The following is a 121896-nucleotide window of genomic DNA, read 5'->3' on the forward strand; positions in this document are numbered from 1 at the left end:
GATGCTCCGTGATTTGTGTTGAGCATCGTCTCTTTTCACCAGAATTGGTGAAAGGTCAGGTGTCGTCAAACGGATGATTTTTGGTATATTATTAATGGAAAAACCCACAACCAATATGGTCCCATGTGTTTTTTCACCACAAAACATGATTTTGACGTATACAGCTTTTTGTAACTCCCGCCATGAAAATCCTCTCAGGGATTTGTTTTCGAGAACAAGCAGCAAGTGATGTAAAGGACAGTGGCGCCCCCTCGTGGACTCGTTTGTTTATTTTTACCTCCGGGAAGGTAGCTCGTTGTTCCTTCGTGTTCGCCAAAATGCCGGCTCGTTGCATTGCTGGAAATTGCTTGAACACGGGAGGATGGAATTACCCTTCATAAGTTTAAAAGAGACCCGGTTCGTTTTGAAAAATGGATTGCACGGGTGGAAAGGACGAGAGCTTTGTGGGTTCCAAATAACAGGTAGGTGTGTATATAGATACTAAAAAAAATTAATCGTTTGGGGTGGACCACGTCATCGGTCTCTCTCATAATGTAGCAAAAAATCCGCGTATGAAATGTGTCGATCTGCGCGTCGCCCAGCCAACAATGTCTCACTCGGCCTGCAACATAGCTCGGCTCCACCTCCTCCTTATATACCACGGCGCCGAAACTCAGCCACATTGGCTGAGGCGCCGCGTTCGGCGGTCACAGCTTCTGAGTAGGCTGTATGTCGGGCTTTGCGACTGGGGCGGCTCTGAAGAACCCAGCCGAGAATGCGTTACTCAGTCGCGTGCCCACATAAAGCTCCCGGCTCGACTGCGAGCACCTCCCTAAAGCGCCACCGCTCGGCTCTGTCATAAGCCACACCGGCCGGCTGCGATGAGCCGCGATGGCTCATCTCCGCCGTGGGAGTTGATCGGACAGGATGCGGTTTGGCTGTGATCGGATATCATCTGAATATGGCTCGAAACAATAGTGTAATATTGCCCCGGTAACTTCACTCGGTTGTGTGGTGTTGTAGTTTTCGGAAAGAGCTTCCGTGTCAGAAGGGGCGTTGGAAAAATGCGAATATCTCTGTTGTCCGGCTTCCATAGTAGCAGGCACTGCGCGTTTTCAATGGCGGAAGTGACGATGACGTCAAGGACAGAGGACGCGACTAATATGGCGACCACTTGGATGTCGAGGGACACTCAATTGCGCAACTTTGTGCATGGATGACTCACTCTCCGCTCACTTTTTTTTTTCGTATAGACATTGAAATGAATACTGTTATATGTATTTTTCATTTCAATATCTATTTTAGAATGTTTATAGGAATCTCAGTCCCACTTTAAGTCCCTCCTATTCAGGACATTGAGGATTGATGCCAATATCCAAAGTTGAAAAACACATCCCACAAGTTTCCATAATGGTGCATCTCAATAAATGATAATGATGTCAAAAGTTTCATTTCAATTAAAAAAAGTGAAACTCATAGAGATGCACCATTTTTTTGATACATGTATAATTTTGATGATTATGTCTTACAGCAAATGACAACTCCAAATGCCCCACTTCTAGAAATAAAAATGTAACAACCTATTAAGAAACATAAAATAGATATATTTTTAATCCCATCCAGTTTAACCACTTTTTTTATTATTCACACCATTTTCTTGAACAAATAGCCATAGAATTCTCAACACTGTTGACCTCTTGGGCTTCTCGACCACTTGATGGCGCCATAGAGCAAAGAAAGAGCCATGAAGCTTTAAACCATGTGGAAATTAATTGGCTTTTTTCTTCTTTATCTTAAATCTTAATTTAAATATCTATTATATCTAATATATGTAAATATATAAATCTTAAATCTTTATTTACCCATCATCACGAGTCAGATATGTTATCCATTGCACTATTCGCCTCACGATGGCTTCAAGCCCAACCCAAGCCCATCTCGATGATTGTCAGTTCCATGCAAATTTCAACTATCAGGACTAAAAAAATTAGCTTCACGGATTCTTCCCTGCCACAACCCGGATTCGAACCGGGGTTGCTGCGGCCACAACAACAAGGATGAAACCCTACAGGATGTTGAGCCAGCACCTGTGAAACTGAAAGATTTTATCTGCATTATCATAATCAAGTGAATCATCAACATTTTACTGCATTCATAAAAATATTCATCAATGTTTGATCCTGAATACAAGTCCAACCGCTTTTATGCTCAAATCTTGGCTAGTGATGAAACGCAACATTCATGTCACTCCCCACATTATCATATTGTTTTATTTCATAAATAAACAATGTAACTAATTTATTAACAATTGGACTCATCTGTATATTCTTCAATTAAATATTAACACTGCAATTTTCACGACCCATCGGAACGGAGGTAGGACCCAAATGCAGGGGGACACGGGAGACGCAGAGGTAATTTGGGATAAACGTGGGTGACAGAGGAGATGACGCGACCCTCCAAGGCTGTAAAGCTTTTTGGGATGAGAGTGGGTGGAGGGACAAAGTGGCTCGTTGGTCCAGAGTTATCATTCTCGCTTTGGATGTGAGAGGTCCTGGGTTCAGCTCCCGGGCCATCCCTGCTATGCAGTCTGTAGTGGCTCAGTGTGCTCTAAAATCTTACCTTGCTGTCTTTCTCAAGGTAGCCTGTGTAGTAAGTAAAGGGCCCATTTTTGTTTAGGGTGTCATCCAAATGATCACTGAGTTATGTGGTTATGTGCTTCATTGTTGGTGATGACTTATGAAGTCGTCTACTCTTTTGTGTTAGTTGTTGTTCTTGGGGAACACTTCTTAAAGAGAGCAGGACTGAAAGAGGTCCTGAGGTTCATCTGCTCTTTTGTGTTGGTTATTGTGGAGAGACCTGTGGGCAGCTGTGACATGCTGAAGTATGAATAATTTTATTGTGTTGTTTTTCCATATTTAAAAGATGTTTCGCAATAGCTTCGTATATGTTTCGCAATAGCTCTGTATAACCAGCGAAATCATATAAGGATGTTTCAACATAACATATGAGGTCGTGCAACGCCATCTGTTGGTAACAAAGAATAGTGTGGCGTCAGGCGGGATGAATTGGCCGCTCACTCCTCCTTCCGCACACGCTTAGAGTATAAAAGGAGAACTTTGGATACTCTCGGTAGAGTCTGCTGCGAGTTGCGTACGGACGCCCAGCCGGTATTGAAGCTGCTCTACCTGGAGTGTTGGCTCTCCCTCCTATTGGCGCACGGTAAGAGCTGGATATTCTTCTAAGAGCTGGTTGGATATTACTTAGCTTCATACCACGTGATTTGTGCTTGTGCTACCATTTCTGTGTGGGACCAATAAAGTGCCAATTGTTGGTAGCCAGAAGTGTGTCTTGTCTTCATTTCTGAGTGCCTATCTCCGACTTCTTCTTCTTCTTTCTTTCGGCTTGTCCCTTTCGGGGTCGCCACAGCGTGTCATCTCAGATGAACGCACATATGTTTGGCACAATTTTTACGCCGGATGCCCTTCCTGACGCAACCCTTCTCAGGGAGTGGAGGCCCCAGTGGGATACGAACCCACAACCCCTGGTTTATCAAACCAGTGCTCTAACCACTGAGCTACAGGGCCTCTAGAGTGCCTAGCTCCGACGATCCTATTAAAATTTGATACCGAACTCCTGAGCGAGGTATCAGAAATGTTTTAAAACACATGCATTTATGATGATGTGCTTCACTACCTTGAAGGGGGTACCTCAACATTTCAAATGTTGCACACCTCTTCTTTTGCCACTATGGCTTCCTGTCATGATCCTGCCGCTTCAGCACGAGCTGTGCGGGTGTGCTGATTGGGAGGCACACACCTGTGCCTCATGCGGCCTGATCATCCCCCGTATATATAGGACCCGGTGACGACTGGTCCTCCGCCAGTTCGTTGAGCTTTATGTCCCGTTCCAGCACTCTCGTATCCCTGATTGAACCTGTGTGTACCGACCTTCGTCCGTTCTCCGACCAACCCTGTAAGCCTGACTCCTTGACACTTCTGCCTGCTTTGATTGTTTCCCCGTGTACCGACTACTGCCTCCCCACTCATGTGTTCTCGTCGCCCGACGTCACAACTACCGCTGCTGCACCGGACTGCCTGCTCGATCCCCGACCTCTGCGTACAATAAACGTGTCTCTTCTTGAACTACCTTGCGTCTTCCGAGTTCCTGCATTTGGGTCCTACCTCTCGTTCCGATGGGACGTGACACTTCCTGCCACGGCTGCAGGATCGTCTGGATACTTTCCACAATGGCTGAGACATTCATCCACTTCGAACTGAAAGTAACATATCTCCTAACCAGCTCTGGGTTTTTGGTCGGAACCATCACTCAATTCCTGAACCTCCCAGGTCCTTGACAGAGATACATTTTAATTGTACAATTGCATTTGTTCTATTCACCTCATTTATATAATAGTAACCTACAATATTATGAGTTCTCTCCCACCCTTCCTTGTTTTTTACAGGGTGTACAGATTCCAGATATCGAATGGGAAGACAGCGGGCTTCCTCTGCAGGATGTGTTAAGTGTCACTGTGCCGAACTCTAATTTGCAACTGACTGATGAAAAAATGTCTCTGTAGTTGCCATGACCCGCATTCGAAGCAGAATTTCTGCACCCACGATGCAGAGTACTAACCACGATACGATCACGGCTCGCGAACTCCGGCAAGGTTGTTTCTCTATATCTGTCAACATGGTAACGCTTGAAAGTCTCAATAGGCATTAAACCAGGGGTGCCCAGACTTTTTTACCCAAAGATTTACTTGCGATCGAGGGAGATGGGGGGTGACTTTTTTTTTTTTTTTTTTTTTTTTGATGAATGATCATTGAGTTATGTGCTTCATTGTTGTTGATGAGTTATGAAGTCATTTGCTCTTTTGTGTTATTTGTTGTTCTTGGGGAACACTTCTTAAAGAGAGCAGGACTGAAAGAGGTCCTGGGGTTCAAATTCACAACAAGCTCTCTTTGGAAATGTCAACAGCCAGAAATCCTTTGCCGTCGTCACACAGTAGCCAATATGACAAGTGATCATCTTTTTTATTTCTGTGGGCCTTGTTCTTGCTGTATGCTTTTCAATTACAGTTTTCAAGGCCCAGAAAAAACCTTTTGCCCAAATTTCCATTAGCTGATCAGGGTTTCGTCAACTTCACCTTTTTGTTTACCACAAAAGTCAAGGCTTCTTTACAGTCTTGTTCAATCAATCATTTCATTTAGACACAAAATTATTGGGAAACAAGGCATGCATAACTTTGTGTAGTTCGGGACCAATGCTAATTTATAAAATTTGCCCACAGGAGGCTTTCTAAATAGAGCTCGTGCAGGTGACGTCACAGTTTGCACAGTGCCATATTGCCAGTCAGTCATTGAATCGGAGCAGATTTTTCAAATTGCTCGAGACCTGTTGTGCTGTTGGTTGTCACAATGGACGACACAGTTCTTCAAAAATATCATTCTATGAAATACCATCTGAAAAGACCAGAAAAGATCGATGGGTTGCCGGTTAAACAAAGCTGCTCGTGAGTTGCTGAACCGGAGCAAATTTTTCTCAATGCCCAAGAGCTATTTTGCTGTTGGTTGTCACAATAGACAAGACAGTTCTTCAAAGAGATCATTCTATGGAATACCAGCTGAAAAGACGAGAAAAGTTCAATGGCAATTAAACAGGATGGATGGTGCCCAACGAAATACACACGCCTGTGTCATGATCATTTCATTTCAGGGAGGAATTATTCTTCTCACTCTCCAATTATCAAGAAGTATTAATCATGCCAAGTTGACTCATTTGAGAACAATGCGTATTTAATAAAAATAAACCGTCTATCACAGAGAGGTTTACGGACATTAACGTGTGGCAACAATACGCTTCCGTGTACGGAGGAGATGACTCCCTGTCCTAATTTTTTTCCCTAATCATAGTTAATGAATACGAGTACATAATACATTTGACAGTCTACAACCCCGTATTCCAATCAATCATTTGCTTATTTGATGTTGACATTACCTAAACATTGGACAAAATGCCTACACTGTTCAAAGTATGGGTCTTAGTGCTTTATACTTTTAACTAAATACTAAGTGTCTATATAGGCCTTTTAAAGTATAAACATTTGCCTATGGGAGGCAAAGATAAAATATATGAACAAGAGGATACAATAATAGCAGGTCCACAAAATACAAGAATGTATATTTTTGTTAGTCAATAACATATCAGCAGTATCCCACGTTGAGGATTCACAGCACTCGGTCCAAATTCAGCAAGATCTAAATCGAGTGCCGGGGCCTTCCCCAGCTAACATTGGACAAAAGGCACAAGAGACTGTGAACTGGTTGCCAGAGAGTTGCAGGGAACATTGCAAAACCACCAATGAGTAGGAATAGAACCCATACTGCCTACATGAAACATAGGTATGTGTACCACTACACCATCAGTGACCAGACGTGAACAGGCTGTCTTATGGCATCAGCTTTGTGTGATTGTGATTCATAACGCGTTTTCATGTATTCGAAGAGCTTCTCTTTCTGGGAACTAAGCCTACAAGTCTCTTCGTTAGTATAGGAGACAATATCTATGCCTGTCCTGCGGAAGACTGGGGTTCGAGTCCCGGACGTGGAGTTAAATCAGGTTGACTTTTGCTTTTCATGGTGTTCTTCTTTGCGGAAAGCAAGCAGAGCAGCTTTATTTCCAAACACAGACCTCACGCGTCTTAGGCGAATATCACAACTACTGTACTACACAACTGAAACTGTTGCTTGCGTGATGACCAGCAAACCATCTCGTGAGCTCATATTGCCCATGTGTTCAGGTGCAGTTACAAGTGGGCAGCTGTCCAAATAGCGAAACATTGAAACATTCTAGGGCAGCACGATGGTGCAACTCGTTAGACTGTTGGCGTCACAGTTCTTGGGACCGAGGTTCAAAGTCGGAGCAGCCGTTATATTCGCTTAATACGTGTGAGGTTCCTGCTTGGAAACAAGATTGCTCGGCTTGATTTCCGCAAAGAAGAGCCCCATGAAAAGCAAAAGATTGCATTATTTAACTCACCGTCTGGGAACGAAACCCCAGTCTTCCGCGTGGCGGAGATACTGTCCACTATACTAAAAACAAACAGAAATTGGACGCTAAATTGCTCCTCGGTGTGATTGTGAGTGTGGTTCTTTGTCTCTATGTGCCCTGCGATTGGCTGGCAACCAGTTCAGAGTGTACCCTGCCTCCTGCCCGATAACAGCTGGGATAAATTCCAGCACTCCCGTGGCCCTCGTGAGGACAAGTGGCAAAGAAAAGGGATGGATGGATGTTCATATTTTCCTCCAAAAACGTAGACAGTATATACAGTATATTGTGTCCCAAAAAATGTATTCACACTTTAGACAATTGTAAACTTGATGTTTAATATAATTCAAATCATTTTTAACATGTAAAAGAATTTACAAATATCATTATTCAAAGTGTGTATAAAATTTTTTTTTAAGACACCCTGTATTTTTAAAACTGATACTCCAGTTAATGTTTTCTTTCCAAAAGTGCACAGGTGAGGTGAATGAAGGTGATTGATGAAATGACAACCATCACTAATTAGGACACAGGTGTTGTCAGATCTCCTCAGTCTGGTTAAAGTCCGGATGGGTCTTGTGTGACGTGTGCTGTTTTCAGTTCTTCATTCTCATAATGACGACTAACCTGTTTGCAGTTGTGCTGTGGTGCGCCGCAGCGCTTTCCGGTCTGCTTGCGGCGCCATCTTGGCCGGCAGTCACCTGTGACGAGGAAAACGTGACGTCGGCTGCGACTTTTGGTGTCCGACACATCGATGGAAAGCACGAGCATGGATTCCGGTTCAAGCTTCAGGAGGTCCAGAGCAGCAAATATCAACACGTTGGCACTTTTCAAGTTTTCATGCTAATTAATAGTTGTCACCCTCCTTTTTAAAAGAATAGAAACTCGTGATGCTGATGAGGACGCCTCCTGCAGGCTTTGAATTTCTTCAGCAATTTTGTTCAGAAATGTTTCCTGATTCATGTGTATATGCTATCACCTGGTGGCCAAATGGATAATGTCCTTCATGTGTGATGCATTGAATTATGACATCTGCCAAGCAAAGCATTTAATGCAAAGTGTAAAACTATAAACACCAAGAAATGATAAAAAAAATTCCAGAACACTGAGTTTTACAGCCTCCTCCCACACACACACACACACATTCTAAGTAAATATTGCAAGGAGATTTTTTTTAATAGATTTCACCGGTTCATATAGTGGCTGTCTCCCAAGCGGAAGGTCTTGAATTTGTTCCTCAAATCTTATGTAACCCCTCCCCAAGGAAATTTCACTTTCTAAATTTACAGTGATTGTGGAACTTGGAAGCCTGCACTGAAGATGCATGCTTGTGTAACATGGGAGAGAATGGAGAAATTTTATGGAATTATTATTTTTTTTTCAAATGTTTCTCCATGGTTTTTGGTACAATCACCTTGGCCTAAGAAAATATAATTTCTCATGGTATTTAAAAAGCGAATTTGAGTCTGTGACTGAATCACGTGGGGCTTCAGATGTAATTTCTGGCCCCTCCCCCAAATGAACCAAGTATTGATGTGCTTTTTGCATAAATACCTCCTCCATTAATTGACAAGTCTTGAAGGGCTGGCACAGCTCAACATCGCTAGTAGCCAAATCATGATCGTTTCATTCAACGTGGTGTGGATTTCCCTCCCACCCTCACTGCATTGTGGCATACCCAGTTTAGGAATTTCTATCAAATGTAACCAACTGGGATGGCGTGTAGGATCATTTGGGCCAACCAGAAAGTCCACCAAGGGTTGACTCATGAGGTGGAGATGTTTGTGGCACGCCACCAAATTATTTCGGCTCATGCCTATTCTTCCATGCAGGTATCAGGAGGTTGCCACATAGATGTGAATGTGAAGCTCGTGCAAACCAAATGTCACTTCACCAACCCCAAACCTGATGACCAATGCGAGCTGTGGCGACGGGATGAATGGGTACATTTAAGTTCTGTTCTGAAAGATTACTGCTGCTCATGTCGGTGACATGCGAAGTGTCCTCTTGTTGTTTAGGGTGCAGTTGCCACCTGCAGCATTGAATTCTGGGTGATGTGGGGTGTGGCCAAAGTCACCAGACATGAATGCACAACCAGACCAGGTCAGTTTCTTTGCCTTTTTCGAGGGGGGATTAATCAGTGTGATGTTCCTGGTTTTAAATGAATTGATTAAATTTTCAACGTGGGAGGTAGGTTTGGGATAAATTTAACATTAAAAAAAAAAAAAAACTAGTTTAGCTTCTGATGTTGCAGCTTTCACTTCGGAGCGATACTGGGGGCACATTTAGAGCAAAATATTTTGAAGTTCCTTTTGTTACAAATATACTTTTAACTTTCTGGTATCATGCCACCTGTGTGCAGAACTTACCAATGAGGAGTTGGAGATGGTTTGTCCGTTTTGCCCCAAGTTGTTGCCTCTCGATGACCCGACAGCAGTGAAGGCTGTGCACGACTCTGTGGTCAAGTTCAACCGGGAGAGTCAACACCAGAACTACTTCACCCTGATGGAAGTGGCTCATGTGACAATGGGGGTAATACTCATTTATTTCTCCCCCAATTTTTGCTTACTCAGTCACATAATTAACTCTTCCCATCTCAGTCTGTTCCATCCATCGGCACGGTTACCTTGCTGAAGTTTGCCCTGGTTGAGACCACGTGTCCCAGAGGCGCCAGGAATACTTTTGTGCCCTGCACCCCTCGCTGTCCGGACAGAGCTGTGAGTTGACTTTCATGCTAATGGCTAGTCCTAGATGAACCCCTCTAAACATAAAATGGCTCTGGATCCACGTGATTCTTAATGTGAATTTTCTATTTTCAAGAATCACGCCTTTTGTCAAACCACTTACTACAACTTGCACAGACAAGTGGGAAAACTTGAGTGTGAATTCTATCCCCCAAAAGTAAGTCTACCTTTGTGCTACTTTTTACTTGTACACAGAGCACCTCATTGATCAACTTTTCTCCACAGAATCCAGGCCCCTACCCGACTGATGTGCCAGAACCTGTATGCAGGCCGTTGTTCCACCAAAGTCCAGAAGCTTGTGTGTGCAAAGCACAGCTGAACAACCCAGATCATGCGATCCACCACATTTGTCCGTTCCCGCTTCAGTGATATTTATTGAACTATTTTAATTAAAACAAGAGTACCTTGCTTACAGTAGTGCAGAAGGTGACGGTAGGGCACCATTAAGATGGACTATCAACTGCCAACTTTATCCTATTCAGGGTTGTCAACTCTTTCACGACAGAACCCCTTCCAGTTGGACTGTGGAGGTTTGATGCTTTTCTGAGGAGTTGGTTTTGATGTAGAGATTATACAGCAAATGTGGACAGATTATTTATTTTTTTATCCCAAGCGACTGGCAGCAGTGGGGGGGGGGGGCATGCACAGATCACTGTAAATGGTAACTGGGAAGTGTTGTGTTCTGAGAGCTAGCAAAGCTAGTTGATGCTCCGTGTTATTACTATACCGACCATTGAGGAAACTAAATAAAAATAACAATGTTCAAATGTTTGAGCCAGAACACACAAGCGCAATTTGACGTGTTGGGAGGGATGTGGTGCTGACGATGAACAACAGTCCCATGAAATGAACTGTGGAGATTTGATGCTTTTTGAGGAATTGCTTTAGATGTAGAGAATATATAGCAGGTGGCCAAACTTTTTTTTTTTCCACAGAGTTGTACTTTTCAAACAGTAAAGCTTCTCACAATCCACCGGCGGTGGGGTGGACGGTGGTCTGTTGCATGTGCAGATCACTGTAAATAGTAACCGGGAAGTGTTACAAGTATATATCCATCCATTTTCTTGGCTGTATGATGGTCGAAGGTCTGCTAGAGCCTATCCCAGCTGTTAACGGGCAGGAGGCAGGTTACACACACGAAGACACGGGGAGAGCATGCAAACTCCACAAATGGAGGTCCGGGATTGAACAGCTGCGCCACCCTCATAACATATGCTGTTGCTTTACCGTACCAGCACAAGTGGCTATAACTTAGCGGCTAATAACCAGTAATGATTAAATGTTTGCAAATTTCCCCGCAGATGAAAGAGCCTCAACTGTGACAGCCACAGCTTTTTCTTGTGAGGTTGACCCCACAGGATGTTAAAGGACAAATTTGGGTGCGTTTTCTCAGTTTTGATGCAGAACAAGTCGGCATTTTGGCTTAGCTAGAATGAATGGTCTGTAACGCTCAGCACCAGTGATGTCAAGGATGTTTCTTCTGCGTTTGGCTCTGAAAGCTGGCACATATCCAGACTTTGCTTGGATTTCAAATATTTATTTCCAATTTTCAATTTATGTTCAAAATATATGTAATACTACTTCACATTGGAGGGTTTATTGTACGTATGAATTTTGGGGAGAGTCTTCCTTTAATAAATATGAAAATAAATTCTTTTTCTCTCAACATAATGTTCACAAAAATATTACCTACTCTGGTTTTACAACAACTCCAGACTCACTGTAATCCTTCTCCAGCGGGCACACAGGCTTCAGAGAATGTTGGTGTTATGGAAAGAAAGCTGACCGGGGCACCCCAAGGGTGTGTCCTCTCCTCTCTCTCTACAGGAACGACTGGCAAACTCCTGAAGTTCGCAGATGACATCATAGTCATCGGCCTCATCGAAGACTGTGACGGATCTGCGTATCGACAGGCGGTGGCAAGACTGGACTTGGTACGATCAACACAACCTGGCGTTGAATACCAAAGACTGCAGAAATAATTCTGGAGTTCAGGAGCCATCCTTCACCACAGCTGCCCCTGACGCTTTCCAACTGTCTCATGTCAACCGTCGAGACCTTCAAGTTCTTGGGAATTACAGTCTCAGAGGACCTGAAGTGGGAGATGAACATCAACTCCAAAAAGCCCCGCAAAGGATGTACTTCTTGCAGCTTCTAAGGAAGCACTGCCTGTCACAAAAACTGCTGAGACGGTTCTCCACCGTGGTTATTCAATCAGTACTGTGTACCTCCATCACAGTCTGGTATGGGGCTGCCACAAAAACGGACAAACTCACTAACGTGGCAGTAATTCGTCATATTTTTATACACTGTAGCTGTCAGGTGGAATCCTGACCTTCAATATTAAAAATAAATGCAGCTTGGTTGAGTTTATAAACACCACTTTGTTCAAGTTGGTCACGTATCTTACATTACTAGAATATGAAAAATAGCAAGTACGCCAAAAATGATGTTCTCTCAAATTTATTGTGCTTCAAAAAACAAAACAAATTTATGGATTAGGATGGAAAAGGATGTCATCCAAATAATGACAAACAGCACTTCCTGGCATGGCTCGCCCAAGAAATGTGAGAAAATGTCAGTCATCACCAAAACACATGAATACATTTTTACGAAAGGCATCTTAATAATTCAGTGCATCGCACCCCCCCCCCACCCTAAAGGAAAAAAGCCAGATCAGTTTACAGTATGTGCTGTTTACAACAAGGCGAGACCCCCGGCGCGACGTCGACCAAAAAGAGCACGAGTGGCTTTATCCTGTTCGGTTTTTCTTGTTTTTTCACATTTCAGGGAGGGTTCTGGTCCCCATTGACCGCAAAAACAAGGGATTACTGTACTGAGAAAATCTGTGACGGATCGATGTCATGAGGGGAGACATGAGGACAGTGAGTGTTGGAGAGGAGGATGTACGAGATAGGCAGAGATGAAAAAAGATGACACGCGGTGGTGACCCCGAACAGGAGAAGTCAAAAGAAAAAAGAAAACTTACGTACACGGATCCCTTGCTACTTTTAGAGTGGATTACGCCCGGCCCACAACTGTCTTTTTTCTCATTAATAACAAACTAAAAAACATGCATTTCATTACAGTGGACCTTTAAGCTTCCCTTCAGAGAGAATTTTTGACCACAAATTAAACAGGAAAAAGGTTCCTCGCCAGTGTGTGTTTTTGTGTGTTTTTGTAAGGTTCCCTGCTGAGAGAATCTTTGACTACAAACTGAACAGGAAAAAGGTTTCTCACCAGTGTGCGTTCTTGTGTGTGTTTTTAAGGTTCCCTTCCGAGGGAATCTTTTTCCACAAACTGAGCAGGAAAAAGGTTTCTCACCAGTGTGTGTGCTTGTGTGTCTTTTTAAACTTCCATTCTCAGTGAATCTTTTATCACAAACTGGACATGAAAAAGGTTTCACACCAGTGTGTGTTCTTGTGTGTCTTGTTAAGTGTTCCTTCCGATTGAATCTTTGACCACAAACTGAGCAGAAAAAAGGCTTCTCTCCCGTGTGTATTTTCATGTGTCCTGTTAAATTGCCCTTGGAAATAAAAGTTTTCCCACACTGAGAACATTTCCAGCATCTGTTGGAAGTGTGACGTGTCATATCACCTTCTGACTGTTCATCATCACAGTCTGTTTTTGATCTTCTACAGTGGTCTCCACCACTTGAGCTGTTGCCGTTTGGAGGCTCCGGCCCTCGTCTCTCCTCACATTGACCATCTTCGTTCTTCAAATGAACACCAGTGAATGGAAGCTGGATGATTTCCTCCTCCTCGTCCTCTTTCATGTGTAAGATTTCTTCCTTCTTGTCTTTGACGTGTTTCACGTCTTCAACCTTTTCTTCCTCTTTGATGTGACTGGACACTGACTGCTGCCAGCCTGGATGAAGAGATTCACTGACATCTGCAAGACAGACAAACACAAAGTGGTTAAATCTCATTTGTTCACAATATTTAACTCCAACTGCACAATGTAGTAGAGGAAATGGGGTGTTATTACTCAGTAACTCACAGTGGGTTGTTTTCACTGACGTCACATTTTTTGCTGAACCACTGCGCACCGCCATTTTACCTCTCTACCTAACACATACCCCGTGTGGAAGTCTACGGAATACTCTTGGTTACTGTTTGTATTTCTCTGGCGTCTCGGAACTCAAGTACACAAGAGAGGACTTGCTAACCATCAGAGAGCCTTCTTCTGACTTAACTTCTGACTTTTTTTTGACAACTTTCGCCAAGTTGCTGAAGCTTTTCCCAGAGTTACTAGTCGGCGCACTCTTCAAAGTCTCGCGATCCAGTACACAAAGTCCGGTTGCGTAAAGGCTCCGTCACACCATGACGTTCTGGTCAACGTTCTCTGAACATTTCAATCGTTCTATTTTTCAGCATTCTCAAACGCGGATGACACATCTGGCGTGTGATTAACGTGTGTCTAACGCATGACTAACGTGTGTCTAACGCACGTGAAGCGTGTAACAGCGACCAAATAAGACACCCCTAAAAACCATTAGCGTATGCTAACGTGTAACAAGCGATGTGTCAACGTTAGACGAGCGTGTTGAGCTTGTGACTAAAGGGTGAATAACGACAGAATAGCGTTTTGCTAGCGTGTAATTTTTACAGTGGAACGGGAACGAAAACGTTGGAAATTTCATAATCCCCTTAGTTGTTCTCGTGAATTTGAACAGTCAGCGTCATGCCGCCTAGACGAAAAAAAAAGGTGGGGTGCGGACTTCAGCAACTAGCGCTGCAAGTAAGAATGCAAAGCCTCTTTCGCTAGCAATGTCTTTGGAGGAAAAAGAACACCAGGAGGAAGAGCACGTCCGAGAATTAATGCACCATGTGACACCCCCTGGAGACCCTAAACACCATGAAAACCCCAGTGATGACGGTCCGACGGTAACAAACGATTAGTAACAACCAAGTAACGCTGGAGTAACGACTGACTAACGATAGCCAAACGTGTGCAACGCTTGGCGAACGTTAGTAAAACGTTCCACAAACGTTCTGCAGCGTTTAAAATTAAGCGTTGATGAACGCTGGTCTCGGTGAGAACTTTTGTGCATGTTCAAAACTTTTTTCCCAGATCGGTGTTCTCCGCCGATTCCCGGTGATCATTGAGGTTCACTAGCGTTCAAACAACGCTGTTCTGGCGCTATCCCGGTGACCATGGGCGACGACTGAGGTTTCATCAAACGCTATAGAACGCTGACCAGAATGTCATGGTGTGACGGGGCCTTTAGCGGGGACATCGTCTAACGCTTCCGACGAAAGACTTCGGACGTTCTGCAGCTCTGTGCTTCACGGAGACTTGGCTTTGTGGACGATTGCCCGACGATGCTATCCCGCTGCCGGGTCTCAACCTCCATCGTGCCGATGTGTCGCCAAGCTAAGCTAACAAGCTTAATCGATACACTTTTTAGAAAGCCAACATTACAGTTAAGATCATTTTTTGTTATTCACATGAAAGATTTGAGAATTTTGTGAAATACTGGATTTGTATTATACATTGTCACAAAATTTTAAACAAATAAACATTTGGCTTTGCTTGTGGTGAACTCATACACAGGTTTTATTGTTTAAAAAAAAAAATTGAATAAATGGAGTTTGCCTCGATATTAAAAAAATAATATTCCACTCCCTTTAGCTTTCCGTGTTAGCATACAGGTAAGTGTTCCTCCTTCGTGATTTCTTTCACAGAGTAAAAGATTAAGGGCACAATACTGTGCCTTTGTTACGCAGTCCTGAGTCACATGAGGCCAGGTAGCCTAATAGTCGGCCTGGGCTTGATGTGCTGTCGGTCGCGTCTTCAATAAATTCGGTTAGAAACATAATGTCGTCCACCTTGCCGATGTATAAATAACGGGAGCTCAGGGATCGATTTCTGAATAAATCTTTTACCACAAACTGAAAAGGAAAAAGGCTTCTCACCAGAGTGTGTTTTTGTGTGCCTTGTCAAATTTGAGTGAATGAAACACAAACTGAGCATGCAAAAGGCATTTCTTCTGTGTGTCTTTTCATGTATTATTTGAAATTCCTCATAGGAGCAAAAGTTGTCCAACACTGAGAACATTTCCAGCATTTATCGGCAGTATGACACGTCATATCACCTTTAGAGTGTTCACCATCATCTCCGTCTGTTTGTGATCCTTCACAATGGTCTCCATCACTTGAGCTGTTCCTGCTTGGAAGCTCCGCCCCTCGTCTCTTCTCACTTTGACCATCTTCACTCTTCAACTGGACACCGGTGGCTGGAACCTGGATGCTTTCCTCCCGCTCTTCCTCTTTCACATGGAGGATTTCTACCTCCTTTTCTTTAACGCATAGAACCCCTTCACCCTCCCCTTCCTCTTTGATGTGACCGGACACTGACTGCTGCCGCTCTGCGTGAAGATATTCACTGATATCTGCAAGACAAAAGACAAAGAGGTTAAATCTAATTTGCTCACAATATTTAACTGCAACTGCACAATGTAGTCGAGGAAATGAGTGTCAGTTGTTAGTCAGTAACTTACAATTGACCCCTCCGTAGAAATTGCGTCATCCGTGTCGCTGACCAATCAGAGGCCAGAGATCTGCATAAACCACGCCCCCTTTTTTGGACCCGCAGTTCCCTCAGACAACGTTGCATGATGAAATATAGCTTTTGTTAGCGTTTTATCGCGTATTTGGGTTCTTTAACAATAGATATGGTTAAGAGGTGTAGTCACGGACTCTGTAATAGTGACGACAGGTATCCTGAAAGGCTAGTTGGTGGAGTTCGATTCGTACCCTCTCCAAAACCGAAGACCCAGTATGAAAAATGTCTTCAATGGATCAAACTTTGTGGAAGACCGCATGATCAAATGAATCCATCAACCGGAACAGATATGCTTGCACAAAGGTAAGACCTATATTTTCAATACATGTCTCATATAAATGAATTAGCAGTTCTTCGCTTGCATAACATAGCTGCGTGTGAATTACTGACACACTTGATCTGTGTTGAGCGATATTTTGTGATGATCTGACTCCACAAACGTGTCTCTGTTCTCGGCTACCGAGCTAAGCTAAACCGGACTGGCAGTCCTAAAAGCCTTCGATGTGCACCGGGACACCAAGACTGAAGGAAGGATGTTTGAGGACACTAAAGTAGTGATTGTCGTACTCGGTCGGGACTTACGTAGGTTCGGCACTAATTCAAGAATAATTATTGAGGGGAGCGCGTGACGTTACACAAAGATAACGAGAGAAACAACTCGTAAATCAAGCCTCGCCTTCTTTTCCTTCATACGGCGGTTCACAAACGGCTATACAGATACACATACAGATTCTGCACACAAGTGTGATAGGTAACACGAAAATAGGAAACTGTCAATGACGAATTCGTCTTTGGGTTATCATATATTATATTATGTGGCTTCTCGGTCTCCTCTGACTCCGGAAAGATCTCGCGCCAATATCGATGGTTTCTCCGTCGATATGCATGTAAATACCATTGAAATACCCCTCGCTGAAATACTTGAAGCCCTGCTGTCTGCTTTTCAACGATATTTCACTATTCGCTAAGAATGCGGGTGAGAAATCAGCTGGTAAATCGGACAATTTCGCTCTAGTCTTTTCTTCCTGCGCCGCCATTTTTGCTAATTGTTTGTCTGCGGTTAGCACACGTGGGGTGACGTAACTTCAGGAGGCGTGGTTAAGTGCCCTGTACGGAGGGGTCAATTGTGGCAGATAACCACTGAATGAATGACTTTTGCTGTGATGGAGGACAAACGTTCAGTATGGAGGAAAGTCCAAGTTGGGTTGCTTTTAGCCACTTCTTCTTTCCCTTCGCCCTGTCCCGTTAGGGGTCGCCGCAGCGTGTCATCTTCGATCAGAGGTCGGGAACCTGTGGCTCGCGAGCCATACTTGGCTCTTTTGGTGGTCACATATGGCTCGCGGGGCCCTCATAACGACATACTGTACATCTGATTTCTGTGCAGAGAATGTTTGTCCTAGTGGGCTTGCCGTAGCTTGTCGTGGGAGTCAACGCAAATGACGCAAAGACAGTTTGTCCTAGTGGGGTTGCCGTAGTTTCTTGCGCGGTAGTCAACATCCACAGGCTCAGAGGGGTCTAACGTCGATTGTGTCAGAACTAATTATGGAAACGCTTTTAACAAAGGTCGCTCAGAGAAACAAATATGACTACCGAAGTTTTCAACAAGAATGGAAAGCATTCGTACTCAACGTTGCCAGTAAACATTTTGCCAACTTCGCATTAAGGCAAGATAATCAAATGAATAAAAGGCACGCCTTTGTCGGAAAGAACTGTTCACCACCGTACCAGCATGACGGCAAATCAAATTGAATTCCGTTCACGATGAACGGATGGAAGTCTCAATGCCTGCGTGAAGCTTAATCTGACGATGTGTGAACTCCAAAGCCATCAGCAAAACCTTGCAACACTAACTGACTAATGGTAAGAAGTAAGCAACAGCGTAACAATGTTATTTAAAATAATTCAGACTTATTGTACTCTAAAAGTGTTGCTCTTACATAAATGTGCAAATACACTTGTACTTAGTTTTTAAAATACTGTACGGCTCTTTTGAAATCACATTTTGGAAACATTTGGCCTTTACGGCTCTCTCAGTCGACCCCTGTCTTAGATGAAAACTCATTTATTTGGCACACTTTTTACGCCAGATGCCCTTCCTAACAACAACCCCTCTTGGGGAGTAGAGGCCCCAGTAAGATATGACCTCATGACCCCTGGTTTACCAAACCAATGCTCTAAACATTGAGTAACCCTATGGGGCCTCACTGAGAGGACTGAAAGCCGAAAGGAATACATCGAGATGCGACGTAGGGCAAAGGTAGAGGTGGCAAAGGCTAAGCAAGAGGCATATGACGACATGTTCACCAAGATGGACACGAAAGAATGAGAAAAGGATCTCTACAAGTTGGCCAGACAGAGAGATAGAGATAGGGAGGATGTGCAGCAGGTAAGGGTGATTAAGGACAGCGATGGAAATCGTACCAGTAGTGTGCTAAATAGATGAAAAGAATACTTGAAGAAAATGAGAGAGAAGGAAGAGTAAACGAGGCAAGTGTGAAGGACCAGGAAGTGGCAATGATTAGTAAGGGGGAAGTTAGGAAAGCACTAAAGAAGATGAAAAATGGAAAGGCAGTTGGTCTTGATGACATTCCTGTGGAGGTATGGAAGCAATTTGGAGAGGTGGCTCTGGTGATTTTGACCAACTTATTACTTATGGAGGAAAAGTGTGCAAGTTCCCATTTTTAAGAACAACGGCGATGATCAGAGCTGTGGGAACTATAGTGGAATAAAGTTGATGAGCCACACAATGACGTTATGGGAAAGAGTAGTGGAGGCTAGACTCAGGACAGAAGTAAGTATCTGCGAGCAACAGTATGGTTTCATGCCCAGAAAGAGTACCACAGATGTATTATTTGCCTTGAGGATGCTAGTGGAAAAGTACAGAAGGAGCTACATTGTGTCTTTGTGGAGCTAGAGAAAGCTGATGACTGAGAACCAAGGGAGAAATTGTGGTACTGCATGCGGAAGTCTGGTGTGGTGGAGAAATATGTAGAATGTATGAGGGCAGCAGAACAATGGTGAGGTGGTTGTAGGTGTGACAGAATAATTGGGGGTGACATCCCTATAAACATTCTAAAGTAGATATTGTAATGAAAAATACATATAACAGTATTCACTTCAATGTCCATACAAAAAAAAAAAAAGTGAGCGGAGAGCGCGTCATCCATGCACAAAGTTGCGCAATTGAGTGTCCCTCGACATCCAAGTGGTCGCCATGTTAGTCGCGTCATCTGTCCTTGACGTCATCGTCACTTCCGCCGTTGAAAACGCGCAGTGCCTGCTACTATGGAAGCCGGACAACAGAGATATTCGCATTTTTCCCAAGGCCCCTTCTGACACGGAAGCTCTTTCCGAAAACTACAACACCACACAACCGAGTGAAGTTACCGGGGCAATATTACACTATTGTTTCGAGCCATATTCAGATGATGTGCCATCACGGCCAAACCGCATCCCGTCCGATCCACTTCCGCGGCGGAGATGAGCCATCGCGGCTCATCCCAGGCGGCCGGTGTGGCTTATGACGGAGCCGAGTGGTGCTGCTTTGTGTTCACAGTCGAGGCGGTGCGCTTCATGCTCGCACGCGACTGAGTAACGCATTCTCGGCTGGGTTCTTCAGAGCCGCCCTCATCGCAAAGCCCGACGCGAAGCCTTCGCGGAAGATGTGACCGCCGAAGGCGGCGCCTCAGCCTGTGCGGCTGAGTTTTGGCCCGCTGTGCATCGACACATTTCATACGTAGATCTTTTGTTACGTTATGAGAGACCGATTACGTGGTCCACCCCAAACTATTATATTTTTTTAGTAGCTGTATACACACCTACCTGTTATTTGGAACCCACGAAGCTCTCGTCCTCTGCACCCGTGCAATCCATTTTTCACAACGAACCGGGTCTCTTTGAAACTTATAATGGGTAATTGACCCCTCCGTGGATATTGCGCAATCCGCGTCACTGACCAATCAGAGGCCAGAGATCTGCATAGACCAAAGCCCGTTTTTGCTCCCGCCAATTTCTCTGACAACATTGAATGGTCCAGTATAGGTTTAGTTAGCGTTTTATCGCATATTTGGGTTATTTAACAGAAAACATGGTTAAGAGGTGTAGTCACGGACTTTGTAATAGTGACGACAGGTATCCTGAAAGGCTAGTTGGTGGAGTTCCATTCGTACCCTTTCCAAAACCGAAGACCCAGTCCGAAAAATGCCTTCGATGGATCAAACTTTGTGGAAGACCGCATCATCAACTAAATCCATCTAATATCAACCGGAACACATATGTTTGCACGAAGGTATGCCCTATATTTGATTTTCAATCCATGTCTCGTATAAATGAATTTGAAGTTCTTCGCTAGCATAACACTGCTGCGTGTGAACTATTGACACACTTATTGTTTGTTGAGCGATATTTAGGGATGATCGGACTGCACAAACGTATTGATTTCTTGCTGGCTCGCAGCCAGAAGCTTAACCAGACTGTGTTTGCACGAAGATATGCCCTAAATTTGATTTTTAATCCACGTCTCGTATAAATGAATGAGACGTTCTTCGCTCGCATAACATTGCTACGTGTGAATGATTGAATGAAATCAGAAGCATGGCGTCTGTCTCAGTTCAGAGTGGATTGTATTGTATTTGCCATTTTTACTGTTTGTCTTACGTCAGCGCACGTGGCGTGACGTCACTTCAGGAGGCGTGGTTAAGTGCCCTGTACGGAGGGCTCAATTCCATTCTCCCAAGTGTTCAAGCAATTTCCAGCAATGCAACGAGCCGGCATTTTGGCTCACACGAAGGAACAACGAGCTACCTTCGCGGAGGTAAAACTAATGGAAACAAACGAGTCAATTTGAGGGTGGTCCTGCCATGAACGTCACTTCCTGCTTCTTCGACAACAAATCCCTGAGAAAATTTTCATGGCGGGAGTTAAAAAAAGCTGGATACGTCAAAATCATGTCTTGTGGTGAAAAGAATTAATCATCATTAATAATATACCAAAAATCATCCATTTTATGACACTTGAGCTTTAAGGTGGCGGTGGGACTGCATCAGGGATCGGCTCTGAGGCCTTTCCTGTTTTCTATGGTCTGCGGATCCTCAGTCGCTTTCCGCTCTGGTTTCGGGGGCCACCTGATGACCACGCCTTGATGGCGACCGATCCCCGGCCGTCTTATGTCCAAGCCTCAGCGGCGACCGATCGTTGGCAGCCTCCCGCTCCTGTTTCAGCGGCAACCGATCGTCGGCCACCTCCCGCTCCTGTTTTGGTGGCGATTGACCCACGGCCGCCTCAAAACAACAGCTGCTTGATAACCACACCTTGGCGGAGACCTATCCACGGCTACCTCATGTCAACGTCTCAGCGACGACTGACCCACGGCAGCTTTTCGCCCAAACCGCCGGCTCAAGACCACATCTTGGGAGGCCTTTCTCTGAAGCTGTCACCTGCACCCATCTGGTTCCTGTTGTGCCTTTGGGTTCCTCCTCAAGGCCGACCGACCAAGTCGCCCCGTGGTGACTCTGGTGCTTGGCATCCTGGCCGACCTCCTGACCTGCTCATTCAGGAAATCTGTCCCCTGACAAATTAGCTTGGAGCATCGAGAGGACTCACACAGGGTTCAATTCGAGGTAGCACCGCCCCTGACTTGCAGCACAGGACCTGATTTTTATGCACTTTTCTAGAACCGGAACCCTGAACATTTTGATTATGTCAGATTTGAGGGAAAGACATTTTGACACCACGTCACAACTGCTGTCCAGCAAAATTCAGACACCTGCGCCAGCCGACTTGGCTTGCCGGCAAAGGCTGCCGCATCGGGCTCGCGGACGGCGGCGGCGATAAACAACGCTGCCGGCAATGGTGCACCCAGCAACATGTGACGGCAACACCGTAAAGCTAAGTGGCCAGGGTGGCTCGTCACGGCGCGGAAGTGGACCGGACAGGGAGGCGGTTTGGCTGTGATATGCATATCATCTAAATATGGCTCGAAAGAATAGGGTAATACTGCCCCGGTAACTTCACACGGTTGTGAGATGTTCTCTTCTTTGAAACGAGCTTCCGTCTCCCACAGTAGGGGCCACAGCGTATTTTCAATGGCGAATGTCCGGGTGACGTCACGGACGGAAGATGCAGCCAATATGGCGACCACTTGGATGTCGTCGAATGACACTTCCGTAACTTTACGCATGGATGACGCGTTCTCCGCTCATATTTATTTTTTTGTATAGACATTGAAGTGATGAAGTAATGTTATATGTATTTTTTATTAAAATATTTATGTTAGAATGTTTATAAAATTTAAAAATGTTATATTAAATGCATCATCAAACAGGGCTTGTAAATCAACAGGAATACAGCATTACTAAAATTAAAATGCATACAAGAAGTGAACACACACCTGCTCTGCATAGCCCAGTTTCAGGCTGCAGACTGAACACAGTGTCAAGTAGTTGACGGCGTGGCTTCTTTTCCTCTTTTTGGCCCCAAGGTTCTTCCTCGTACTCTGCTGGGCTTCTTGTACACATTTTCACACACCAATCACTTTGGAGGGATGAGAAAACCAAGTGCTGGCCAAATATGTAAGTACGGAGACTATTTTAACAAAGCATTCAGAATCGTGATTTTGTTAATAACAATGCAGGAAATAATCGTTCCAGGATATTATTTCAGACAATCTCAGACAAACAACACCGATAGAATGTAGCTGTTGGTTCATTCCAATGACTTAGAATAAAAACTGGACTGCACACAGCCCCCTTTCACGTGGTCAGAGCAAAACATTGCTTTGGGTACTATTTCAAGCGAAAGTTGACATCCTTTGACACCCTTACAATTGTAAATTGTGAAACATAATAACATTGAATTTAATTGGAATATGTCAGGTTTAGTTTTTTTGTTGCGCTGTTGGCTGTTAAAACCAAGCAAGCGGTCGCAAAGAAGTAACTTTTCACCGGTAAGTGTGTTTCAGCTTAACGTTCCTAATTAATTGTTCCATTATTATCGAACCGTTTTCCATAATGTGCGGATGTTTACCATAGTTTTTGCCCTGACCAGACGTCCGAGCCTGTTGACCATGGCGGAACCAATGATGGATACAGAATGTGCAGTCCAGTTTTTTTTTTTATTCTGGCATTGGGTCATTCCATCATTCGTTCAGTATTTTACGAGGCATCCTTTCAAGTTTGGTGGCGGAAAGAAGGCTTTACCCCATGCTTGATATTGCTGAGAAAAGTGTTGATCATAAACGTGTCTCTTTGTTAGCAAGCAAGCTAAGCTAGGCCGAAAAAGCGTTAAATAGTGACCGCCGTTGCCGCTAGCACTCTGGTTTTTGTAGAAGCACTCCATTTTTGGTTCGCAAAAAAATGTGTTCTACTACGGCATCAGACCCGAAATTGTGCGTTTTGAACGGTCCGAGACCTGGCGCGATGCATTCCAGTTTGGAGGGAATGTGACGACATTAAGGGGTTTTTGATGCGAAGTGAAAGTTTGAAGATCATCTTTTCATGATTTTCAGTGTGAAACATGCATATATGGTTTGTATTTGTTGAATTATGATGTTATCACTCATAATAACTAATTATCTCTGTAATCTGGTACGATTTTGGATCATATGAGGTGAATTAATAATACCCTGCATGCAGCGCCGGCGGTGCCGAAAAAGAACATGGCTGCTCAAGGTGGTCCTGAACCAAGATGAGCAATAAAAAGGAAATGTTATAAACTGTATCGAGGCTTTTTACTGGTTCATTCAACTTGAAATTTCTGCACATGGCCATAAAAAACATGTAAATTATATTGATTTCTGCATTCATTGCGATACAGTGATCTCGCAACCTGTCACTGGACTTGATAAAATGCAACACCGTAGCGACAATTGGGGATGTTTATGTATGCTTCTTGTTCTTGCCAGAATGGTTTCAGATATGTTGAATGCTGCTGGATCGGCATGTTGAGAGTGTTTAAGGTGTAAGTACTGCTAAAGATCCACTGAAGGTGATCATGAAGGTGTCACTGTGGCAGCTAAAGTTCCCTGCTTAGTTTTTTGTTTTTCTTACATCAGGCACTTGCCCAAGTAATTGGTAGTTCAGTTTTATGCATACTTTTAATACATCGCACAGAATAATTTGGAGTTAATTGAGGTTTTTTTTTTTTTCCACAAAAGGTTATCGCTTCCAACCAATACAGGTTGTAGACACAGTGTGTAAAAGCCATTTTGAAAGGACTGAGCAGTGACAGGACTGACACAGTTGGTGACTTTCATCTCGTAGCTAACAGTCTTGAAATTAAGGACTAAAGTTGTGGACCTTCCCATGAAGTTGTAGACGTTCCCCAAGTTTAAGAAACCTTTGGTGTCAGTCTTTGTAGTCACAGGAACTTTTAAAGTTAAAGGGGAAAATCCAACGTTTTGCATGAACAGTGTATCAATAAGTCACGTAATATGTACCCTATTTTGACAATGTAATGTTAAATCCTCTCTCATTTAATAGTGTTTCGAGAAGATCTTTAACTACAATTGTGAATTTTCAGGGGCGCTACAATTTTCGCGAGTCACATGACCTATGTGGGCGTATAGGACGTGTTATGTGCCGTTCCAAACGCTCGATTACATGGGACATCATTATGCCCAGCACTGATTTCTTGGATTTATCCTCATCTGATGAAGAAATACCAGTATCGTTTGATCGGGAAGACTGAGGAATACTTGCATACAGATTTGAACCTGTGGATGTAATTTATGTTGAATATTTGGATGGTTCTTCGGACGGGAATGACACGGAGTCTGACGAGCGAGCTCCGGCAGCGGGCCGCGAGCCGAGCTTTCAGGTGGCGGGGGCCTTTAGCCGAGCTTTGGTGGTGGTGGCGGAGGCCTTTAGCCTAGCTTTGGCATCCGGGGCTAACGGCCTCCGCTTCCTGGAAGCTCACTCGCGGCCGCTGCCGGAGCTTATGGCACACCTTCGGTGGTGGCGGAGGTCTTTAGCCTAGCTTCGATATCCGAGCTAACGGCCTCCGCTGCCTGGAACTTCGGCTCGTGGCCACCGCCAGACCTTGCTCGTCAGCCTTTGCGTCATTCCCGTCCAAAGACAATCCGCGGCTGCCATCCCGGAGCTCCCGGGAGCCTTTGTTTACGCACTTATGTCGCACGTAGGCGTCCGAGTAGTCAGACTCCGAGTCCTTCCACCCGAAGAACCATACGAATATTCAACATTAATTACAGCCACAGGTTCAAATCTGTATAGAAGTATTCCTCTGTCTTCCCAATCAACAAATACTGCTATTTCTCCATCAGATGAGGATAAATACAAGAAAACAGCGCTGGGCATAATGGTGTCCCATGTAATCCAGCATTTGGAACGGCGCGGTACAGGTCACATACGCCCACGTAGATCATGTGACTCGCGAAAATGGCAGTGCCCCTGAAAATCCGTAATTGTCGATAAAAATCTTCTCAAAACACGATTAAATGAGAGAAGATTTAACATCATATTGTCAAAATATGGTACATATTGATGCACTGTTTATGCAAAGCACTGGATTTCCCCTTTCAGGAAGTCTACTTTTTGCTCAATGTTCACGGGCGAACTTCGGGAAAATTACACATATAACCCATTTCCTGTTGGATTTTGAATATTTCATATAGAGATGGAATAATTAATCATCTGATGTATTAATGTCTGACCTGAATGAAAAGTTAAAACACAAACTGACAGAATACTCATTTTATAGCATTAAAGAAGCTGGGAACAGTTTTTTTCATGTTTTTGCAACAAAGAAAAAGCAGACATGTTTCGCATGTGGTTTTCTTGTTTTTGTGTGTTTGTTTTGAGCATGCAGACCAACAATATTAATAGGTAATCAAAAAAATTTGTTATTTTGTCATTACCCACAGTCCAAGGAATGCTTTGGTCCCTAAACTACATGATTTGAACCATTTTTTAAAAAAATCCTTGGCGGTCCCAACCATTAATTTGTTCATTCAGTCACTTTGCCTCACAAGCATAAATAAATGAGCAAAGATGCGTTTTTTTTTAAATCGTATATATATATATATATATATATATATATATGTATATATATATATATATATATATATATAGTAATTAAGTAGACAAGTATATATAGGAAATGAACAGCAAACCAATCGACCACCGTTACGCCGTAATTCAGAATCCAGATTACGAAAATAATAACGACCCAGACAAAGACGACAGAATTTAGTTATTAGTGAGTGAGTGAATTTTTAAACCGTACGTGTCACTTTTGTCAAATGTTACTAGCGGAAAAACGGAAGACTTTACCTTACACTTGATCTCTGCTTCGCGTAATGTCGATCGTCTCTCTTTGTTAGCAAGCTAGGCTAAACTAGACCGAAAAGATTCAATGTGCCCGAAACGACCCCAACCGGACGGACACGAAGATTCCACGGATGATGTTTTAGTCCACTAAATTAGCGATCAGGTATATCCCCATGTCGACGATTCACAACATTCGGCTCAAATTCAGAAAAATCTACTGAAGCCCATCAAAACTTCTTCCGCCTCGCCAGAAGGAAGAAGACCGGAAATATTTAAACGACGGACCACCGACACGAACCAGGCGTCCCTTCAAAATAAAAGCAAATTTTAGCCCGACAGGGACGTTAATGCTACGGGTTTAAAATAATACGATTAAATAAGACCTATGTTATAACCCAACCAGTTCACTGCTGAGAGTAACTAAACTATTCCAGGATTTGCAAACCAGCAAGACTCTTTCGAATATTGACATGCATTAAAAATTGAAGTTTAAAAGTCAGGATTAAAAAAAAAAACGACAACGTGGCAACAATCGTAAAAAAAAGGACCTTGACACCTTGTGTTTTAAATCTGTTTGGTCAAGTGTTGTTAAACATCGAGTTTGTAGTGGGATGAGCAGTTCTGGCTCTTTTTATGCAGCTATTAATGGACCTTGCCCCTTTAAATAATTATGCCGTAAAGGATCACGGGTAATTAATCTATTTTCATTTCTCGCCATGCGGAAACGAGACGATTGTGCTACAGAATATTTTCCTGACAGAGATTACGATTGAGGTAAAATCTCCTTTCTGACAACAACTAGAAAAAATAAAGAAAAGAAAAAAAATACTGAAATATGTTTCGGGGGAAAATGAGTTTGAAAAAAAAACAACAGCTATAATCTATCAGCGTTGTTTATCTATGATTGTGAAACAATATACTGAAACAAATTGCTTTCTGCATCGTTTTTAACTTTATCTAGATTCCGAATCCTTTCTTTAGTGTTCGGTTTGCGTTTGCTTTTTCTCATCGCTCCAATCTCAAGCAGAACGCTTTGTGATCGTCGCGCGAAAATGTGTGCAAGGAGGAACCTTGTGGACAAAAAGAAGTTAAAAAAAAAAAAAAAAACTACAACGACAATTACTGGACGCTGTGTTGAATTTCCAGCAAGTTGATTCGCTTGTTGCATGCATTTTCATTTTTGAGATATTCCTGTTTATGTACGAGCCTAGATTTATGATTCATTTAGTATAACATTGTTAACATCCGATGTGAACTATGCGGGTCTGCAGCAGGGGCAGAACTACGTGGTGGCCACTGCAACACCGACAGGCAACCCCCGAATCAAAATGCTTTAATTCAGACGTGATTTTTTTTTCCGTTTATAGACGGTTTTAGACCACGTGACTACATCCGGGGCACCAGGCCATGTTGGATGGGTGGCCTTCCACTCCAATGCTTTTGCATATAGACCGGTGTTACACAAATGTTCGTACGATTGTTAAAAGTGACCAATGATGGCTAAAAAAGACTTTGGAACGTTATCGCACTCATTAGATGTTGTTTCAAGAAACCGTTAGGACAAGAATTGTGCTTTGATTGACAATATCGACCCATGTGCCTTGGAAAAACACACAAATGTGGGTGTCGGGAACCTATCCAGACATCGTAAACTTTCTCCTCTTCTCGACAAGCGCTTATACCGTGGGCCAACTAAAGAATTACAAAGGTCTGGAGGCCGACAACCGATTCATCAATGGCTGGGTTCGTCATGCGGCGGTATCCATTGCAAGCAACCTGTCTCCACACTGCTAAGATTAGTTTACTGCACAATGCACTTTAAATATGCGTGATTATAGTCAGCGTTGTGTTAAATTATGTTGATTATACCAACGAAAGAGCTGTAAATGATTATTTTCGACCCGGGACGAGTCCCAAGAGGAGCCCGCACCTTTTTCTCCACTTCCACGGCTACGTTTTTCACTCAACTCACAAAACAGCTAGCGGTGCGGTAACTCGTTTTTGCAAACTTATTATAATGAAAGAAAATGCAGATTTTGGAGACACGCATTGCATTCACACACGAGTATTGTGCTTGGCTGCGAGAGCAGCTCTGCTCATACGAGAGAGCCATAGATGTCGCCGTTTGGTTGCGAGCTGCTCCGTTTTCTCGCAGTGGTTCTTGATCACAGCTGGCGGTCGAAAGAAAGACGCTTTACAATGCCCACTTTCATTTGAGCAACCGATAACATAGCAGTGCATCCCCATTCATACACCTTTCTGAAATGATTCCTGCTTCGTAACATTCACCAAACCAAGATGACGCCCGCGTTCTAAATTGGAAGGTGAGTGACGTCAGTCGAAAACAGTCTATAGGCGGAATTTCGTCTTTGTAAATTGCATGGATTAAAAAAAAAAAAAATCAAAAAACAATTCCAGACCAATGCAACGGCGTACTTGTCGCACATTGTCAGCGCACATTAAAACCGATTCACCCCAGTGGACCACAGCCTGTCTTTTCTTTTTTTTCCAACACAGAAGCACAGGGTCTCCTGCTAGTTTATTAGTTCACCAGTTAGCCACACAGTCTGGGCAACATAGAGCAAAGAGAGGTAGACATGCTGCTTGTGTTTACTCTCGATAATAATGGTGAAAGTAAAAAATAAAGAAGTGCTGTTGCTTTAATGAATGTCGGGGGATGTGAATAATAGAAGAAAAAGTGGTTGAGATGTTCTCTTTTTTTGAGTAAAAAAGGTCTGGTCTGAAGTCAAAGTAGAAAGTACAGTACGAGTTGGTGTATAATGTTAAAATTCCACCTTGGCACAACCTGATCGAGGATGAAAGCACAGACAATACAATGCATAAAAAGCTAATTCTGTATTTTAAATATAGGAGACCTCATAACATCAACCTTAAAACTGGTTGGTAGCATTATTTAGCTTTCAACATGCATTGCTAAAGATATTTTCCAAGCAATAATTTAGATTTACACCAAGAAAAACAGACAGGATATTATTGTGAGTTTAAAAAACAAACAAACAAATGAAACCAGTTGAAAGCAACCTTTTAAATTTAAAGTTATTGTTGGCGTGGTTTGGTTTGCAATGTATTTTTTTGTTTGTTGACATTTTCATTGTAGGTTTGCGAAACCAAAATTTTTCTTAAAAATGTTTTGATGGGAATGTAAATGCTCTCATCTGAATCTTTGAATGAGTGGTGAAAAAAATGTCTATTATTTACTGATAACAAAACATGGCGTTAATAATCGACAAATTCATGCATTTCAATCATTTACAAAAACAAATTAAAATTTTTGAATGAATACGATATACACGCTTGCATGCCATGAAGCAAATCTGAATTCAATTTAGTTTCACTTCTAGTACTTAGTTGAATTTGTCACGTTTGGGGGTAAAGGTATGCACCTAAATAATAAACGATTATATTGTGTACATTCTGAAAACAGAATAGCTTTTATTTATAGATGTATTTCATTCATAATACAATTTATAAAACGTGCACGTTAAAATTGGTGATCCTCCTTTGAACGTGCTCGCAGCCCCCAGACCCCCGCGCTATTTTTCAGTCTTTTTTATCATTCAGTCAAATCACACGCCTGATCCGCCGACGTGAGTGAAAAGCCCGCAACCGGCAAAGCTCGTTAAAAAAACACATCTTTTATTTCTCTTTCAGGAAGATGATCACTCCGGGGAGACGGCCCAAGGTGCGTGTGTTATTATCCCCGCGTGTACCAATAAACATTTTCTAGCGAAGCAAAGCAAATTTATTTGTATAGCGCATTTCCTACACGAGCTGGTGCCGTGACCCGTCGACTGGTCAAGGCCCCGTAACACCATGACGTTCTGGTCAGCGTTCTATAGCGTTTGAGGAAACGTTGGTAGTCGCCCATGGTCGCCGGAAGAGCGTTGTTTGAACGCTAGTGAACGTCAATGATCGCCGGGAATCGGCGGAGAACACCGATCTGGAAAAAAAGTTTTGAACATGCACAAAAGTTCTCACCGAGACCAGCGTTCATCAACGCTTAATTTTAAACGCTGCAGAACGTTTGTGGAACGTTTTACTAACGTTCGCCAAGCGTTGCACACGTTTGGCTATCGTTAGTCAGTTGTTACTCCAGCGTTACTTGGTTGTTACTAATCGTTTGTTACCGTCGGACCGTCATCACTGGGGTTTTCATGGTGTTTAGGGTCTCCAGGGGGTGTCACATGGTGCGTTAATTCTCGGACGTGCTCTTCCTCCTGGTGTTCTTTTTCCTCCAAAGACATTGCTAGCGAAAGAGGCTTTGCATTCTTACTTGCAGCGCTAGTTGCTGAAGTCCGCACCCCACCTTTTTTCGTCTAGGCGGCATGATGCTGACTGTTCAAACTCACGAGAACAACTAAGCTGACTATGAAATTTCCAACGTTTTCTTTCCCGTTCCACTGTAAAAATTACACGCCAGCAAAACGCTATTCTGTCGTTATTCACCCGTTAGTCACACGCTCAACACGCTCGTCTAACGTTGACGAATCGCTGGTGGCACGCCAGTGATGCGTTAGCACACGCTAATGGTTTTTAGGGGTATCTTATTTGGTCGCTGTTACACGCTTCTCGTGCGTTAGACACACTTTAATCGCACGCCAGATGTGTCCTCCGCGTTTGAGAACGCTGAAAAATAGAACGATTGAAATGTTCAGAGAACGTTGACCAGAACGTCATGGTGTGACGGAGCCTTTACGTGATTAAAGTCACTTGAAAACAAAGAGACAAAACACCTAAAATGGGATTAAAACAATAAAAATGACAAACAGAATATTAAAAAGACAATTGACCCCTCCGTAGAAATTGCGTCATCCACGTCGCTGACCAATCAGAGGCCAGAGATCTGCATAAACCACACCCCTTGTTGGCGTCCGCCGTTACCTCAGACAAAGTCGTATGGCCCAGTATATCTTTTGTTAGCGTTTTATCACGTATTTGGGTTCCTTAACAATAGATATGGTTAAGAGGTGTAGTCACGGACTTTGTAATACTGACGACATACTGAATCCATCTAAAATCAACCGGAACAGAAGACCAAGTACGAAAAATGTCTTTGATGGATAAAACTTTGAAGAAGACTGCATGATCAACTGAATCCATCAACCAGAACAGATATGTTTGCACGAAGGTAAACCCTAAATTTGATTTTCAATACATGTCTCATATAAATGAATTAGCAGTTCTTCGCGTGCATAACTTAGCTACGTGTGAATGATTGACACACTTGATCTGTGTTGAGCGATATTTTGCGATGATCTGACTGCACAAACGTGTCTCTGTTCGGCGGCTCCCGAGCTGAGCTAAACCGGACTAGCGAGTCCTAAAAGCCTTCGACGTGCACCGAGACACCAAGACTGAAGGAAGAATGTTTGAGGACATTAAAGTCGTGATTGTCGTACTCGGTCGGGACTTACGTAGTTTCGGCACCAATTCAAGAATAATTTTTGAGGGGAGCGTGTGACGTTACACAAAGAAAACGAGAGAAACAACTCGTAAATCAAGCCTTGCCTTCTTCTTTTCCTTCATACGGCGGTTCACAAACGGCTATACAGATACACATACAGATTCTGCACACAAGTGTGATATGTAACACGAAAATAGGAAACTGTCAATGACGAATTCGTCTTTGGGTTATAATATATTATATTATGTGGCTTCTCGGTCTTCCTCTGACTCCGGAAAGATCTCGCGCTAACATCAATGGTTTCTCCGTCGATATGCATGGAAATACCATTGAAATACCCCTCGCTGAAATACTTGAAGCTCTGCTGTCTGCTCTTCAACGATATTTCACTATTAGCCAAGAATGCGAGTGAGAAATCAGCTGGTAAATCGGACAGTTTCGCTCTAGTCTTTTCTTCCTGCGCTGGCATTTTTACTAATTGTTTGTCTGAGGTTAGCACACGTGGGGTGACGTAACTTCAGGAGGCGTGGTAAAGTGCCCTGTACGGAGGGGTCAATTGGAATAGGGATTGGAGAATCCATCAAAGCTAGCTTACAATAGCAGGGTTCCTCTAGTCAAAACACGACCGAACGCAGCATGTCTCTCACTCTGAACAGAGTGCAACCGCTGTCATTGACTCTTCCAAGTTAAATTTGGTGTTTTGCGCTCGGAAGTCAATGCTCCACCTTATTTCAGAGGAGATGGTTCAGACAAGTACTCTGTGTATGAGTGGGAGGAGTTGATATGGTCTGTGTTATTTTTGCCGGTGCCGGACTTGCGCTGCTGCGGATAAAAGTAAGGATGAGGTCAGTTTAGCTTCGGCTTTTTGGAAATTCCTGACCAACCCCCGTGAAGACCAATTTTCTGTTATTTGCGAAGATATACGGGTTGCCCGACGCCATATCGACAGCCAGCGTTTTAGCCAGTCATATTCCACAGCCGTGAGGAATATTTGAGCTGTCCCATACGTCCTGAGCATCTTGTGCTCCGCGACCTGCAACGGGAGAAGGACCGGGAAAAATAAGCGTAATAAATGGCGTGAAATCGCATGGGGAGGAAAAAGGGAAGAAGAGAAAAAAAATAATCAATCAATCATCAATCAAGTAGCCGTCTTCTGGGCTCCCCTTGGTATTCTCCACCTCTTCCACCGTCATATTTAATAGCACGCCAGTCCGTACAGAGCTGTCAGGTAGGCGGCCTGTTATCCGAAAAAAGTCAATTTTTTTTCTTGGTGTCTCTGGGGTCGCAAGTTTCTAATTGATCTGAGAGATGGAGAGACAGGGATGGAGACAACTTGACACAGACACTTTCGCTCTCGTCTTTCCTTCCTGCGACGCCATTTTTGCTAATTGTTTGTCTGAGGTTAGCAAGCGTGGGGTGACGTAACTTAAGGAGGCGTGGTTAAGTGCCCTGTACGGAGGGGTCAATTGAAACTGCATACAGTGCAAGTAATATGATCAAAAAGTGTATATATTCTAAAAAGCATGAAAAAAATACGTTTTCAACTTGGATTTAAAAACATGCACACTTGGGGCTGACCTCATCTATTGGCAACTTATTCCATTTGTGTGCAGCATAATTAGCTAAATGCTGCTTCACCATTTTCGCTTTGGGCTCAGTGCACCACTATCTGACCCGAGTCAGTCGATCTCAGAGCTCTAGTGGGTTTGTATTCCGTAGGCATTTCTTTCATGTATTGTATGTATGTAAATCATTTGTAGGGATTTATAGACCAGTAGCTGAACTTCTGAACTTAAAATCTATTCTAAAGCTGACTAGAAGCCAGTGCAAGGACTTTAGGATTGGTGTTATATGCTCTGACCGCTTTGTTTTGGTCAGAACGCGAGCTGCACCATTCTGAATGAGATGCAGCTGTTTAATACTCTTTTTGGGGAGTCCAGTCAGAAGACCATTACAGTAGTCAAGTCGACATGTGATAAAAGCATGGATGAGCTTTTCCTGGTCTGCTTGACACATAGAAGACTTCACTCTATGTTTTTCAGATGGTAGAAGGCAGTTTTTGTGATTGATTTGATATGATTGTTGAAATTCAGTTCGGAATCAATCAGAACACCAAGGTTTCGGACTCGGTCTTTGGTTTTTAAAGATAGAGAGTCCAGGTGTTTACTAACAGCGATTGTCTTTTCTTTACTGACAAAAACAAATGTCTCAGTTTTGTTGTGATTTAGTTGAAGAAAATTTTGGCTCATCCAGGTACTTATCTGATTTAGACAGTGGCACAATTCCTCAATTGAACTGTCGTCAAGTGGAGACACTGCTAAATATAACTGTGTGTCATCTGCATAGCTATGGTAGTCAAAATTAAAGTTTTGAAGAATTTGATCCAAGGGTAGCATACACAGGATGAACAGGAGAGGTCCAAGAACTGACCATTGAGGAACTCCATAGGTCACTGCCATTCGCTTGGACCGAGCACCTCCAATGGTCACAAATTAGCTCCTTTTCTCCAGGTCGGACCGAAACCATTTATGGACTGTTCCGTTTAGTCCTACCCACATTTCCAACCTGTTTAGTAGTAAATTGTGATTTACTGTAATAAAAGCCGCGCTGAGATCCAACAAGACCAAAATTGACACCTTTCCTGAGTCAGTATTCAACCTTGTATCATTTACCACCTTGATAAGAGCAGATTCTGTACTGTGATGAGTTCGGAAACCTGATTGAAATTTGTCAAAAAGTCCATTTAAATTCAAGAAATTGTTGAGCTGATTCAAAAATAACTTTTTCAAGAATCTTGGCTATGATAAAAACATAGATGAGCTCTTCCTGGTCTGCTTGTCACATACAAGACTTCACTCTATGTTTTTCAGATGGTAGAAGGCAGTTTTTGGTATTGATTTGATATGCTTGTTGAAATTCAGTTCGGAATCGATCAGAACACCAAGGTTTTGGAATTGGTCTTTAAAGATAGAGAGTCCAGCTGTTTACTAACAGCATTTCTCTTTTCTTTATTGCGAAGAACAATTGTCTCCGTTTTGTTGTGATCTATTTTCTACACAGTTATCTGCCTTTCACGTCAACTAAATTGCACAATGCCTAGGTTAATTCAAATAGAATGTCAAATCAAACATTCCACTCAAAATTCTTTTACAATTCTAACTGATTTTTTTTTTTTTTTTTTAATCGTCACTAAAATTGACATCTAGGTTTAGGGTTACAACAACACACGTGCTTCCGTATCTGACTTGCAGAGCGCCTCCGCTGGAAGGTGACAACATTTTTAGGCGGCCACACAAACAGAAATGTCTTGCGGCATTTTGAATTCCCCTCATCCATCGGTGAGTATCGCAGCTCGGTCGGGCGCTGTTCGGCCGATCTCCCGGCTCTACGTTCACGCAGCGGCCCGTCTCCCTTCTCCGCAGAGGACTACCTCATTGAATATTCACAATGGGGCTTGCCCCGGACGGGGTCGAGGAAAATGAAGGAGAATGCAGTCCCCCAAGTCACCCGGATACAATCCTTTCTGGCGTACATGATGGATAGGTGGCGATCTGAAAATATGTGGGATTGGCGGTTCTTTGACGACACGCCTCATCTCAACCGGTTAAGGCTCCGTCACACCATGACGTTCTGGTCGACGTCCTCTGAACATTTCAATCGTTCTATTTTTCAGCGTTCACAAACGCGGATGACACATCTGGCGTGTGATTAACGTGTATCTAACGCATGACTTACGTGTGTCTAACGCACGAGAAGTGTGTAACAGCGACCAAATAAGATACCGCTAAAAACCATTGGCGTGTGCTAACGTGTCACTGGCGCGCGACGAGCGATTCGTCAACGTTAGACGAGCGTGTTGAGCGTGTGACTAACGCGTGTGTCTAACACACGAAAAGCGTCTCTAACGCACGAAAAAGCGTGTAACAGCGACCAAATAAGATACCCCTAAAAACCATTAGCGTGTGCAAACGCGTCATTGGGGCGCGACGAGTGATTTGTCAACGTAAGTGTTAGCGTGAATAACGACAGAATAGTGTTTTGCTGCCGTGTAATTTTTACAGTGGAACGGGAACGAAAACGGTGGAAATTTCATACTCACTTCAGTTGTTCTCGTGAGTTTGAACAGTCAGCATCATGCCGCCTAGACGAAAAAAAAAGGGGGGGTGCGGAGTTCAGCAACTAGCGCTGCAAGTAAGAATGCAAAGCATCGGTTTATATACCCGTATGCATGGGCGTTCGGGAAACGCTCGAATGACGCCAAAGGAAGTTCGTTTGACTTTAGTTACACGCTGTGTGCGCTAGGGGATTGTTCAGTGGTCGTTGACAGGTCGCCAGTGAGTCGTTCACTGCAAAGCAAACGATTAAGTAACAACCAAGTAGCGCAAGAGTGACGACTGACTAACGATAGCCAAACGCGTGCAACTCTCGGCGAACCTTAGTAAAACGTTCCATGAACGTTTTGAACGTTCTGCAGCGTTTAAAATTAAACGTTGATGAACGCTGGTCTCAGTGAGAACTTTTGTGCGTGTTCAAAACTTTTTTTTTTCCGGACCGGCGTTATCCGCCAATTCCCAGCGATCATTGAAGTTCACTAGCGTTCAAATAAAGCTCTTCTTGCGCTATAACGGCGACCATGAGCGACTACTAACGTTTCCTCAAACGCTATAGGATGCTGACCAGATCGTCATGGTGTGACGTGGCCATTAGTGCGAGCTCGCCACTTCCGTGCGGGTGCAACGGCCTGGATGCCGTGCCCCACTCAGATTCCAGACCTTGCTTGAGGTGAAGGACATGAAAATTTCTACCATCATGAAGTTCTTGACACAGATGCAACAACTCATCAGATACCTTGTCAAGCACAGGCCTGTCTTCATGAGGATGAAGACGGACCGACTTGTCTTTCTTCAAGACAACATAAAGAAGAAGCTGCGTGAGATCAGCCGGCCCGTGGTCAAACACAAAGTTGCAGGCCAAAGGGAAAAAGATGGCTCGGAGGGTCATGCCGGAGGTCATCCGGGCCAGCCGGAAACTGGCAACGCGAAAGATTCCGAAGCTCCTCGGTAAGACTCTGGGCGGAGGCCCTCGTACTCAAAGTGTCTGTGTCAAGTTGTCTCTGTCCCTGTCTCTCCATCTCTCAGATCAATTAGAAACTTGCGACCCCAGAGACACCAAGAAAAAAAATTGACTTTTTTCGGATAACAGGCCGCCTACCTGACAGCTCTGTACGGACTGGCGTGCTATTAAATATGACGGTGGAAGAGGTGGAGAATACCAAGGGGAGCCCAGAAGACGGCTACTTGATTGATGATTGATTGATTTATTTTTTTTCTCTTCTTCCCTTTTTTCTCCCCATGCGATTTCACGCCATTTATTACGCTTATTTTTCCCGGTCCTTCTCCCGTTGCAGGTCGCGGAGCACAAGATGCTCAGGACGTATGGGACAGCTCAAATATTCCTCACGGCTGTGGAATATGACTGGCTAAAACGCTGGCTGTCGATATGGCGTCGGGCAACCCGTATATCTTCGCAAATAACAGAAAATTGGTCTTCACGGGGGTTGGTCAGGAATTTCCAAAAAGCCGAAGCTAAACTGACCTCATCCTTACTTTTATCCGCAGCAGCGCAAGTCCGGCACCGGCAAAAATAACACAGACCATATCAACTCCTCCCACTCATACACAGAGTACTTGTCTGAACCATCTCCTCTGAAATAAGGTGGAGCATTGACTTCCGAGCGCAAAACACCAAATTTAACTTGGAAGAGTCAATGACAGCGGTTGCACTCTGTTCAGAGTGAGAGACATGCTGCGTTCGGTCGTGTTTTGACTAGAGGAACCCTGCTATTGTAAGCTAGCTTTGATGGATTCTCCAATCCCTATTCCAATTGACCCCTCCGTACAGGGCACTTTACCACGCCTCCTGAAGTTACGTCACCCCACGTGTGCTAACCTCAGACAAACAATTAGTAAAAATGCCAGCGCAGGAAGAAAAGACTAGAGCGAAACTGTCCGATTTACCAGCTGATTTCTCACTCGCATTCTTGGCTAATAGTGAAATATCGTTGAAAAGCAGACAGCAGGGCTTCAAGTATTTCAGCGAGGGGTATTTCAATGGTATTTCCATGAATATCGACGGAGAAACCATTGATATTAGCGCGAGATCTTTCCGGAGTCAGAGGAAGACCGAGAAGCCACATAATATAATATATTATAACCCAAAGACGAATTCGTCATTGACAGTTTCCTATTTTCGTGTTACCTATCACACTTGTGTGCAGAATCTGTATGTGTATCTGTATAGCCGTTTGTGAACCGCCGTATGAAGGAAAAGAAGAAGACGAGGCTTGATTTATGAGTTGTTTCTCTCGTTTTCTTTGTGTAACGTCAATAATTATTCTTGAATTAGTGCCGAACCTACGTAAGTCCCGACCGAGTACGACAATCATGACTTTAGTGTCCTCAAACATCCTTCCTTCAGTCTTGGTGTCCCGGTGCACATCGAAGGGTTTTAGGACTGCTAGTCCGGTTTAGCTTAGCTCACCGCCAACAAAAAGACACGTTTGTGCAGTCAGATCATCGCAAAGTATCGCTCAACACAGATCAAGTGTGTCAATCATTCACACGTAGCTATGTTATGCAAGCGAAGAACTGCTAATTCATTTATATGAGACATGTATTGAAAATCAAATTTCGGGTTTACCTTCGTGCAAACATATCTGTTCCGGTTGATGGATTCAGTTGATCATGTGGTCTTCTTCAAAGTTTTATCCATCAAAGACATTTTTCGTACTGTCTTCTGTTCTGGTTGATTTTAGATGGATTCAGTTGATGATGCGGTCTTCCATAAAGTTTGATCCATCAAAGACATTTTTCATACTGGGTACGAATTGAACTCCACCAACTAGCCTTTCAGGATACCTTTCGTCACTATTACAAAGTCCCTGACTACACCTCTTAACCATATCTATTGTTAAAGGACCCAAATACGCGATAAAATGCTAACAAAAGCTATACTGGGCCATGCAACGTTGTCTGAGTGAACTGCGGGTCCCAAAAGGGGCGTGGTTTATGCAAATCTCTGGTCTCTGATTGGTCAATGACACGGATGACGCAATTTCTACGGAGGGGTCAATTGACCTGATGGCCGGTTCGACGAGATCACTTCCTCTTGTGTTTGCTCTCCACATATTTTCATTGTGTGGCACTCGCCCATCGTGTTTATGAGTTTAAAGCCCAGGTGTCATCCCTATAAACATTTTAAAATAGATATTGTAATGAAAATACATATAACCTTATTCACTTCAATGTCTATATGAAAAAATAAATGTGAGCGGAGAGCATGTCATCCATGCGCAAAGTTGCGGAAGCGTCATTCGACGACATCCAAGTGGTCGCCATATTGGCTGCATCCTCCGTCCGTGATGTCACCCGGACATTCGCCAATGAAAACACGCGGTGCACCCTAACTATGGGAGATGAACACGCCCCTTTTGACATGGAAGCTCTTTTTGAAAAGGAGAACACCGCACAACCGAGTGAAGTTACTGGGGCAATATTACACTATTGTTTCGAGCCCTCGGGGAAATATTACACTGTTTCGAGCCATATTCAGATGATATGCGATCACGGCCAAACCTCATCCCTGTCCATGGTGGAGATGAGCCATCGCGGCGACGATGAGCCTTCGCAGAAGCAGTGACTGCCAAACACGGCGCCTCAGCCGGTGTGGCTGATTGAGCCGTGGTGGCAAATAAGGAGGAGGTGGAGCCAGCCATGCTGCTTTTAGGGGTATGTTCAAAGCCGCCGCAGTACTTGTACTTGAGCCGGGGCGCATTCCTGCCTACCTGTTATTTGGAACCCACGAAGCTCTTGTCCTCTGCACCCGTGCAATCCATTTTTCACAACGGACCGAGTCTCTTGCAAACTTATGAAGGCTAAATCCATTCTCCCCAGTGTTGAAGCAATGTCCAGCAATGCAATGAGCCGACATTTTGGCTAACACGAAGGAAAAACGAGCTACCTTCCCTGATGTAAACTAATTGAAACAAACGAGTCCACTAGGGGGCGCCTCTGTCCTGTACGTCACTTCCTGCTTCTTCTCGAAAACAAATCCCTCGATAGGATTTTCATGGCGGGAGTTACAAAAAGCTGTATATGTCAAAATCATGTTTTATGGTGGGGAAAAAAAAACATGTGGGACCATATTGGCTGTGGGTTTTTCATTAATAATATACCAAAAATCATTCATTTCATGACACTTGACCTATAAGGGGTAGGTCAGGAGACAGGGAGGGGTCGGTACACCGGGAGTCGAGAGCAGAGTAGGGGATGTGCAGGAATGAGGCATCAATGGCAACGATCTGGCAAAACCAGACCGTCCGCTGGGTCCTATTAGTACTGGGGTTCATTATCGCAGATGAGGCGCAGGTGTGTAGGGGACCTGCAATGCCAGGGCTGGGACGAGCAGCACCATGACAGTAATCACATTTATGACTAAAGGAGAAGTAGATTATATAGTTTAAGAAGACCTCTGTCGAAGTTTTCATAGCAATCCAAGCACGTTTCACATGTAAACCCGTAAGAGTTTCAAATTGACTTGAAGTATAAGTAATATCAGGCAGAAAAATAAATTCTATTAACCGCAGCGCATTCGGAAGGAGTTCTTTGGTCATTCAACCATTTGAAAAATTCTTCCAGGTTGAGCCACGGATGTCCAAGGGTTGTTTGGCCAAGCCGGCTATCAACCGCCTTGCTGCTTAGACTCTGTTGGAATTTTCGGGATTCTCTTCAGATCATCTCTTCAGATCTCATCTGTCTTGAGATAAGATGGCATATTTTAAGCATATTTTAATGTGATTGTGTGGTATACAGTGATAGGGGAATGGGGGGCAAAAAAACCTGGGCTTGGCCCTTGGGAAACTTCTGCCCATTTTTTCTTTTTTTTTGGTCAGGGTTTAGAAATCTTACTTTCAATTTTGGTCTGAATTTTGTTTACAGATATCGCCAGAATGCACCACAGCTGTCCATTTTTTCCAAAAATTTAAATATTGCTAATTCTTTGAGTCAATGACAGTAAAAGTGTTGATGATTGCTTGTTGGCTAATCATTCTCAAAAAGGATTTCAAGGACTTTATCATGCTCAGGAAACCGAAGAATTTTCTCAAATCAACACTTCTCAGATTAGTTTTAAATAATAATTAACTATTAGTTGCTCCTCAGTGACCCAGCTGAGAAGTTTTCACATTCGGCCTTGTCGCTTGGGCCATTTCTTGCGTTGTGTTGCCAGCATTTTAGTTTTGGAGGGTTTTGAACAGATTAAAGGCATTTCAGTTCTTTTAAATGGAAAGATGTATTTGATTTACAAACAAAAAGGAGTTAGCCTTAGTGTTTGAAGTGTATTTTATTAAGAATCCCATATACACTTTACCTTCAAAAGCCAATTCCTTTCCGGTGTTACAATCAATTATTCACTGATTTGATATTGACAAAACACTGGACAAAATACATGCACACACAAGAAAATTAATACACTTTGGAGCAATTGGTAAGGAACCAATTCCATTTTTAACGGCCCTTTGTGAACAAAAAAATTAAAAAGCACTACCGTAGCAAGTGTGGGACAAGGAATGTATCATCCTATGAAGTGGCCGTAATGAGTCATATTTCATCCATCATAGCTGTTAGATGTAATCCCCTCACCTTTAAAATGACAACATTTCAGGAAATTAAAAAATATAAAGAAATACAACTTGCTTAAGTTTCCAAAAACGGCTTTGTTCAAGTCGGTTGTGTATCGTTGCAACACATGAACAACAACAAACGCCCCAAAATTATACACAATCACAAGTTTACTGTGCATAAATAAGACACATTTACGGATCGGGATGGAGATGGATGTTATTATTATGCTAAGTTCCCATGTCGCGCGTTCCATCAGAAGTCAGTGCAGTTTGCACAGCTAGACGAAAAAATGACGCGGATGATGCGGGCATTCCCAAATACGCCTCGGTAACCTGAACGCTCGAGGGTGGGACAGCTGAACAAGTCCGGGAAGGAATGTTGACACCTTGCAAAGAGGAAGCCCCGCCGCTTGCCGAGTTTACAGCGCCGATGAATGTGTCCAAATGTGCCGTGCGAGCAAACTTAACCGGAGAACGCAAGCCGAAGCAATCATTGACATCCGGTGGGTACGGAGCATTAAAATGACACCAAAAAAATGGCGGGGAAGTAACACATGCTTTACACCGTTTCATGTCCCAAAACTGTGAACAATTATCACTAAAATATATGCAGACATTTCTATTCAAGCCATCTTCATAATGAGTCACCTAATATTTTAATTTCCGTATTTTCCTGACGATAAGTCGCTCCGGAGTTTAAGTCGCACCAGCCAAAAAATTGATAATAAAGAAGTAGAAAGACACAAGTTCAAATGGAGTCTCAGTAGCATTTTTGAGGGGAAATTTATTTGATATATGTGAGGCAGGGGCTAAACGGTGGAACAGCTGTAGAGCGTTGGCCTCAGTTCCGAGGACCAGGGTTAAAATCCGGCCCCGCCTGTGTGGATTTTCCATATTCTCCCCGTCCCTACAGAGGTTTCTTCCCACGTACCAAAAACATGCATTGATTTGAGACTCCAAATTGCCCCAAGGTGTGATTGTGAGGATTAGCGGCTCAGAAAATGATGGATATAGGCCAATATTTTAGCTTTTACGGATTAGATAAGATCAAATCAGATCAACTTGCTGTTTGGGGACAAGAGACCTTTGTTATGGGTCGAAGATAGAGTAAAAGTTGGAACACAGAATACAAGAATGTTGATTGTCAGTCAGTAACAGGACTGTAATTACTTTCAATTCACACATTTACATGAACAGCTTCTTGATCATGGCTTTTCCTACCAGCACACTTGTGTATCTGAGCCTGATATTTAGAAGAAAATCTTTGATCACAAACTGAGCAGGAAAAAGGTTTGTTACCAGTGTGCCTTCTCGTGTGTATTTTTAACTTTTCCTTCTCAGCAAATCTTTTCCCACAAACTGAGCAGGAAAAAGGCTTCTCGCCAGTGTGCGTTCTTCTGTGTGTTTGTAAAACGTGCTTATAAGTGAATCTTTGGGAACAAATTGAGCAGGAAAATGGTTTCTCACCAGTGTGGGTTCTTGTGTGTATTTTTAAAGAGTCCTTCCGAATGAATCTTTGACCACAATCTATGCATGAAAAAGATTTCTCACCAGTGTGTGTTCTTGCATGTATTTTTAAGTTTCCCTTATGATTGAATCTCTGACCACAAACGGCGCAGAAAAAAGGTTTCTCTCCAGTGTGTTTTCTTGTGTGTATTTTTAGGCTAATCTTGTCAGATAATCTTTGGCCGCAAACAGAGCAGGAAAAAGGTTTCTCACCAGTGTGTGTTCTTGTGTGTCTTTTTAAATGTCCCTTCAGAGTAAATCTTTGCCCACAAACTAAGCAGGAAAAAGGCTTCTCACCAGTGTGTGTTCTTACGTGTGTTTTTAACGTACTCCTATCAGAGAATCTTTGGCCACAATCTGAGCAGGGAAAAGGCTTCTCACCAGTGTGTGTTCTTGTGTGTCTTATTAAATGAGTCTTCAGAGTAAATCTTTGACCACAAACTAAGCAGGAAAAAGGCTTCTCACCAGTGTGTGTTCTTATGTGTGTTTTTAACGTACTCCTGTCAGAGAATCTTCGGCCACAATCTGAGCAGGGAAAAGGCTTCTCACCAGTGTGTGTTTTTGTGTGTGTTTTTAAGCTTCCCTTGTCAGTGAATATTAGGCCACATACTGAGCAGGAAATTGGTTTCTCACCAGTGTGTTTTCTTGTGTGTCTTACTAAGTTTCCCTTCCGAGTAAACCTTTGGCCACAAATTGAGCACGAAAAAGGTTTCTCACCAGTGTGAGTTCTTGTGTGTCTTTCTAAGGTTCCCTTCCGAGTAAATCTTTGGCCACATATTGAGCACGAAAAAGGTTTATCACCATTGTGAGTTCTTGTGTGTCTTTTTAAGTTTTTCTTACGAGTGAATTGTTGACCACAAACTGAGCACGTAAACGGCTTCTCTCCTATGTGTATTTTCATGTGTTTTTTGAAGTTCGACATAGAAGCAAAAGCTTTCCTACAATGAGAACATTTCCAGCATTTGTTGGGAGCGTGACATGTCTCATCACCTTCCGACTGCTCATCATCATCATTGTCAGTTTGTGATCCTCCACAGTAGTCTCCACGACTTGAGCGGTTCCTGATTGGAGGCTCTGCCCCCCGTCTCTTCTGTTGAGCATCTTCGCTCTTTAAATGGACACCAGTGGATGGAAGCTGGATGATTTCCTGCTTGTTCTCTTCGAAGTGTGGGAACTCTTGCTCCTCCTCTTTGATGTATTGAACTTCTTCACCCTCCTCTTCTATTTTGATGTGACAGGACACCGACTGCTGCCGCTCTGGATGAAGATTTTCGTTGACGTCTGCAAAACAAAAGAAATAATCAAATCAAAAGCCTTTAATGCCATTATATGCCGTGCATACAACGAAATGATCAGTGCTTCTCCACAACGTGCAATAAAATAGAATTGAAAAAAAAAATCTTTGGTAAAACACAATAGATAAAACATCAACGCAGAGTGTACTGCTATTTCAGTGGTTTGAGTTCAAGGAGTTGATGGCTCTGGGAAAAAAGCTGTCCTTGAATCTGGTTGTCCGTGTTTTGTGGGACCTGTATCGCCTGCCAGAGGGCAACAGGTTCAACAGGTGATGACCAGGATGTGAAGAGTTCTTTGCTATATTAGTGGCTCTGCTGTGATAGCGGGAGTTGGCGATGTCCTCTAAGGAGAGCAGAGAGCAGCCAGTGATCGTCTGGGCACTGTTAACCACACTTTGCAGGGCTTTCCTGTCCGCTGCTACGCATCCAGCATACCACACTGTGATGCAGTATGTGAGGATGCTCTCCACGGTGGTTCTGTAGAAGGCCTGCAGCAGCTTAGCTTTCAAGTTGTTCTTCCTGAGCACTCTCAGGAAGTGGAGTCACTTCTGGGCCTTTTTCACCACCCCAGTGGTATTGACAGTCCAGGTGAGTTTGTCCGTATATGTAGACTCCCAGAAACTAGAAGGAGTGGTCCCTCTCCACACACTCCCCATTGATGAACAGTAGAACCGGGTCGACGCCACACTTCTGGAAGTGCAGGATGATTTCCTTTGTCTTTGTGGTGTTCAGTGTCAGGTTGTTTGCAGAACACCACTTTGAAAATGTACTGATCTCGTCCCTGTAGGCAGACTCATCTCCTTCTGAGCCCGATCACAGTGGTGCCATCAGCAAACTTGATGATGGAGTTGCTGGGATGGGCTGGTATGCAGTCATATGTGTACAGAGAGTATAGCAGAGGGTTCGGTACACAGCCTTGGGGGGGCCCGGTACTGAGGGTGATTGAGGAAAAGAAAGGTTTGAGGATCTTTTTTTCCCTTTCGGCTTGTCCCGTTAGGCGTCACCACAGCTTGTAATCTTTTTCCATCTAAGCCTATCTCGTGCATCTTCCTCTCTAACACCAACTGCCCTCATGCCTTCCCTCACAACATCCATCAACCTTTTCTTTGGTCTTCCTCTCGCTCTTTTGCCTGGCAGCTCCATCCTCAGCACCCTTCCACCAAGAAAATCACTCTCCTGCCTCTGGACATGTCCAAACCACCAAAGTCTTCTCTCTCCAAACTTGTCTCCAAAACATCCAACTCTGGCTGTCCCTCTAATTTGCTCATTTCTAATCCTATCCAACTTGCTCATTCCGAGCGAGAACCTCAACATCTTCATGTCTGCCATCTCCAGTTCTGCTTCCTGTTGTCTCATCATGGCTGGCCTCACCACTGTTTTCTAAAATTGGCCCTTCATCATAGCGGAGACTCTTCTGTCCGTTGACAGAACAGACACCTTCCGCCAGCTGTTCCAACCTGCTTGGACCCATTTCTTCACTTCTTTACCACACTCACCATTGCTCTGGATTGTTGACCCTAAGTATTTGAAGTCGTCCACCCTCGCTATCTCTTCTCTTTGGAGCCTCACGACCCCTCTCATTCACGCACATATTTTGTTTTACTTCATTTAACCTTCATTCCTCTCCTTTCCAGTGCATGCCTCCACCTTTTTAACGGTTCCTTCACATCCTCCCTGCTTTCACTGCATATGACAATATCATCTGCGAACATCATGGTCCAAGGGGATTCCAGTGTAACCACATGTGTCACCCTATCCATTACCACAGCAAAGAGGAAGGGGCTCACAGCTGATCCTTGATGCAGTCCCACTTCCACCTTGAATTATTCTGTCACACCGATGGCACACCTCACCATTGTTCTGCTGGAGTCATACATGTCCTGTACGATCCTAACATAGTTATCCAGATCCACAAGGATACAATGTAGCTCCTTCTGACCTTCTCTGTACTTTTCCGCGAGCATCCTCAAGGCAAAAGCATCTGTGGTACTCATTCTAGGCATCAAACATACTATTGCTCGCAGATACTTACTTTTGTCCTGAGACGAGCCTCCACTACTCTTTACCTTAACTTCATTGTGTGGTTCATCAACTTAATTCCTCGATAGTTCTTTGCAAATCGCTTGTGTTCTTAAAATGGGAACTAGCACACTTTTCCTCCATTCTTCAGGCATCGCTAGCATTCTGTTGAATAAGTTGGTCAAAAACTCCCCAGCCACCGCACCAAATTGCTTCCATACCTCCACCGGTATGTCATCAGGACCAACTGCCTTTCAATTTTTCATCCTTTGTAGTGCCTTTCTGACTTACCCCTTACTAATCATTGCCACCTCCTGGTCCTTCACACTTGCCTCTTTAACTCTTCCTTCTCTCTCATTTTCTTCATTCATCAACTTCTCAAAGTATTCTTTCCATCTATTGAGCACACTACTGGCACCAATCAGCACATTTTCATCACTGTCCTTAATCACCCTTACCTGCTGCACATCCTTCCCATCTCTATCCCTCTGTCTGGCCCCTGAAGAGATTCTTTTCTCCTTCTTTCGTGTCCAACCCGGTGTACATGTCATCATATGCCTCTTGTTTAGCCTTTGCCACCTCACCTTAGCCTTACGTCGCATCTCATTATATTCCTTTCGCCTTTCCTCAGTCCCCTCAGTCTCCCACTTCTTCTTCGCTAATCTCTTTCCTTGTATGACTCCCTGTATTTTGGGGTTCCACCACCAAGTCTCCTTCTCCCCTTTCCTACCAGATGACACACCAAGTACTCTCCTGCCTGTCTCTCTGATCACCTTGGCTGTCGTTGTCCAGTCTTCCGGGAGCTTCTCCTGTCCATCGAGAACCTGTCTCACCTCTTTCTGAGATCTTGCACAACATTCTTCCTTTCTCAGCTTCCAGTCTGACCTGCCACTACCTTACAGTCAGTAACATTCTTCAGATTACATAATCTGCACAAAATATTATCCACCTGCATGCCTCTACCTGCGCTCTTGTAGGTCACTATGTTCCTTCCTCTTCTGGAAAAAAAGTGTTCACTACAGCCATGTCCATTACAATCTGCACCAATCACAACTCCGTCTGCCTGGGATGCTCAGAACTACTTCATCTAGTTCCTTCCAGAATTTCTCTTTCAACTCCAGGTCACATCCTACCTATGGGGCATAGCCGCTAATCACATTATACATTACACCCTCAATTTCAAATTTCAGCCTCATCACTCGAAGTCTTAAATTGTTTTCAAAATGGACAGCATGCCTTATGTGCACAATTATTGTGTGACGTGTCTAATGAAGCACACTTGAACACACTGGTTACATCGTTCCCATGTATGCTAGCACATGTTTTAGTGTGTATGTAAGCTACCATGTGATGGTGCTCGCAAGGCAGAGAGGAATAGTTAGTTTTTACATCTGTAAGGACAACAAAGGCGACACGGTGAAACAGCTGTAAGGCTTTGGCCTCACAGTTCTGAGGACCCGGGTTTGATCCCGGCCCCGCCTGTGTGGAGTTTGCATGTACTCCTCGTGCCTGCGTGGGTTTTCTCCGGGCAGTCCGCTTTCCTCCCACATCCCAAAAACATGCAACATTAATTGGACACTCTAAATTGCCCCTAGGTGTGATTGTGAGTGTGGCTGTTTGTCTCAATCTGCCCTGCGATTGGCTGGCAACCAGTTTGGGATGTACCCCGCCTACTGCTTGTTGACAGATGAGATAGGCTCCAGCACTCCCTGTGACCCTTGTGAGGATAAGCGGCAAAGAAAATGGATGAATGGATAAGCAGAAGAAGATTACAGCCACTCCCAGAATGCTTTGCGGCACTCGGGAACTCATTCGTGGAGCAAAGCATGCTGGGAGGATGTAAACAGCATTTAAAGTGCATTTTTTTGTGTTAATTTTTTCTTAAGTCATTTTATCTGTTAATAATTATTTCTTACTTATGCTATTGTATTTGCTGTGGTTTGATCATTTTAATTTTGACGTGACATCGTGAGTATGTACAACATCGTCAGTAATGACCTGCCAACACGGGTGGTGTGGGGGCAAATGTTCCTTGCTGCCTCATGAGCATCACATGGTATCTTATTTGGAATAGATTTTTAGACCTCTAAGATTGTTAAACTATGGTATAATTAAAATTTAAAACTTGGGAGATCAAAACCTGCAAATATATGAGCTTCTGAATGTTGAACCGTAAATGGGCAAAGGCACACTGTGTATGTATTTTCTAAGCCCCTTATCCTCACAAGCGTCGCGGGAGTGCCGTAGCCTCTCCCACCTGACTTTGGGCGAATGCCAAACTCCACCCTGAACTGGTCGCCAGTCAGTCGCACAGCGGGATGTTAATGTTACATAAATTGCATCATCAAACGGGGCCCATAAATAATAACATCATTCAAATTAGAATGCATGCAACAAGAGAACCAACCGGCTCTGCGTAGCACAATTCGAGGCTGCAGATTGAACAAAGCGTCCAGGAGTTGACGTTGTGGCTCCTCCTCCTTTTTTGGTCCGCAAAATTCTTCCTTGTACTCTCCAATCGTTCTTGCACACATTTTCACACGAAGATCATAACACTTTCTGAGCTGTGTAAGAGGGATGAGAAAACCAACTGAAAATCAGACATCTTAATTATATCAAGATTCAGATTTGGACATTGTGTGTAAAACAGTACATTAGGCACCCCCCCAAAAAAAATTATATATTTCCTATATTTCAGAACTATGGTTGGTAGATTTTTTTTTTTTTTTGTTATTTTTACAAAATATTTTTACTCCGTCTCCAGCACATGGTGCCAGCATTTTATTGTCAGTTCTCGTTAATTCACACTCTCTCGTGCATAACGAGATCAAAATTCATGTTCGCATCTCGCATCGTGAAACACCGGAATATTAGCAGTGATTATAGATCAACTTGATTTTGTCACGAATTCGGCGGAGGGTGGGAACCAGATGCAGGAAGCTGAGACGTAAGCGTGGATTTTAGGAAGGTTCCTTGCCAGGCAGTGGTTGGAAAAGGGAAGGCAGTCCGACGGTGAGACAGTCCAAAAATCACAAGGAAAAAAAGGATTGATCCAAAAAAAAATATGAAACGATGTCAAAAATCGGGCATGGCAAAACATGAAAACGTAACGTGGTAATGCTATGACATGGGACGAGGCAATTACGCTAGCTGACGCGCGTGAACACACACGCATATCTAGGGAGTCCTCGAGTTGAAACAGTCTTGACCAAAAACATTTCGAATTTACGATGCCTGTCTTGTCTGCCATTTTATCCCTAGCACCATATTTTTTCTGCTTCAGTGATGCATATTGCTTATCTGTGTTTATGCGCTGGGAGTATATTTTCCTTTTTCGCCCAACTTTTTACACAATATGGCACCAAAGAAGAAAGCTGTTTCTTTTAGCAATGCTGGTCCAGCTGAACAAATCAAATACCGTGGAAACGAAGCTTAACATTAATAAAAGATCAGAGAAAAGGAGTAACAACGACCAATATCGGTAAAGACTTGGTTTTCAGTCGGTCGACCGTGGTGATCATGATTAATTAATCAATCAATGAATGAATGACGGAAGACTATTTTACTTTTATTGTACTTTCATTATTTGCTTAAATATGACATACATTTAATCAACAGATAAAGTGTTGCCCATTTGCTAATCAGACAAGGATGTGTTGCGCAGCGCTGCGGTTGTCCTTGATCTTTGTGCCCAGAAACCAGGTGGTGATATCCTCCTAGCCCTGGCGTTGCCGTGGAGATGAAAGACACCAGATAAGGAGTGGCAAATTACCATCCCAGCCTGGGATCAGAATTGGGGGCGGCAGCCACTTCTACCACGGACCCACACATATAAAAACTTTGTGTTACCGGGCAGATTTTTGTCTTCTTCTTTGGGCAATCCTGACAGAAGACAGCAGATACCGAGATACGACCCGGACTTCTGTATTGCACATTCCTTTGTAATAAATCCATTTGCTCGTCTCATCATCGGTCATCCCTTCCTTAATCAGCCAACACGCGTAGGATCCAAACTCACAAATCCCGACATGACAAAGCCCCGATATTCTCTCTCTCTCTCTCTCTCTCTCTCTCTCTCTCTCTCTCTCTGGCATTCTGCCCAGGCTGGGCGTGGCCAGCCAATTAGTCGGCACACACCTGCACCTTGTTTTGGCTGATTACGCCCGGTACTTATAGGACCCGGTGACGACTGGTCCTCCGCCAGATCGTTGAGGTTCATGCCCCGGTCCAGCACTCTCGTAGGCCCGATCGTCAACCCATGTGTACCGACCTTCGCCTGTTCTCCGACCGACCCCGTAAGCCTGACACCCTTGATAGTTCTGCCTGCTTTGATCGTTCTCCCATGTACCAACTCCTGCCTGCCCGCTGACATGACTTCTACGCCCGACGTCCTGATTACCGCTTCTGCACCTGACTGCCTGCCCGATCCCCGACCTTGGAATAATGAACATTTTTCCCGAATTACCTCTGCGTCTCCTGTGTCCTCCTGCATTTGGGTCCTATCTCCGTTCTGATGGGTCGTGACATATATATATAAATATATATATGATATTGTGATCACGAAGCAACTATTTTCGTGAAAAAAAAAAAAGAAGGAACATTCTTCGATCGTTGCCGAGATGGAAAGTTCACTTACACTACGGATAGAGGATCAGAATCAAGGTGGGCTTAATATCAGCCAAATGTTCATTAAGGGAAAAGGTACGGCGTATTTTCCCAACTTTGCAAGAGCCGAAAGGCAACGAAGCTGATGAGGAATTTAACGCTAGCAAGGGCTACCTGCAAAAGCTTCCGTAGCAGTATCTAAGCACAGCCTCTCTTCATTCTTTGCCATCCACCTCTCAGAGAAATGGTAAGTACAGCATCCTGTTTTTCATGTATTTTAGTTTTTTTTATATGAAGAACATACACCCACCTATTTTCTAAGCCGCTTATCCTCACGAGGGTCACGGGAGTGCTGGAACCAATCTCAGCTGTCGTCATAAATTTTGACAAACGGTGAAATCTGATTTACGCCAAAATTCAGGTTATGTCACAAGTGTAAGAACGGATCTCGGTCGTAGAATGAGGACTCCCCGTACACACAACGATCTGGCAACAAGTGGCTTGAAAAACAAGGCTTAAAGACACAACGTAATCAGGACGCAACACGGAGAAGCAGCGTGCACGAGAAAGCGGCACGGCCACGCTGCTGCCCACTGCGGCTGCTGTCAAAACACCAAACTTAACTGGCCACGGAGAGCCACGTTTTCACTGACGTCACATTTTTTGCTGAAGCACTCCGGGCCGCCATTTAACCTCTCTACCTAACACATACCCAGTGTGGAAGTCTACGGAATAATCTCAGTTACTGTTTGTGTTTCTGTGTCGGGACTCAAGTACACAAGCGAGGAGTTAAATTTTTGTTAATTTTTTTTGTAAAAATGTTTTAGTGTTGACATTCTTCTTTCGGACTTTCAGAAAGGGCATGAAAGTATACCGAGCGTTTCCTCGATGCCATGTTTGATGTTTCTTTGATTTAACTGAATGTTCTTTTGAGTCCAACTTTACTCAAACAGCGAAACTTGAAAAAAGTGGAAATGATGTTGAAAAAAATAACGCAATGTGGAGTACCGGAAACGGAAGAAATTATTGGAAATTTTAACCGATTTCGAAAGTCCGATTACGGTTTCAAAACCGAAAACTGGTTATAACCGGTTATTTGTAACCGGTTGCGATCCCTACTTTGGACATTCTGCGGCTCTGTGCTTCACGGAGACTTGGCTTTGTGGACGATTGCCCGATGCCGCTATCACGCTGCCTGGCTTCAACCTCCATCGTGCCGGTGTGTCGCCGAGCTAAGCTAACAAGCTTAATCGATACTCTTTTCAGAAGGCCAACATTACAGTTAAGATCATTTTTTGTTAGTCACTTCAAAGATTCGAAAATTTTGTGAAATACTGGATTTGTTTATTCTTTTGTCTTTCCGCCATTGTCATCAAATTTTAAACAAATCAACATTTCACTTCGCTTGTGGTGAACTAATATACAGGTTGTACTTTTTGGAGAGAAAAAAAGGAATAAATGGAGTCTGCCTCGATATTTAAAAAATAATTTTCCACTGCCTTTCGTTTTCCGTGTGAGCATACAGGTAAGTGGTCTTCCTTTGTCATTTCTGTCATGAAGAGTAAAAGATCAAGGGCACAAAACTGCACCTTTGTTGCACAGTCCTGAGTCCCATGATGTGTGTACGCCTAATAGTCAGTCTGGGCTTGATGTGCTGTCGGTCGCGTCTTCAATAAATGCAGTTAGAAACATAATGTCGTCCACCTTGCCTATGTATGAGTAACGGGAGCTCGGGGATCGAAAATGGCCACCGTTTGAGGTAGCCCAACGGGTGGGGTCACGTGAAAAAAAAAAACCATTACATGGTGTAAAAAAGGGTAATTTCGGTGGGAATTTTTATGGTCCGTAGGGCAATCAGAACTACAAAGTTTTTTTTTTTTTGTTTGTTTGTTTTTTTTTAATAAACGCTTTAGTGGAAACGGCAAAGCATCAAAGTCAACAAAAGGAAACAGTAAAACGTAATTGTGCATTGTAAAAGATATTTTTTTCTTTTACTCAACCAGGGTTCATCCTCAGTCTGACCGAAAAAATTGAAGGGCTTTTTAGGGTCATTCTTAGGGGCTGACACAAAAAATTTAGGGCCGACGCGGAAAGATTTTAGGGCCATCGTGGGAAATCAAGAGTAAAGAAAAAAGACTCACCCAGTGGTGCCATCGGCTGTTCTTGGTTCATCAAAGGTTCCAGTACCTCAGTACCTGTGACAGTGATCACCTGTCGCCCCTTGTGGTAGTTCTCATTGATGTGACTGTTGTCAATGTCTTCACATAACAGTATACAGACAAACCGATTCTAACTACAATTGCAACTATACACACAAATGTCTTCTACTGATGTCTGTCTCAGCACCCCTACGAGTCGAGCTCCTTGAGCCTACCCAGTGCCTCCTCTATTTGTTGCTGCCGAGGTGCCAAAGTGGCTCTCTTGTCCTTTGCTCTGCCTCTGAGTGCATTGGCCTCGGTGATAAACCTCAGATTCCCCTTTTCTTCTGCCTGCTCACACATCCTGTCAGCCTTCTCAATAAGCGTAAATATGTCAGTCTCTATTCTGGCTTTTTTGGCTTTGAGGCAGTAGAGATGAAAAGTGGGCAGCGATGCCAAATGTAGCCAGGTACGAAGTCTTCCTTTCCCCACATTGGTAGTTTTTAGCAATGTCACTGTCTGGGAACATGACTGCAAACACTTTTGAATTATTTTCACAAGATTTGTAACTGTAATGGCTGAAGATTACTTTTAAAGTCCACACGATCCCTGCCTTTAACGAGTCCGCCTTCGTGTATTGAACTACGTTCATAGAGCCTGACTTCTGGCTGGTTGAAGTCGATGGCTGGACAACTGGAGGTGCGCATGCACTGCTAGTACCACTGCCTGAAGTTGATGCTTCACTATCTTGATATTTTAGAAACAGATTCATACCAACGGAAGATGAGAGAGTCTTCGCCAAATCAGCGTGTCTCCTTTTTTTCCGGTGCGACTCCAGCGCTTTGACGCCCATCTTTCCTAGCTGGAAGCTCTGCTTGCACAGATGGCAGTAAAACATGTGCCGATCTTTTGCATCTCGACGAACCCAGCTTCCAAACTCCTTACTTTCAATCCAAGCATCTTGAAAAATGCACTTCCCCATGATACAAGTTGGATCGATGAAAGACGTAACGAAGACGAAGTGAAATGTCGACTCACGGAAACGAACAATGGAATATCAACGACAAGATGGCGACTCGTTGATATTCGGTGACTTCCGTTGACAATTTCCGGCTGTTTTAGATGCCAGACGGATCGCTATTTTTTTTAAATAAAAGATAATTTTTTTTAGGGAGAATTTTGGCGTTAGAGGTCCTCCCTTTGATTTTTTATAATTTAAGGCCTTTTTAGGGGCTTGACCGGTTTTTGCGGATTTTTAAGGACTTTTAGGAGCTCCTAAATGCACCTTTGAAAATTTAGGGACTTTTAGGGCCACGTGCGAGGCCTGTCCACAAGAGACAGTTTGTGATAGATAAGATAGATCCCATAAGTAGATGAAGAAAGACATATTATTTATTGTAAATCTCTATTTTAAGCAAGCCTATGTCGTAAATGAACAAGGTCATTCAAAATTAGTCATTGCTTCATCTTATTAAAAGGTCTTTTTTTTTTTTACTTGCTTATCACCACCAAAAATATGATCATATTAAACCTAGTTTTTAGGAGAAAATACCACACAGTCATGACGAGAACATGCAAACTCTACACTGGCAGGGCAGGTATTTGGACCATAGTCCTCAGAACTGTGTTGCAGACATCCAGTCAACCACCACGCCACCAGATTCAGAATCCAGATTATGATAATAACAACAAATAAAGACTCGGAAAATTGAGAAAAATTATTTAACTCCCAAAGAAAGCCGACAGAATTTAGTTGTTGGTGTTTATTTTTTAAGCACACTTAAGTCAGTGACTTGTGTCAATCCTTACTAGTTGGCGGCGGAAAGAAGAAGACTTTACTTCAGGCTTGATTTCTGCTTTGCGAAGTATTAATCATAAACGCATCTCGATGTTGGCAAGTTAAACTAAGATAAGACGAGAAGCTTCAAAGACTCCAACCGGACACGATGATTCCACGAATGACGTTTTAGTCCACTAAAGTCGTGATCAGGGACGTCCTGCGTCGAGGATTTGCAACATTTGGTCCAAGTTCTGGAAGATTTATTTAAGTCGATCAAATCTACTGCAGGGTAAGAAGAAGAAGAAAAAGAAAAGTGAGATATTACCCAGGATCCCCTGCGTCAGAAATATTTAAAGGGGAAATCCAGTGCTTCGCATGAACAATGTATCCAATAGGTCATGTAATATGTACCCTATTTTGACAATGTGACGTTAAATCCTCGCTCATTTAATGGTGTTTTGAGAAAAAAATTTTAATCGACAATTACGAGTTTTCAGGTGCGCTGCCATTTTCGCGAGTCACATGACCTACGTGGGCGGACGTGACGTGTTACGTGTCGTTCCAAACCCTCAATTACATGATGACCAGCGGTGATTTCTTGAATTTATCCTCATCTGATGAAGAAATAGCAGGAGCCGTGAGCTTGCTCAGCCGGGGAGCTCCCTGGTCGAGCGGGGGAGCCGTGACCTCGCCTTCCTACCGAGCCAGGAGCTCACTCGGCCAGGATGCGAGCTCACGGCTCCGCTGCTTGGCGGCATTATTTACAGCTCAAATCTGTATGGAAATATTCCTCCGCCTTCCAGATCAACCGAGCGGCCGAGCCACTCACGGCTGGGTATGGAAGTATTCCTCCGTCTTACCGATCAACCGATACTGCTATTTCTTCATCGGATGAGGATAAATCCGAGAAATTATCGCTGGGCATAAATGGTGTCCCATGTAATCGACCCTTTGTTGCGGCACGTAACACGTTACATTCGCGCATGTAGGTCATGTGACTCACGAAAATGGAAGCGCCCCTGAAAATTCGTAATTGTCGATTAAAAATCTTCTCAAAACACTAATAAATGAGAGAGGATTTAACATCACATTGTCAAAATAAGAGTACATATTGCATGACCAATTGGATACATTGTTCATGCGAAATAGTGGATTTTCCCTTTAAAGCAACAGACCACCGATTCGAGCCAACTGAAGTCAAGCCAGCTGCCACTTTTCAAAATAAAAGTACTGTAATATCCAATCTTCGCCCTCCGGGAAATGGTGTCACAACGAATAAAACACAAGTTGGACCGTCGCTTTCTGTGAACTGAACGAAAAACTTCGGGAGCAGATCCACGAGTCAACGTGTAGCAACCTTGGGATTTTTAAGACTGATTAACAAACGGATTTTCCTTGCTCTTTCCTGTATGTAACTCATCTGAAAACGGAACGTGTCGCCCCCTTTTCGAGACTCACGCTAAACTGGAAGTGGGACACAAGCGTTCAACTCCGCCGAATTTATTTACCCAATAAATGACCTTTTCATCCAGCCCAAATACGCTACACTGTGCTAAAACTTTTACAAAGGAAACCAATGCAGACATCGACTGTCACAATCTTTCCATGGATAAATAGCAGAAGTGAAAGTTGAAAACCAGTAAGTTCAGGATGAACGTGCTACTTAAAGAAAAAAAACATAGTTCTTACATCCTAACTGAAAGGATTCTGCAGCTTAGAAGATGACCTCAAGTGACCAGGAGCTGCAATTTTAGACTGTGTTACCTTCTAAAGCTCCAGACGTGTCGTTGTTTTTCCTTCTGTTGTTGTGTGTTGACAACACGTAAAGTAATAACACCAAATAGCATCTATGTGTATCACAAAGATCAAAAATCTTTCAACTATTTCAGACAATCCAAATAAAGGACATCCAAAATTAGCAGATTATTTTTTTTTTTTAAATTAAGTGGCCAGAGAAGGATTACTTACAAAGCAATATGCTAACTGTATGCAAACAATCCCACCCGAACTCCACCAGCATAACTGACTGTTTTGAAGTATTTATAGAATTCAAAATCCTGGACCCCAAAAAATGGGACATGGACATAAGTGGTATGATTACACAGTGAAGAAAATAAGTATTTGAACATCCTGCGATATTGCAAGTACGCCCATTTAGAAATCATGGAGGGGTCTGAAATTTTCTTCGTAGGTGCATGTCCAGTGTGAGAAAGATAATATTAAAAAAATCCAGGAATCACAACGTATGATTTTTTAGCAATTTATTTGTGTGATGCACCTGCAAATAAGTATTTGAACACCTATCTATCAGCTAGAATTCTGATCCTCTAAGACCTGTTAGTCCGCCTTGAAAACTCCACTTCCACTCCATGTATTATCCTGAATCAGATGCACCTAGGTGAAAATTGTACAACTCCACACGGCTGTAAAAGGCTTCGGAGAAATTTCCAAGCACCTTGGTGAAAAAAGGTCCACTGTTGGAGCAATCATTAAACAATGGAAGAAGCTAAACATGACGGTCAATCTCAATCGGAGTGGAACCCCAGGCAAGATATCACCTCGTGGGGCCTCAATGATCCTTAGAAAGGGAAGGAATCAAGCCAGGACTACACGACAGGACTTGGTCAATGACCTAAACAGAGCTGGGACCAGCGTATCCAAGTTGACAGTTGGTAATACACCAAGACGTCATGGTCATGCATGGCACGGAAGTTTCCCCTTCTTCAACCAGCACATGTCAAGACCCGTCTTAAGTTTGCCAATGACCATTTGGATGATACAGAGGAGTCATGGTAGAAGGTTTTGTGGTCAGTGGAGACCAAAATTGAACTTTTCTCAGGTGTTCAAATACTTATTTGCAGCTGTATCACACAAATAAATCATAAAAAAAAAATCATACACTGTGATTACTGGATTTTTCTTTTTGGATTATCTCTCACAGTGGACATGCATCTATGATTAAAATTTCAGACCCCTCCATGATTTCTAAGTGGGAGAACTTGCAATATAGCCGGGTGTTCAAATACTTCTTTTTTTCACTGTAAATGCGAGAGTGAATGGTTTTTTATTTGTGCCCTGTGTTGGCCTGGCAACCATTTCAGCGTGTCACACGCCTCTCCCCCAAAGATAGCTGGGATAGGCTCCAGCACTCCTGCGACCCTTGATGATGAGGATAAGCGGGTCAGAAAGTGTATGGGTGGATTAAAAAAAAATCTGTATTTCCCATAATTCCTTATTTTATTAATAACTTGAGTATTCATTAGGTTCAAAGAAAGTGAGGTACAATAAAATGGAACTGCATGAGGAAACGAGTGTAATAATCCAATATGTAACATTTTATAATCTATAATCTCTAAATCTATCATCAAATAACCTTGAATTAAAAAAAAACAGCAATATCCTTACATTTATAATGCATCCAACAAGTGAAAAAGAAGCGAACCAACTTTGTCTTTGGAGCTGCGTCCAAGAGTTGACGTTGTGGCTCCTTCTCTTGTTTTGGGCCCCAAAATTCCTCCTCGTACTCCTCCTGCACACATTTTCACACGACGTTCATTTTGGAGGGATGAGAAAAGCAAATGAACACTGAAACATGACAAGCAATCTTCGAAAAAAAATGATTCAAAATATTGATTAAAGCCATAACCATTTTATGAGCCGCGTATCCACACAAGGGGCACACCCGAACTGGTCGCCAGCCAATCGCAGGGCACATAGAATCAAAGAAGCATTCGCGCTCACTTAGATGACGATTCAGAATATAATTGTTATAGGATATTATTTCAGAATTTCAGACTAATTACGACGATAGAATGGAGCGGTTGGTGTTTTGTTTTTTATTCTTTTTTTTCCACGAAGCACGTTTCATTATTTATAGTTTTGTGGCGGAAAGAAGCCGATTTTACCTCAATCTTGAGCTCTGCTCAGCGAAGTGTTGATCACAAACGTCTCTCTCTTGGTTAGCAAGATAAGATAAGATAAGATGGGATAAAATACGCCGAGAAGTTTCAACGTGGACGAGACAACTCCAACCGGACACGAAGACAGCACGAATGAGGTTTTAGTCCACCGAAGCACTAATAAGACTTGTCTGATCTCTAGGATTCACATTTAGTCCAAATTCAGGAAGATTTGCTGAAGAATGATCGTCTTTCATCCCTCGTAAGGAGAAGTGAAAAGAGATGTATTACCCATGATCCTTTGCGACCAAACTATTTAAAGCGACAAGCTCCCCAATCGAGGAACAAAGTTGAACAGCACTAGGAACCCTCACCGCGAGACCACCAGGGACTAATCCAGACTGTCCTGAAACAGGTCAGTCGTGGCTCAGCATCCGTTCTTGCTGCAGCCACAAGCTTTCGACCAATGACCTAGAATAGAATAAAAACTAGACTGCGCACTGCCTCCAACATTGGTTCCGTCATGTTCAACAGGCTCTGACTTCCCGTCAGGGCAAAAAAAAGCATGGTAAAAATTACATCCATTGTTCGATGCGATAACTCAATATACTTGGGATGTTTTGGATCTATAGAGACATTAATATAACCTAGACATTTGCACCATGCCGACGAAGATTTAAAAGATACAGTGACACATATTGTAATAATATATTTTCCACGTGGTGAAAAATTACACTTTGCGGCCGGTTGCACAGTTTTGACAGCTGACAGCGCAACAAGAATTAACCACATGGACACACAAAAAAAGCTAAACCTAACGTAATCCAATTAAATTCGCTGTTATCATGTTTCACAATGTACAATTGTAAGGATTTCAAAAAATGTCAACTTTCACGTGAACTCGTACCCAAAGCATTGTCTTGCCCTGACCGGAAAATGAAGCCGAATTACCACGTGAAAGGTGGTACTGGACGTCTGTGCGTCGTCCAGTTTTTATTCTACGTCATTGCTTTCAACTTTCGTGGCAGTTTCGACCAAGTTGTGATCGCATCCTGGTTTGTACCCAGCGTTGTTTCCGGAGCAACGTTCGTTCAAGTCTGGCTCCACCGTGTAAAATTTCACAAAATCATTCGGTGTTACCGATCAGCCCTTCTATGACATAGACTATGCTTTATTGTCACATCGATCCCAACTGGTACGGAGAGGCTGCACGATCCAGGCAGAGATAACTGCGTTGATTGGCTCCGAGCCCATGCGGCTTATCCCTACAATCCTTTGCGGCAAAACCGCTTGACAAACTAGATACAGAACGAGAAGCTTCAGCGTCTTTCCACCTTTAAATTGTCCTTTTGCTTTTAAATAAAAGACCATTGGACTACATTAACTGTAGTTGATGGATTATCAGTTGAACTATTATGAAATAGTCACTTTTGAGTTGAATACCGTTTGTCAAAAGTGTATGCGGGGCATTTAAATATCCCATTTCAGCCCATAAAACTATTTTACAATTTGAAAACACATGCTCAAAATGCTGCACTATGACACTTTAGTCTTCATAGATCCTAACCGCCATATATTTCCTGAACCCTTCATCCTCACAAGGGTCAAGGGAGAGCAGCCTTACCCAACCAATCCTTCTACAACAGGTGTGGGGTACACCCCGGATATTGGATCCGTGGAAGAACATGCAAACTCCACTCAGGACGGTCAGAGCTGAGATTCAAACACAGAGCTATGGAGCAGTTGTAATTTAACATGAGCTTGTTTAGTCGAATGAAGGGACAATCTGACCAGCACGTGAATTCTCACAAGCTCTTGCAAAAGTTCCAAGACACAGGTGTCCAATCCTAAGGCCCGGGGCCCAGATCTGGCCCACCACATGATTTTCTGTGGCCCGCGAAGGCAAATCGTGTGAGTCAACTTCCATGATGCGTGTTCAAACCTGGACCAAAATTTCAAATTATAAAGGAGATATTGAGATATTGGAAACATCCTTGTATTACCAAACGTCAACAGAAGTTGAAAACCCCATTACCCCTGATTTCCGATTCCAAAACTTGTTCATAAATTTTATGTGTAAATAAGAAGAGATTTTTATGATTTCGCAGTCAACGGTTGTCTGAGGGGAAACCGGAGCTACAATGTGGCCCTGCTCGAAGAAAAGCTCTTCGGGAACATTCAGTCTCAATTGTGAGTGAGTAGACATTTCACACAGTTTCTTTTTGCAAAATGTATTTTTATTTTACTTGAACCTCTGCACTCCCTCAATCCTCATTTATTAAATTACTTTTTTATGAGCATAGAAAAACAACTCTTCCTTTTCTTAACACGAAAATACGTCTTATAGCACGACGGCCAAAGTTTTGTACAATACCGTGAAACATTTAGATGCTGATAATAAACGAAGGTACGTGGAAATACTCGAGACGCTTGGCATAGAGGACTCTATTTAATGCCGAAGTCGATGTTTTCGGCGATAAGAAGTTGGACTGTTAATTCACTTCTGCTTGTCTTGGACAACTGGATATAATTTGAAATTGAAAATGATAATTCCTCCCTGAAATGAAGCAATCGCTACACAGCCGTGTGTGTATTTTGGTTGTGCACCATCCATCATGTTTCATTGCTGAAATCCATCAACCTTTTCTGGTCTTTTCAGCTGGTATTCCATAGAATGATCTCTTTGAATATGTGTCGTCTTTTGTGACAACCAACAACACAACATGTCTCGGGCAATTTGAAAAATCTGCTCTGGTTCAACGGCTCCCGCATTACAGTGGAGCCCGGTTTGACCGGCAATATGGCGACGTGCCAACACTGACGTCACGTGCACGAGCTCTATTCAATGAGATGGCGCAATGGATTGTGGGTCTCCTTTTAACGTCGTGATTGCGGTTGTTCACGTCCTCATGATGACACCGTCGCTTGACACAGCGTGCGCGTGTATGGCTCGCGTGCTCTAGCCGGCACAAGGTATACTTACCTGGCAGGGGCGATACCATGATCAAGAAGTTGGTTCACTCATGGTGAGGCTCAGCCATTGCACTCGGGTCATGCTGACCCCTGCGAATTACCCAAACGTGGAAATCTCGACTGCATAATTTCTGGTAGTGGGCGACTGCGTACGCGCTTTGCCCTGATCGATAGTGAACGATAATGTTGAAAAATTAAATAGTACTAATGATACTCTCAGTTGTGAATGTATTGTACATGTGAGTTAACTCGAGGTCTGCATTCAAGACGTCGCTCAGTACTTTTGAGTACACCGAGTGGTCTGATTCGGTTCGTCCGATAAATTTCACAAAATCGTTCAAGTGCCCCCTCGTTGTTAACAATCCGTCCTTCTGTAACATAGACTATGCGGTATTGTCACATCAAGCCCACGGAGAGGCTGCACAATGGAGGCAGATATAACTGCGTTGATTGGCTCCGAGTTCATGCGGCTTATCCCTACAATCCTTTGCGGCAAAACCGCTTGACAAACTAGATAAAGAACGTGAAGCCTGAGCGTCTTTCCACCTTTAAATTGTCATTTTGCTTTTAAAGAAGAGATCACTGGACTATATTAACTGTAGTTGATGGATTATCAGTTGAACTATTATGAAATAGGGGCACTTTTGAGTTGAATACCGTTTGTCAAAAGTGTATGCGGGCCAGTCAAATAACCCGTTTCAGGCCGTCAATGGCAGTAAACTTTTGTTTCCCTTTTAATTGCATAAATCTTTTGCCTTTTACTAAAGATTTCCTTAGGGGGGAACAGCAAGAGTCTATCTCAAATTTTTTTATGCTTTGCGTATGCGGAGCCCTTCAAATTCTGTGAAATGTTAATTCTTAATATGCATACTTGTAGGGAACAGCAGCCAGTTGCAATTTTAGAAAGCTGCATTTGGAGTATGATGAAAATATTGTTTGTAAATTCAAAACGCACAATCAATGAATTGTACTATCACAATATAGTTTAACGTCCTTCCTTTTTCTGAACCGTTTGTCCTCACAAGGGTCGCGGGAGGGCAAGAGCTGGAGTCCACCCCGAACTGCATGTTTTATAATATCGGAGGAAGTTGGAATATGCAAAGAAAACCCACGCATGCAAGGGGAGAACATGCAAACTCCACTCAGGACGGTCACAGCTGAGATTCAAACCCAGATCTATGGAGCAGTTGTCATTTAACATGATCATGTTTAGTCGAATTACGGCAGTATTACCAATTGCGTTTGTTGTCCATTGTAATTCATCCCACATGACATTGCGCAGTCAGTAAAAATGCTGATTCAGTAGCTTCATAAGTCTAAAAAATGACCTGTTAACCAAATGACATCTTTTAATGTGAATAAAATCCATAAAACGCAGTTTAAGGTATTCCTTGATTTCAGTTGCTATCTAAATGAGTTCTGCATGAGGAGAAGCGTTCATGCCTTGGGAGGATATTCGGCTCTTTGAAGGCTAAATAGTCATAGTATGGGATCTTGAGTATGAAAAAATTTTTCATCTTACTCTAAGACATTCTAATACTGTAACTGGCCACGTTTACTCACAGACGTGTACATTAAATGCACGCGCTCGCAGAACCGAACATTCACCACTGTGACTGAAATTTGTTTCTTCAAATAAAGTTTCAGTAATGGTACCAATTAACATTTTACAGAATTAGAAGAGCTCCAATTTTCGCAGAGCATCAAAAAATTGGGATAGACTCTTGTAGTTCCTCCCCACGGAAATCTTTAGTAAAAGGCGAAAGATTTATGCGATTTGAAGAGAAACAAGAGTTCACTGAAATTGATGGCCTGAAGCGGGTTATTTGACTGGCCCGCATACACTTTTGACAAACGGTATTCAACTCAAAAGTGCCACGATTTCATAATAGTTCAACTGATAATCCATCAACTACAGTTAATGTAGTCCAGTGATCTCTTCTTTAAATGCAAAAGGACAATCTAAAGGAGGAAAGACACTCAGGCTTCTCGTTCTTTATCTAGTTTGTCAAGCGGTTTTGCCGCAAAGGATTGTAGGTATAAGCCGCATGAACTCGGAGCCAATCGACGCAGTTATATCTGCCTCCATTGTGCAGCCTCTCCGTGCTAGTTGGGATTGATGTGACAATAACACATAGTCTATGTCATAGAAGGGCGGATCGCTAACAACGAGGGGGCACTTGAAAGACTTTGATATTTTAAAAGGGCGAAGAAAGTTTTTGGATAAACTGAATCAGACAATTCAGTGTACTCAGAATAACTGACTGAGAGGCAAGTGCGAACCTTAAAGTCTAATGCTGACTACGCACGCGGATTACTATAATAAATTTCATTAGGTCATGTTATTTTTCGCAATTGATCAAGGGAGAGCGCGAACGCATTTCCCCACTACCAGAAATTGTGCAGTCGAGAATCCCAGATTAAGGGAACTCGCAGCGGTGAGTTCACACGAAGAGCAATGGTTGAGCCTCTCCCTTGGTAAAACACCTTCATGATCATGGTATTGTTTTTGGCGGCTAAGTATGGCATGTGCTGTCTAGAGCACGCCACCCATACACGCACACGCTGTGTCAAGCGACGGTGTCATCATGAGGACGTGAACAACCACAATCACGACGGGCGAGCATGAACGGACGCAAGAGTAAAATATACCTTTTGCAAATACATGGCGAAATATGAACATTTTAGTTTGAATTGAGGCAGTTAATAGAGACCCACAATCCATTGCGGCATCGGGAGACGTGATTCGAGCTCGTATGTGTACGTGACGTCAGTGTTTGCACGGCGCCATATTGCCGGTCAAACCGGGCTGCACTGTAATGCGGGAGCCGTTGCACCAGAGCAGATTTTTCAAATTGCCCGAGACATGTTGTCTTGTTGGTTGTCACAACAGACGACACAGATATTCAAAGAGATCATGCTATGGAATACCAGCTGAAAAGACCAGAAAATATCAATGGATTTCAGCAATCAAACATGATGGATGGTGCCCAACCAAAATACACACACGCCTGTGTAGCGATCGCTTCATTTCTGGTAGGAATTATCATTTTCAATCTCAAATTATATCCAGTTGTCCAACACATGCGGAAGCGAATTAACAGCCCAATTTCTTACCGGCAAAAACATCGACTTTGGACTTGAATACGGGTCCTCTATGTCAAGTTTGTCTAATATGTCCACATACCATTGTTTATTATCAACTTCTACATGTTTAACGGTATCGGACAAAACTGTGAGCGTCGCGCTATAAGACGAATTTTCGTGTCGTCTCAAACCGATTTAGCATTGAAAATGGTTTATTTGACCGCCTGGGACGTGATTTGACGACGAAGGTGCACGAGCGCTATACAACGAGCCGACATTCTGACTCAGGTCATTGACCAAGTCCTGTTGTGGAGTCCTGGGATGATTCCTCACCTTTCTCAGGATCATTGAGACCCCACGAGGCGACACCTTGCATGGGGATCCACTCCGATTGAGAGTGACCGTCATGGACATGCACCTACAATGAAAATCTCAGACCCCTCCATGATTTCTAAATGGGAGAACTACAGAAATACAATATTTAAAGGTCAAGTGTCATGCCTACAAACATTATAAAATAGATATTGTAATGAAAAATACATATAACATTATTCACTTCAATGTATATGAAAAATTAAATATGAGGGGAGAGCGCATCATCCATGCGCAATGTTGCGGAAGTCTCATTCGACATTCAAGTGGTTGCCATATTGGCTGCATCTTCTGTCCGTGACGTCAAACTCTGGGACATTCGCCAATTGACCCCACCGTAGAAATTGAGTCACCCGCGTCGCTGACCAATCAGAGGCCAGAGATCTGCATAAACCACGTCCCTTTTTTGAACCCGGCGTTCCTTCAGACAACGTTGCATTGTCCAGTATAGCTTTTGTTGGCGTTTTATCGCGTATTTGGGTTCTTTAACAATAGATATGGTTGAGAGGTGCAGTCACGGACTTTATAATAGTGACGACAGGTATCCTGAAAGGCTAGTTGGTGGAGTTCGATTCGTACCCTTTCCAAAACCGAAGACCCAGTACGAAAAATGTCTTCGATGGATCAAACTTTGTGGAAGACCGCATCATCAACTGAATCTATCTAAAATCAACCGGAACAGAAGACCGAGTCCGAAAAATGTGTTCGATAGATCAAACTTTGTGGAAGACCGCATGATCAACTGAATCCATCACCGGAACAGATATGTTTGCACGAAGGTAAGCCCTATATTTGATTTTCAATACATGTCTCATATAAATGAATTAGCAGTTCTTCGCTTGCATAACATAGCTGCGTGTGAATTATTGACACACTTGATCTGTGTTGAGCGATATTTTGTGATGATCTGACTCCACAAACGTGTCTCTGTTCTCGGCTACCGAGCTAAGCTAAACCGGACTGGCAGTCCTAAAAGCCTTCGACGTGCACCGAGACACCAAGACTGAAGGAAGGATGTTTGAGGACACTAAAGTACTGATTTTCGTACTCGGTCAGGACTTACGTAGGTTGGGCACTAATTCAAGAATAATTATTGAGGCGAGCGCGTGACGTTACACAAAGAAAACGAGAGAAACAACCCGTAAATCAAGCCTCACCTTCTTTTCCTTCATACGGCGGTTCACAAATGGCTATACAGATACACATACAGATTCTCCACACAAGTGTGATAGGTAACACGAAAATCGGAAACTGTCAATGACGAATTCGTCTTTGGGTTATATTAAGATCTATTAACGTACGGTTAATTGTTTTCCACAAATGTATAATATGCAAAATATAACAAATGCACTCACACTGCTTGACATGTACAGTGAGCTTCAGTGTCACTTCCTGCTTCTTCTCGAAAACAAATCCCTTGAGAGGATTTTCATGGTGGGAGTTACAAAAAGCCATATATGTCAAAATCCGGTTTTGTGGTGAAAAAAATGGATGGGTCCATACCGGCTGCCGATTTTTCATCAATAACATAATAAAAATCCTGCATTTCATGACAGTTGACCTTTAAAAAGTCTTCCCACAAAATTATTCACAGAAAGAAAATAAAATATGGCTTTGGAGCAAAAAAAAAATTACCCAATTTGTGGAAGGGTTATCTCGGAGTTTTAATGGAAACATTACACAGTTATATTAAGTTGAGCTGCAATTTAAAATTATGGGACTTCCCAGAGGTCTGCATTAATGGTGGTATGTTTATATATATATATATATATATGGCCCTCTGATTGACTGGTGACCAGTTCGGTGCCCTTCTTGCACAGAGTCAGCTGGAATAGGCTCCAGCAGCCCCGGGACCCGAGTGAGGACAAGGAGTGTGGAAAATGACTGAATAAAATTTCTTTTTGTAAAGTATAATAAAACATGACAGCTTTTCAAGCGGCATCACACTTTTACTTTTCTGAAATGAGTCAGTGAATGAAAGCTGATCCAATAAAGCTAACTTAACCTAAAGTTTACAATTACAGATTCTTGATCACCGCAATTTTCACCAGCACACTTGTGCGTCTTCGCCCCATTCTTCCGAGAGAATCTTTGACCACAAAAGGTGCAGGGAAAAGGTTTCTCACCAGTGTGGGTTCTTGTGTGTGTTTGTAGGTTTCCCTTTACAGAGAATCTCAGACCGCAAACTAAGCAGGAAAAAGGTTTCTCACCAGTATGGGTTCTTGTATGTGTTTTTAAGGTTCCCTTTACAGAGAATCTTTGACCACATACAGAGCAGGAAAATGGTTTCTCACCAGTGTGTGTTCTATTGTGTCTTTTTAAGTGCTCCTCTTCATTGAATCCTTTACCACAAACTAAGCAGGAAAAAGGTTTCTCTCCAGTGTGTGTTCTTGCATGTGTCTTTAAAGTTCCCTTTCCTGAGAATCTTTGACCACACTCCCGACAGGAAAAAGGTTTCTCACCAGTGTGGGTTCTTGTGTGTGTTTTTAAAGTTCCCTTCTGTGTGAATGTTTGACCACAAACTGAGCAAGCAAAAGGTTTCTCACCAGTGTGGGTTCGTGTGTGTGTTTTTAAGGTTCCCTTCTGTGTGAATGTTTGGCCGCAAACTAAGCAGGCAAAGGGTTTCTCACCGGTATGGATTCTTGTGTGTATTTTTAAGTCTCCCTTCTGTGTGAACCTTTGACCGCAAAATGGGCAAGCAAAGGGTTTTTCACCAGTGTGTGTTCTTGCGTGTTTTTTTAAGTCAGCCTTCTTAATGAATCTTTTACCGCAAACTGAGCAAGCAATGTTTTTTTCTCCAGTGTGTATTTTCATGTGTTGTTTCAAATTCCTCTTATAAGCCAAAGTTTTCCCACAGTGAGAACATTTCCATCGTTTGTTGTTGGTGTGAAACATCTTATCACCCCCAGACTGTTTATCACCGTCGTCTGTAGAATATGACGTCACGTCGTCGCTATCTGATAGCGGCGCTAAGAGTCCGCCTGGGTGTGATCCTCCACGGTGGTCTCCATCACCTTTTGTTGTCATGTGTTGACTTGAGCTGCTGCTTGGAGGCTCCGCCCCTCTTCTGCTTTCCTCACTTTCACCGTCATCTTCATGTTTCAAAAGAACGCCAGTCGATGGAAACTTGGTGACATCCTCCTGCTCCTCTTCCTCTTTGATGAAGGTGCGCCTTGGCTCCTCCTCTTTAATCATGGAGGGACGCTCCAACTCCGCCTGCACAACCTCTTTGTCCTCCGCTTCCTCTTTTAGGTGAAGGAGCTCCGCCTCCTGCTGCCCAGAACCAAGATCTTTACTGAGGTCTGCAAAACAACAAGACAAACACACATGGTTCGGTCAAGGCAGTTCTCATATTGTGTGAGTTGGCAAAATTACTAAGATTAACATCAACAAGGTTTAATGCGTTTCCTTTATAAATGTGTTATTTTACCGTCCCGTAACGCTGATGTAACATCTCTGAAATTTGTAGCCTTGCTAAAACTAGCAAGTCCTTGTTTGTCTTATCCAAGGAAATTTCCGAGGTTAAGCCAGTACCCGGGATGATCTCTGGAATGTTGTATTTTTAATTTTCATTTTATGAATAGAAGGAAAGAATACTTTGAGAAGTTAGTGAATGAAGAAAATGGGAGAGAAGGAAGAGAAGAAGAGGCAAGAGTGAATGACCAGGAAGTGGCAAGGCTAAGTAAGGGGGAAGTTAGAAAGGCACTAAACAGGATGAAAAATGGAAAGACAGTTGGTCCTGATGACATACCAGTGGAGGCATGGAAGGAATTTGGAGAGGTGGCTGTGGAGTTTTTGACGAACTTATTCAACAGAATACTAGCGGGCAAAAAGAGGAGGAAAAGTGTGCTTGTTGCCATTTTTAAGAACAAATGTTCAGAACTGTGGAAACTACAGAGGAATAAAGATGATGAGCCACACAATGAAGTTATGGGAAAGAGTAGTGGAGGCTAGACTCAGGACAGAAGTAGCAACAGCATCGTTTCATGCCTAGAAAGAGCACCACAGATGCATCATTTGGCTTGAGGATGCTTGTGGAAAAGTACAGAGAAGTTCAGAAGGAGCCACATTGTGTCTTTGTCGACCTAGAGAAAGCCTATGACAGAGTACCAAGAGAAGAACTGTGGTACTGCATGCGTAAAGGCTCCGTCACACCATGACGTTCTGGTCAACGTTCTCTGAACATTTCAATCGTTGTATTTTTCAGCATTCTCAAATGAGGATAACACATCTGGCATGTGATTAATGTGTGTCTAACGCATGACTAACGTGTCTAACGCACGAGAAGCGTGTAACAGTGACCAAATAAGATACCCCTAAAAACTATTAGTGTGTGCTAACGTGTCACTGGCGCGCCACCAGCGATTTGTCAACATTAGACGAGCGTGTGACTAAACGGGTGAATAACGACAGAATAGCGTTTTGCTGGCGTGTAATTTTTACAGTGGAACGGGAACGAAAACGTTGGAAATTTCATAGTCACTTCAGTTGTTCTCGTGAGTTTGAACAGTCAGCGTCATGCCGCCTAGACGAAAAAAAAAGGGGGTGCGGACTTCAGCAACTACCGCTGCAAGTAAGAATGCAAAGCATCGGTTTATATACCCGTATGCATGGGCGTTCGGGAAACGCTCGAATGACGCCAAAGGACGTTCGTTTGACTTTAGTTACACGCTGTGTGCGCTACGGGATTGTTCAGTGGTCGTTGACAGGTCGCCAGTGAGTCGTTCACTGCAAAGCAAACGATTAAGTAACAACCAAGTAACGCTAGAGTTACGACTGACTAACGATAGCCAAACGCGTGCAACGCTCGGCGAACGTTAGTAAAACGTTCCACGAACGTTCTGCAGCGTTTAAACTTAAACGTTGATGAACGCTGGTCTCGATGAGAACTTTTGTGCATGTTCAAAACTTTTTGTTCCGGACCGGCGTTCTCCGCTGATTCCCAGCGATCATTGACATTCACTAGCGTTCAAATAACTCTCTTCTGGCGCTATCCCGGCGACCATGGGCGACTACCAAGGTTTCCTCAAACGCCATAGAACGCTGACCAGAACGTCATGGTGTGACGGCGCCTTAAGTCCGGTGTGGCGGAGAAATATGTTAGAATAGTGCAGGACATGTATGAGGGTAGCAGAACGGCGGTGAGACGTGCCTAAGTGTGTCAGAAGAATTTAAAGGGGAATTTCTGTGCTTCGCAAGAACAGTGTATCCAATTGGTCATGTAATTTGTACTCTATTTTGACAATGTGATGTTAAATCCTCTCTCATTTAATAGTATTTTGTTAAGATTATTATCGACAATTACGAATTTTCAGGGGCGCTGTCATTTTCGTGAGCCACATGACTTACGTGAGCGGATGTGACGTGTAAGATGCGCACCAAACGCTCGATTACATTATGCCCAGCGCTGATTTCTCGGATTTGTCCTCATCTGATGAAGAAATAGCAGGATCGGTTGATCGGGAAGAGGGAGGAATACTTCCATACAGATTTGAACCTGTGGCTGCAAATAATGTTCAATATTCGGATGGTTCTTCGGGCGGAATGACGCCGGAGTCTGACTACTTGGAGGCCTACGTGAACAAACTGATGAGTCCATTTTTTTTTTTTTTTTTTTTTTTGTTAACAACGTACTAAATTGTATATTTTAGGTGTCAGCAGCACTTTAAAGGTCGAGTGTCCTGAAATGGATAATTTTTGGTACATTATTAATGAAAAACCCACACCCAATATGGTCCCATGTGTTTTTTCACCACAAAACATGATTTTGACGTATACAGCTTTTTGTAACTCCCGCCATGAAAATCCTCTAGAGGGATTTGTTTTGAGGAAGAAGCAGGAAGTGATGTACAGGACAGAGCCGCCCCCTAGTGGACTCGTTTGTTTACATTAGTTTTACCTCTGGGAAGCTAGCTCGTTGTTCCTTCGTGACAGCCAAAACGCCGGCTCGTTGCATTGATGGACATTGCTTGAACTCTTCGGAGATTGGAATTATCCTTTATAAGTTTGAAAAAGACCCGGTTCGTTGTGAAAAATGGATTGTACGGGTGCAGAGGACGAGAGCTTCGTGGGTTCCAAATAACAGGTAGGCAGTAATGCGCTCCGGCTCGACGGTGTTCAACAAGTACTGCGGCGGCTTTGAACATACCCCTGAAAGCAGCATGGCTCGGCTCCACCTCCTCCTTATGTACGATGTAAAATCTCAATTGACTCCTCCGTACAGGGCACTTAACCACGCCTCCTGAAGTCACGTCACCCCACTGTTGCTAACCTCAGACAAACATTAGACAAAATGGTTTCGCAGGAAGAAAAGTCGAGAGCGAAATTGTCCGATTTACCAGCTGATTTTTCACTCGCATTCTTACCGAATAGTGAAATATGGTTGAAAAGCAGACAGCAGGGTTCAAGTATTTCAGCGAGGGGTATTTCAATGGTAATTACATACATATCGACGGAGAAACCATCGATATTAGCGCAAGATCTTTCCGGAGTCAGAGGAAGACCGAGAAGCCACATAAGCCACACATATTATAACCCAAAGACGAATTCGTCATTGACAGTTTCCTATTTTCGTGTTACATATCACACTTGTGTGCAGAATCTGTATGTGTATCTGTATAGCCGTTTGTGAACCACCGTATGAAGGAAAAGAAGGCGAGGCTTGATTTACGAGTTGTTTCTCTCGTTTTCTTTGTGTAACGTCACGCGCTCCCCTCAATAATTATTCTTGAATTAGTGCCGAACCTACGTAAGTCCCGACCGAGTACGACAATCACTACTTTAGTGTCCTCAAACATCCTTCCTTTCAGTCTTGGTGTCTCGGTGCACGTCGAGGGCTTTTAGGACTCGCCAGTCCGGTTTAGCTTAGCTAATTAGCCGACAACAGAGACACGTTTGTGCAGTCAGATCATCGCAAAATATCGCTCAACACAGATCAAGTGTGTCAATCATTCACACATAGCTATGTTATGCAAGCGAAGAACTGCTAAATCATTTATATGAGACATGTATTGAAAATCAAATATAGGGCTTACCGTCGTGCAAACATATCTGTTCCGGTTGATGGATTCAGTTGATCATGCGGTCTTCCACAAAGTTTGATCCCATGAAGACATTTTTCGTACTCAAAAGCTATACTGGACTATGCAACGTTGTCTGAAGGAACGGCAGGTTAAAAAGGGGCGTGGTTTATGCAGATCTCTGGCCTCTGATTGGTCAACGATGCGGATGACGCAATTTCTACGGAGGGGTCAATTGACCTTTCCGTGGATATTGCGCAATCCGCGTCACTGACCAATCAGAGGCCAGAGATATGCATAATCTCAGACTCAAATCTCAGACAACGCTGGCTGGTCCAGTATAGCTTCTGTTGGCGTTTTATCGCGTATTTGGGTTCTTTAACAACAGATATGGTTAAGAGGTGTAGTCACGGACTTGATAATAGCGACGACAGGTATCCTGAAAGGCTAGTTGGTGGAGTTCAATTCGTACCCTTTCCAAAACCGAAGACCCAGTACGAAAAATGCCTTCGATGGCTCAAACTTTGTGGAAGACCGCATCATCAACCATATTTTTTACAAAACTTATACTGGACCATGCAATGTTGTCTGAGAAAATGGCGGGAGCAAAAAGGGGAGTGGTTTATGCAGATCTCTGGCCTCTGACTGGTCAGTGACGCGGATTGCGCAATATCCACGGAGGGGTCAATTATTGAGGGGAGCGTGTGACGTTACATAAAGAAAACGAGAGAAACAACTCGGAAATCAAGCCTCGGCTTCTTTTCCTTCATACGGCGGTTCACAAACGGCTATACAGATACATATACAGATTCTGCACACAAGTGTGATAGGTAACACAAAAATAGGAAACTGTCAATGACGAATTCGTCTTTGGGTTATAATATATTATATTATGTGGCTTCTCGGTCTTCCTCTGACTCTGGAAAGGTCTCGCGCTAATATCAATGGTTTCTCCGTCGATATGCATGGAAATACCATTGAAATACCCCTCGCTGAAATACTTGAAGCCCTGCTGTCTGCTTTTCAACGATATTTCACTGTTAGCCAAGAATGCGAGTGAGAAATCAGCAGGTAAATCGGACAGTTTCGCTCTATTCTTTTATTCCTGCGCCGATATTTTTGCCAATTGTTTGTCTGACGTCAGCGCACGTGGCGTGACGTCACGTCAGGAGGCGTGGTTAAGTGCCCTGTATGGAGGAGTCAATTGGCCTCACAGCAGTCACTTTTCACACAATACAGTTCAACAGCGAAAGCTGCCACCGAAGCGTCGTTCCGGGTTCGCCACATCATCGTTAATAACGAGAAGATCATTCCAAGATGGAGAGATGGTAAAAGAGGCATAACTGACTCATTGTTCTGATCTTTGAAAAATAAGGCAGAAATATTATCTACAATCAAAGCGCTGCAGCTGTCAAGGAGTACACGGCGCTGTGAAGCTTTGGCTGAGAACTTTAAAAAAGCAAATGTGAAAGGACGTCCAAGATTGTGAGTGTTTCTCACTGCAGTTGGACGAATCTACTGATGTGACACAGCCCAGGTGTGCATTTTTATTCGTATGGTGTTTAGTGATCATCAACATGAACTCAGATAGTTACAAAAAATGTTCATAGTTTATTATGTTGTATTCTGCAATATTGGGTTATGCGGTTATGCATGGCACACAAACATACGTTGACACATGAACGGTCAAGTGTCATCCCTTTAAACATTCTAAAATAGATAATGTAATGAAAAATACATATAACATTATTCACTTCAATGTCTATACGAAAAAATAAATATGAGCGGAGAGCGCGTCATCCATGCGCAAAGTTGCGGAAATTTCGTTCGATGACCTCCAAGTCGTCGCCATATTGGCTGCATCCCCCGTGATGTCACCCGGACGATCGCCAATGAAAGCACGCGGTGCACCCTAACTATGGGAGACAAATGCGCCCCTTCTGACACGGAAGTTCTTTTCGAAAAGGAGAACACCGCACAACCGAGTGAAGTTACCGGGGTAATATTACACGATTGTTTCGAGCCCTCGGGGCAATATTACACGATTGTTTCGAGCCATATTCAGATGATATACGATCATGGCCAAACCGCCTCCCCGTCCAATCCACTTCCGCGGCAGAGATGAGCCACGACGTGCCACCCCGACCTTGTCGACTGGGATGGGTCATTTTTGTCGCCGAGCCGGGCCGCTTCACGTTGTTGGCATCGCACGTGGCTGAGTGCGCCATTGCAGGCAGCGTTGTTCATAGCCGCTGCCGTCCGCGAGCCACCCCGGCAGCAGCCTTGTCGGCCGGAGTGGCTCATTTTCGCCGTCGAGGTGGCTTATCACGGTGCTGAGCCAGGCCGCTTTACGGCGTTATCGTCACTTGCAGCTGAGTGCGCCATAAACAATTGTTTATCGCTGCCGCCATCGGCGATGTTGTTCATCGCCGATGACGGCGGTGGGTATGAACAACCAAGTCGGCAATGGTGCACTCAGCTGCGTGCGAAGACAACACCGTAAAGCGGCTCGGCTCGGCAGCCTGATAAGCCAACTCGGCGCCGAAGATGAGCCACCCCCAGCCGAAGCTGTGACCGGCGGACGCGGCAGCGAAGCCGGCGAAGGCTGCCACGTCGTACCCAGGCTGCCTGGCCGAAGCCGTGATCGTCCGTGAGGCACGATGCAGCAGCCTTCGCGGGCGAGCCGACGCGATACATCCTAAAAATCATGCATTTCATGACAGTGGCCCTTTAAAATAAATATATGTTTCGCATTCCCTCCCCACATCCTGGTCGAAATCGAGAGACTGGCTGCTTGAAAAGTAGATCTTGGGGTAAAAAAGTCTGGGCCCCCCTGCTCTAGGACCACATCCGCCATTTTGAAGTGATTATATGGCACATTTACAGCATCCATCCATTTTCATTGCCGTTTATCCTCACAAGAGTCACGGGGCGTGCCGGAGCCTATCCTAGCTGTCAACGGCCAGGAGGCGGGGAACACCTGAACTGTTTGCTAGCCAATAGCAGGAGCAGGAAATTCCAAAGTGGATTCTGCTTCACGTCTTTGTCTCTTTGCAGGGCTGTTACGTCACAGCCGATCTCCCCCCCCCTCAACACACACACACCTCAAGCCACGGGTGTGTGAAAAATGATACACATAAAAACTCAATTATTATGTAAACTGTGGTTGAAAACTTGCTGGAAGTGACGTGCGCGTATTACAAAACAAAATATGCAAAAGTGAATTTTAACTGACCCCATAAGATCTGACCTTTAATGCAGAAAAGGACCGTTACACACTTCACGTATTGTATATTCATACACGTTTTCAGTGACACGACACAAGCTTTTACATAGGATGCAGTATTTCTTTATACTCTGTCCATCGCTGCACACAAAGTATTCTTGCATTTTTTGCAGAACGACATTACGGAAGAATACTGCATGTATCTTTTCTTCCCACGTTTTCGCCTCTAAGTACGCGATACTTGCGCCGTTAAGTGTTCAATACCTCAACATATTTGCCCTCTGACCTTTAAAACTTTATCAGGTGTTGCCGTATCACGGATTTCCCAAGCGACGAACCGATGTCGACCCCCAAGACCCAGATAAGGTGAACACGCGAGAGGACGAATTTAACCAACCTGCGGTGTCGAACGCGTCTTGAGGCTTCTTCTTGCTAACAGCATCCAGTAGTCCACTTGCCGGTTTTTCCTCGTCTTTTGGCCCACAAAGTTCCTCCTCGTCTTCAGCTGTCCTACTAACAAACATTCTGACACGACGACCTCAACCACAAACGTTTCTTTTCGTTAGCAAGCTAAAATGAGCTAAGCTAAACGAAGCTGTTTGTTAGCAAGCTAAGCTAAAGTAAGGTAGGCTAAGCTAACTCGAGAAGCTTCAACCGAACACATATTGAACGAACGATTATTATTTTTATTATTTTGCTCTGTAGCTCTCCTTTTCTTATCCGAACTAAATAATAATAATAATGTTTCGAACGCAACCTTTAGCTTCTTTTCTCAAGCGTTTCTACTAACCGATGGAAACAATCATATTACCCACAATCCTTTACGGCTGATGATGTTTTAAAGTGACGGGCCTTCGATTTGGAATAAAAGATACCGTCACTTATTATGTATTAATATTAAGAAATACTGTGGAAACTAAGTTCAGGAATTTTTAGTGTGTTTACAAATACGCGTACGCATGCGTACAGTAGCTTTATATTTCGAGAACGTGTTCAAGGGCGTTGGAATATATATTAATATACAGTGGACGTTTTTTTCATCAATTTACAATATGTATTTAAGTTATGCCCTTTGTAAGTTGTAGTTTCATATGCTTTCGAATACTGTTAAGAAAAATATTTATTATTATAAATGTAAAACATTATGATGGACTTTAAAACGTATGTAGTAATGGAGCACGTTCTTAACACTTATCATACAAAATAATAAGAATAATAACGATAATAATAAGATAAACGCCTGCATCATTATATGACAAATATGTGTTTGTAGGTGTTTCTCTTTGTTTCTATATTTACACTATATGTGTGATACATAAATTAATATGACACCACTCTTGTTTATTATTATTTTATTTTTTTATTTATATCTATTTTTCATTATATTATACCTTGCACCACTAAAAAGCCTTTTCGCAGAATAATACAACAGTTTACTTGTAGTTTTTTTTAAATCAATAAAACCGAGGGAAATGGCAGCAGCTGATATTAGATTTTATAATTAACGCTTATCAGTTATTTTCGTTCTTGTCATGTTTGATTACAAAAAAAGGTGCGTCTATTGCACCTGGCATTAAAAATTAATTGGTTTAATATTTTTTCCATCACTGTTTTAAATAGGTATTTCTATATTTATATGTACTATAGTTGAATTTCTACACTTGAAAAATTGGAGTCAAAAACAGAATTAATAAATCAATAAATTTATATTGCCTAATTGGAAACATAACATATAAAAATTGAATCTCAGTGGTGCAACTGGAAATTGAATTTATTAGTTTGAAATTAAAGTCCCATTAACCTTGAAAGTGAATGTAAGAGCTTTTGTAATTATAACTTTTCTCCGGTAGGGGGTGCTAGGTGCATTCATTTGCAACGTCTGGATGAGGTTCTGTTGCAAAACAGAGACATGGGTTTTAGTGACGTCACTACGATCCCCTCTGTTATATTCGAAAGGAAGCGTGTTTTTATCGCTTTTTGGTCACATGATGCATTCCGCAGAGGTTCAACAAAGATGGTACAATCATTAAAATAGTCTCGCGGGTTAGAAGATTTGATTAGCCGTCACGTAATTAAACGAAAACAAAGGCGCTGATTGGCCGAAAACGAGATCTGACTTTATAACTGAATGTATTAATGTAATATATCTGAATAGTTTTATTGTAATTACTTCTATCCATCTTTCCTTTTTATCAGACAAGAAAAAGACGATCGTGCTCGCGCTCTGTTTCCGTTCACGCACGCGCACACACAAGCGCGAACAAAACCGGAAACGGAACATAAAAGAAAATATAAACATAAACATAAAAAATAGTTAAGATAACGTTTTTGTTCACGGTGACACTGCCCCCTCTGCAGTACACACTGAGTAAGGGGGCACGTCACGTGATGACAATTAACAGTTTCTCCCAAAATGAATGAAATGACGTCACCCACCTCTCCTACAAAAAGGGCAGAGGTCGGCTGCAACCAGTTCAGGATGCAACCCCCCTCCTGGCCGTTGACACCTGGGCTAGGCTCCAAAAACTTCCGCCACCCTTGTGAGGATAAGCGGCTGAGAAAATGGACGGATGAGCAGAGGTCGGGAGGAAGGATGTATTATTTTGTATCTGGCACCACCGAAGAAGAAATGAAAGAGGAGGAGGAATCAGAAAAGACTTCGCGTTGATGCTATCGATATTTTGGATCGATAGATCGATTAGTGCCTGCCAATATGCGTAAATGACTTGAGTGCATGTATCAAAAGCTAAAACGTTAAAAAAAAATCTGTTCCAAATTTACATAATCGTAACATCAGCGTGATTTATTTTCGAATGTGCAAAATGTTAAATAAAGTTATTGGGGGGGGTGCTAGACGGACGAGGATTGTAGGAGGAGGCTCGGTCGCGCTTGAGCAAATCTTGCTGAATTTGGACCGAATGTTGTGAATCCTTGACGCGTAACGCCCACCCTGATCAGGACTTCAGTGGACTAAAACATCACGTGGTGTGTTCGTGTCAGTTTGGAGTCCTTCCGCGCAACTTGAAGCTTCTCGACCTAGCTTAGCTGATTTTAGCCTAGCTTGGTCACAAAGAGACGTCTGTGATCAACACTTCTCTAAGCGGAGATCAAGCTTGAGGTAAAGACCCCCCCACCCCCTGCCACCTACGAGCACAATATTTAACACTAACACTTAGTTTATGAATCCTTCTTGTTATTATCATCTTAACCTAAATACTGAATCCACTGTCGAGTACTGGCTATCGCGTTTTTACCCGTAATTACATGTACTGCGTCCTCTTCTACCTCTTATTATTGTAAATACGGCACAGTTTACCCCCTTGATTCTTCATCCCGATAGGATCTTCTCACGTTGGATTCGAACTTGCGATCGTTGGAAAATGTGCGCAAGAAGATTAGCGGAGGACGAACATTGGGCACAAAAAGACATAAATGAGCTCCAAAGTCAACGACTGGACGCTATTGGCGAGCTGCAGGTTCAAGCTATGCAACTCGGAGCAGGTTTGTTGATGTTTCCTTTAATATTATTCATCCATTTTCTTAGCCGCTCATCCTCACAAGGGTCGCGGGGAGGGCTGGAGCCTATCCCAGGTGTCAACGGGCTGGAGGCAGGGTACACCCTGAACTGGTTGCCAGCCAATCGCAGGGCACATTGAGACAAACTCATAATCACGCACACCTTAGTGCAATTTCGAGTGTCCAATTAATTTTGCATGTTTTGGGGATGAGGTGGATCAGCTGGTAAAGCGTTGGCCTCACAGTTCTGAGGTCCCGGGTTCAATCCCAGACCCGCCTGTGCGGAGTTTGCATGTTCTTCACGTCCCTGTGGCTGTTTGTTTCAATGTGCCCTGCGATTGGCTAGCAACCAGTTCAGGGTGTACCCCGCCTCCTGCCCATTGACAGCTGGGATAGGCTCCAGCACAGCCCGCGGCCCTCGTGAGGATAAGCGGCGAAGAAAATGAATGGATGGATGTTTTGGGGATGTTGGAAGAAACCGCGGTACCCGGAGGAAACCCACGCAGCCACTAGGAGAACATGCAAACTCTACACAGGCAGGTCCGGGATTGAACCCGAGACCTCAGAACTGTGAGGCGAACGCTTTCCAGCTGTGTCACCGTGGCGCCTAATATTATTCAACAAATTCTATTAAATATTACAGGAAGTGGACGAACCAGCCTTTGAGTTTTCGAGAGATGCCAAAATTTCAAATATTGCGAAAACCCAATTAACCGCAAACATATTCGGACGCACTTTGTAATTTCATTTTAGTGCACAAAAAAAAAAAAAAAAAGCAAATCATATTCACATGCCTTTGAGAGGCGGGGCCTGCTAGGGTAGGATTTGCATATTTAATACAGAGCTGAACCGTCTCAAACAAGAACAGGACTAATTTGTCACCGTTGCAGGAACAATTGAAATCAGTTGGCTATCGCACTGTTTGCAGTACTACACCGAGTATTTTACACTCAAGACCACGTGAGTCCCAGGATGCGTGTATCATGAAAGAAGGAGTCCCAGTCCAGGAGCAACGAGTCTCTGCAACTTGCTGTATAATCACAAAGTACAGATACAGTAATCCTCTGCTATGTTGTTGCTTCTGTCACGAGCCATTGGTGCAGGGGAGGACCCAAATGCAGGACTCCGAGACAAGGGCATAATGTCCAGTGGGTTTTATTTCAGAAGCAGTGTCCGCACCCGGTGACCCAGTGCAAACTCAATGAATTGGCAAATGCCCGTGATGCCGAATGCGCAACAGCTGTGACGTGTTCCAGAGGTGGCACCGCCCAGAACGGCCCCTCCTGGCAACTTCGCGGTCCTGCTGTACTGTAAATTTTTAGTTTTACCATTAGACAGTATTTTTCTGTTTTCCGTTGCTCTTGCTGGATCTCAATTTGTTTCAGCCTGTCACGTTGGCCATTTAAAAAAAAAAAAAAATTAGAATGATATATTTTCCCAAAAAGTACGACAATAAACTATGGTTCTTTATTTATTTATTTATTTTTTTGTTAATGCTGCTGACATAAAGATATAGCACATAATCATTCAAGTACATTTTTTAGAAGAGCAATTCATTTACAGTTTTAAAGAATATAAATAAAAAAATACAAAAAAACATCTTGGATAAATTAACAACAAAAATCAGACTAAAGACTGTTCCCAAAAACTGCACGCTAACAAATATTTCAAAACTTAGCATAAGCATTTATCATGTCACTGTTTTTTTTTTTAATTTATCACTCTAATCTTTCCAAATGTGTCAGAGAAAATTTTAAAACATATCGATGGCATAGGTTGATGATGTCGCCCAATTGAAGCGGCCATTTTAACTCCAGCCTTAAGCTTTGCTAGCTTGTTAGCTGACAGGCTACTAAAATGTAATAAACACTTAACGTTCCCTCGAGTGTTGCCAGTCGCGGTTGTGTTGCCGAAGGCGTTGTGCCGGTGTTACTGCAACAATGTTACTTTATCCAGTCCATAAAAAAAGAAACATTTCATTTTATGGAACAATAACTGCTCTGCCTCTGATTGGCTACCAAGCAACAAGGATTCATATTTTAATTTATTAAGCCACACGCAGGGACCCACGCAATTATAGACACACAAAGTATTTTAGTAAGTAGTTTAGTCATTTTTGACTGACAGAAAAAAAGGATTTTGCAGAAATATTAAACGTATTTGAAGACATATTAAGATTTATTAAAAAAGAAAAACTGATTCATCACACAGCCGTAATTTTAGTATTTCGACCCTTGGTGACAAACTCATTTTTGTCGCCGGACAAATTGGAGTTACGATTTCCCTCGGTGGGCCGTTAATCACCTCGTATTGTTTAATATTCACAACACGATTGTAAACGAATAATCTATTCTGAAATCATAAGTCGAGAATTCTGTTACTGTTGGTAACAGCAACAAAAATGCTTGCAATAGTTTAAGATTATTTATTACAAATGACAATTTAAAATTTCGGTACGGATTTTAGCGAGGATCACATGAGTCGATTCACGTCATTTTTCTACCGAGGGCCACATAAAATGACGTGGCGGGCTGTATCTGGCCCTCAGGCCTTGAGTTTGACACCTGTGGTTTAGACCCTTTTGCTCAGTATTTAGGAGTGGTTCAGAAGCCACGCCCTTGTTATTTTAGCTGTGTGCTCAGGGTCTTGTTGGTAGGTGAACCTCTGGTCCAGTCTGAGGTCCCGAGTACTCTAGAGATGGGATGAGCAAGGCTGGACCACGGCCGAACGGTTTCATCTCTGACACCTGTCGCCGGTCACAGCTGTGTCACATGAGGCACTGTGATTAGACGATGTATTTAAGTTTTTTGTCACTGGTTTTTGCCAGTTCGGTTTCCCTCATCCAGGGTTACTCCGCCACTGCGCCATTGTAGCCCAGTCTCACTTTTGGTTCTTCTCATAGTTGTTTCTTGTGTTTTGGATCCTGCCTTCTTGGACTGTGTTGTCGTGCACAACTTTCGTTTATAATAAAACCGACTGAACATCATGTCCTCGTCTTGCAGTCCTGCATTTGGATCCGCCTGCCCGTGCACCGTTGGTTTGTGACGAGAAGGTTTTGGGGATTATGGTGGCCCATTTTTTTTTTTTTTCTTTATTGTAACCTCGTCCAGAATTTTGTCTCTGAGCTCTTCAGGCAGTTCCTTTGACCTTGTGATTCTTATTTGCCTTGACATGCACCGTCCACTGCTTGGTCTTAATTAGACAGGGTTTACGTAGGCCCGGGTTAAAAATATGAGTGTCACAGCAAAGATTATGAATTTGATTGCTACAGTCGCATTCAGAAATATTGGTAACAATGCGGTGCCAATATTTTTTTATCTATGACTGTATTAAAAAAACGTTACGATAGTTACTGTATTGCAGCGGATTTTTCTTCTTCTTCCTATTGGGCGCCGCGGAGGAAACTTTCGCAAGGGCGTAATGCTTATGTGGTATTGTAACTATGTAATCAAACAAAGTTATGCCTAAAAAAAGGGAGCGTTTATGTACGAGAGTCAACAGTGTGAGACAAGGGAAGTTGCTGGGTGAGGCTGCCATGATGCGCAGCCAATCAGCTCACGAGATGAAGCCACTTGTGCTTCATTGGTCAATGTGGCGCCGGGAACCAATCGCGCACCTTGTATCGACGCGTCTTTCTCCGAAATGCCGATTTATTTTTTTATTTTTAAATGAATAAAAACCCTGGCACGGTGCCACATCTGGTTAGATCGTTAGCCCTGTTTCCAGGTGGCCCGTGATTGGCTGGCAACCAGTTCAGGGTGTACCCCGCCTCCTGCCCGATGATATCTGGAATGGGCTCCAGCAGTCCTGCGACCCTGGTGAGGATAAGCGTCTCAGAAATGGTTGTGCGATGTGTCGCCTCAGTCGAAGACGACCTGTCCGGGTGACCCCTGCCTCCTGCCCGACGTTAGCTGGGATGGGCTCCGGCACGCCCGTGACTCTTGTGAGGATAAGCGGCTCAGTAAATGGTTGTCCGATGTCGCCTCAGTCAAAGGCGACCAGTCCAGGATATCCTACGCCTCATTCCCGAAGTTACTTGGGATGGGCTCCAACACTCCCGTGACCCTTGTGAGGATAACCGGCTCAAAAATGGTTGTGGGATGTCTCCTCAGTCAAAGTTGACCAGTCCAGGGTGTCCCCGTCCTCCTGCTCGAAGTTAGCTGGAATGGTCTCGAGTTTTTCCGCAACCCTTGTAAGGATAAGCAGCTCAGAAAATGGTTGTGTGATGTCGAATCAGTCAAAGGCAACCAGTCCAGGATATCCAATGGCTCCTGGCCGAAGTTAGCTGGGATGGGCTGGAGCATTCCTGCGACCATTGTGAGGATAAGCAGTTCGGAAAATGGTTGTGCAACGTGTCGCCTCAGTCAAAGGCGACAAGTCCAGGTTGTCCCACAACTCCTGCCCGAAGTTAGCAGGGATGGGCTGTGGCACTCCTACGACCCTTGTGAGGATAAGCGGCTCAGAAAATGGTTGTGTGATGTGTTGCCTTAGTCATAGGCCCTGGCACTCCTGTGACCCTTGTGAGGATAAGCGGCTCAGAAACTGGATGGATGGATTAAAAACCTGTGAAGCACCGAAGACGCAAAATGTAAAGTGAGAGAGGGAACCACCAACGTAGGGGGCCGTCTCATCCAACCCCGCAGCACTGACCCCGGGATCCCCCGCAAACCAAGAAGCAACAAAAACTCCACAAAAGCCCCCCTGGCCTGTAGAGGACCCCAAAGTCACAGTACTCTTAACTCGAGTATAATTTTCGCCAACTCCAGGATACGGGCTGGCTGCCTTTACAGTAGCAATAGAAGTGGTAGTACATACATGCAAATTAGTCACCTTTTGGCAAAATTCAAAGATTTCGACACAGAAATTGGTATTTAATTTGCCCAGAGAAAACCCACGCAGGCACGGGGAAAACATGCAAACTCCACACAGGCGGGGGCCGGGATTGAACCCGGTACCTCACAACTGCGAGGCCAACGCTTACCAGCCTTCATTTCATTTGAATTTTATTTTCCATCCATCCATTTTCTTAGCCGCTTATCCTCAAGAGGGTTGCGGGGAGTACTGGAACCTATCCCAGCTGTCAATGGGCAGGAGTCGGGGTAAACCCTGAACTGGTTGCCAGCCAATCACAAGGCATATTTTATTTTATTTTATTTTATAAATCACCTTTTTCACCCCTTTGGTGTTTACGTGTCTCATTGTAGTAGTGATGGTACTGCTTGAAATATTAGTGGTGGTGGTGGTACAGGTAGTACTACAATAGTAGCAGTGGTAGTACTAGTAAAGGTTGTAGCATTAGAAGTAGTAGTAGTTACAGTAATAGTGGTACTCAAGTAGTAATGGTAGTTGCAATAGCGGTTGTACTAGTTATTGTTGTAGTTTGTAGTAGCACAACACAGCCGATAGTGGCAGTGATAAACAATTGTTTATGGCACACTCAGCCGCGAGCGACGTCAACGCCGTAAAGCGGCCCGCCTGTTGTTCATCGTGGACGGCTATGAACAAGGCCCTAAAGCAGCCCAGCTCGGCTCCGTGATAAGCCACCTCGACGGCGAAAATTAGCCACCCCGGCCGAGGCGCCGCGTCCGCCGGTCATGGCTACGGCGAAGGCTGCCGCGTTGGGCTCGTGGACGGTAGCGGCTATGAACAACGCTGCCCGCAATGGCGCACTCAGCCGCGTGCCGACGCCAACGCCTGGCTTGGCGGCGAAATTGAGCCACCTTGGCCGAAAAGGCCGGCTACCGGCTCGGCTGAAAAGGCCGGCTGCCGGCTTGGCATTTTGTCGGCCGGGTTGGCTCGTCTCCGCCACGGAAGTGGATCGGACGGGGAGGCGGTTTGGCCATGATCGCATATCATCTGAATATGGCTCAAAATATTCGTGTAATATTGCCCCGGTAACTTCACTTGGTTGTGTGATATTCAATTGACCCCTCCGTGGATATTGCGCAGTCCGCGTCACTGACCAATCAGAGGCCAGTGATCTGCATAAACCAAAGCCCGATTTTGCTCCCGCCATTTTCTCAGACAACATTGCATGGTCCAGTATAGGTTTTGTTAGCGTTTTATCGCGTATTTGGGTTATTTAACAAAAAATATGGTTAAGAGGTGTAGTCACGGACTTTGTAATAGTGACGACAGGTATCCTGAAAGGCTAGTTGGTGGAGTTCCATTTGTACCCTTTCCAAAACCGAAGACCCGGTACGAAAAATGCCTTTGATGGATCAAACTCTGTGGAAGACCGCATCATCAACTAAATCCATCTAATATCAACCGGAACAGATATGTTTGCACGAAGGTATGCCCTATATTTGATTTTCAATACATGTCTCATATAAATGAATTTGAAGTTCTTCGCTAGCATAACACTGCTGCGTGTGAACGATTGACACACTTATTCTTTGTTGAGCGATATTTAGCGATGATCGGACTGCACAAACGTATTGATTTCTTGCTGGCTCGCGGCCGAAGCTTAACCAGACTGTGTTTGCACGAAGATATGCCCTAAATTTGATTTTTAATACATGTCTCGTATAAATGAATGAGACGTTCATCGCTAGCGTAACATTGCTACGTGTGAATGATTGAATAAAATCAGAAGCATGGCGTCTCTCTCAGTTAAGAATGTATTGTATTGTATTTGCCATTTTTATTAATGTTTGTCTTACGTGAGCGCACGTGGCGTGACGTCACTTCAGGAGGCGTGGTTAAGTGCCCTGTACGGAGGGGTCAATTCTTCGAAAAGAGCTTCCGGGTCAGAAGGGGTGTGTTCGTCTCCCATAGTCGGTCCACTGTGTGTTTTTATTGGCGAATGTCCGGGTGACATCACGGGCATGGGATGCAGCCAATATGGCGAGAACTTGGACGTCGTCGAATGACACTTCCGCAACTTTGCGCATAGATGACGCGCTCTCCGCTCATATTTATTTTTTCCTGTTGACATTGAAGTGAATAATGTTATATGTATTTTTCATTCCAATATCTATTTTAGAATGTTTATAGGGATGACACTTGACCTTTAAGGAGGGATGTTATTAAATTATATTCGACCCACGTGTGTGTCGTCGTCTTGTGTCTTGCAGATGTCAGCAAAGATTTTCGTCCTCATTGGCTGAAGCCGGAGTCCCTGAACATGAAAGAGGAAGCGGAGGACAAAGAAGTGTGTCACATGAAAGAGGAAGAAGACTTGAAGCCCCACCACATCAAAGAGGAGGAGGAAGCCTTCCTTCGCGTTAAACAGGAAGAGGAGGAGGAAGTCATTCGGGTTCCTTTGACTGGTGTCTCTTTGAAGAGTGAAGATGAAGGTCAAAGTGAGGAGAGCAGGGGGGCGGAGCCTCCAAGCAGGAGCTCAAGTCAACAGATGACAACAAACGGCGATGGAGACCACCGTGGAGGATCACAACCCGACGGACTCTTCGCTCCGCTATCAGATAGCGACGACATGACGTCGCACTCTCCTCACACCGACGATGATGATAAACAGTCTGACGGTGATAAGACGTGCAACACCGACAACAAACGATGGAAATGTTCACAATGCGGGAAAACGTTTCCTTATAAGGGCAAGTTGAAGCAGCACATTAGGACACACACGGGAGAGAAACCGTTTGCCTGCCTGGATTGTGGCCAACGATTCTCCCAGAAGGTCAGTTTGAGTCGTCACGCAAGAACGCACACCGGAGAGAAACCTTTCGCCTGCTCGGTTTGCGGACAGAAATTCTCGAATAAGGGAAACGTGACAAGACACGCGAGAACCCACACGGTCGCAAAATGCTTTACCTGCTCAATTTGCGGGCTAAGTTTCACCAAGAAGGACAACCTGACGAGTCACGCGAGGACCCACAGCGGCGAGAAACCTTTCGCCTGCTCGGTTTGCGGTCAACGATTCTCTTTGAAGGGAACCTTGAAAAAACACGCAAGAACGCACACAGGCGAGAAACCGTTTTCCTGCTCGGTTTGCGGCCAAAGATTCTCGCAAAAGGAAACATTAAAACACCACGCACGAACACACACTGGGGAGAAACCATTTTTCTGCCTCGTTTGTGGCAAAAGATTTTTCGCGAAGGGAGACTTGAAACGGCACGCGAGAACGCACACGGGTGAGAAACCGTTTCCCTGCGCGGATTGCGGACAAAGATTCTCTCAGAAGGGAACCTTAAAAAATCACATGAGAACGCACACTGGTGAGAAGCCGTTTACGTGCTCAGTTTGTGGTCAGAGCTTCTCCCGGCACAACTACGTGAAGAAACACAAGTGCGCTGGGAAGAATAGCGGCGGCGATCAATTGAACTTTAACCTCTCACCCGAACGGGCTTCTTCACTTCCCGCCGCAAGAATGATAGTATTCTATGTCACGTAAATCTACGTTAATGGTGAGATTATTGAGACTTAATAATTTAGCGATTGTGGATCGAACATAATTTTGGGCTGCTTGCTGTTATTCGTTTATACAATAATATATAACAACAATATAAGGTGTACCAACTTCAATAAATCCAGTGCTTAGAAGCTAAAGTAAGATGCTTTTTTAATTTTAATAAATACAGTCATTATTTCCTGAAAAGTTGTCATTTTGGAGGTAAAGGGATGACCTAAATACTCTCTGGTTGGATGAAATATTAATTGATAAATTGAATTATTTTGTTCTACGTTTCGGTTTTACAGCAAATTTCAACTGTGAGCGACAAATAAATGAGCTTGAAGCAAGCATGATGTGCCTCCTGTGCGGAAATCGCTGTGTCATGATCTGTGTTTTTCTGGTTTACAGTGAAGAAAATAAGTATTTGAACACCCTGCTGTATTGCAGGTTCTCCCATTTAGAAATCAGGGAGGGGTCTGAAATTTTCATCGTAGGTGGATAATCTAAAAAGAAAAATTCAGAAATCACAATGTATGATTTTTTTTTGTAACGATTTATTGGTGTGATACAGTTGCAAATAAGTATTTGAACACCTGAGAATTCTAATGTTAATATTTGGTACAGTAGCCTTTGTTTGCAATTACAGAGGTCAAACGTGTCCTGTATTTGTTCACCAGGTTTGCACACACTGCAGGAGGGATTTTGGCCCACTCCTCCACACAGATCTTCTCTAAATCAGACGGGTTTCTGGGCTGTTACTGAGAAAAACAGTTTCAGCTCCCTCCAAAGATTTTCTCTTGGGTTTCGGTCTGGAGACTGGCTAGGCCACGCCAGAACCTTGACATGCTTCTTCCGGAGCCACTCCTGGGTTTTCCTGGCTGTGTGCTTCGGGTCATTCTTATGTTGAAAGACCCAGCCAAGACCCATCTTCAATGCTCTGAGTGAGGGAAAGAGGTTGTTCCCCAAAATATCACAATACGTGGCCGTGGTCACCCTCTCCTGTCCCATGTTCAGAAAAACACCCCCAAAGCATGATGCTACCACCCCCATGCTTCACAGTAGGGATGGTGTTCTTGGGATGGAACTCATCATTCATCTTCCTCCTAACACAGTTACTGGAATTATGGCCAAAAGGTTCCATTTTGGTCTCATCTCACTACAAAACGTTCTCCCATGACTCCTCTCTTATCATCCAAATGGTCATTGTAAACTTAAGACGGGCCTTGACATGTGCCGGTTAAAGGAGGGGAATCTTCCGTGCTATGCAAGATTTCAAACCATGACCAACAGTCACCTTGGAAACGGTGGTCCCAGCTCTTTTCGGGTCATTGATCAAGTCCTGTCGTGTAGTCCTGGGCTGATTGACCTTTCTAAGGATCATTGAGACCCCACGAGGCGATTCCTTGCATGGCGCTCCACTCCGATTGAGATTGACCGTCATGGACGTGCACCTTCGATGAAAATTTCAGACCCCTCCATGATTTCTAAGTGGGAGAACTTGCAATTTAGCAGGGTGTTCAAATACTTTTTTTTTTCACTGTAGACAAGGGGTCCCCAACCACCGGGCCCCGGCCTAGTACTGGTCTGTTGATCATTTTGTACCGGGCTGCAAAGAATGAATAATAAATGATTAAATTGTTTTTTTTTTTCTTTTTCTAGGTGTCTTATTTTGAAAGACAACCACTTTCGCTTTGGCCTCATTTCCGTGCTTGATTCTTTGGTGTCTTTTTCTTGCCTCGACAATCCAAGCTAGCCCTCGTAAAATGAGCCAGAAACAGTTCACTGGGGAGTTTCTTCTGAAAGAGTCTAGAGCTCATGCATGTGACGTCACCATTTTCACTGCGCCATATTGCAGGTCACAAAGAGCTGCTCGACAGTCTGGGGGAAATTGAACCTGTTCGATAATTAATCTCGATGGATGGTGCCCAACCAAAATACACACACGCCTGTGTAGCGATCACTTAACTTCAGGTAGGAATTATTCTTCTCAATCTCAAATTACCAAGAACTATTTCTAATGCCAAATTCGCTCATCTGAGAACATTGCGTTTAAAAAAACAACAACAAAAAAAACGACAGTCTCCAACGTACGCGAAGAGTGTTGTGGCAACATGTTAATCTTCGGTAAATCTCTTTTTCCTTTTTTTCGGATTGTTCTCAAAAGAGTCCAATGCGTATTTAAAAAAAAGAAAATAAACCGTCGGTCACACAGAGGTTTACCGAAGTTCAAAGTGTGGCCGCAACGCGCTTCTGTGTACGGGGGCTGAAGCTGTTCCAGTTGATATTAGATTAGCGGAGAACGTCTCATTCATTTATACGAGACGTGTATTAAAAATCAAATATAAGGCATACCTTCGTGCAAACACATGTGTTCCGGTTGATATTAGATGGATTTAGTTGATGATGCGGTCTTCCACAAAGTTTGATCCATCGAAGACATTTTTCGTACTGGGTCTTCGGTTTTGGAAAGGGTACGAATGGAACTCCACCAACTAGCCTTTCAGGATACCTGTCGTCACTATTACAAAGTCCGTGACTACACCTCTTAACCATATTTTTTGTTAAATAACCCAAATACGCGATAAAACGCCAACAAAAGCTATACTGGACTATGCAATGTTGTCTGAAGGAACGCCGGGTCCCAAAAAGGGGCGTGGTTCATGCAGATCTCTGGCCTCTGATTGGTCAGCGACACGGATGCCACAATTTCTACGGGGAGGGCGGGGGGTCAATTACGCATTGGACTCATTTGAGAACAATGCATAATTTAAAAAAAAAAACGTTTGTAACGCTGAAATTTACGTGTGGCCGCGATATGCTTTGCGTACGGAGGAGCATTTTTTTTTCCAATAAGTTTTTGTTTTTTTTCCAATCATAGATAATGAATGCGAGTTCGTGTAAAACCAGGAGTCATTTATTTAAATTCTGCTATTTGTACTGAAAAAAATCTGAGCGACTCCATCGCTATGTGGGATTTATTCTTGATTAAGAACAGATCCAGCAACGAAATATTTGCATGCGTCTAGTCTTTTCTACGCTTTCAAACTTTTCCGTGTAAATCTCGACGACTTCCAAGTTGTCCAAGACAAGCGGAAGCGGGTTAACAGTCCGATTTCCAGTCGGCGAAAACGTCGACTTCGGAATTAAATATGGGTCCTCGATGCCGAGTTTATCTCATTTTTCCACGTGCCGTCGTTTATTTTCACCTTCTAAATGTCCGACGGTATCGCACAAGGCTCTGGGCCTCGTGCTACGAGACATATTTCTGTGTCAAGGGGCAATTTAGAGTGTTCAAATTAGTGTTTCATCTATTCGTGTTTGGTCACACAAAAATGCTTGTGATATCCCAACGTTATCATTTATGATATGACAATTAGGAAATTTGGTCCAGATTTTGACATGAATCATGGAAATTGACACTCCAGATTTGGCTTTGCGGGCCACATAAAATCATGCCCGTCTGGCCCCCGCTCCTTGAGTTTGACACCTGTGTTGTACACCATTCTACATCCTGAATTCAAGTGAGTGAGAAAATAATCAAGATCACCTCAATGTCGTCTCTTTCTGTCCTTTCGGGTTCTGTTAAAATGATCTAGCCCACAGGTGTCAAAGTCTAGGTCCGGGGGCCCAGATCCGGCCCTCTGGATGATATTTATGTGGCCCACAGAGAGAGACTTGTGTGTCAACTTCCATGATTCTTTATTTTGTACCAAAATGTCAAATTGTCATGTCATAAATGATAATCCTGAGATATTACAAGTATTGTTGTATTCGCAAAAATAAAGAACAGATTGTATCTATACCAGTGGCACGCTGGAACAACTGGTCAAGTGTTAAACTCACAGTTCTGAGGACCCGGGTTCTATCCTGGCCCCACCTGTATAGAGTTTGCATGTTCTCCTGTACCTGTGTGGGTTTTCTCCGGGCACTGCGGTTCTCCCCACATCCCAAAAACATGCACCATTGATTGGACACTCTAAATTGACCCTCGGTGTGATTGTGAGTGCAACTGTTTGTCTCGATGTCCCCTGTGATTGGCTGGGAACCAGTTCAGGGTGTACCCCGCCTCCTGCCTGTTCACAGCTGGGATGGGCTCCAGCACTCCCCATGACCCTCGTGAGGATCAGTGGCAAAAAAAACGGATGTATACATATATATAAAACTACTACTTACTCACTTCCTGTAGCACACTCTGAGCCAGAGTTCTCAAAAACAGACGTTAAGAAGTCACACACCACTGAAGTCACGTGAGAATTGACTTAACCAAAACACGTGTATTTGTCTTCTGAAACCATAAAAACATTTAATTGCCTCATTATAGTTACACATGAAATTTATGAACAAGTTTTGGAATCAGAAATCAAGCAAAAATCCCAAAAGTTGATTCAGATGATTTGTCTTCACGGGGCACATAAAATCATATGGCGGGCCGGATCTGGCCCCCGGGCCTTGAGTTGGACACCTGTGGCATAGCACATTTCATACACAATGTGCTTTATATGATTAAAAGTATTCAAATAAATAAATAAACATTAACAACAAAAAGTACAAATAACACAGCTTTTAGTGCATGAAATATCACCACAAAGTAGAAGTACTCTAAAAAGGATGAAGAAAAAGTTTAAATCTGGATATGAAAACATACTTCGGGCTGGGTTTGTATTCCGTGAGCATTTCTTTCATGTATTCATGAATTATTAAAGATGAAGTGGAGCAGGAGGATGTCACCATGTTCAGTAATTTCATTCGAAATTACAAGTAAACTTGTAAAGTTTATGAATTCATTACTCATCTTTCACGTTTTTACTTTGCTGAAAACCTGACAATTATTGAAAATTTCAAATTTTGTATCTGAGAATATTACTTCAGACCGATATGAAATGTTGGCCAACTGAAATGTATTAAAATGAGAAGTATACTCCCACTTATTCTCTATTAGGAACTATTGTAATATATTTTTATTTTACTTGTTACTAATTTATTGTACGTAATCTATCAATTTGCCAGTGACCATTTCTTAAATGCCCGGTAGGGGTCACTGATAGTTCACTTTTTGTCTAAAATGCATACCAACACCTTGGAAGAGCGTCATTATCCAATACACAAGTACTGGATATCGTACAATGTAGTAAACCTCCTGATCTACGGTGGCGTGGAAGTGCAAAACAATATGAAAATTGTGAAGCACTTTAACATTTCACGAATACCAATAATATGAAAATGAAACACGACAACCAAACAGTATTGTATTGGACTTTCAGGCCACCGTAGTGATCGGCCCCCAAAATCCTGATCGTGTAAAGCCTATAAATTAATTGAGAATTCAAAAAATGAACTAGAAAATGATTAATGACTTTGCTGTCGTTTTTTTTCGTGTAGCAAATTGTGTTAGCGGCTAACAAGACAAGCTAACTACGCCGAGCAACTTCAACCGTGCACCACCAAGATGATGAAATAATGTTTTGGTATTTCAACGTATTCTGGTGTATCGATGGTTCAATCACTTCACAACTAATTTGATAATAAATAATTCCTGGAACGACCTTGGTAACTTAAATAAAAAATAAAAAAGTGCACGGAAGTAGCTCTGTAGCGGAAGTTGCTGGCAACGACGTCGGCAGCGCATGCGCGAGGTTCGATTGAACTGTTTTTTGGGATCATAAAGTTTATGCTTAAAATATACTTAACAAAAAAGAATATTAAAAAAAACTTTAGGGGTAATAAAGAAAAAACGTGGTCGATTCCAGGTGGTCGGAGGCGAGGATGGATTTGCGTGACGAGTCTCACAAATATGGCGAGCTAGATAAGACGCCATTTTGAGTTTTGTGCGGACGATGACTCGAAACAAGGAAGGGCAACGTCGTCAACGGATTTCACGCGTGTGGACGGCAACAAAAGCAAACGCCCGAGGTCGCCGATACATCCTGGCATTGTGCTGCATACCGTTGCGTACACCGAAAACTCCCTAAATTCAAGACAAGGGAGGAGCGAGTCCCATTTCCCATCTACGATTATTGTTTTTTTTTATATATTGTGTACTGATGACAAATATTCTAATGTTGACAAAACACTAACTCTCATAAACTTCATTTGAAAAAAATAGCAAGTTACAACTCAATTTAAATCTCCATACGTTGTCTTTTACCGGAGTATCGACCTTTTCAATATGGCCGCCAAGAGGCACGTTAGTCAACAGATCTCTCCATAATTCTCCCGTATCATGTCTTCTGATCTATGGAAGGCAGTCACGACACTCGCCTCAGACTTAGCTACGGTCCCGAATTCTGAATTTGTCTCAAACTTGTCGAATCCTTGTCACAGTAAGCCCCTTATATTACTTTACTGGACCAAAACAACATTGGTTCAATCCTGGTGTTCGGTTATAGTCTTTTAGGTGTACGTCGAAGTTTCTCGGCCTAATTTAGCTTCGTATGCTAACAATGAGACCCGTTTTTCGAGAAGTCAACACTTCGCTAAACAGAAATCCAGTCCGAGCCGAGTATTATTTTCCCGTTTGGATCGACACGAATATCTAATATTAACTCTTGAATATGAAAACAATAAGTAGCTCTCATCTATCAGTTATATTCGTCAGAGGTACTGAAATAATAGTCGTAACACAATTTCTCAAGTCTTTTATAACATATGTTTAATTTATTAATCTGTTTAAGTTCTCATTTTATCTCACGGGTTCATAAGTTGTCTCATATGTCTCATTATTCATAAATACTTGTTGTACTTTTGTTTAACCCAGTGGCTCCAAACCATTTGTTTACTCCCAGAGGATTTTTGTCATTTTTGCCCCCTCGCGTATACATATTTCTATACATATAGAAGTTAACACAACTGCTTATTGAATAAAAATAATTTTATTTCATCTCCTTAATTTAAACTTTTAATTGTCTAGTATGGTATTCTTTTGAATTGAAATTATTAAAAATAAAATGCTGCCTTGAAAATAAGTCTTCTAAATAAATAATCCTGCTTTTGTTATATATTATTCTTTTCATGTTTATCAAAAATCCAGAGCACCTGGACACTTCAGCCATTTATCCATACTAAAACTGAAGAGAAGATTGGAATATCGTGAAAAAGCACATCATCATTCCATTTAAAAAGTGAAACTTTCATATATTATAGATTGCGGGTCTACACTTTAAATAATTTCCTGTATTTTATTTTATTTTTTTACGTAATTTGGGCTTCCAGCAAATAAAACCCACGAAATCAAGCATTTAAAAAACTGTGAAGAAAGCACCATCAGGCCACAATCAGGTCGTTGTTGTCGTCAACGTTATGATTTATGATATATGACATTTTTGTTGACATGTGGTTTGCCTTCGTGGGCCACATAAAATCATGCGGCGGGCCGGATCTGGCCCCCGGGCCTGTGGTTTATTCCCGAACGTCCAGGAAGTGAGCAAATGCGGGCCGATTGCGAAGATCAAAACATTTGCAAAAAGATCAAAATATGAAATCTTAAGTACCAAATACAAGGGGTCACATACAAGAGTATTTACAGTGTGTACACCTTCCAATTTAATTCAGTTGTCGATAAATTAGCATACGGTAGAAAAGTGTATTTATTTTGTTACGCAACTATAATACAAACTTACTAAACGCTTGGGAAATACATGCAAATTCCTTGCCTGGAGTTTGCTTGTTCTGACTGTGCTTTCTTTGGGTCAACAAAGGGTCTGAATACTTATGGCTGTGTGATATTTCCATTATTCTTTTTTTTTCCATCTGCCAAAATGTCAATAATTCATTTTTTTTTTCAATGTGGGGTTCTGTGTCTATGTTCATGAAGAATGAAGAAAATGGCTGCAATATAACAAAGTGGAGAAATTGTAGGGAGGATCTGAATACTTTCCGTACCCACTGCATATAAATAGTAAATAAAATGGGACCTAGTAGAGACCCTTGGGGCATACCATTTTGAATAGGTAAAGGGTTTAACATTAAAAATATAATCCTGTGAAAAAATCAACATTTTTAATAAATGAATAAATATTTTTGAATAAATGTATTATTAGATAAATATTAATAATGACTAATTGTAGTAGTATATTATTATTATTATTTATTGAAATGAAATAAATTTGAATAAATCTGATTTCTTTTTTTTTCAACTAACTTGAAGAAAATGGCTGCAATATAACAAAGTGGAGAAATTGTAGGGAGGATCTGAATACTTTCTGTACCCACTGTGTGTAAATAGTGAATAAAACGGGACCTAGTAGAGACCCATGGAGGATACCATTTTGAATAGGTAAGGGGTTTGAACATTAAAAATGTAATCTGAGAAATAATCAACATTTTGAATAAATGTATTTATGATTATTATTATATTTTTACATTATATAATAACTATTATTGTTGTTATTTATTTATTTATATTAAATAAATTAGAAATTTGAATAAATCATCTTTTTTTTTCCCACCACTAACTTTATCAGATTATAGTTTTTAAAAAACTTGAAAATTTTAAAATTCTGAATACATAATGCCGGTACCTGTATCCGTGAAAACTTTTCCAAGCATGCGTCCACCTACCCCTTTGCAATGTGCTCGCCCACCCCCCGAGTCGTGAAAAACTGGTTCAACTCACAACGTCCAAATCTTTCTACCGGAATTTCCGGCCTACAAGCCGCAACTTTTTTCACACGCTTTCAACCCTGCAGTTTATGCGGTGATGCAGCTAATTGTTGCATTTTTCTAACGGCCGCAAGGGGGGCGGAAAAGGTTAAAATGAGACCGGTGGAATATATGTGCCGAGGAAGTGGCTTTTACCGGCCCTGTTAGCGCTAGCGCTGCGCTAGTTATAAACTCTTTCTGTCTACCGTCTTTCTGTGTAAATATCTCGTGTTTGACTGTGGGTTTCAAAGTGGGCACTTGCAGCTTTCACACAGTTGTGGGTTATCTGTGCACGTAATGGTTTTTACTCTTTACAAATGTACTGGGTGAGGCTAAAACCAGGTGCGCTCTGTAGGCCGCGGAGCACGGTAATTGTTTCATCTATCCAATTTTTGCTTTTCTCCAACGTAGAGCGTAAAGTGTCGTGATCGTCATGTGAAAATGTGTGCGAGAAGGACAGCAGAGTATGAGGAGGAACTTTGTGGACCACAAGATCCACAACGTCAACTAATGGATGCTGTTTTCAGTCTGCAGCCTCGAACTGCGCTCCGCACAGCAGGTTGGTTCACTTCTCTCTGACTTGTTTAAAGGGTCACTGTCATGAAGTGCATGATGTTTAGTATGTTGTTAATGAAAAAACGGCAGCTAGCTTTGACCCATCCGTTTCTTCACCACAAAACATGATTTTGACGTGTATGGCTTTTTGTAACTCCCGCCATTAAAATCCTCTTGAGGGATTTGTTTTGGAGAAGAAGCAGGAAGTGACGTACAGGGCAGTAGCGTACTCAGGCGGACTCGTTTCTTTCTATTAGTTTTACCTGCGAGAAGGTAGCTCATTGTTCCTTTGTGTTAGCCAAAATGCCGGCTCGTTGCATTGCTGGTTATTGCTCGAATACTTGGGAGGAAGGATTCGCTCTTCATACCTTTCCAAAAGACCCAGTCTGTCATGAAAAATGGATTGCACGGGTGCAAAGGACAAGAGCTTCATGGGTTCCAAATGACAGGTAGGTGTGTATACAGCTACTAAAAAAGATAATAGTAGGGGAGTGGGGGGGGGCTAATCCGTAAGTCAGGGGTGCTAAATGTGTCAATGTGCCACTCCAGCTGAAGCCCATCTCAGCTGTGGAGGTGGATTGGACGGAGAGGCGGTTTGACCGCGGCGTCGGCGTTGTTTTTATCTCCGCTGTCAAGACCCATCTGTGCGGGGGAGGAACCAAATGCAGAACTCCGGAGACGCAGAGGCAGTTTGGGAAAAGTGTTTATTCGTTCCGAGGTCGGGGATCAGGCAGACGGTCAATTGGAGCAGCGGTGACCAGGACATCAGGCGTAGAGGGCAGGTCAGCGGGCTAGCAGGGATCGGTACACAGGAGATCAGTCAGAGTGAGCAGCAGTATGAAGACCCTCAAGCTTACGGGGTTTGTCGGAGGACAGGCGGAGGTCGGTACACAGGGGTTCGGGATCAGGAACGAGGAAGTGCGAACGAAGCATGGATGGCAACGATCTGGCAAAGCCAGCTTGTCCGCTATATATACTCGGGTTCATTATCACTGACGAGACGCAGGTGTGTAGGGAACCTGGACAGCCAGGGCTGGGTCCGGCAGGACCATGACAATCGCCGCGTGGAGGTGGATCGGACGGTGAAGTGGTTTGGCCGCATGCAATTTGGTCGTGATCCGCATATCATCTAAATATGGCTCGAAACGATAGGGTAACGTTGCCCCATTCACTTCACTCGGTTGTGAGATGTTCTTTGAAAAGAGCTTCCGTGTCAGAAGGGGCGTGTTCGTCTCCCATCGTAGGGTGCACCGTGTGTTTTCATTGGCGAATGTCCGGGTGACATCACGGACAGGGGATGCAGCCAATATGGCGACCACTTGGCTGTCGAATGAGAATCCCGCAACTTTGCGCATGGATGACGCGCTCTCCGCTCATATTTATTTTTTCGTGTAGACATTGAAGTGAATAATATTATATGTATTTTTCATGACAAAATCTATTTTAGAATGTTTATAGGGATGACACTTGACCTTTAAAAAAACAACTCTTACACCTGAAAGAAAAAATTAAGCCGGACAAGAAATGTGACATCATACACAAAATCCGTATTCACATCTCGGAATAAAATGTCAATTGGAGTACACGGAAAAAGAAATAGTAGTAAAGTAAAGCAAATTTATTTGTATATATATATATATATATATATATATATATATATATATATATATATATATTATATTTTATACACACAGTAACTCAATGGGATTTACATGATTAAAGGCATTTGAAAATGAAAGCGATAAAACATTTAAAATGGGATAAAAACAATAAAAATGACGAACAAAATATATATTAAAAAAAAAAGAATTAACACCGCATACAGTGCAAGTAGTTTGATCAAAAAGTGGATATTTTCTAAAAAAGCATAAGAAAAAAAAAGACGAGTTTTCAATGTGGATTTAAAAACTTTCACACTTGGGGCTGACCTCACCTCTGTTGGCAATTTATTCCATTTTCGTGTAGCATAATGGCTAAATGCTGCTTCGCTACGCTTGCTTTGGACTCTGCGATCCACTATTTGATCTGAGTCAGTCGATCTCAGAGCTCTTCTGAGTTTGGATTCAGTAAGCATTTCTTTCATGTATTCAGGACTTAAATCATTTGGTGATTTATAGACCAGTAGCAGAACTTTCAAATCTATTCTAAAGCTGACTGGAAGCCAGTGCAAGGACTTTAGCATTGGAGTTCTATGCTCTGACCGCTTTGTTTTGGTCAGAACGCGAGCTGCACCATTCTGAATGACTTTTTTTTTTTTTTTTTTGGGAGAACAAGACCATTACAGTAGTCAAGTCTACTTCAGATAAAACCACGGATGAGCTTTTCCTGATCTGCTTGACACATACAATGACATGAAACAAAACAAAACCAACACGGGTGTCAAAGTGAAAGCCCGGGGGCCGGACCCGGCCCGCCGCATGATTGAATGTGGCCCGCAAAGGCAAATCTAGTTTGTCAACTTCCATGGTTCTTGTGAAAATCTGTACCAAAAAAAGTCTAATTGTCATATATCAGGCGGCACGGTGGATCAGCTGGTAAAGCGTTGGCCTCACAGTTCTGAGGACCCAGGTTCGATCCTGGCCCCACCAGTGTGGAGTTTGCATGTTCTCCCCGTGCTTGCATGGGTTTCCTCTGGGCACTTCAGTTTCTTCCCACACCCCAAAAACATGCAACATTAATTGGACACTACTAGGTGTGATTTTGAGTGCGGCTGTTTGTCTCCATGTGCCCTACGATTGGCTGGCAACCGGTTCAGGGTGTAACCCTGCCTCCTGCCTGTTGACACCTGGGATAGGCTCCAGCACTCCCCGCGACCCTTGTGAGGATAAGATGCTAAGAAAATGGATGGATATATTAAATAATAATATTAAAAGTGTTGATTTGCTAAAATTCTTCCACTTGTAGGCTCCAGCACGCCTGTGGCACTTGTGAGGATAAGCGGCAAAGAAACTGGATGGATGGATGTCATGTATCATAAATCATAACGGAATATTAAAACCATTTTTGTGATGCCAAACATGAACGATAGTTAAAAAACCCATCCCCCTTTATTTCTGATTCCAATAAATTTCATTTGTAAATATGATGAGGCAATCAAAAATTAAAAAAAAAAATTTCAGTCATAGCGGCCCTCTGAAGGAAACTGTCACTACAACGCGGCCCGTGACAAAAATGACTTTGACGCACCTGACGTAGACCGATCGAAAGCATTTTCAAACGGAATAAAATGACTAAAAATTTGGAAAATGGGAAATGTTCAATCATAAGCATGAGGATAAAAAGTTTTTTTAAACCTTGATTTAAAAACATGGACACTTGGGACTGACTTTAATTCTGTTGGTAAACTAGAATAACAATATAAGACATGATATTGAATACATCCATCCATTTTCTTCATCGCTTATCCTCACGAGGGTCCCCAAGAACGCTGGAGCCTATCCCAGCTGTCAACGGGCAGGAGGCGGGGTACACCCTGAACTGGTTGCCAGCCAAGTGCATATTGAATACATTTAAACATTCATCCATTTTCCGTCCATCTTATCCTCACGAGCACAGGTGTCAAACTCAAGGCCCGAGGGCCAAATCCGGCCGGCCACGTGATTTTTATGTGACCGGCAAAGACAAATCTAGTGTGTCAACTTCCATGAATCTTGTGAAAAATCTGTACCATAATTTGAAATTGTCACGCATCGTAAATGATAATGTTGAGATATTACAAGTATTTATTTATTTTTTTTACCAAACGTGACCAATAGTTGAAAAACCTATTCCCCTTCCAAAACTAGATCATAAACTTCGTGTGTGGATATATGATGAGGAGAACGTGGTGGACAGAGTGACGGAGTTCATGTTTGACCAGGACTTGACCCCTCCGTACAGGGCACTTAACCACGCCTCCTGAAGTGACGTCACGCCACGTGCGCTGACGTAAGACAAACAGTAAAAATGGCAAATACAATACAATACATTCTTAACTGAGAGAGACTCCATGCTTCTGATTTCATTCAAATCAACGATATATTATAGATTCTAAATACAATACATTTTGAACTGAGAGAGACGCCATGCTTCTGATTTTATTCAATCATTCACACGTAGCAATGTTATGCTAGCGGAGAACGTCTCATTCATTTATACGAGACGTGGATTAAAAATCAAATTTAGGGCATATCTTTGTGCAAACACAGTCTGGTTAAGCTTCGGCCGCTAGCCAGCAAGAAATCAATACGTTTGTGCAGTCCGATCATCGCTAAATATCGCTCAACAAAGAATCAGTGTGTCAATCGTTCACACGTAGCAGTGTTATGCTAGCGATGAACGTCTCATTCATTTATACGAGACGTGGATTAAAAATCAAATTTAGGGCATATCTTTGTGCTAACACAGTCTGGTTAAGCTTCTGGCCGCGAGCCAGCAAGAAATCAATACGTTTGTGCAGTCCGATCATCGCTAAATATCGCTCAACAAAGAATAAGTGTGTCAATCGTTCACACGCAGCAGTGTTATGCTAGCGAAGAACTTCGAATTCATTTATACGAGACATGTATTGAAAATCAAATATAGGGCATAGCTTCGTGCAAACATATGTGTTCCGGTTGATATTAGATGGATTTAGTTGATGATGCGGTCTTCCACAAAGTTTGATCCATCGAAGGCATTTTTCGGACTGGGTCTTCGGTTTTGGAAAGGGTACGAATCGAACTCCACCAACTCGCCTTTCGGGATACCTGTCGTCACTATTACAAAGTCCGTGACTACACCTCTTAACCATATTTTTTGTTAAATAACCCAAATACGCGATAAAACGCTAACAAAACCTATACTGGACCATTCAATGGTGTCTGAGAAAATGGCGGGAGCAAAAACGGGCTTTGGTTTATGCAGATCTCTGGCCTCTGATTGGTCAGTGACACGGATTGCGCAATATCCACGGAGGGGTCAATTGACCCCTCCGTGGATATTGGATGAAGCCCGTTTTTGCTCCCGCCATTTTGTATATTGGATAAAGCCCGTTTTTGCTCCCGCCATTTGTAATAGTATTGTATTTAGAGTCTATAATATATCGTTGATTTGAATGAAATCAGAAGCATGGCGTCTGCACGTCTAACAATGTATTGTATTGTATTGTATTTGCCATTTTTTACAAATTGTTTGTCTTATGTCAGCGCACGTGGCGTGACGTCACTTCAGGAGGCGTGGTTAAGTGCCCTGTACGGAGGGGTCAATTGTCGAGGTAGTCGTTCACACGCTCTCACGCGGCATTGATGTTGCTGTCGGACGCGTAGATCGAGATGTCGTCGGCTCACGACGTGAGAGCGACATCGGCGGGCGGCATGGGGATTTTTTGGCATGTATAAATTGAACAGGAGTGGGGATCGAACACCACCCTGAGGCACGCCTATTCGCCCTCTTTTCTAAATGGCCGGGATCGCATTCGACCAAATTGATAGATGGTACATGTTTCGAAGGTCCAAACAAGGCAAAACGTCCAGCAGAAAAGTGACTGCTAACCTGATTCCTAAAATGGCCGCCAAATTATTTCCTGTCAAAATGAATGTCAAAATACAGGCACAAACCTAGTGAACGTGATAAAATGAGAGCCAGAACATGCCCCAGTTGATAGAGTGGTGCCTGTACTTACGAACATCTCTAGTAAAGAAAAGTTCAGGTTACAAAAACGCCTCCGCAGAAAAATATTCTCTCGTTACGAAGAAAATATTCAGGACAGAAAAGGGAAAAAAAATGGCGCTGGATTCCACCCAACGTAAACATCCTGTATCTTGGTTTGTGTGGCGCGATAGAGCTGCTCTCTCATTGGCTGTCACGTACATCTTCCTGGCATCCATTGGCGAGGAGGGACATCAATCTTTATCCCTGATGCACTTCCTGTATCATGATTTCTGTGGTAATATATAGCAGGACCCCCATTGGCTGTCACCCTAGATTCTTCCTGGGATCCCATTGGCTAGGAGGGACGTCACTCTTTACCCATGATGCACTTCCTGTATCTTGGTTTGAACATGGATGGATAGACCTGCTCTCCCATTGGCTATCGTGGTACCATCTTCCTGGCATCCCATTGGCTAGGAGGGTCGTCACTCTTTACCCATGATGCACTTCTTGTATCTTGGTTTGAACATGGATGGATAGACCTGCTCTCCCATTGGCTATCGTGGTACCATCTTCCTGGCATCCCATTGGCTAGAAGGGACGTCACTCTTTACCCATGATGCACTTCTTTTATCTTGGTTTGAACATGGATGGATAGAGCTGCTCTCCCATTGGCTATCGTGGTAGCATCTTCCTGGCATCCCATTGGCTAGAAGGGATGTCAGTCTTTACCCATGATGCACTTCCTGTATCTTGGTTTGAACATGGATGGATAGAGCTGCTCTCCCATTGGCTATCGTGGTAGCATCTTCCTGGCATCCCATTGGCTAGAAGGGATGTCAGTCTTTACCCATGATGCTCTTCCTGTATCTTGGTTTGAACGTGGCGGGATAGAGCTGCCCTCCCAATAGCTATCGCTGTCGCATCTTCGTGGCATCCCATTGGCTAGGAGGGACGTTAGTCTTTTAGCCATGATGCTTTTCTATTTCCTTGGACACTTGAATGTCACTGAATAAAGCTAGCTCACATTAGAAAAGTACAACATTTTTGTTTGTGTTTTTTGGAAGTTTATTCATCTTTCTTCACCATGGGCCCCCAAGAAACTTTAGTGGAATTAAGTTGTTCGTACGTATTTTCTCTCGGCTGTCAAAGTTTGCCTCCGTCCTGTCCCCCACGATGCTGTTTGCTTGTCACTCACCCTTCTCTTCGTATAATCTCCCAACGCCAAAGGTAAATGAACGCCATTTTTTATTATTCTTTACATTATGTACAGTGGTGCCTTGAATTTATCAATTAATCCGTTCCGGAAATAATTTCTTAACCTGAATTTGCAATTTACATGTAAATACCCTAATCCGTTCCAAGCCCTCTCACCCCACTGCTGCCTCCAAAAATAAGTACATAATATAAAGGATAATAATTAAAAAAATATATATATATTTACCTTTGGTGTTGCGCAACAATGCAAAAAATTAGGGCAAGTGACTCAAAAATCCCCGCTGGCATTGGCACAAAGAGTAAGCGTAAGGCGGTCCTTCATTGACTTGTGGCCTGGCAGTTACTTCTCCTCCGGTGTTACAAATGTACACTTTTTCTAAAATTGGCCCGTCTCGTCACAATTGAAAACTTGGTGTGCAACCGAGCTTTCTTCCACTGCCAATTGTTCGAATTTCCAAACAAATTCTTTCGCCGCTTTCTGGTCTGCACACGATGCCTTGCCAGGCCGAAAAACGGAGTGAAATTCAGTCCTCCCACGCGATGCCCTAAACGCCGGGTGTGACTTCTGTTCCGAAGTTCCCTCTTCGCCGTCCTTCTTCAGAAGGTCATAAAAGGTCAAGTGTCATCCCTATAAACATTCAAAACTAGATAGTGAAATGAGAAATACATATAACATTATTCACTTCATTGTCTACACGAAAAAATAATTACGAGAGGAGAGCACGTCATCCATGCGCAAAGTTGCAGAAGTCTCATTTGACATCCAAGTGGTCGCCATATTGGCTGCATTTACTGTCCGTGACGTCACCCCGGACCTTCGCCATTGAAAACACGCTGTGGCCCCTACTGCGGGACACGCCCATTCAGACACGGAAGCTCTATTCGAAGAAGAGAATGTCTCACAATCGAGTCAAGTGTCTGGGGCAATACTATCCTATCGTTTCGGGGCATATTTAGATGATATGCGGATCACTTCTAACAAACAACAGACTCCCCAACAGTATGACAGTATGTAGCGTACTCAGCTGCGAGCGATCACAACGCCGCGGCCCGGGTGCGCCGAGCCAATCACGGCTTCGGCCGGGGTGGCACCGAGCTGGTTCATCGCGGTGCCAAACCGGGCCGCTTTACGGCGTTGTTGTCGCTCGCAGCTGAGTGCGCCATAAACAAAGTGACCAGCGGACATGCTGCCGCGGAGGCGAAAAACTCCCAGAGAGTATCTATGAGCCAGCCTGGCCGAAGCCATGCTTGTCCGCAAGGGACAAGGTGGCATCCTTCGCTCGCAAGCCATCATGCCAGCCTTTGCGGGCGAGCTTACACGGCAGCCTTCACGGGCAAGCCCAACACGGAGGCCGTGCAACGCACACATCGACACATTTAACACCCCTGTCATACGTCATAAGGGAGAGCAGCTCTATCGCGGCACACAAACCAAGATACAGGATGCTTAGGGTTAGTGGAATCCAGCGCCATTTTTTTCCCTTCGTAACCTGGATTTTTCGTTACTAGAGATGTTCTTAAAGCTCCACTGTCATGAAATGCATTATTTTTAGTGTATTATTAAAAAAAAAAAAAAAAAAAAAAAAGGCAGCCGCAATGGACCCATGCGTTTTTTCACCACATAACATGATTTTGCCATATATGGGTTTTTGTCACTCCCGCCACGAAAATCTTCTTGAGGGATTTGTTTTCGAGAAGAAGCAGGAAAGTGTTGTTAGTAGCAGATGCCCATTCAGGCCTCAGGCGGTCTCATATGTTTCTACTAGTTTTGCCTGCTGGATGGTATTTCTTTGTTCCTTCGTGTTAGCCAAAATGCTGGCTTGTTGTATTGCTGGACATTATTCGAACAATCGGGAGGATGGATTCTATTATGTATTATTTTTTTTTAGTAGCTGTATACACACCTACTTGTCATTTGGAACCCATGAAGCTATCGTCCTTTGCACCTATGCAATCCATTTTTCACAACGAACCGGGTCTCTTGCAAACTTACGCAGGTAAATCCATCCTCTTGAGTTTTTCAAGGAATGTCCAGCAATGCAACGAGCCGGCATTTTGGCTAACACAAAGGAACAACGAGCTACCTTCCTGGAGGTAAAACTAATAGAAACCAACGAGTCCACTTGAGGGCAGTCCTGCTGTGTACATCACTTCCTGCTTCAAATCCCTTGAGAGGATTTTCATGGCGGGTTTTACAAAAAGCTGTGTACGTCAAAATTATGTTTTGTGGTGAAAAAACAGATGGGTCCATACCGGCTGCCGTTTTTCCATTAATAACATACTAAAAATCATCCATTTCATGACACTTGAGCTTTAATGTTGCATGTTTTTGGGATGTGGGAGAAAAAGTGCTCGGAGAAAACCCACGCAGACACGGGGAGAACATGCAAACTCCATACAGGCGGGGCCGGGATCGAACCCGGGACCTCAGAACTGTGAGGCCAGCGCTTTACCCAGCTGTTCCACCGTGCCGCCTGGATTTGACTATTCCCACTTAAAATGCACTTATATTTACAAAAAAATCACATGATGAAGCAACTTCCGGAACAAATTTATTTTGTAAGTAGAGGCACCACTGTACAAGGAAATTGTCACCTCTTGTGTGCCACGTGTCCACGGCACCACGGAGGCTGCAATATTTAGTTCTCTTGCTGATGGTTGGGGACTTGACGGCTGGAAGATCGCAGCCTCTGCCTCTGTACCTAATACTTTTTGCTGAGTCTTTCTCCAAACAGGGCGGTCCTCAAAACAAAGTCAAGTTCGAAGTGATCAGCTCTGAGTTTGGAATGTTTGTCAGGCACCACATATCTGACCCTGTTTTTTCCAGTCAATAGAATTTCCCTTTCCACGAGTCATATATTCCTTTTTTCACTTGGAAACCGAATGAACAGGCTGTTTGGCATGCGTGACGGGTCAGCGCCCGACTACAGTGTTGCTCATTAATCGCTAGGATTAGGTTCCAGAAATTCGGACCGTCGAGACTGGGGATTCTCAACTGGTGGGTCGGGACCCACAAGTGAGTCATGGAGAAATTTTACGTGGGTCACAAACAGGTTGAAATTTTTTTAGCATAATTCAGACCACGGGTGTCAAAGTCAAGGCCGTGGGGGCCAAATCCAGCCCGACGCATGATTTTATGTGGCTCGAGAAGGACAAATGATCAATGTCAACTTCCGTGATCCTTGTGAAAATGTGTATAAAAATTTCAAACCGTCACATCATAAATGATAACATTGAGAGATTACTAGCAGTTTTTGTGTTACCAAGCCTGAAAGATATTTGAAAAACCCATTTGTCTCTATTTCGGATTCCACATAAATTTCAGGTGTAAATAGAATCTTCTTTTTCTTTCGGCTTGACCCGTTAGGGGTCGCCACAGCGTGTCATCTTTTGCCATCTTAGCCTATCTCCTGCATCTTCCTCTCTAACCCCAACTGCCCTCATGTCTTCCCTCACCACATCCATAAACCTTCTCTTTGGTCTTCCTCTCGCTCTCTTCCCTGGCAGCTCCATCCTCAGCACCCATCCACCAATACACTCACTCTCTCACCTCTGAACATGTCCAAACCATCGAAGTCTGCTCTCTCGAATCTTGTCTGCAAAACATCCAGCTTTGGCTGTCCCTCTAATGAGCTCATTTCTAATCCTATCCAACCTGGTCACTCCGAGCGAGAACCTCAACATCTTCATTTCTGCCACCTCCAGTTCAGCTTCCTGTTGTTTCTTCAGTGCCACCGTCTCTAATCCGTACATCATGGCCGGCCTCACCACTGTATTGTAAACTTTGGCCTTCATCCTAGCAGAGACTCTTCTGTCACATAACACACCAGACACCTTTCGCCAGCTGTTCCAACCTGCTTGGACCAGTTTCTTCACTTCCTTACCACACTCACCATTGTTCTGGATTGTTCACTCTAAAGATTTGAAGTCGTCCACCTTCGCTAATTCTTCTCCCTGGAGCTTCACTCTTCCTCCTCCGCCCCTCTCATTTGTGCACATATATGTTGTTTTACTTCGGCTAATCTTCATTCCTCTCCTTTCCAGTTGCATGCCTCCATCTTTCTAATTGTTCCTCCGCCTGCTTCCTGCTTTCACTGCGGCTCACAATATCATCTGCGAACATCATCGTCCAAGGGGATTCCAGTCCAACCTCATCTGTCAGCCTATCCATTACTACCACAAACAGGAAGGGGCTCAGGGCGGATCCCTGATGCAGTCCCACCTCCACCTTAAATTCTTCTGACACACCAACGGCACACCTCACCGCTGTTCTGCTGCCCTCCTACATGCCCTGTACTATCCTAATATATTTCTCCGCCAAATATAATGAGGCGATAAAAGATTTTTATGGTCATAACGGCCCTCTGAGGTAAACCGGAACTACAAAGTGGCCCACGACAGAAATAAATTTGCCAATCCTGGTTTAAACTGTTACCGTTACAATTACATTATTGATTTTGCTCTTTCCTAAAAAGAATAGATTAGTACCAAAGTAGAATTAGCAATTTTGTTCATCCTTTCTCTTTTTTTCTTTTTTTTTTGGTCTTGTCTTGTAGACATCAATAAAGATCTTCGTCCTGAGCGGCTTCAGCCAGAGTCTCGTCGCATTAAAGAGGAAGTGGAGAATGAAGCGCACGTCCGCATCAAAGAGGAGGCGGAGGAATTGGAGCCAACGTCCATGAAAAAAGAGAAGGAAAAAGCGCAGCCCTACTTCGACGAGGAAGAGGCGGATATCACCGAGTTTCCATCAACTGGTGTCCATTTGAAGAGTGAAGATGAATTTGAGGCTGAGGAGAGCAGAAGCAACTCAAGTCAACACATGACTACAGAAGGTGATGCAGACCACTGTGGAGGATCACAGTCAGAACGCCACTTAGATCCACAATTAGACATGACATCTCACTCGCCTCGTGCTGACGATGATGATGATGATGATGAAGATCAACAGTCTGAAGGTGGTATGTCATGTCACACTGATGACAAACGATGGAAATGTTCCCAGTGTGGGAAAACCTTTGCTTTTAAGAGCAGTTTGAAACAGCACACGAGAACACACACTGGAGAAAAAGCTTTTGCCTGTTCAGATTGTGGTAAAAGATTCTCTTATAAAGGAGACTTGACCAGGCACACAAGAACACACACTGGAGAGAAACCTTTTGCCTGTTCAGTTTGCGGTCAAAGGTTCTCCGAGAATGGGAAATTAACAGTGCACGCAAGAAGGCACACTGGAGAGAAACCGTTTGCTTGCTTAATTTGCGGTCAAAGGTTCACTGCAAAGGGAAAATTGACAATACACGCAAGGACCCACACTGGAGATAAACCTTTTTCCTGCTCAGAATGTGGTCAAAGATTCACTCAGAAAGGAACCTTAAAGATACACATGAGAATGCACACTGGAGAAAAACTTTATTCCTGCTCAGTTTGTGGTCAAAGGTTCACTCAGAAGGGAGCCTTAAAAATACACACGAGAACGCACACCGGAGAGAAACCGTTTTCCTGCTCAGGGTGCGGTCAAAGATTCTCTCGGAAGGATCGCCTCAAGACACACAAGTGTGCTGGTGAGAATAGTAGTTGTCATGAAGTATTTAATGAAAATTCAAATGTTTAATGCCAAAAGTAATTCCTATGCATTAGGATAAAGTCTGCAGGTAAAAAGCCCCCCAAAATAGAATTTTTAACCCTATCCCTAACCGTTTGTATCGTTTTGAACTTTGAAATTTTTTGATGGAACATTTGATTTAAGTAGCCAGATTAAGACTTGCCCACATTTTTGGACACAAATGCCTCGTAAATATTTATTACAGTTCCTATAGATCACAAAAGCATTTCTTTTTAAGTGTGTAAGGGATGTGCGCTATAGAGCTCGTACACCTACGTCATCAAATCACATCACAGGCCGGAAGTGTCCGTCAAACAAACCATTGTTCAATGCTAAGTCAGTTGGAGACAACGCAAAAATACTTCTTATCGCACGACGCCCGGAGTTTTGTCCGAGACCGTTAAACATTTAGAAGGTGATAGTAAATGAAGGTACGTGGAAAAACGAGAGACACTTGGCATAAAAGAACCATATTTAATGCCAAATTTGATGTTTTCGCCTCCGTAGAAATTGCGTGGGCCGCGTCGCTGACCAATCAGAGGCCAGAGATGGGCCTAAACCACGCCCCTTGTTGTCGTCCGCCATAACCTCAGACAAAGTCGCATGGTTCAGTAGAGCTTTTGTTTGCGTTTTATCACGTCTTAGGGATTAGAGGTGTAGTCACAGCTTTTGTAATAGTGACGACAGGTATCCTGATTGGCTAGTTGGTGGAGTTCAATTTATACCCTTTCCAAAACCGAAGACAGAGTACGAAAAATGTCTTCGATGGATTAAACTTTGTGGAAGACCGCATGATCAACTGAATCCATCTAAAATCAACCGGAACAGATATGTTTGCACGAAGGTAAACCCAAAATTTGATTTTCAATACATGTCTCATATAAAGGAATTAGCATTTCTCTGCTTGCATAATATAGCTACGTGTGAATGATTGACACACTTGATCTGTGTTGAGCGATATTTTGCGATGATCTTACTGCACAAACGTGTCTCTTTGTTGCCGGCTAGCGAGCTAAGATAAACCGGACTATGTTTGCACGCAGGTATGCCCTATATTTGATTTTCAATGCATGTCTCATATAAATGAATTAGCAGTTCTTGGCTTGCATAACATACCTACGTCTGAATGATTGACACACTTGATCTGTGTTGAGCGATACTGTGCGAGGACCTTTGCACAAACGTTTCTCTTTGTTGGTGGCTAGCGAGCTAAGCTACACCGGACTAGCGAGTCCTAAAAGCCTTCGACGTACACCGAGACACCAAGACTGAAGGAAGGATGTTTGAGGACACTAAAGCAGTGATTGTCGTACTCGGTCGGGACTTACGTAGGTTCGGCACTAATTCAAGAATAATTATTGAGGGGAGCGCGTGACGTTACACAAAGAAAACGAGAGAAACAACTCGTAAATCAAGCCTCGCCTTCTTTTCCTTCATACGGCTGTTCACAAACGGCTATACAGATACATATACAGATTCTGCACACAAGTGTGATATGTAACGCGAAAATAGGAAACTGTCAATGACGAATTCGTCTTTGGGTTATAATATATTATATTTTGTGGCTTCTCGGTCTTCCTCTGACTCCGCAAAGATCTCACGCTAATAGCAATGGTTTCTCCGTCGATATGCATGTAAATACCATTGAAATACCGCTCGCTGAAATACTTGAAGCCCTGCTGTCTGCTCTTCAACGATATTTCACTGTTAGCTAAGAATGCAAGTGAGAAATCAGCCGGTAAATCGGACAGCTATTGTTTTCTTGCTGCGCTGATATTTTTGCTAATTGTCTGACTTCAGGAGGCATGGTTAAGTTTGTGATTTCTCACAAGAAGACATCAAAGACATTGTCATCGAAGACATTTTTCGTACTCGGTCTTCTGTTCCGGTTGATTTTAGATGGATTCAGTTGATGCGGTCTTCGACAAAGTTTGATCCATCAAAGACATATTTCGTACTGGGTCTTCGGTTTTGGAAAGGGTATAAATTGAACTCCACCAACTAGCCAATCAGGATACCTGTCATCACTATTACAAAGTCCGTGACTACACCTCTTAACCATATATAGTGTTAAAGAACCCAAATACGCGATAAAACGCCAACAGAAGATATACTGGACCATCCAGCGTTGTCTGAGATTTGAGCATGAGATTATTCAGATCTCTGGCCTCTGATTGGTCAGATTGCGCAATATCCACGGAGGGGTCAATTGTGATTGGCCTCCGGGCCAGCATACCAAGTGATGGGGTCGTCCAACTCGCCAATGCCACATTGAATATTAGGAAGATATCATATTCCATCCATGTTTATTTGTCTTCTTGTGTCTTGTAGATGTCGGGGAAAATCTCGTTCTAGAGCTGCAGCAGTCAGAGTCGCCCAGCATTAAAGAGGAAGAGGAGGGTGAAGAGGTTCAACAAATCAAAGAGGAGGAGGAAGAGTTTGTCCACATTAAAGAGGAAGAGGAGGATGAAATCATAAAGGTTTTTTTGACGGAGGACCCTTTGAAGAGTGAATATGAAGATCAAAGTGAGCAAAATCAAAGGGCGGAGCCTCCCAGCGGCAGCTCAAGTCAACGCAGCAACACAGAAGGTGATGGAGACCACGGTGGTGGATCAAAACCAGACAGCCTCTTAGCGCCACTATCAGATGGTGATGAGACGTCACACTCTTCAGACTACGATGCAAATAAAGAACAGTCGGGACGTAACATGACATGTCCCACTGACAGCAAATGCTGGCAATGTTCCAAGTGTAGGAAAAGTTTTACTTCTAAGAGCAATTTGAAACAGCACATAAAATTACATACCGGAGAGAAACCTTTTGCATGTCCCGACTGTGGTAAAAGATTCATTGTAAAGGGTAAGTTAATATCACACTCAAGAACCCACACTGGAGAGAAACCTTTTGTCTGCTCTCTCTGTGGTCAAAAATTCTCTCAAAAGGGAACTTTAAAAAGTCACATAAGAACACACACTGGGGAGAAACCTTTTTCCTGCTCAATTTGCGGTCAAAGATTCACTGAAAAGGGACACTTGAAAAGTCATACAAGAACCCACACTGGGGAAAAACCTTTTTCCTGTTTAGTTTGTGGTCAAAGATTCTCTGAAAACGGAACCTTAAAACGCCACAGAAGAACCCACACCGGAGAAAAACCTTTTGCCTGTTCAGTTTGTGACCAAAGATTCTCTGAAAAGGGAACCTTAAAACGCCACACAAGAACCCACACTGGGGAGAAACCTTTCTCTTGCTTAGTTTGTGGTAAAGGATTCTCTCAGAAGGGAAACTTTAAAAATCACACAAGAACACACACCAGAAAGAAACCTTTTGTTTGCTCAGTTTGCGGCCTCACATTGTCTCATAAGTATCAGGCTAAAAATCACAAGTGTGTTGATGAGAATAGCAGCGGGCAACGAAGGTTTTGCCTCGCATCTGAGGAGATTTCGTAGTTTCACCCAACAAGGATGATTGTATTCTATGTAACTTCTTGTAGGCCTCCAGTGGGAAAGTGTTGGAAATTAGCACCCACGCGAAAACACTTGTAGCGAAACATTTGCTTTGTGTGTTTTTGTGATGTCCATTTCAAATAAGGGCATAATTGACCCCTCCGTACAGGGCACTTAACCACGCCTCCTGAAGTGACGTCACGCCACGTGCGCTGACGTAAGACAAACAATTCGTAAAAAATGGCAAATACAATACAATACAAATACATTGTTAGACGTGCAGACGCCATGCTTCTGATTTCATTCAAATCAACGATATAGATTCTAAATACAATACATTCTTAACTGAGAGAGACGCCATCCTTCTGATTTCATTCAATCATTCACACGTAGCAATGTTATGCTAGCGATGAACGTCTCATTCATTTATACGAGACGTGTATTAAAAATCAAATATTGGGCATATCTTCGTGCAAACACAGTGTGGTTAAATTTCTGGCCGCAAGCCAGCAAAAAAGCGACACGTTTGTGCAGTCCGATCATAGCTAAATATCGCTCAACAAAGAATAAGTGTGTCAATCGTTCACACGCAGCAGTGTTATGCTAGCGAAGAACTTCAAATTCATTTATACGAGACGTATTGAAAATCAAATATAGGGCATCCCTTCGTGCAAACATATCTGTTCCGGTTGATATTAGATGGATTTAGTTGATGATGCGGTCTTCCACAAAGTTTGATCCATCGAAGGCATTTTTCGTACTGGGTCTTCGGTTTTGGAAAGGGTACGAATCGAACTCCACCAACTCGCCTTTCAGGATACCTGTCGTCACTATTACAAAGTCCGTGACTACACGTCTTAACCATATTTTTTGTTAAATAACCCAAATACGCGATAAAACGCTAACTAAACCTATACTGGACCATTCAATGTTGTCTGAGAAAATGGCGGGAGCAAAAACGGGCTTTGGTTTATGCAGATCTCTGGCCTCTGATTGGTCAGTGACGCCGATTGCGCAATATCCACGGAGGGGTCAATTGAGCCGAAAAGAAAAACTCTTTGGGGTGAAACGACCAGATGATTATGTGATCAGGAATTACTGTAAATGGAAATACTTTTTGTAATGTACACTATTGGTCTGAAACCGCACAGCAGTATGGATTTCAGGTCAAAGGTTGAAGGTTTTGGAAGTGAATGTCATACAGTGTTAAAGAAAACCTTGAACATTTTGTGTTCCAAAACATAAACAACAGTTGACAAAAAGCATTACCTTTGATTTCTGACTCCAAAACTTGTTCATAAATTTCATGTGTAAATATGATGAGCCGATTAAAACCTCTCAGAGGGCCGTGATGACTGAAACCATAAAATTCTTTCATCGCCTCATCATTTTTAAACCTGAACTTTATGAACTAGTTTTGGAAATAGAAATCAAGGACGAATGGGTTGTTCAACTATTGCTGATGTTTGGTGATCCAAAATCGCATGCCATGTCTCAAATATTTGTATTTATTATATGACAATTTGACATTTTTGCCCAGATTTTAATAAGAATCATGGACGTTAACACATGATTTGCCTTGGCGAGCCACATAAAATCAAGTGGCGGGCCGGATCTGCCCCCGGGCCTTGAGTTTGAAACCTGTGCAGTAGACAGATGGGTACATAGTTATACCCTATTGTTATGTTATTATTATAATGCTATATGATGATGTAAATTAAAATAAAGGATCTTTTTTTCAGCCCACGTTATTAACATCTTGGTAACCAGTTTATTAGGTCACGATTTTATCATTTTTAAGATTTATGTGTATGAACGTCTGTGTCCTCAAATAAAATTTGATTGCGTGATATTGATCTTTTTCATTTCAGTATGGTGTTCACTCTGTGATTATTTGTTGGACCAAATATCAGTTCCAATATTTATATTCAAAAATACATCTTACCAAATGCTAATCACATGCGTTGACTTCTCGCCGTAAAGTTGAAGCAGTTAACATTGTATTAAAATTTAGTAATTAAACGCTTTACATATATCTAATATAGTATATAAATAATATAATTAATTTATCAATTAATAATACAATTCAGGAACCTCATTCCGATTTTATCTTAGCATTCACGTTTTCTTTTTGAAATGTTGAAAGCATAACCAAATGAATTGTAATAATACTTTCAGAATAATATAATAATATTTTAAACTTTTTTAAAAAAAAGTGCCCATTTTTCTCTCAGCTCAAATGTTAGTTTTTAATAAAATTGGAAAAAAACATCCTCAAAAAGGCACATTCCAAAGAAATAGTGACAAAAAACATGAATAAATAAAAATAATAAATCCACACCCTGTTTGATATTTATGAAATTATAAAACACACTAATAAACTTTGAATTTACTGTACGACTATTTTAATAAATAACATGGCTCAGTACATTATTTTTATACTTCTTTTTGTCCTCCCATCTTGTATTTCCATAAGTATAATGGGATATCATGGAATAGTTTTATACTTCTTTCTGTAATTCCATTAAAAAAAATTGTTAGATTACCAATCAATGTATTTATTTCTACATAATTTGGGGGTTCCAGTTCCTAAAACACCAGAAATTGGGAATTTGACCGATATGAATACTGTGAAAAAAATCTGTAAACTTCCAAAGAAAATTTGGCAAGCAATGAATGTTTTTAAATGAGTGTCACACATGAATCATCTTGTAAAAGCAAATCACCTGCACAGGATTCCCCGAGTGGATTGAAATTTCTTCTGTTTTGGTTCAATTGACCCCTTTGTGGATATTGCGCAATCCGTGTCACTGACCAATCAGAGGCCAGAGATCTGCATAAACCAAAGCCCGTTTTTGCTCCCGCCATTTTCTCAGACAACATTGAATGGTCCAGTAAAGGTTTTGTTAGCGTTTTATCGCGTATTTGGGTTATTTAACAAAAAATATGGTTAAGAGGTGTAGTCACAGACTTTGTAATAGTGACGACAGGTATCCTGAAAGGCTAGTTGGTGGAGTTCGATTCGTACCCTTTCCAAAACCGAAGACCCAGTACGAAAAATGCCTTCGATGGATCAAACTTTGTGGAAGACCGCATCATCAACTAAATCCATCTAATATAAACTGGAACACATATGTTTGCACGAAGGTATGCCCTATATTTGATTTTCAATAGATGTCTCGTATAAATGAATTTGAAGTTCTTCGCAAGCATAACACTGCTGCGTGTGAACGATTGCCACACTTATTCTTTGTTGAGCGATATTTAGCGAAGATCGGACTGCACAAACGTATCGATTTCTTGCTGGCTCTCGGCCGAAGCTTATCCAGACTGTTTGCATGAAGATATGCCCTAAATTTGATTTTTAATACACGTCTCGTATAAATGAATGATACGTTCTCCGCTAGCGTAACATTGCTACGTGTGAATGATTGAATAAAATCAGAAGCATGGCGTCTCTCTCAGTTAAGAATGTATTGTATTGTATTTGCCATTTTTACTGTTTGTCTTACGTCAGCGCACGTGGCGTGACGTCACTTCAGGAGGCGTGGTTAAGTGCCCTGTACGGAGGGGTCAATTGATCACGCCTTCTGAAGTAACGTCACCCCATGTGTGCTAACCTCAGACAAACAATTAGCAAAAATGGTGGCGCACAAAGAAAAGACTAGAGCGAAATTGTCCGATTTACCGGCTGATTTCTCATTCGCATTCTTAGCGAATCGTGAAATATCGTTGAAAAGCAGACAGCAGGGCTTCAAGTATTTCAGCGAGGGGTATTTCATTGGTATTTCCATGCATATCGACGGAGAAACCATTGATATTGGCGCGAGATCTTTCCGGAGTCAGAGGAAGACCGAGATGCCACATAATATAATATATTATAACCCAAAGACGAATTCGTCATTGACAGTTTCCTATTTTCGTGCTACATATCACACTTGTGTGCAGAATCTGTATATGTATCTGTATAGCCGTTTGTGAACAGCCGTATGAAGGAAAAGAAGGCGAGGCTTGATTTACGAGTTGTTTCTCTCGTTTTCTTTGTGTAACGTCACGCGCTCCCCTCAATAATTATTCTTGAATTAGTGCCGAACCTACGTAAGTCCCGACCGAGTACGACAATCACTACTTTAGTGTCCTCAAACATCCTTCCTTCAGTCTTGGTGTCTTGGTGCACGTCGAAGCCTTTTAGGACTGCCAGTCCGGTTTAGCTTAGCTCGGTAGCCGAGAACAGAGACACGTTTGTGGAGTCAGATCATCACAAAATATCGCTCAACACAGATCAAGTGTGTCAATAATTCACACGCAGCAGTGTTATGCTAGCGAAGAACTTCAAATTCATTTATACGAGACATGTATTGAAAATCAAATATAGGGCATACCTTCGTGCAAACATATCTGTTCCGGTTGATTTTAGATGGATTCAGTTGATGATGCAGTCTTCCACAAAGTTTGATCCATCAAAGACATTTTTCGTACTCGGTCTTCGGTTTTGGAAAGGGTACAAATTGAACTCCACCAACTAGCCTATCAGGATACCTGTCGTCACTATTACAAAGGCCGTGACTACACCTCTTAACCATATCTATCGTTAAAGATCCCTAAGATGTGATAAAATGCAAACAAAAGCTCTACTGAACCATGCGATTTTGTCTGAGGTTATGGCGGACGACACCAAGGGGCGTTGTTTAGGCACATCTCTGGCCTCTGATTGGTCAGCGACGCGGCCCACGCAATTTCTACGGAGGGGTCAATTGGCCAGAAGAGCATCATCCCCTCCATAGGCTGGGTAAGACCAGAACCAAAGCTGCTTGAGGTCCATTACAAAGAATCCGCAGCCATGATTTGGGATAAAGGAGCGGGAGGTGGCCGAGGATCAGTCGCCATCAAGGCGTGGTCATCAGGTGGCCGGGGAACGGTCAACGCCAAAACAGGAGCGGGAGGCGGCCGAGGATCGGTCACCGCTGAAACAGGACTAAAGGGCGGCCGAGAATCAATCGCCATCGAGTCAGGGTCATCAGGCGGCCGTGGATCGGTCGCCGTCGAGGCATGGTCATCGGGTCCCCGGGGATCGGCCGCCACTGAGGCGTGGTTGTGAGGCAGATGAGGACCGGTCACCGCCGAAACAGGCAGCCGTGGCGGTGTATCCACTGAGATGTGGACGTGGGTCGGGTGCGGATCGTTCACCACCGAGGCTTGGATGTGGGTCGGCTGCGGATTGTTTGCCACCGAAGCGTGGACGTCTGTCAGCTGTGGATCGGTCGCCACTGAAGTGTGGAACTGGGTCGGCTGCCGATCAGTTGCCACTGAAGTATGAACGTGGGTTGGCTGCAGATCGGTCGCACCGAGGCATGGATGTGGGTCAGCTGAAGATTGGTTGCCCCCGAGGCTCCGGGCGGAGGCCTCCCAAGACGTGGTCGCTGGTGGAGGACCGCGAAAGCTTGGGCAAAAGACTGTCGTGGGTCGGTCGCCACTGAGATGTGAACTTGAGGCGGCCATGAATAGGCCGCTGTCGAGGTTTGGTCTTCAGGCGGCTGTGGATCCGTCGCCGCTGAAACAGGAGCGGTAGGCGGCCGAGGATAGGTTGCCACTGAAACAGGAGCCATGGGCGGCTGAGTCGTGGTCATCGTGCGGCCAGGGATCGATTACCGCTGAGGTGTGATCCTGAAGCGCCAAGGACCACTCGCCACTCAAACAGGAGCAGGAGGCAGCCAAGGACTGGTCGCAGCCGAGGCGTGGTCATCGGGTGGCCAGGGATCGATTACCGCTGAGGTGTGGTCCTGAAGCAGCAAGGACCGGTCGCCACTAAAACAGGAGCGGGAGGCAGCTGATGACTGGTTGCCGCCGAGGCGTGATCGCCAGGTGGTCGTGGAGGAGTCCGCTGCCGGGCCAGGCGGCTGTGGAGGGGTCGCTGCCAAGACAGGCGGCCGTGGCGGGGTCACCGGCGAGACAGGCGGCAGTGTGTCAGCTGCGGCTCGGTCACCACCGAAGCGTAGACGTGGGCCGGCTGAAGATCGGTTACCACCAAAGCGTGGACTTGGGTTGGCTGCAGATCGGTCGCCAGTGAAGCGTGGACATGGGTCGGTTGCGGATCAGTCGCCACCGAAGCGTGGACGTGGGTCAGCTGCGGACCGGTCGCCAGTGTGGCTCTGGACAAAGGCTTCCTAAGACATGGTCATGAGCCAGCAGGTGCCGACGCTGGTAGAGGACCACCAAGGTTTGGGCAAAAGGCTGCCGTGGGTCGGTCGCCGCTAAAACATGGACGAGAGGCGGCCGTGGATAGCTCGCCGCTGAGGCTTGGTCATCAGGAGGCCGTGGATCGGTCACCAATGAAGCGTGGAAGTGGGTTGGCTGCAGATCAGTCGCCACCGAAGCGTGGATGTGGGTTGGCTGCGGACCGGTCGCCATCGAAGCGTGATCATCGGGTGGCCGGGGATCAGTTGCCACCGAGGCGTGGTTGTGAGGCAGCCGAGGACTGGTTGCCTCCAAAACAGGAGCGGGAGGCGGCCGAGGACCAGTAGATGCCTAGGCGTGGTCGATAGGCGACCATGGACGGGTCACTGTCGGAATTGGGGTCCGAGGACGGGTCGCCACCACAGATGACCGCGGAGAGGTCGCCGCCGAGACAGGCGGCCATGGTGGGGTCGCTGCCGAGACAGGCAGCCGTGGGTTGGCTGCGGGTCGGTTGCCACCGAAGCGTGGACGTGGGTCGGCTGTGGATCGGTCGCCACTGAAGCATGGACCCGAGTCGACTGCGGATTGGTCACCACCGAAGCATGGACGTGGGTCGGCTGTGGATCGGTCGCCACTGAAGCATGGACCCGAGTCGGCTGCGGATTGGTCACCACCGAAGCATGGACGTGGCGTGGACGTGGGTCAGCTGCAGATCAGTTGCCACCGAGGCATGGTTGTGAGGCAGCCGTGGATTGGTCATCCCCGAAACAGGAGTGGGAGGAGGCCGTGGATCGGTCACCACTGAAGCGTGGTTGTGAGGCGGCCGTGGATTTGTCGCCGCTGAAACAGGAGCGGTAGGTGGCTGAGGTTTGGTCGCCATTGAAACATGGTAGGTGGCCGAGGATTGGTCGCCATTGAAACAGGTGCCATGGGCGGCTGAGCATCAGTCGCCGTCGAGTCATGGTCATCAGTTTGCCGTGTTTCCGTCGCCGTTGAGGTGTGGTCATTGGGCGGCCGGGGATCGGTCGCCGCCGAAGCGCGGTTGTGCGGCGGCCGTGGATAGGTCGCCGCCGAAACAAGAGCGGTAGCTAGCCGAGCATTGGTCGCCATTGAAACAGGCGCCATGGGCGGTGTCATGCTCCTGGATTCCAGCCAGGGCTGGGCGTGGCCAGCTGATCTGAAGGTGCACACCTGCGCCTCATGACCTTTGATTAAGACCCAGTACATATAGGACCGGGGGACGACTATTACTCTGCTAGATCGTTGCCTCTCATGCCTCGTTCCCGCACTACCGTACTCCTGACGTCTACCTCCCGTGTACCGACCAACGCCTGTCTCCCGACCTACCCCGTAAGCCTGCCGTTACTGATCTTGCTGCTTGTTTGGACTGACTCCCTGGTAACCGACATTGGAACGAATAAAGGCTTATTCCGCACTGCTTACCTCTCACCTGAGTCGTGCATTTGGGTCCACCCCCGAGTCTCGTCCGTGACAGAACGATCTAGCCAAGAACATGGACCCAGCCGACTCTGAAGCCATTCGCCGTGCGCTGCAAGTGCAGGGCAAATGCCTGGGTGAGCAAGAGGCTGCTTTCCAGGGTATGACTCACCAGATCCAGGAGCTCTGCACCCAGCTGCAACCGTGGCTAGCCTCCCAAGCTAGCGCGGCCGCTCTTGTGCCTCCCCGTGCCACCATCACTCCGCTCTCTCGACCAGAGCGGTTCTCAGGCGACTCCGGTAACGTCAAGCCCTCCTGGCGCAGTGCGATCTCCACTTTGAGCTGCAAGCTCCCGCTTTTCCCACAGACCGCTCCCGGATCGCCTTTGTGATTTCCCACATGACAGGGAGGGCGGAGGCATGGGCCACCGCCGAGTGGAGCCGTAACTCGGAGACCTGTTGCTCATGGGCGAGCTTCGTCTGCGCGCTCACCCAGGTGTTCCAGTATGCGGCTCCGGAACGCCAGGCAGCGTCGTCACTCATGACAATTCGCCAGGGGCGTCGCCGCGTGTCCGACTACGCCATCGAGTTCCGGATTCGGGCTGCCGAGAGCCGCTGGAATGAGGAAGCCCTCCATGACGCGTTTTACGAGGGACTGTCCCCACAGATCCGTGGTCACCTCGTGGCCATGGATCTTCCGCCTTCGCTTAACTCCCTCATCGCATTGGCCCTCAAGGTGGACCAGCGCCTCACCGTGCAGAGACAGATGGAGGGCCTGAGGGAGGAGGAGAGGGAGAGTCGCAGTCCGGTTGTTTCCGCTTCCCGGCCACCCGTGTTGTCAGCTTCACCGGAAGCCATGCAAGTGGAGGGGCTTGGCAGCTCAGCGGAGGAGCGCTTACGTCGGCGACGAGAGGGACGCTGTTTTTACTGCAGGCGTTTGGGACACTTGATCGCCCGTTGCCCGACTCGACCAGGGCATTCTGACATCAGGATCGGTACTCCGGTGAGTGTGCGGTACACCGCGACGGGGTCAGGGAGGTCCCTTCTTCACCTCACCTTGGGAACGGACTCCCGTTCATGCTCTGTGACAGCTTTCATTGATTCTGGGTCGGAAGCAAATCTGATAAATCCCCGCGTGGTCGAGGAGCTGGGGGCAGCAACCTTTCCCACGCAACGTTTTCGTCACGCCTATGCCGCCAACGGCAAGTTCCTTTGTCGGGTTACACATCGCACTCAGACGCTACGTATGAGCTTTCCGGACGCTCACTCGGAGCGTATTAGCTTTCATGTCTTCGACGCACGTAGTAGCGACATCATCTTGGGCAGCCCGTGGCTCAAAGAACATAATCCGCACATAGATTGGACCACGGGTCAGATCAAGACTTGGGGAGAGGACTGTCTCAGTCGCTGTGTCGCTGTCCGGAGAGACAGGGGTATTCAAGTTGCGCCGGTTCGGCTAACAGAACCTAGTACCGCCCTGGACCTGACCGCAGTGCCCTCCTGCTACCATGACCTACGGGAGGTCTTCTCTGAATCTAAAGCAAAGTCTCTGCCGCCACATCGGTCATACGACTGCGCGATTGAACTCCTGCCAGGCACCTCTCCTCCCAGAGGGAAACTGTTCTCTTTAACCGGACCAGAGCATCAAGCCATGAGGGACTACATCGAGGACTCGCTGGCAGCCGGACTCATTCGCCCCTCAT

General features: G+C 43.7%; 6 protein-coding genes, 1 long non-coding RNA gene and 4 other non-coding genes across 18 annotated transcripts in view; 6 read left to right on the forward strand and 5 right to left on the reverse strand.

Moving 5' to 3' along the window:
* LOC133493903 (zinc finger protein 239-like) overlaps positions 1 to 443 on the forward strand; it is a 163754-nt gene extending 163311 nt beyond the window's left edge. Inside the window, exon 3 of one of the 2 annotated variants that reach the window (XM_061807899.1) lies at positions 1 to 443. This exon is cut by the window's left edge and continues 3167 nt beyond it. The gene's annotated coding sequence lies outside the window, so the exon portion shown is untranslated. The other variant, XM_061807898.1, reaches the window with a different exon arrangement.
* A 7158-nt stretch (positions 444 to 7601) lies between these two features.
* LOC133493914 (alpha-2-HS-glycoprotein-like) lies at positions 7602 to 10641 on the forward strand. The gene is made up of 7 exons (XM_061807916.1): positions 7602 to 7851; positions 8865 to 8975; positions 9051 to 9135; positions 9395 to 9564; positions 9633 to 9749; positions 9853 to 9933; positions 10002 to 10641. Exons 1-7 carry the CDS (start codon positions 7648 to 7650, stop codon positions 10143 to 10145), a joined length of 912 nt encoding a protein of 303 aa, XP_061663900.1. The 5' UTR covers positions 7602 to 7647; the 3' UTR covers positions 10146 to 10641.
* A 1592-nt stretch (positions 10642 to 12233) lies between these two features.
* On the reverse strand, positions 12234 to 26901 carry LOC133493906 (zinc finger protein 771-like). Of its 3 annotated transcripts, none has more exons than XM_061807904.1 (4): positions 26635 to 26901; positions 22732 to 22874; positions 15874 to 16170; positions 12234 to 13667 (listed from the first exon to the last, which is right to left on the reverse strand). In XM_061807904.1, the coding sequence occupies exons 2-4, from the start codon at positions 22856 to 22858 to the stop codon at positions 12841 to 12843; spliced, it is 1251 nt and encodes a 416-aa protein (XP_061663888.1). In that variant the 5' UTR covers positions 22859 to 22874; positions 26635 to 26901; the 3' UTR covers positions 12234 to 12840. The 3 variants fall into 3 exon arrangements, with proteins under 3 accessions (XP_061663888.1, XP_061663887.1, XP_061663886.1); XM_061807903.1 differs by having other exon boundaries at positions 26630 to 26901; XM_061807902.1 differs by having other exon boundaries at positions 22732 to 22900; positions 26630 to 26901.
* A 14567-nt stretch (positions 26902 to 41468) lies between these two features.
* Positions 41469 to 59490, reverse strand: LOC133493887 (gastrula zinc finger protein XlCGF26.1-like). Of its 4 annotated transcripts, none has more exons than XM_061807856.1 (4): positions 59347 to 59490; positions 58520 to 58602; positions 48958 to 49114; positions 41469 to 44517 (listed from the first exon to the last, which is right to left on the reverse strand). In XM_061807856.1, exons 3-4 carry the CDS (start codon positions 49082 to 49084, stop codon positions 42908 to 42910), a joined length of 1737 nt encoding a protein of 578 aa, XP_061663840.1. In that variant the 5' UTR covers positions 49085 to 49114; positions 58520 to 58602; positions 59347 to 59490; the 3' UTR covers positions 41469 to 42907. The 4 variants fall into 4 exon arrangements, with proteins under 4 accessions (XP_061663840.1, XP_061663839.1, XP_061663838.1 ...); XM_061807855.1 differs by lacking the exon at positions 59347 to 59490 and adding an exon at positions 58979 to 59283 and having other exon boundaries at positions 58479 to 58602; XM_061807854.1 differs by lacking the exon at positions 59347 to 59490 and adding an exon at positions 58979 to 59282.
* LOC133493917 (uncharacterized) lies at positions 59304 to 63280 on the forward strand. The gene is made up of 3 exons (XR_009793217.1): positions 59304 to 59387; positions 61081 to 61162; positions 62971 to 63280. It is a non-coding gene; the product is annotated as an uncharacterized LOC133493917 (long non-coding RNA).
* LOC133494004 (U1 spliceosomal RNA) lies at positions 61948 to 62111 on the forward strand. Its single transcript, XR_009793234.1, has one exon. It is a non-coding gene; the product is annotated as a U1 spliceosomal RNA (small nuclear RNA).
* Positions 62663 to 62777, forward strand: LOC133494017 (U5 spliceosomal RNA). The gene has a single exon (XR_009793245.1). It is a non-coding gene; the product is annotated as a U5 spliceosomal RNA (small nuclear RNA).
* Positions 63281 to 63627: 347 nt separating the features above from the next.
* Positions 63628 to 63741, reverse strand: LOC133494012 (U5 spliceosomal RNA). Its single transcript, XR_009793241.1, has one exon. It is a non-coding gene; the product is annotated as a U5 spliceosomal RNA (small nuclear RNA).
* A 564-nt stretch (positions 63742 to 64305) lies between these two features.
* LOC133494008 (U1 spliceosomal RNA) lies at positions 64306 to 64469 on the reverse strand. Its single transcript, XR_009793238.1, has one exon. It is a non-coding gene; the product is annotated as a U1 spliceosomal RNA (small nuclear RNA).
* Positions 64470 to 67156: 2687 nt separating this feature from the next.
* Positions 67157 to 76790, reverse strand: LOC133493895 (gastrula zinc finger protein XlCGF52.1-like). Of its 2 annotated transcripts, XM_061807878.1 has the most exons (3): positions 76047 to 76184; positions 70754 to 70835; positions 67157 to 68706 (listed from the first exon to the last, which is right to left on the reverse strand). In XM_061807878.1, exon 3 carries the CDS (start codon positions 68597 to 68599, stop codon positions 67400 to 67402), a length of 1200 nt encoding a protein of 399 aa, XP_061663862.1. In that variant the 5' UTR covers positions 68600 to 68706; positions 70754 to 70835; positions 76047 to 76184; the 3' UTR covers positions 67157 to 67399. The 2 variants fall into 2 exon arrangements, with proteins under 2 accessions (XP_061663862.1, XP_061663861.1); XM_061807877.1 differs by lacking the exon at positions 70754 to 70835 and having other exon boundaries at positions 67160 to 68706; positions 76047 to 76790.
* A 1287-nt stretch (positions 76791 to 78077) lies between these two features.
* LOC133493978 (zinc finger protein 658-like) lies at positions 78078 to 114448 on the forward strand. The gene is made up of 6 exons (XM_061807993.1): positions 78078 to 78767; positions 78990 to 79150; positions 86245 to 87503; positions 96570 to 96717; positions 108098 to 109099; positions 111472 to 114448. Exons 2-6 carry the CDS (start codon positions 79030 to 79032, stop codon positions 112584 to 112586), a joined length of 3645 nt encoding a protein of 1214 aa, XP_061663977.1. The 5' UTR covers positions 78078 to 78767; positions 78990 to 79029; the 3' UTR covers positions 112587 to 114448.
* The last annotated feature ends 7448 nt before the right edge of the window (positions 114449 to 121896 follow it).

Source organism: Syngnathoides biaculeatus, chromosome 20, assembly GCF_019802595.1.
Source record: "Syngnathoides biaculeatus isolate LvHL_M chromosome 20, ASM1980259v1, whole genome shotgun sequence".
NCBI classification, from domain to species: domain Eukaryota; kingdom Metazoa; phylum Chordata; class Actinopteri; order Syngnathiformes; family Syngnathidae; genus Syngnathoides; species Syngnathoides biaculeatus.

Excerpts from the sequence above, each read along its gene's own strand:
- LOC133493914 (XM_061807916.1), top strand. The coding sequence starts at position 7,648 with ATGACGACTAACCTGTTTGCAGTTGTGCTGTGGTGCGCCGCAGCGCTT. Across the intron at positions 7,852-8,864 it reads AGAGCAGCAAATATCAACAC|GTATCAGGAGGTTGCCACAT; the intron begins GTTGGCACTTTT and ends TCTTCCATGCAG. Across the intron at positions 9,136-9,394 it reads TGAATGCACAACCAGACCAG|AACTTACCAATGAGGAGTTG; the intron begins GTCAGTTTCTTT and ends ACCTGTGTGCAG.
- LOC133493906 (XM_061807904.1), bottom strand. The coding sequence starts at position 22,858 with ATGTGTACAAGAAGCCCAGCAGAGTACGAGGAAGAACCTTGGGGCCAA. Across the intron at positions 16,171-22,731 it reads AACTGGGCTATGCAGAGCAG|ATATCAGTGAATATCTTCAC; the intron begins GTGTGTGTTCAC and ends TTTGTCTTGCAG. Across the intron at positions 13,668-15,873 it reads TGATGGTGAACACTCTAAAG|ATGTCAGTGAATCTCTTCAT; the intron begins GTGATATGACGT and ends TCTGTCTTGCAG.
- LOC133493887 (XM_061807856.1), bottom strand. The coding sequence starts at position 49,084 with ATGTGTGCAAGAACGATTGGAGAGTACAAGGAAGAATTTTGCGGACCA. Across the intron at positions 44,518-48,957 it reads AATTGTGCTACGCAGAGCCG|ACGTCAACGAAAATCTTCAT; the intron begins GTTGGTTCTCTT and ends TTTGTTTTGCAG.
- LOC133493895 (XM_061807877.1), bottom strand. The coding sequence starts at position 76,173 with ATGTTTGTTAGTAGGACAGCTGAAGACGAGGAGGAACTTTGTGGGCCA. Across the intron at positions 68,707-76,046 it reads AGACGCGTTCGACACCGCAG|ACCTCAGTAAAGATCTTGGT; the intron begins GTTGGTTAAATT and ends GTTGTTTTGCAG.
- LOC133493978 (XM_061807993.1), top strand. The coding sequence starts at position 79,030 with ATGTGCGCAAGAAGATTAGCGGAGGACGAACATTGGGCACAAAAAGAC. Across the intron at positions 87,504-96,569 it reads TTCCCGCCGCAAGAATGATA|AGCGTAAAGTGTCGTGATCG; the intron begins GTATTCTATGTC and ends TCTCCAACGTAG. Across the intron at positions 109,100-111,471 it reads CAAGACACACAAGTGTGCTG|ATGTCGGGGAAAATCTCGTT; the intron begins GTGAGAATAGTA and ends TGTGTCTTGTAG.